Below are 127,967 nucleotides of genomic sequence, written 5' to 3' on the forward strand. Positions count from 1 at the left end.
AAGGGTGAAAAACAGGGCTCCTGCTGACTTTCAGAGTTGTGTTGAGGAGGGAATTTTGGCAAGCGCAGGTAGCTTGTCTTGCAAGGTGGAGAGAAGCTACAGCAGCCAAAACTCCCTCTCTTCCTCAGCTAGGTCTCCTCCTTCCCCAATTACTCTGCCTTTTCTCCCTTGCTGCCCCTTATGCCTGGAACTGCCTCCCAGAACACCACTGTGATGCCATTTTCCTTCATATGGATCTGCCTTATGCTGAGACTGACCACCGCCCATCCAGGCCAGTCGTGTCTGTTCTGACTTGCAGTCATTTTCCAGGGTCTCAGGCAGAAGAATCTTTCCCATCACCTACTATGTAATTTCTGTGAACAGCCCAGAGAGCTTGGGCTATTGGGTGGTATACAAATTAATTAAATAAATAAAATAAACACCTGATTTCCTTTTACCTGGAGAGGCCAGGGATTGAAGCTGGGACTTTCTGCATGCAAAGCAGGTGCTATGCCATTGAGCTATGAGTCCACTTACTCATAATCTCCATACCTTACCATAGCTAAGCTTAGCCTAAGCTAGTATAACTGAAGTAAATGCATGTTCTTCCCCTGGTTGCCCCTTCCTCCATTTCCCATCCCTTCCTTTTTTTGTCTCCCTCATGTCAAATTTGAGTTTGTATGCTCCTTGGGAAGGGAACTGTCCTCTTGTCCTTGGAAAAAACACTATGCATATAGAAGGCACTGTATAAACAAACAAACAAACAAACATGATAATGATTGTGTCTTCTTTTGCACCCACCCTGGCCATAATATGGACACCAAATGGGCACCAAATATCAGATAACATAGTGGCAGTTATTTCAGTTGATGTGTTTGCATTAAAGATATCCAGCCTTCTGTCAGTGGTGGGCAAATGAGTGAGTCATAAGAACTGAAGAAGAGCTGTGCTGGATCAGAACAAGGGTCCATCTAGTCCAGCATTCTGTTCACACAGTGGCCAACCAGTTGCCAATGGGAAGTCCACAAGCAGGACATGAGTGCCACAGCACCCTCCTGCCCATGTTCCCCAGCAACTGGTGTACATAGGCATACTGTCTCTGATACTGGAGGTAGCACATGGTCATCAGGACTAGTAGCCATTGATAGCCTTCTCCTCCAAGAATTTGTCCAATCCCCTTTTAAAGCCACCCAGTTGGTGGCTATCACTGCACTGCTACACTGGTAGCTGCCCCATACCAGGTCAGACTATTTGTCCACCTAGCCCAGGTATTGTCTACACTCGCAATAGCTCCCTGGGGTCATCAGGACAAGTAGCCACTGATAGCCTTCTCCAGGAATTTGTCCAATCCCCTTTTAAAGCCATCCAAACTGGGGGCCATCACTATGACTTGTGGAAGTAAATTCCATAGTTTAACTCTGCACTGTGCAAAGAAGTCCTTCCTTTTATCTGTCCTGAATCTCCCACCCATCAGCTTCATGGGATGACCCCATTCTAGTTCTAGTATTACGAGAGAGAGAAAAATGTCTCCCTATCCACATTCTCCACACCATGCTTAACTCTGTATACCTCCATCATGTCTCCCCTTACTTTGCGTTTTGCCAAGCTAAAGAATCCCAGCTGTTGTAATCTTCCATCATAGTCATCCCTTCTCTCTTTCTGCCACACAATTTTCTCTTTCTCCCTCTTCCTTCCACCTAGCAGGCTGTCAGGGAAGGGAGAAATTTCTATTTCCAGAGGTCTGGACAGATCACATGCAGTGGGCTTTTGAAATTAGGCCAAAGGCTGCATGTTGTCCACCCCTGGTTTATATTAGGAAATGCTTGGGTAGGGAGTGGGCAGTTGCACAACCGTTTCTGATCAGGAGCAGTCTATCTGAACAGGGAGATCTTTGAATTTCATCAGCAATACCCTCAATCACTCATACCTGTTCTTGTGGGGGGAGGGTGTATAATTGAGATTGTTCCTTGGCCAGCTAAAGTAACACTGCTTCCATCATATTGCTTTCAACCCTCTGGCAAAACTGCCATCTCTCTCCAGCTTTTGGGATTGGGTCTTTCTAGCAGGGCTTCAGGGTTCCCAGCACAAGGCCATGATGGGATGGATCAAGTCACTGGACACTATCCCTTTCACTCCCCCGCACCATGCTTTATCATCTGTCTCTCCCTTCTCCCACGGCTAAGATACTGAACCTCAGTCTCCACAAACTGAAACAAAGCCAAGATTGCAGTACTATACCCAAACCCAAGACAATCAGTGCTCCGGATGAGCCATAATAAACCTCATCTCCGGCGCTTATTACACTCAGAAGATCCATGCAAATACATTTGGGTTGATGGAAAAACCTCTCCTAGACCATCTTCAGGACCTGCACTTAAGATATTTGAAGGACAATGACAAAATGATGAGACAGAAGTCCTCTGAGTAGCAACTGCCCCATCCCCATTTCCTGGCAGGCGGGGTTAACATAAACCAATAAAATATGCAAATTAGCTATTGCAAGTACACAGCAATAACGTAATGGTTTAAAAATCAACAAGGCTTCAGTGAGTCACAAGTCATCTGCCTCACTGATTCCAGGAGGACCTGAGCATGACTGACTTCCTCTGGATCAGTGCTGTTCAGTTTCCATATTTTATCTGGAACATGGTGTGTCAGGTAACGTTGATGGAAGGACAAGGATTGTGGCATGGTGAAACAGTAGTAGTACAGATGTTACAAAGGGCAATCCAGATGGTCTGGGTGAAACTTTTGAAAAACAACTTAGAGCATTTATTCTAGCCAGTATAGTGTAGTATTGGACTGGGGCTGGGAGACCCGGGTTCTAGTCCCCGCTTGGCCAGGAAGCTCACTGGGTGGCTTTGGGCCAGTCACTGACTCCCAGCCTAACCGACCTCATAGGGTTGTTGTGAGGATAAAACGGAGAGGAGGGGGGCCATGTAAGCTGCCTTGGATTCCTTACAAGAGGGGGAAAGGCAGGATATAGATGCAATAATAATACATTTCCATCTGTTTTTCATTAATTGATGATGATTCAACCCTCTACTGCTTAATTTTAAAGGGGTATCATGTACTTCTAATTGCATGGTTATTTCATTATGTTTTATTATTGTATTTTATGAAATATTGTATACTTCCTTGAAGGGGCAATTGTGCCTTAAAAGGTGGTATCTAAATCAGGCAATTAATTATTAAACAGTATCAATGAGGGAGTGAGAAGGGAGTATTTTGGGATGCATAAGGAGCCCCCCCCCTTGAGCACTCAAAGCATTTGATGATGGCGACTGCCCATTTTTTTCAAATTTCAATATCCATGGAGGATTGTAACATTTTTTTAAAATGTTCTTTTTAATGAAAGCTGCTATTCCCAATATTCTAAAATCTCTACTAGTATCAGATCCCACCATGAATTTTCATGCAGGAGACAAATATCCCAGACACCAGATACATGCATTGCTACAGGATGATGTGAAAAAAGAAGAAACACAATTTTCAGCTTGCATAGATAGCTGGATGCTTCTGGGCACTGAGAGCTCTCAGAGGTTAAGCACAAGGAAGAAGTAATCCACCACTGCCTGATTGTAATAGAGTGCAAAGCTGGTGGGATGACCCTGTAAGGTGTTTCCAAGGCAGCACTGGGGCTGGTACTTTGCCTCCATTTCCAGAACTAGAGGAGGTCAAAAGGGAGGGACTGCGGGGGCAGGAGACTCTTTGGAGGAGGAGGTTTGAAAGCTGCCTGATGCTCATTGTTCCTTTAGTGGCAGTGGGAGCATTTCATGGGCAATTAGTGCTAAGTATTAACAGAGGCAACAGCAGCAGGTAAAAGGGAGTATCTCTGGAGGGGCCATTTTGCAAACTGGGAGGTGTTATTTTGGGTGGCAAAGCTCTGAGTGGGAGGACGTTTAGAACAGCCTTCCCAAACTGGGACCTTCCAGGCATGTTGGACTACAACTTGCATCATCCCCAGCCAGCACAGCATTGTAGTCCAACACTTCTGGAGGGTGCAAGGTTGGGGGAGGCTGGTTTTGAACCTCTGTTCACCAGCAGCTGCTTTCAGGTTCACACTGTCAACACTGGGGTGAGGGCACTCTTCCTCAAGAGCAGGGATGGGTGAAAATTGTGTTCAGCTCTTTTTAAAAACTAAATAATGAAATAAATAAGATCTTACCAAAATTTGCAAATTTCTTCATAAACAAGATCAAAAGAACTTGAATTAGAAATAAAGAGAAAAAGAATATGGGATGGGAGAAAAGCAAGACAGACATGTTTGTCCAACCCTCCTCAAGAGGGAGACTGCGGGAGCCACATCAAGCCGCTCTGACTGGCACAGAATTCCTTTGCCTCCCCCTCCCACACCTTTTGACCACCATTCCCTCCCACCCACTAATATCTTTCCTAGCTATTCCTGGTGGCAGATGGTGGCTCCGTTGCAGCCACTGTAGTTTCAGATGTAGTTCCCATACACAATTTCAAAAGAAAAGGCTGACAGCCTTGCCCTGTTCAAGTGCACTATGTGCTGTGACCATGTGCGCGCGCACATGTGAAGTCACTGTGCACATGCCCAGGGTCTCAGTAAAACATGGCAGGGAAATTGAGATGCCACCAACAGCAAAGGGCTGCAGACCCAGGAGGGAAATTATTGTTCCTGGGTTGCCGGACAATTTAAGCAATTGCTCCCTTCAGTGTGCCAGGCCAGTGCATGAATCTGTCTTAGGCAGACCGTGGGCTTAACTCCCACAATCTTTTCTGCTTTGGATGGCAGGGGCGCTGCAAGGCCTCAGGTAGGGGCCCTTTTAGCCCTGCTACCTGAGAAGGATCCTATAACCAGAAATGGACACATTCCACCCCTTTTTGTGCAAAGACAAAGCTGGAAGTAGAGATTAAGCAGAAAGCCAAACTACATTCAATGAGTTAAATGAGACTTTGCAGGGCTTCGTTTTTTAAAAATTGAGACTTTGCAGGCATGTGTGCATGCGTGTGTGTGTGTGTATGTGTTAAAATATGTAAATAGCATCTACAAGGGGGTGTTGATAATTCAATAAACAAAAACCTTTCAGTTTGGCGTGTTTGTTGAGGGCCTTCCACGATCACTCAAGCTCCAAAAATGCCAGGAAATTGTGGCTGTTAAGGGTCATGCCCTGAACAGATGCCTTATGTAGGCAACATGCATATCTGGTATAGCATCCTATGCTGTGGTTAGTTCCAGCTTCCCTACTACCTTGGAGCTGGATGGCTGTCAGTGGCAGAGGGGTGGACCTAAGTCCCAGGTTTGTCCATTCGCTGGAATAGACATATGAAAGTTCTACGCAACTGAAGCTATCATGCACCTGAAGCTACCATTCCAAGTTACAAGTACCCAACTGGCAACTAATACCTTAGAACAATTGCATAGGAGGGGGCAATTTAACCTTTGCAGGACCTGCTATGGTTCTGAGGAACACCGATCCTTGGAAATGGCTATTCACATTGGATGGAAATCCCTCGTTGGTGCTAATAGGAGCAATCCTCCCAAGGCCAATCACAGCTTAAGAGGAGCACTTTACTTCAGGACCAACACAGGGGAAGAAAGAGGTAAATTCACCCACCCTTGCCAGCCGTGGTCGCCATAATTATGCTCCAAGCAGATGCCATTTGCATTTTTAAAAGTATATTAAATGCAAATATACATTTGATGTATCTTTACTTTGGCCCAGACAGAAACTTGAAATAAGGCTTGAGTGCTAACTCAACACCCATGTTTTCAATTGTGCTATCCAGTGTTAAAAGGGGGAGACAGAACAGCATGGTTGGGGATGCCCCCTAAGAAGCCCACGTGGCAACCCTAACTTGGGCTTGTTGGATAGCCCTCACCCGTTGCCCTTACTGCAAGCTCCATGACATCCAGAGACAGCCCATTGTGACCCCATATGTGGCCAGCACTAGAAGATAAATCCAGAATAAGAGCTTGTCCAGCTCGTACGAGAGAGCAAGCCAGTTGCCTTCCTCTTTTGCAGCCCCGTCCAGTGCACGGAGGTGGGAGCTGATGGGGAGGAGCTCTCTGAGGATCTTCTCTGTTGGAAGTGTGGTCATTCCAGCCTGTTGGCCTTCCATGCCCAAGTCTTCCCTTGTCAGTTGGATCTCTGCAGGAAGGAAAAAGCACCTTCAGAATGGTGGGATGTTGGACCCCAAGTTCTGGTGTTATGAGAGAGGAGAAAAACGTTATTTCTACCCACTTTCTCCACACCGTGCATAATTTTATAACCCCTGATCCCGCCTTCCCTTACTCTTTTGCCTTCCAAACCTGCAACGTAATTGGCTTTTTCGACTGTGGTCTTGGTAGCTTTGGAATATTCATCAATGCTCTTGCGAGAGCAAGAAGTGAAGAGCTTCTTCCGAGTTTGGTCTTCACCCAAGTGGAGGAACTTGATGAGTAAGATGGATTTGGATAGGCTGAGGACCAACAAAGCCATGCAGATGGTGAAGAAGACACCTGGGAAGAGAACAAGGGGCTCTTTGTGAACAATTGACACAGATAGTGGCTTCTCTGATGATAGCCACAAGGCATGATCACCTGTCCAGAGAGTCCCCAGTCCATCAGGTATGGAGAAGAGGTGCCAGCAGCTTCAACCCAGAGCATCTGTCAGCAGGGCTGAGGTGCCACCAAGGCAGCTAGAGAAACCAGCTGTCCTGATCCTTGCTGCTCCATACTGCCACCCTGGCAATGGCGGGAGGGTACACTGCAGTGTGTCAGCTTGGCCAGATCAGCTGATCTGGGGAGCCAGCCAATAAAAACCCTGCTGGTCCTATATAACTGCTGCCTCTGAGCAACTCACCTAGAGCAGCTGTTTTGCAGAGTCTTGATGCCTGGCCTCTAGTTCTGCTGTCTTTCAGAATTTGGCTATCCCCCTGCCTGCACTGATATAAGTCACGTGCTTCCAGTCCTTTGGACCTATAGTTGCTGCCTCTGGGACTTGAGCGCTCGTCTGTTCTGGACAGTGTTACCTGCCTCTGGTTGTTTTGAGGGCTGCTTCTGGAATTTGCCCTGGGCCTGCCCTGGACTGGGCTACTTGCCTCTGGCCCGTGGACTGACAACTAGTCCCACCCACCACAGACCTGAACATGTCGGCTTGGGGATGCGATCCCACTGGGCCATGACACAGAGACAAAGGGGGGAACTCCTCATTAACCTGTCAGAGGAAGCTGCTGAGTTATCAGGCTCAGGTACTGGGAGGGCAGATTGTTGAGGAAGGGCCAGTTAACCCATCTGCCATCCATGGCTCTTTGCTCTCTTGAAGGTCTCTGTTAGAGTAGGTAGAAGGTGCAATTCATAATTTTCAATGGTGCAGCAGTGCAGGATCCGAGCCAGAGTGCCTGCTCTTTAGATCCCTTGCAGGCTCAGTTGAGGAGCAGCATTCCAGCAGTCCTCAGGCCCTGCATAAGGACAGAAGGACTTGGTTTGGCTTAGACTTTGGCCTTCTTGACATAAGCACCCAGCAGTATAACATCGCTCCCACATAGCAAAATCCCAGGTTAGAAGGGCCTGTGGATAACCCAGCTACACAGGTGAGGCTGATCACACTCGGCTTTCCCACACAACCACCACCCTCCATCCTAGTGGGCTGGCCCTGGCCACATGGTTGCATTGTATATATACTACACATCCCTGCAGTGTGGGAATGTGGAATGAAACAGCAGCTCACACACTGCTGGATTCTTGCACAAAGGGGGCTTTGTCAGGGCAACTGCTGCTGCCCCTGGGGCTCTCTGGCTCTCTGGTCTAATTATCCTTGAGGTGGTGAATGTGTGTCTGGGTTTACCACTTCAGAATGCAGGAGGGAGCCCATATAATAGAAAGCGCCCAACTCAAAAGCAAACAAACAAAAGCCCTACAATTTCCTGCACGTAGAAAACTAGTGTCTCACAGAGATGGGTAGATTAAAATCCTTCTTCCTAACATGCTAGTTTTCTATGAGCAGGGCTTTTCTTTTCTTTTGCATGGAGGAGGATTCAGTCGTGAGTCCTGTCTGAAGTGGTACTGCCCAGACACCATATGGTTGTCACTCAATGAGAACAAGACTCTGTTGCCTGCTTTCCACTCTTTGATACTGCATCCTGTTTTCTCCTCTATGCCCAGCACTCTACAGGCCCCCTGCGTGACTGAAACAGGACAGCCACACAAACTCCAAGGGCCAACATTCTGAAGCATTGTGGAACATTCTCCTAAAGGGATTGCCCATGGCGTAAAGCCCCCTTTGGCCAAGGCTGCCACTACAGGTGGGCATGTTTGTCAGCCATGGCAGGTTGGGTTGTCCTGTGCCTGCAAGAAGAATTGTTTCTGCTATGGATTCTCTTGGTGCAACAAAGCTGCAGTTACCGTCCACTCCTGCCATCCTAGATGTGGAGGACAGCAGCTAACTGTGCTACAAATCAAGATGTCCTAAGTCTGAATCTTGCTTCTGCCACGGTGGCCTTAGGCGAACCACAATCCTCCGCCTTGATTCCATTACCTGCAATATGAGTATAATACTCTACTTTTCATCATAGTTGTAGTGGTCACCACATTATGTATGTGAAGCAATCCGAACCTTTGAACGCACTGTAAAATCACCTATTATTAATTAATAATAGCAGTAGAGCTATCCTGGTTGTACTCACTGATCAGAGGAGTACCAGTTCCAGTAGCGGGCAGCTCATCTGACATGTTGACTTTGAAGAGTGTGTAGCCCACCAGCACGCTGGTTTTGAATGTTATTCTTGTTACTGAGTTCAGGGGCAGGTAGAAGCTGCCCAGGTCCACAGCTACCAAGATGATGCTGGGAATTAGCAAGCTGACCACGTAGAGCAGGGGACGTCTGCAAATAACAACCTGGGGGAATTGGATGCGAAAAGTGTAGTAGACATGAATGCAACCTCAGTTATAACAAACTGTTTTGTACTGCATCAGGGAAATAGTCTATCCAACCCAGAATTTTCTAAACGGACTCAGTGGGCCATGCTGGCAACATCAGTTTTGATAAAAATGTGAGAGGAGCTCTGCTGGTTCAGACCAAAGGTCCATCAAGTCCAGCATCCAGCTGTGGCCAGCCAGATACTTCCGAAAAGTCCTCTCCTGCTATTTGACGCTAACCACTGACACAGACAGGCATATTGCCTCTGAACATGCACTGACCATTCTATGGTAAATTGCTGACACATGTTTCCTAAAGCTCCTAGTGAAGTTGCTCCAGGCAGTTCCGTGTTTCCACCGCCTTCCTGGCCAGCTTCCTGCCTGGAGCTGTCCATGGTCCTGAATTGCCATCTGCCATTGTCTTCCTGGCCAAATCCTTCCCATCCTGTCTAATAGGCAAGCAAACTCATTGCCTTTAAATTCCCCAGCAAAAGGAAGAAAGCAAAAGAGGAGGAGGAGAGCAGTTTCAATTTAGCTGCATGTACCATTAGACACCCTTCAGGTGTTAGCAATATTATGCCACCATTTCATTATCCATTAACGCCAGGTAATAATAAGTACACAAAAGGTATTTGCAGCCCATCGGTGGTAATGAAGGGAATCAATCTCACTTGGTGCCCATTCAGCAGCTGCATGCTGGAGACGGGATATTACCCAAGGTTAGGTGCCAACAGTATCATCGTCAAAGGATCCCACCGGCACTCAATCTTGCATAGCTGCCTTCGTGACCGAAGCAGAGGCGGAAGTTCAGCCACAGGTTGCCTTCTCTCTCCCTGCTCATTTCTTCAGCAAAGAAGCCCCAAAGATTGTGGAGCTTGTAAAGAAAGGGGGGAGATGGGTAGCGTGTGCCAGTGCTCCCAGTCTTTCAGCTGATATGCGAGAGGCACTTATTGCCTCACAATTGCACGTCTGCAGCCTCAATGTATGTGCAAATTAGTGCGAGGCTAAGCCCCGTGATTCTCCTATATGTTTTTGGTAAAAACACCCCAAATCTTTGCTGGCTGGGAATGTTAAGAATGCTTGTCTTGCCTTCAGTATGAGGTGGCTGAGGATTTTGCCTCTTGTCTTCTTCCCTTTCTTTTTCTTTTTTTAAGCAAGCACTGGTGGCTCTCTGCAGCCTGGATGCACCTTTGGGGCAGAATGCCCCATAGGAATTGCATAACATCATGATATAGGATCATTCCCAGGGACATTCAGTGGGGCAGGGTAAGGATGGCTGCTCCCATTCCCCCTCCCCCAGATTTGTTATTGTGAAAAGAGGAGAAAAAAACTGTGGTTGCCTCATATTTAAAGGTAAGACAACAATTTTTAAAGTCACCCTCCACCACAAAATACCCCCCACATTTCATGAGGGAGGAACGTTCCTGCAAAAGTGAGGAGAGGATATATTATGCACAGCTTGAGTGTAAATATCATGTGCAGATGTTTATCCAGAGGTGGGCTGAAGATAGATCAAGATCTACTGAGAGAACACCCCCCCAATACATGCTAATTTATTCTTAGAATCCCTGAGCTGCAGCAATCCAGACATAGATTTGTACTTGTATATTCAGGTCACCCCAGTGTATGACTCATGGGGTGCAGTAGGTAATTGGCTCCTCCCCCTAAGGCATCATTTTGCATCTAGGTCCAACCCCCTGAGCGACTATTTTGCACCTGGCTCCCATTGGTGGATCTTGAAGTTCTAATAAAAGCAACAACAAAGTATATATCGTGAACCTGAAGGTCTCCCCACACCTAGTATCAAGCATACACCTGGCTCCTTGATACATCCATAAACTGCAAGCATGCAAATTTGGCTTTAAGTTTGTGGATATGCCAGGAGCTAATATGCATATTACTTATTCAGAGCACTTATTTGTACATATTGGAGGCATGCAACTGATTTGCAGGTTCTCACAGGTCAACAACAAGAGCAGGTTCATAATCTACATGTAAACCAGATATTCTAAAATGGGGATTGACAGATATCTGGTCAACCATCTTCATTTCCAGGCTTCACCCTTCTCCTCTTACTGACAACCAGAAATCCAGACACGACAACATGCTTTGGCCTGCTTGGAGGTCTGCTGCATCTTTGGGAACTGAGAAGGAAGTAGCCAGCTGTCTAGACCCCAGCTAAGCTCTGGAGAAGACCAAAGAAACTCAATCAGCCACACGCACGCACACACACACACATCTGCCTTGGGGTCTGCTCCATGAAGAGCATGTGCTTCCATTGCCTCCCATCCTGCAGATGCTGCCTTTGGCATGATTCCCTTTAAATGCTCTCTGTTATTCTCTCCGACATTAATAAAGTTTGCAGGCTGATATCTTTAAAATTAATGAGGTGTTTGCTCCGAATCAAGAAGCTCATCAAAACGAAAAGCACATCCCCCCCCCACCTCCCTCCAGTGAATGGCATGGACAAATTAGCTCCTTCCCTCTGTGCGCCTCAAGAAGAACCTGATAAGGCTTTAGAGGCCTGCACAAGTTTTGTACAATGAAACACACTCATTTGCCAGCTGTGATTCTGACTTTTACCCACAAAACAAACAAATGCCTCCCCCATTAACCAGCTGGATCTTCTTGATTGGGGGTGAAGCGGGGAGAGAGATTTGAAAACAGTCCCTGCCCTGCCCCTATCAATGTTATTAGTGTCCAGGATTAATTACTTTCAATGTGGTGTTTACATCATGTGACTGGCCCAAAGACACCTGGTAAGCTTCATGGCCAAGTGGGGACTTGAACGCAGGTCTCCTCAGTGCCAGGACTCACTCTAAGCACTACACCACACTGTCTCTCACGTAAACCTCACTAAAGGTAAACCTTTTCAGATGTAAGAGTGAAGAATACTTCCACTTTTATTTGGTGTGGGGAGGAAGTGTGTAATTTATTTATTATGAGTTTGGGAAAGCTCTTGGGCTAAGAAAATCAAGTGAGGCTGCATGTATGACCAAAACAAACTGAAAGGATCACAGGAGACTGGGAGTCAAATGACAAACTGCAGGTTCCATGCAAGACCCCATAAAATATATTAAAAAGAAAGTATTGAAAAGCAAAGTACATTTTAAAGACTTTGCTAGGTATAAATGAAAAGCAGCAATCTAAAATATCATGTAAAAAGCTGGCAACAGTAAACTTTTAGACATTTTAAAAAGTCCATTGAAAAAGGCTGTGCTGTAACCTTTCCTCCCAAATGACCTGGGTGACCAAGAACAAGAAACAAGGACTAGAACAACAGGAAAAGGGGGCACTAATAGATGCAATTAATGCAAGGGAAAGGGAGACAAGGACTGGAAGGGGGCAAGGTCACTGGGTTACAATAGAAAACAATGTTTCCAATACTCACGTGAAACCGAATCTGGGCAAAACCTCCAGATTGAGTTTGCAGGATAAATCGCTCAGAGAGCACGGAAACCAGCTCCCATTCTCCATTGTTCAGAAACAGCTGCTGGTCACCTGTGATCTCCTCATAGCTCCTCCAGAAAGCAAGATCCATATCCTGAACTGAGAAGGACACAAAGAAAGGCCTTTGGAAACAACAACAGATGAGTTGCAGGTACAGAAACATAGGAATCTGCCTTCTATTGAGTCAGACCCTGGGTCCATCTAGCCCAGTATTGTCAACGCTGACTGGCAGCAATAGCTCTCCAGGGTTTCAGGCAGGAGTTTTTCCTTCTCTACCTGGAGATGCGGGAAATCAAATCTTCTGCATGCAAAGCAGGTGCTCTACTACTTTTAAAGAGTTATCTATATAGACTCTATCTTTGGAAGACAATCTTACTTGATCACGAGTGCTCGCCGTGGTGGGGGCTCTACCACTGAGCCAAACTCACGTTAAGCCCTGGGGTAAATGGAATGTTTGCCAGCAACTTGGAGAACTCAGAGGAGGGAAAGGACTCAGACGGTCTGGGAGTTAGTTGCTGTGATGGCGAGAAGCTGGACCTTGCATGCCTGCAAGGTGCATCTCTCAGTTCTCTACCTGTCAGACCCAACTAGGGTCCTGTGTAGTGATGCCAATGTGAGGCAAGGTGAAGGCAATCTGTAGCCAGTACAAGAGCAGAGACTCCACATTGCTAAGAAAAGCAATGAAGCCTGATAATGCTCAGGCTCTGAGTTCAGGACCCACATAGGGCTTGAGAAGGGACACTCCCAAGGTACCACAAGTCCCACCTTACCTGTGTGCAAGGCACTATTGAAGGTCAGGCTGCAGTTCTGGGTGTCAAATGGGAAGGCATACATTTCCAGGCTGCACGCCAACACCACTTGCATGGGTTTGTAGTTTTTGATCATGCCAGTGGCATTTAAGTAAACAAATGGGAGATCAGGGGATCTGCTGGCATCCACGCTACTCCAGGGAGGGAGTGGGAGAGAAAGAGAGAGAACAGCTTGACACAGCAGAGGGGCAGTCTAAGAAGTGTTGCATGTTACCTGGAACTCTTATTTTTCCTTGCTAGCTCTAGAATCTCTTTTGTTCCAGGCATGAGTGGCCTTTGCAAGTTCAGGGCTGAGAATGTTGGCCTCAGCAGAACCAGGCTCAGGCAAGAGCAAGCAGGATCAGGTCCAAGGAAAGGGGTGAGGCAGAGCTGTGCCTGAAAACCCCAGAAAACAAAGGCAAGAGCTGGGGGACAAGTGAGACTGGAAAGGTATTCAGAGGGAGAGTCAGGCTTAGGGGACAAGGTTCACAAGAGTGTGCATGGTACAGGAAAACAAACAGGCACAAAAGGTGTGTTTAGGGAGAAATCATTGGCTCTGATGGACAGTGCAGTTCTGAGGAAAGCAGAACAGCCTGTCAGAAATCTCTTCTAGCTTCCTTTTGCAGAGGCTGCTGAGAAACTTGCCAATGAAGCTAAATGAATACCAGCTCTGTTTCTTTCTTGAACAGCTAGCACCGGAGTGGGCAACGTCTGGTCCTTCAGATGTTTTGGCCTAGAACTTCCATTGATCCTAGCAAGTATAACCAATGGTGAGGAATAATCAGAGTTGTAAGCCCAAACATCTGGAGGGCCACAAGTTGCCCACCCCTGAGCTAGCAGGACTGCAAAGTAACTCCAGGTCACTTGGTATTTCTCAGCAAAGTACCTTTGCAAGAATAGAATAAAAGAAATCTGGTGTGTGTGAACTGAAGAAGGCACAGGCTGAAACATTTTGCTTTAAGATTTTAACTTTTCTGTGTTAGTCACAATCGCACACACATACGTGTCTGTGTGTTCATGTGGACTTTGGCTGCAAAGACATCTTCTTCCTTAGTTTGTTCATTAAATTTGTATCCCATCATTCTATACTAGGCCCCCAAAATGGCTAATAATAATAATAAAAAACATACTTTTATAATACAACAAAATACAATTAAAAATGATACCACAACATCCTAAACTTATGAAGAACATCAGAAACTGCATCCTTGGGAGGAATACACATCACAGGTGGATGAGACCTTGAGTAACCATCAGCCCAACCCAACCTGGTCTAAACTTACGATTCCCCAATGATAATATCCGGAACCCAAATGGAGTTGATGGGCAAAGAGATTTCTTGGATCCCATCATAACCACTGGAATTCCAAATGAGATACTCATCCCTCCAAATCTGCAAAGGAAAGATAAGTTTATTTAACTCAGTTCTAAAACATGAAAGGTGAATTCATTGTGGTGGAAGCTGAGTGCAATCTGTTCAGTTCTTGGTTAAAGAAGTAGAGAAAGCTGGGGATGTAGTCACAAGTCTGGGGAGGCTATGATTATGTTGGACTCGGGTGTGCACTAATTCTGCCAGAGGGATGCGGAAATGCTTGTACTGATCCTTTCCTTGAACAATTTTTTTGTCTTATATAATTTAATATTCCCATGCTCTCTCCTCTGCAGGAATCTGGCCCTGGTGAGGCTGCTGTTTATTCCTCATCACTCCATGAAAGTGGAGTAAAACATTATTAATTAAATGGTAGGGAAGGGAAAATTCAAGGCTATGTGGGAGTACAGCAAAGTTTCTTGTCCTCCACAATGGTTCTTGTTCATCTGCCTTACCTGTCGATACCAGATGCTCATTGTTAGCTTCTGATTCTGGGCATCCTACAGGGGAAGAAAACATGAATTACAGAAATCATGCAACAATGGCACTAATAACAATGCACCAAGAGATTGTAAAGCAGGGGCAGAGGGCACATCTGGCAATTTGAGAAACTGTCCTGGCTGCCATCGGAGGCCTGGTAAAGGACAACTAACCTGCTCAAAAGACTAAGAACAAGACACAGGTGGGATCTGAGCCCCAACACACTAGACAACTCCTTTGAAACCAGTTTTTTCAGCACCAACAGAAACTTATTTTACATCAATCCCAGCTGCCAGTAAGAAAATACGTTTATATACAAAAGTAGGAGGGTAGAACACCTTGCTGGGCTCCAAGAAAGGTATCCAGGGGCACATTGGTGCCTGTGGGCACCACTTTGCCTACCCCTGTTGTAAAGGGATATGGAAATTATAAACATTGCTGTTCTGCCTGGAGAGGCTGTACTGTCTGTTATCACACAGGACATTTTCATGTGGCTTCCAACTACCCCCACCCCGCAAATTGTAAATTCAAACAGTGGGGCCCAGATGGAGCTGGATCTTCCTAGGTGTTCTAATTAAACTCCCTGTGTCAGGACACAAACACACAACCGTTGTTGAACTCTGAACTCAAACAAAGTCAGACAGGGAGGCAACCTATGTGTCCTCACCCATCTCAGGCCAAGGGATGGAACTGCACGATGACCAGCCAGAAGAGCAAGGAAGTCTTTTAACAGTAATATACTAGAGCAGGTGGGAATTCCTGACCCTTGCCAAGGCTTCTGGATCAGATCTGCATGCTGGTTTCAGGTTGGCAGAAGCTGGGTCTGGCACCCACTTGGGTAAAAAAAAAAGGGGGGGGGAGGCACAGACACAATTGTCCAGAACTGGATGGAAGATTCTCTGCCATTCCAGCTCCATCATCTCTGGCTGTCCTTTCTGCTGCCATTTTGTTGATCCTCGACTCTCAGGTATCCAAGTCTGTCCGATGCTCCTTACAGTAAATTACCATTGATGAAATGGTATGCTACCGGCATTTGGACCTGTAAACGAATCACCCGTCTCTCTCTCTCTCTCTCTTTCATCCACCCTAATTAGTTTCTCTGACATTAATCAGGTTGCTAAGAATAATGCAAAATCCTTTCAAATGCAGGGCTTAAACACAGAGCAGTATACCTGATGGTTCCCTACTGGAAGGCTCAAAATTTGGCAAGTACTGGCTCCTCTTAGACAATGACAGAACAACCTTAGTATACTCCAGTTATGCCAAGAGGGCAGAGGAGATACACCCCTTGCAGGCTGGTGGAATGGCCACTATATCCTATGAGCATGCGTCATCTTGCATATTCGGATCAGTAGTATGTATACACACACGTACAGATACACACATATATATTGGCAAAAAACCATGAAAAACCATTTATCCCAATATGGGAAGTGGCTGTACCTCAACATCAGAAGAGCCCTGCTGGATCAGACCAAGGGTCATCTAGTCCAGCATTTTGTTCACGCAGTGGCCAACCAGCTGTCAACCAGGAACTCACAAGCAGGGCATGAGCGCAACAGCACCCTCCAGCCCATGTTGCCCAGCAACTGGTGAATGGAGGCTCACTGCCTCTGGTACTGGAGGTAGCACATGGCCATCAGGACTAGTAGCCATTGATAGCCTTCTCCTCCAGGAATTTGTCCAACCCCCTTTTAAAGCCATCCAAATTGGTGGCCATCACTACGTCTTGTGGAAGTAAATTCCATAGTTTAACTCTGCACTGTGCGAAGAAGCCCCTCCTTTTATCTGTCCTGAATCTCCCACCAATCAGCTTCATGGGATGACCCCAGGTTCTAGTATTTTGAGAGAGGGAGAAAAGTGTCTCCCTATCCACATTCTCCACACCATGCATATTTTTGTACACTTCTATCATGTCTCCCCTTACCCTCCTTTTTTCCAAGCGAAACAATCCCAGCTGTTGTAACTTTCTCTCATAGGGGAGATGCTCCAGCCCCTTGATCATCTGAGTTGCCCTTTTCTGCACTTTTTCCAGCTCAACTTTTTGGACATCTAAAATCCTAAGCCAGATTTGCGTCCACTGTATTAGAGACAACTTACCACCAAGAACATGGCTGAGCAGCTTCAACTTAGGAACTCTTGACCTCAAAGAGAACGCTCCCTAGTGTAGGGATGTTTGATGAATTCAGCATATTTGTTAGAATTATGCAGAGGGAGAGCGGAATTCCACATCCCATTTCCTTAACCACAACCTCTTTTGTATATATGACTGATTTTTCCCTCCTTGCCTAGCCACTGCCTTTGCTGGAAAGCATCTTGCTTTTGGCAGCCCTATGCTTGTTGATGTTTCCTCCATTCACCTTAATCTTCCTAGTACCAGAGTGGGGAAAAGGAAGTCTGAAAGTGAAACTTGAATCCCTTCTTCATTTCTCTCCATGCCAGCTGGCCAATATAATTGTTTCTCTTGTTGTGTTGTGCACAACTTTTCCTTCCCTCTCCATTTGTGTGTGCATGTACAGATCCCTTCTATCTTGCTTGTTAAAAGCAAAGGATATTTGGGAGAATTGGAATTCATTAGTCTTCCTAACATAGGGAGCCTACTTAGTCTTAAATTGGTGGTTAGCAAACATACAGATAATTCCTCCACATTCTTATTTATCTTCCCCCAGTTCGGCATCCTGTTGGAACAGATGCCTTGGCGTCTGTCTGGGAGGCTCTAGTCAGTGGAGTGGAATACGAAGGTACATGGAATTCGGCATTGACAAAACTCAATCTAAACAAATTGGAGCTCTTTCTCCGTTGACTAGATTATCTGTCTAATCAGATTTCCCCAAGGCCCTCCTAATAACTGGAGATTCTCAGACTGCTCCTGCCTTTTATGTGCGTGAAACAGGAGGCAAAAGATCAACAAAAGGAGTCGTAGGCGGCAGCGAGGATGGGGCGAGAGCTCTTCATGCGCTGCAATGGCAGCCGAATGGTTTGTCTATTAGCACATGCACCTGCCAAGGCCTCGGCTGCCTCAGCGCTGTTTTAGAGCCTGCCACTTCTGGCAACGGTGATTACACAGCCAAATCTCTTCTCTGATCACTGGGTGGTACAAATATGGTTATCGTCAGTGAAAGTTCATTATGCTAAAAAAAGAATAAGATAACCCCTCCCTTCCAGCGCAATGGTAAGCACTGTCCCTTGCATCTGGGCCTTGCTGCGCCACCAAGCTCTCACCTTACTTGCACGCGTTCGATGGGCAGAAGATAGTGGATCCGGAATATCATATGGACATATGACGTTGTTCCATATGGAGTCAGGCCACTGGTCCATTTAGCCCAGTTTTGCCTACCCCGGCTGACAGCAGCTCTCCAAGGCTCAGGCAGAGGTCCTCCATATTACTTGCCACCTGACCATGGCAGGGGTTGAACTTGAGACCTTGTGTGTGCAAAGCATGTGCTCTGCCACAGAACAATGGTCCTTCCCCAACAGACAGTTACATCTGTCTGTGTTTTTATCTTTTGTTCTTCCGAGCATGTGTAAAGCACCCATTAAGTTTAAGTCTTAAACTGAATCAGGGTGTAGCATTAGAGTCCAGGACTTAATATTGAAACATATGGAACATTAACAAAGATGAAAATGCCCCTAAGCATGTGCAGAGTGCTCTTCTTTCACTACCGCAGAGTCACAACCTGCTGCCACACATTGTTGTTGTTGTTCAGTCGTTCAGTCGTGTCCGACTCTTCGTGACCCCATGGACCATAGCACGCCAGGCCTTCCTGTCCTGCGCTCTCTCCCGGAGCGTGCTCAAGTTCATATTCATTGCATCGGTGATGCTATCTAGCCATCTCATCCTCTGCCGTCCCCTTCTCCTTTTGCCTTCAGTCTTTCCCAGCATCAGGGTCTTTTCCAGAGAGTTTTCTCTTCGCATTAGGTGGCCAAAATATTTGAGCTTCAGCTTCAATATCTGTCCTTCCAATGAGAACTCAGGGTTGATTTCCTTTAGGATGGACTGATTTGACCCCCTTGCAGTCCAGGGGACTCGTAAGAGTCTTCTCCAGCACCACAGTTCGAAAGCATCAATTCTTCGGCACTCAGCCTTCCTTATAGCCCAGCTCTCACAGCCATACATTACTACTGGGAAAACCATAGCTTTGATTAGACGGACCTTTGTCGGCAAGGTGATGTCTCTGCTTCTTACTATGCTGTCTAGGTTGGCCATAGCTTTCCTCCCAAGGAGCAAGCGTCTTTTAATTTCATGGCTACAGTCACCGTCTGCGGTGATCATGGAGCCCAAGAAAATAAAATCTGTCACTGCTTCCATTTCTTCCCCTTCCATATGCCAGGAAGTGATGGGGCCAGATGCCATGATCTTAGTTTTGTTAATGTTGAGTTTCAAACCAGCTTTTGCACTCTCCTCTTTCACCCTCAACAAGAGGCTCTTGAGATCCTCTTCGCTTTCTGCCATTAGGGTGGTATCGTCTGCATATCGGAGGTTGTTGATAATTCTCCTGGCAATCTTAATTCCGACCTGTGATTCATCCAACCCGGCATTTCTCATGATGTACTCTGCATATAAATTAAATAAGCAGGGTGACAATATGCAGCCTTGTCGTACCTCTTTCCCAATTTTGAACCACTCAGTTGTTCCATGTCTGGTTCTTACTGTTGCTTCTTGACCCTCGTACAGGTTTCTCAGGAGACAGGTAAGGTGGTCTGGTACTCCCATCACTTTAAGAATTTGCCACAGTTTGTTGTGATCCACACAATCAAAGGCTTTAGTGTAGTCAATGAAGCAGAAATAGACGTTTTTCTGGAATTCTCTTGCTTTCTCCATGATCCAGCGAATGTTGGCGATTTGATCTCTAGTTCCTCTGCCTCTTCGAAACCCAGCTTGTACTTCCGGTAGTTCTCGGTTCGCATACTGCTGAAGCCTAGCTTGTAGGATTTTGAGCATCACCTTGCTGGCATGTGAAATGAGTGCAATTGTGCGGTAGTTTGAACACTCTTTGGCGTTGCCCTTCTTTGGAATTGGAATGTAAACTGACCTTTTCCAGTCTTGCGGCCATTGTTGAGTGTTCCAAATGTGTTGGCATATTGAGTGCAGCACTTTAACAACATCATCTTTTAGGATTTTAAATAGCTCAGCTGGAATACTGTCATCTCCGCTAGCTTTGTTGTTACTAATGCTTCCTAAGGCCCACTTGACTTCACTCTCTAGGATGTCCGGCTCAAGTTCAGTGACCGCACTATCATGGCTATCAGGGACATTCAGGTCTTTCCTGTATAGTTCTTCTGTGTATTCTTTCCACCTCTTCTTAATCTCATCTCCTTCTGTTAGGTCCCTGCCTTCTTCGTCCTTTATCATGCCCATCTTTGCACAAAACGTTCCCTTGAGATCTCTGATTTTCTTGAAGAGATCTCTAGTCTTTCCCATTCTGTTGTTTCCCTCAATTTCTTTGCATTGTTCATTTAAGAAGGCCTTCTTGTCTCTCCTTGCTATTCTCTGGAACTCTGCATTCAGTTGGATAGATCTTCCCCTTTCTCCCTTGCTTTTCGCTTCCCTTCTTTCCTCAGCTACTTGTAAAGCCTCATCAGACAGCCACTTGGCTCTCTTGCATTTCTTTTTCTTTGGGATGGATTGAGTTGCTGCCTCCTGAACAATGTTACGGACCTCCGTCCATAATTCCTCAGGCACTCTGTCTATCAGGTCTAATCCCTTAAATCTATTCCTCACCTCCACTGTATATTCATAAGGGATATGATTTAGGTCATACCTGAATGGTTTAGTAGTTTTCCCTACGTTCTTCAATTTAAGCCGAAATTTTTCAAGAAGAAGCTCATGATCTGAGCCACAGTCCGCTCCAGGTCTTGTTTTTACTGACTGTATAGAGCTTCTCCATCTTTGGCTGCAAAGGACCTAATCAATCTGATTTCGATATTGACCATCTGGTGATGTCCATGTGGAGAGTCGCCTCTTGTGCTGTTGGAAAAGAGTGTTTGCTATGATCAGCGTGTTCTCTTGGCAAAACTCTATTAGCTTTTGTCCTGCTTCATTTTGTACACCAAGGCCATGCCTGCCTGTTATCCCGGTGATTTCTTGACTTCCTTCTTTAGCATTCCAATCCCCTATGATGAAGAGGACATCTTTTTTTGGTGCTAGTTCTAGAAGGTGTTGTAGGTCTTCATAGAACCGATCAACCTCAGCTTCTTCGGCCTCAGTGGTTGGGGCATAGACTTGAATTACTGCGATGTTGAATGGTTTGCCTTGGATTCGTACTGAGATCATTCTATCGTTTTTGAGATTGTACCCCAGTACTGCTTTTCCCACCCTTTTGTTGACTATGAGTGCTACTCCATTTCTTCTAAGGGATTCTTGCCCACAGTAGTAGATATGATGGTCACCTGAATTAAATTCGCCCATGCCTGTCCATTTTAGTTCGCTGATTCCCAAGATGTCAATGTTCAATCTTGCCATCTCATGTTTGACCACCTCCAGCTTACCTTGATTCATTGATCTTACATCTGATTCATTGATCTGCCACACATGGAGAGAGTCAAAAGCAGAGCTCTGAGATCAGGCAGGTCTGAGCCCCTCAACCACACTCACTTTCTGTCCCTCTCCCGCTCTCTCTCTCAGTCCATCACTTTCTTTAAATGAATTCACCACTGACCCAGACAGATAATCTGTCTCTTCACCACTTTTAACAATCTAGCATTTTCCATTCTTCTCCATCCTGTTTTGACCACCCATGCAACAACATTGGAACATCCAGGGCAAAACTGCTTTGGTTGTATTTTATGCAGACACTGCTTTTTGAGGAAACTGAGAAGAATGCACTTCCTCGAGCAGCACCTGAGCACCGGGACTCTGGAAATGCTGAAATATTATTCTCTGTGCATCTTCCGCAACTACTGTTACATAGCAGGTAATTACAGGGTTTGCTGACATTTGTTAAGTCACATCACACCGTAATGTGGAATGACTAGCACACCCACATGTATACCTCTGTCACTACAGAAATGCATCTTACATGGGGTCTGTCCTCTGTTTAAAGCTGTTCCCCACCCACGGAGCTCAATGGTTTCATGCCCTGTAGGCCACCAGCTTTAAATGAGTGAGAAGCTCTGTTTACCACATCCAGCACTGCATGGACAAAGAGGTCGAGATAGACAGTGGTGGCCCCAGCCCAGTTTCGGACTGGCCTCACTCCTCTGTTGTAGTTCTTCAGAAGGCGCCGTGTCAGGCGATGCAAGGTAGAGTTCCTGGGTCGTTGAGTGGCTGCTGCAGAGCTTCCTGACAAGCAAACAAATGCAGGTAATTAGGCCAGACAGAACCATGAAGCAAGGCTGCTAACCCTTTCCTGGAGAGGGCTGGCCCTCCTGGAGTAGCTGCCCCATTCACAATTGAATACAGAGCCTTACAGTGGCCTTTTTTAAATCACAGAGTTAAGTCATATCTCTTTAATTCGGCCTTTCAAATTGCAAATAGAGGTTTGAGTCTTCTTTTAATGTTTTCATACAGTTCTTTTTATGTTTTATGGTTTTTATTTGTGTTGTCGTACACTGCCTTGGTGACATTTGTGGACATGGTGTAAAGTGGTATATAAATATTATAAATAAATAAAATAAATAAACCACAGAGTGGTCCAGCCAGTCCCCCAGCCAGCTGCTGCTGTGGCCTATGGTATTTCTAGTGTCTGCCAGTGCTCAGTCCTGGCTACCATCTTTCCTTTTCTCCCCGCCGCAAAAAAAAGCTTTATTAATGTTTAAGCATTGATATTACATTTTGACAGAAGGCATGAAACAAAGAAGTCTGGGGAATATTAGACATCTGAAAAGCACTAGTAACATTATGATTTCATTCAAATTCTATGTAAGAGTGTCCTTCCAAAAAGACAGATGAAGCAACAGAGTTGCCTCGTCTAGTATACCCTTATTCACTAGGGTAATGAATAAGCAGAGATGGATGAATCTGTCTGTTTCACTTTCTCCCAGATAGATAGATGGATAGATATAAATCTCAAGTTCTTTCTGTTCATTCATGAAGAAATCTGAGAATTTTGGCAAGTGTTTATCAAACAATGAACCGAACAAAATTCTCACCCCTCTGCACTTGCCAAATTCAACAGGAACAGCTATTCCTAGCATGGAGAGAACCACATGTACCTGCCTGCCACATAGCTGTTAAAGATGAGGAGTCTGTAAAACAAAACAAAACAAAAAAAGTGGAAACTCTCATTCAGCACCACCAACATGGCTGAATCCACAGGGATTCAAAGCCAGACTTTTAAGAGCTAACCACTCAAAGCCCTCGACCTGGATGGATGATGTGTCAGATTTTGCTTTCTCCCACATTTGAATGTTTTAAATCTCAAGTCCTTTCCATCCGGTTTTGTGAATTTGGTAAGCTCTTACTAAAAACTGAACCAAACTAAATTCTTATCCACCCCTATGAATGGGTACCACATATCGTAGGATGAAGCATCTTTCCTTAAGCAACTGCTCATGTGTGAGCATAGGGAGCTGACTTCTACTGCATTGGCCCAGTATTGTCTACCTCCACCTTCCTCAAACTGGTGCCCTCCAGCTATTTTAGACTACTAGTCTCATTATCCCTGACCTTTTCCCATGATGGCTGGGGCAAACAAAACGTTGCAGACCAAAACGTCTGGAGGGCATATAGTTGGGGAAGGCTGAAGTACTCTGACGGGCAGCAGCTCTGCAGGGTCTTGGGCCAAGAAGGGTCTTTCTGGTCACCTGAGTCTTTTCACTGGAGATACTGCTGGTGATTGAACCTGGGGCCTCCTGCCTGTGAGGCATGTGCTCTGCCACTGGGCTACAGCCCCTCCCCAGAAACCAGCTTCAGAGTTGCTGCCCCCCTTGCTCCCACCCAGCCTTATACGCTTCTCTGTCCTTTCTTTCCATCCTCACTGACAGAAATGTATTAGTTTATTAAAATATTATGTTTGATGTTTCCACAATTAAGGCTATGGTCCTACGTACACTTACTTGGGAGTGCAGTGAACACATTGGGGCTTATGACTGAGTTAATCATTTGCTCAGAATCAGGTTGTAAGACATTCAAGGCTTCTGTTCCCATCAAGGAATGGGGGGTTGGCAACTGGATCGATTTGGTACCCACTTCTGTTCCTAATGGTAAATGTTGCCAGTGGGCAGCAGAGAGCAAAGTGCTGTGCCCCTCTTCTGTCTATGATAAACTTCCTCCTCTGACAGCTCATGTCACAGGGCTACCAGTCTGCTGTCTTTCACCAGGGTCTGAAGTCACTTTAATTTTTTTGATAATAGACTCTGCTTCCTGTTAATGGGCTTTTCATTCAGTATTCTGCAGATCTCATTCAAGAATCTAGACCAAGAAAGTGAATGTGGAATAGGAATTAGTGAACCCAGAAACCTGTGTGGTTTGAGAGCTAATGAGATTTTGTCTGATCCTGTATACTGGCACTTCAATTCCCTCCCCTCTCTTCCCTTCTTCATATAAACTAGCAATTATTCAGAACTCAAAAATCTGTTTGCCTAGTAGAAAGTCTATAAGGAGAAGAAGATCCAGGAATGGGGAGTATTTGGGTGGAAGGGGAGGGGAGGAAGAGATATGGAGACCCAAAATTGCAAGTGACACATTCCTGAGTGGCCCCTCAGAAATGCAAAAAGATTCTTTTTCCCCCTGCTCACCATTCCAGCAGGCCCTTGGGGAGCTCAGCTTCACCACCTCATTGGGCTGAAGCAAATTGCCAGTGTGTGTGAGCAAAATCTAATCTGCAGCGTCCGATGCGTGCGTCTGCTCCTGCTCGCAGCGCCTCTGATAGCTGTTTTGATGAGCTGCTGAAGGTACAAGAGTTCCAGCAGGAAACTGTAAATGAGATGTCCTCTCTCAGCACACTGGGCCAGTCTATGCCCCTTTTTGTATGAAGGGTGCCACATTGGGAGTGGGCCAGGAAGCAATTCCCGTCTTTGATCAATGTCACAGCAACTAAAATGCCAAAGACAGTGCTGCAGATGTTATCCAAGGCTAGCCAGAGCCTGTGGAGGAGCTACCTTTTGGACCTCATCTCAGCCAAGAGGCAAAAGAATATTTCCCTTCTTAAATAGCAGCAGAATGAGGAGAGGGATGTTCTGAGACCTTAAGGGCAAAAAAAAAAAAAGCAAAGCAGTCTGAGGAATAAATGTATTTTTTTAAATTCAGGCAATAGCCACTAGAAACATGGACATTTTAATATTTAAACTATTTGGGGATCATAGAGCGCAATATTGTTCTGTATGTGTTGTCACTGGGTAGCTCTAAAGATGCACGCATTACAGAAAAATCCAGACCAGCAGTAGAATTTTGTTTTCCATCTAGGAGAGAGTCCATGCGGTATAGTGCATAGAGCACTGGAGTTGATCCAGGGGGTTTTCTGTTTGATTCCCCACTCAGTCGCGAACCAAGCTCATGTGAAAGGGCTGTGACTCAGTGGTAGAGCACATGCTTTGCATGCAGAAGATCCCAGGTTGAATCCCCAGCCTTTCCAGGTAGGGTTCAAAGAAGACCCTGCCTGAAACCCTGGAGAGCTTCTGCTGCCAGTCGGTGTCAACAGTACTGGGCTAGATGGACCCAGGTCTGACTCAGTCTAAGGCAGCTTCTTCTGTTCCTAAGCTGGGTGACCTTGGGCCAGCCATAGGCTCTTACCCTAACCTGCCTCACAGTGCTGTGATGACCAAATGGGATGGTTCCCGTGAACCACCTTGGGCTCCTTGGAGCAAGGGTAGGATTCCATATCCAGACTTGCTGAAGTCGAGGACTGAGAATCTTTGAGAAGGGATGTCTTTCTTTGGAGATGCCTTTTTTTTAGCGAAGAATAAATACTTTACATTATTTGTTTATTTGTACACATTTATATACTACACTTCAATAAATTATTATGAGGGTGACACAAAATAAAAACTGCAAAAATAAAAATACAGTGAGAATAGCTATCAAGAAAACAGAAGGATAACAAAAAGCAGTAACAAAACAATCAAATATTAAAATGCATCAGATCTGGAAAGTCTGGGAGAATAAAAAGGCCTTTGCCAGGCATAAGAGAGACATAATGTCTGGCTGCCTACATTCATTTCTTTCTGGCACTAGGCGAGGCACCCTGGAGAGAGAATTCCATTCTCAGCTGGAGCATTGCAGCTGAGAATACCTGGGACCGGAGAGCACAAGAGAAGCACACTCTGGCTTCTGCCACCAGCCAGGGGACTGAGGGCCATTGGGAGGCTGCACCCACTGCCTCTCAAGAATGGTATCAAGCCAAGGGGGAGACCAACCTGCCCCATCCATTGGCCAGAGAAGGAGCAATTGCAGTCACTTCCCCTTCCCTACCAGAAAGAACACCCAGGTCCAACTGACCGTTGCCCTGGGACTGTGTAGAAGCAAGGGGAAAGGATGCTTTGGCCCCATCCACTGGCCAGCTATTCAAGCAAAACCACCAGCAAGGGAAGATCCGTTTGGCCCAAAGTGCACTTAAATGCCTGCCCACAGCTCACCACCTTGTTCTGGACTTGAAAAACCGATCTCTCTCCTCTTTTCCCTCCATGCCCCTTCCCTTGTGTGCTTTGTCATTTTAGTTTGTGAGCTGGATGGCAGGGCCTGCCCCTCCCCCTTATTGATGTGAGCTGCTTTGGGAGAGAGTGCCTGAAAAGCAGGATAGAAAATGCAGTAAATAAATAATAATAAATAGTATCCTCTCCAGTCACCACCTGCCTCACTTCAGATATCAGGGGGAACCCAGAGAAGGGTCTTCAAAGATTTTCTCAGTGCATGGGCAGGGTGGTGTGGGAACAGGTTTTTGCCAAGTACTCGGGTCCCAAGCCATGTGGGGTTTTAAAGGTAGGCACAAGATGGCTTTTTTTAAATTGTGCTTGGAAATGAACCAGTAGCCAGCAGAGCTCTTTAAGACCAGACAAGATATGTCCCTAATGACTGGCCCCAATTAGTAACCTAACAACTGTATTTTGTACTAACTGCAGTTTCTGAGCAGTCTTCAAAGACAGCCCCATTTATTACTCATTTCAGTAGTCCAACCTGGAAGTCAGCACAGCAGGGACAGGTATCTCTGCCCAGAAGGGGCTGCAGATGATGAAAGGCCCTCCTTACCACTGGCCCCACCTGGGCCTCCAGGGGCAAAGCTGGATTCAAGAGCATCCCCCAGTTTGCGAACCGGATCCTTCCAGGGGTACCACCCTATCCATAAATATGGCTTTACATCCATTGTATATTTTAATCTTCATGCAATCCAGCACACAGTGAAGTCCTGTTGAAAAATTAGTGCCTGCTGGACGGTGCCCAAAGTGGAACTAAGTTAGAGACTTAACCTGCTACACAGAATCAGAAGTCAAAACTGGATGTTTCCATGGGGACAGTGATGCTTAATGGAGTTAATAATGGTGCTAAAAATAGGCCTAATAATGATCAATTGTTGGCTGTGGTGCAATATGATTTCAGGCTTTGTGCCCACCTGTCCCCATTGTGGCTACCACCAAGGAAAGTGATGCTTCTGGGCTCCGTTCCAGCAAGAACTGTGGAAACGAGCAACATGCTCGAGCTAATGCCAGGGACAGGGACGGCATCATTAGCAGCTGCATATTTCCTTCTGCAGCTTGGAATCATTGCAAGCAAGGCTCCTAAAGCTCGATGGTCAATTGAGCTAAATAAATGTCAATTATAACACCTTCCTCATGTAGTAAGACATGTTTCAAACCTGATAACCTTCTCTGAGTATGAATTTCCTGCATCAAGCATTCACATGCCGAAATCCTGCATCCTTTGAGAAGCATTTGAAACATTCCTCCCCAGTTTGGCCACAATTCAGAGACCTTGGACAGTTCCTGTTCATTTAAATAAGGCTTTGGGTTATCATGGAGAGAGGCCCCCCGAAGTGTGGTGAGTCAAGGACACGACTCCATTCACACAAGGTTGATGTCGAGGCCTAGATCAGTGGAGTGACACAACCAGACAAGAGAAGAGGGCAGCTCCCCATCAAGAACCAGGGATATCTGCTTGGCTTCCCCTCTCCCCTCCCTGCAAGAATTCTGAATTTGGGTTACTGAATTCTGCACCCAAGACTGACAGTTCTCTGTACTTGTCCACAACCATGGATTTACACACACAGCCTGGACTGTAGCTGCATCTGTGGTGAATTCCCCTTCTTTAATGGTCTGACTGACATAGCACATCTCTCCTTGTTCCACCTCATCTAAGCACACAAGGGATGAGTTCACTTAGGCTTGCTATTATATATGAACCAAAACCAAGAGACAAACTTTTTCCTAGGCTGTACCACTTTGGACTGCAAGGGGAGCCTGGCATGTTTGAATGCTCCCCTGCGTCCTGCCACCCTGAACCTTACTTGCATGTAGAAAGCTAGCAGGTGTGAAAAAATAATTCATCCTGGCCATCTCACCAGCAAGCTATTTTTCTATGTGCATATTTCATGAAGCAGCATTCAAATGTGCAAAGTCCAACCTACAGCCTGAAGTGGTACAGTCCAGGTAGAGCACTACCATGTGTGAATCAAGGTCTTAGTCACTGCAAGATCAAGCAAAGTTCCCTCTCCTTATTGGCTTTTAAGGAGGACTGCAGTCAAACACATCTCCTTTGCCTAACTTTTAGTTCTGCCTGCTAGTCTGTTGGCTCCTCTCCTGGATCCCTGTTTAATCTGTGTGTGTATGTTGTGCTTGATTAGTTAGCAGGAGCCATCTTTGTATACTGCTCTACTTCCCATAAAATTCCTGAGCAGTGAACAATAAAATGGAAGGAAAAAAAAGAATCAAAATACAGAATTAAATATTTAAAATCCAATTTTACCACTAAAAACCATTGCTGGTTAGTCAGGGAAGACTTGTTTAAATGTTGTTTAAAGACTTGTCTTCAGTCAGTCTGAAAATGAAATATCAATGGGCAGGGAGTTCCCTAGAGAGCGAGCCAATATGCTGAAGGCTTTACTCTGAGTGGACTCCAAATGGGCTGCAGATCCATGCAGAACCGACAGGAGTACCTTATCTGATGACCTCAGTGACCAGGCAGGTGGTAATGGAGAAGGGGCACTCTCAAATAACCTGGTCCCAAGTTGTTTATGGCTTTATACACCAATAACACAACCTTAAACCTGGCCTAGTAGCAAATAGCCAGTGCAATTCCCTCAGCAAAGGTTTTACATGCTTAAAGGAGGCAGCGCCTGACAACAGTCGAGCTGCTGCATTCTGCGCTAGCTGCTGCCAACCTTGAGGGCAGCCCCACATAATACTAACACTAATAATAATACCACCTAAAATCTTACCTGAAACACAAATGAGGAGGAGGAGTGTCTTCATCATAGCTACCATCTGGTCACTCAGAGATTTTGACTTTGCCTGGAAAAAGACAGCCTCTCGGCATCTCATCAGAAGAGGAGGCAATTCTCAACTAGGTAGCGCTCCCTCTCTTCTTCTCTGTTTCTTTCTACTGCACGTCATTGCAATCGTCTGGAAATGTCCAGTACAGTCAGCATTTCAAGACCAGCTTCCGCTCTTCAAACGTTTCTGAGCTCCCACGAGGCCTAAGACTTGCCACCCCTTCTGGTTGGGAAACTGATCACAGATAGCATTGTAATGCCACTTATATGCCGATGTTAAGTGGCTGATGAGATCCAAGGCAATTGCTCTGGGAACAGAGGGTTGTGGGGGAGGGGGGAGGGTTTTACTCCTAATAGGATTTCCTCCAGTGCTCTTACCTGGAAGGCCAGGCCTGTTGCTGTCTTACATGATGGTCTTTGCAATAATAATTGCAAACCAAATAGCTCCTCTAAATCAGACTTATGCATTGGCATCTTTGGCGTTGACAGCAATTAACCGCACTCTCTTGAATTACCTTGGGTAATGGAAACTTTCTATTGTCTAATGAAGAACAATCACTAACACTGTAGGCCAGGGAGGTAAAAGCTGGTGTTGGAATATCCAGGCTGCATGTCATCTTTCCGTCTCGACTCCCTTTAATTAAAAGACATGCTACACTGTGATTAATGGGAGCACTCTGACAGGGCTCGCCTTGGCGCATTGTAGAAGGGAAAGAAAACACACACACACCCTTCCAGTAAGATTATTCCAGTGGATATAGCTGTTACTGGCAATAACACTAGGTCGATGAATAACTTTGAACAAGGGCCATATTTTGAATGAAGCAAGAATTAGAGGGCAAGCAAGATGGGCTCCACCTACTGACTTTACCACATATGAACCAATACCAGGGTAAGGGGCTCTTTTACCCTCTTTGCCCCACTGTAAAATGCAGCAGAGACTTTAAGAACCCTTATTATGCACTTCAGCTGCTCATCTCCCTGAGCGAGCCAAGTGGCACACAAGTGGCACAACTCCTCTTATGCCCTGGGACTGAAGGGCAGCCTACTCTGCCATTCACCAGGGGACCGAGAAAGACTGGGATGTTGCACCCCCCGGCTCCTCCCAGGAAGACGATCACATCCACAGCAGACCAGCCTGGCCCCGTTCATGGGCCAGAGAAGGAGCAGCTGCAGGGAACTTGTATTGCTCCCCACTCCCACCCCACAAAAAAGAGCCCTCCACTCTGACTGCTCATTGTGCTGGGACTGCAGAGCTGAAGGTGAAGCACACCCTGGCCCCATCCGTTAGCTGGGGAATCCGGGAAGGCTGGGTCGCGCGGGTTAGGGACAATGGCTCCGGGTAGAGCACCTGCTTGGCATGCAGGAGGTCCCCAGTTCAATTCACGGCATTTCCTGCAAGAAGGACCAGGTAGCAGGTGATGTGAAGGACCCCTCTCTGCCTGAGACCCCGGAGAGCTATTGCCAGTGTAGACAATACCTGGGCTGGGTGGACAACTAGTCCGACCTGATACGGGGAAGCAACCAGTGTTGCAGTGCAGTGATGGCCTCCAACTGGATAGCTTTAAAGGGGGATTGGAGAAATTCATGGAGCAGAAGGCTATCAATGGCTACTAGTCCTGATGGCTATATGCTATGCCCAGTATCAGAGGCAGTGTGCCTGTGTACACTAATTGTTGGGGAGCATGGGCAGGAGCTGTTGCACGGTAGGGATGTCAGAGAATTCCGCCACAGATCTCGGTGAGGCCAAATGCCAGTGCATTCAGCCCCCCGAAATCTGTGGCAGGTTGGCCTGCCACCCCTCTGCCCCCCTGCGGATCCTCCCCGGGACGAGACTTACCTGGGGCGGATCTTCCGGGCAGCGGCAGCTCCGGCAGCAGCTTCGGCGGCTGGTCTTCTGACCGGCTGCCACCGCCGTCATTTGTCTTGTAAAAAACAAAAAACGACGTGATAGGTTACATAAATCTCTACGTAGCCTATCATGGCTGGGTTAAAAAAAAAACCCGCGTACGCAAATGGCGGCGGCTACAGCCACCGCCATTTGCATTCCTTATTTTTGGCCGTCTTAATCTACGTAAATATTTACGTAGACTAAGACGGCGAAAATAAAGGAGAACGCAAATAGCGTAGCGGGTGCTATTTGCGTCCCTTTTTGATTCACCGTTTTAGATTTACGTAGGCTAAAACGGTGAATCAAAAAGGGACGCAAATAGCGCCCACTACGCTATTTGTGTTCCCCTTTATTTTTGCTGTCATAATCTACGTAAATATTTACGTAGATTAAGATGGCCAAAAATAAGGAACGCAAAAGGCGGAGGCTGTAGCCGCCGCCCTTTGTGTACATGGTTTTTTGTTTTTCCCTAGAGCCCTCTACGGCCGGAAATCTGGCTGCGGACGGCTCTGGCCTGGCTGGGCCTGGCCGGCTGCTCCGCGGAGCTGCCGCAGAGCACAGCCAGCCGTCGAGGATTCCGGGGGGGAGGACCGGATTGCCTACCCCCCGTCGAGGATTCCGGGGGGAGGGACGGAACGCCTCCCCCCACCACCATCAACATAATCCGCGGAAAGGTAAGTGACTTTCGTACATCCCTCTTGTGGTTTTCCCGTGGGCAGCTGGTTGGACACTGTGTGAACAGAATGCTGGACTACATGGACTCTTGGTATGATCCAGCACAGCTCTTCTTATGTTGGGGCATACAGTTCTACCGGGTGGGGGGAGATCATCCCATCCATCCATCTGTCCATCCATCCACTCTCTCATTAGCTTCAACCTCTTAGATGTAGGTGAGAGAGACCCCTGCAGCCCCCAGTACACGCTGCAACCCAAAGTTAGCTTCCCCTAGTGGGGACTCCAGAACAGCTGCTATGGATACCACACCCTTAGAACCTGCTGCATTTAGGGACTTGGACATATACCCTTTGCCACATGCTTGGGACGCCCCTGCACCTCGGAACCATGGACAATCACATCCTGGTTCCCTATGAGCGCCAGCAGTGAACCCAGGCAGAGTCCACCATTAGAATATGGAGCATTTGCTGAAAGCCTGAAGCTTCCCTTCCCCCAGGCTCTACTACTGAAAATGAGACCTTGACATGAATGTTTTCATTTTCAGGGCTTGCCCTGGCATAGCAAGGATGGGGCTGCAAGGCTGACCAAAAGAACTATCAGTTGCTGCCTGGCTAGTGCTAGTAGAACCCCTATGCTGCCCATTTCTCTGTCTTAGTTCCCCTGGTTGGTTTGTTTTTTGCAATTTAGTTGAGCCCACTGTCTTCAGTGCTAGCTTTCTCTCCTAGCTTGAGAGCTCCCCCATGCAAGCTACAACTCCAAGCCCACCAACTCCCATAGTTACATGAACAAGACAACACTAAGAGGACTGCGGATCATTTCAGAAAATCACAGTTTGGAAGGGTTGAAACCAAAGACACAATCATCCAGCCACTAGCTCTCTACTGAGAAACGGATTGTATAATCTGGTTAAACGATAAGGTCCAGCTGTCTGTTTTTTCAAATCTGGCAACAGGAGAAACGATGCAGATTCTCTGAACTGCAGCCATTCAGTCAATCTCCCTGATTCTATATGGCTCTTGGCTTCCTTTGTGCTGTGTGCATACTTGTGTTGTCCTGGCAAAACCCACGTCAAGCTTTCAGACTCTACCTCCTACCTCAACCTGTGCATAAGGGAAGCAATGATGTGCATTCAAAAGGAAATGCTGCTTTTGGGGGAGGGCACCCCAGGAAAAAATTCTGATGGCTCCAAGATGATGACCATGCATCCAGCGCAGTCAGAGCCATGCTGCTCTTAAAAGGTAGGGTGTTGATTAAGATGATACCTTAGATTGGACCAGCCAACAAAATTGGCCTTACTTGGTGTTTTTCTCCAAGCCCACTTTGCCTGAAAAACAAGCCAAGAGAAACGCAAAAGATCAGGGGGCGGTGTTTCCACAAAACTTGGTCCAATAAACAAAAATAGAAATAAATATCTCCAAAATATTCCTGTTTCATTGCCATGAGAAATTTAGAATTTGAGCTTTAAATGTAAACTTTAACCTCAGTTGCAAGAGATCCACAGCACACAGCTCAGAATGAACATATGCTGCAGCTGTTTGGACCAGCAAAATGTCTTAGGCTGGATATGAGGTACTAAAGCTGAGAGGCAAAATCTTGTTGAAGGCCAGGGAGGATTTGAACCCAGGTCTCCAAATTGCATCTTTTTTTTAATCCACTGGGTTCACAAGGGTCACTGCAGTCTTATAAATCCTTCATCCACATTCTAGAGGTTGAAGCTAGCAAGAGAGGGATGGAATGGTCTCTTTCCATCTCTGCCTTGGGGCATCTCTACACCAGCCTAAAATCCTGCATTTAAAATGGGGCTTTCTGCTTCCGTTTTAAATACAGGATCACAACAGCTCCCTTTTTCACATGCTTCCTTTTCCCCCACCCCGTTCCCCCTCCTTCTCCCCGTATCTGAGTCTTCCATTATCTTTCATTGATCTCACTCCTCTTCTTGCCACTTTTACTCTTTTCACAGAGGAAACTGAAGCAGAACACAATGGGGTAATTTGATAGTTCATTATCTATTATCTATTTAAAAACGGAACAAAGGGCATTTAGTGCAGGTGTCATGTAAAGAGCCCGCAAACGTCTGTGAAGGAGCAATCTCAAACGCAGGATAAAAGCTCAGTGTGAAGGAGCCCTAGAACTTTGGGTCATATTGCTGAACATGAACTCGGGCCTGGATACCTCCTTCCCTCTTCTTCTGGCTTGCGTGGCACTCTGCTGCACCCTGCATTCTGCTCAGCAGGAAAGCAAGCCACGTAGGCACGGCCCCTCTGGAATGGCCGTCTGAATTATCGAGATGGTGAAAGGTTTATTATGCAAACATAATAAACGTAATAAGGGACGTGTTTATTATGCAAACAGCAACTGAGTTATGTGTCCTTTAAGACTACTAAATAGTTTTTAATTACTGCTATATCAGTAAATCCCATAAATATGCAAATGCAATTAGTTCACAAAATAGGTCCTAAATATCTTTATTCCTCTCCAACAAAGTTCTTTGAAGTTAATCGCTAGTTTCCTTTGTTCACTCCCTTGGCAGTGGAGCTGAAAATGATGGGAATTATGACAGATGCACAACAAAGCATGTTTCCCCCCCTTCATTTGAATGCCACATCTGGACAGGCAAAGATGAAATATGGAAGAGGGGAAGAAGAGCTGGATGAAGGACCACCCCCTCCGAAGTAACAAGCTTTATTGTTTGGCTTGTAGCAACACCAGAGTGCTCTGAGCTGTACATAACAAACATATCAAGATGCAAGGTGCTTGAGCAGGTGGTTGCAGGACAGCTCCAGGCACTCTTGAATGAAATAGATTATCTAGATCCATTTCAATTGGGCTTCAGGCCTGGTTTTGGAACGGAAACTGTCTTGGTGGCCCTGTGGGATGACCTCTGCCAGGAGAGGGACAGGGGGAATCATAAAATGGTAGGGTAGGAAGGGGCCTACAAGACCATCAAGTCCAACCCCCTGCTCAATGCAGGAATCCAAGTCAGAGCATCCCCGACAGGTGGCTGTCCAGCCTCCTCTTGAATGCCTCCAGTGTGGGAGAGCCCACTACCGCCCTAGGTAATTGGTTCCATTGTTGTATTGCTGTAACAATCAGGAAGTTTTTCCTGATGTTCAGCTGGAATCTGGCTTCCTGTAACTTGAGCCCATTATTCCGTGTACTGCATTCTGGGATGTTCAAGAACAGATCCTGGCCTTCCTCTCTGTGACAACCTTTTCAAGTACTTGAAGAGTACTATCCTATCTCCCCTCACTCTTCTCTTCTCAAGATGAAACATGCCCAGTTCTTTCAGTCTCTCTTCATAGGGCTTTGTTTCCAGTCCCCTGATCATCCTTGTCGCCCTCCTCTGAACCTTTTCCAGCTTGTCTGCATCCTTCTTAATGTGTGGTGCCCAGAACTGGACACAGTACTCCAGATGAGGCCTAACCACTGCTGAATAGAGGGGAACTAGTACTTCCCAGGATTTGGAAGCTATGCTTCTATTAATGTAGCCCAAAAGAGCATTGGCCTTTTTTGCAGCCACACCCCATTGTTGGCTCATATTCAGCTTGTGATAGACAACAGTTCCAAGATCCTTCTCGCCTGTAGTGTTGTTGAGCCACGTATCCCCCATCTTGTAACTGTGCATTTGGTTTCTTTTTCCTAGAACTTGGCATTTATCCCTATTAAATTTTATTCTGTTGTTTTCTGCCCAGTGCTCCAGTCTATCAAGATCACTTTGAATTGTTTCTATCTCCCAGGGTATTAGCTACCCTGCCCACTTTTGTGTCATCTGCAAATGTGATCAGCATTCCTTGCACCTCCTCATCCAAGTCATTAATAAAAATGTGGAAGAGCACTGGGCCCACGACTGAGCCCTGCGGCACCCCGCTCGTTACCTCTCCCCAGTTTGAGAAGATCCCATTGATAAGCACTCTTTGGGTCCGATCCTGTAGCCAACTGTGGATCCACCTGATGGTTGTTTTTTCTAGCCCACTTTGAGCTAGTTTGCTCATCAGGATATCATGGGGCACTTTGTCGAAAGCTTTGCTGAAGTCGAGGTATATTATGTCCACAGCATTCCCACAGTCCACAAAGGAGGTTACCTGATCCAAAAATGAGATCAGATTAGTCTGGCAGAATTTGTTCTTGACAAATCCATGTTGGCTTCGAGTCATCATTGCATTGTTTTCAAGGTGGATGGATTGCTTTATCATCTGCTCCAGAATTTTCCCAGGGATTGATGTCAGACTGACTGGTCTGTAGTTCCCAAGTTCCTCCTTTTTACCCTTTTTGAAGATAGGGACAACATTAGCCCTCCTCCAGTCATCGGACACATCACCCGTCCTCCATGATTTCTCAAAGAGAATAGACAGTGGTTCTGAGAGTTCTTCTGCCAGTTCCTTTATTACTCTAGGATGCAGTTCATCTGGCCCTGGAGATTTGAACTCATTCAAAGCAATTAAGTGTTCCTTGACCATATGCCTATCGATCCCAAGCTGCAATCCTGCTCCTTCAGCCTGTACTTTGCCTTTGCCAGCGAGGTCATAGACCCTCTTTTGGGAGAAGACTGAGCCAAAGTAGGAATGGAGCACCTCTGCCATTTCTTTGTCATCTGTTATCATTTTGCCATCCTTAATAGAGCTTCGGCTATTGGGCGGTATAGAAATGAAATAGAATAAATAAATAAATAAATATTTAATAGCTGAACCACCATTTCATTCCTCTGTCTTTTACTATGCACGTAGCTGAAGGCTTTTTTGTTGCTTTTAGCATCCCTCGCTAACCTCAGCTCGTTCTCAGCTTAAGCCTTCCTGACGCCATCCCTGCAATTCTGTGCTATCTGCCTGTACTCTTCCTTTGTTGCTTGGCCTTCATTCCACTTCCTATATGTGTCCTTTTTTGTTTTCAGGTCATCTCTAAGCTTTTTGTGAAGCCACATTGGCTTCTTCTGTTGTCTTCCACCTTTTTTTTCTTGTAGGAATTGTTTGTAATTGTGCCTTTAGAATTTCCTTTTTAAAAAACTCCCACCCATCTTGGACTCCTTTTCACTTGCCATGGGCCCTTACTTATCATTGTTCTGAGTTTATTAAAATCAGCTTTCCTAAAATCCAGGGTACAGATTTGGCTATACTCAGCTTTTGCTTCCTTTAGAACCAAGAACTCAAGTATAACATGGTCGCTTTCCCCCAGAGTTCCTGTAACTGCTACTTTATCCACTAAGTCATCTCTGTTGGTTAGGATCAAGTCAAGGATAGCCAATCCTCTAGTTCCTTCCTCCACTTTCTGTAGGACGAAGTTATCCAACATACAAGTCAGGAATTTCCTGGAGGGGCCATGTTTTGCAGAATTTGTCTCCCAACAAATATCGGGGAAATTGAAGTCCCCCATTACAACTACATCATGCTTCCTTGAAACACTGGCTATTTGCTTTTCAAAAGTTCCATCCTTGTCTTCTCCTTGGTTGGGTGGCCGGTAGTAGACTCCGACCACCAGGTTCCTTTTATTCTTTGCTCCATTTTGCTCTCGATGGGGCTCCCAAGCTCATCCTCCTGTATTTCTGTGCAGAGAGATGTATTTTTCACATATAGTGCAACCCCACCTCCCTTTCTGTTCCTCCTGTTCTTTTTGAACAAGTTCTATCCTTCAATTGCTGTATTCCAATCATGAGAGTCATCCCACCAAGTCTCAGTTATACCTATCAAGTCATAATTTCCCTCCTGTATTAAGAGTTCAAGTTCGTTCTGTTTGTTTCCCATACTCTGGACATTAGTATATAGACATCAACATGCAACCCTGTTGATTCTCCTGGACCTCTCAGCGGCTTTCGATACCGTTGACCATGGTATCCTTCTGGATAGGTTGTCTGGGCTGGGAGTTGGAAGCACTGCACTGCAGTGGTTCTGCTTCCTTCTTGGATGGCCGACTCCAGAAGGTGGTGCTGGGGGATTATTGCTCTGTGCCATGGCAATTGTGCCATGGGGTTCCACAGAGCTCTATTTTATCCCCTATGCTGTTTTACATCTACATGAAACCGCTGGGGGAGATTATCCGGAGGTGTGGGCTGAGGTGCCATCAATATGCCGATGACATCCAGCTCTACCTCTCTTTCTCATCAAAACCAGGTGAGGCAGTGGCTGTTCAGAATCAGTGCCTGGGCATGGTAATGGACTGGATGAGGGCCAATAAACTGAAACTCAATCCAGACAAGATAGAGATACTGTGAGTGGGTGGTTCGTCTGCCTGGCTAGGTGATATTCAACCTGTTCTGGAGGGGGTTGCAATCCCCCTAAAGGATGAGGTTCGTAGTTGGGGGGTGCTCTTGGACCCAGAACTGTCAGTTGAGGCACAGGTGAACTCAGTGGCACGAAGCACTTTCTATCAGCTTAGGCTGGTATACCAACTACGCCCTTATCTGGACAGAGATAACCTAGCTACAGTTATCCATGCTCTGATCACTTCTCGTCTGGATTACTGCAAGGCGTTATACATGGGGCTACCTTTGAAAATGGTCCGGAAACTTCAACTGGTCCAAAATAGGGCAGCAAGATTGTTAACAGGGACTGGCCAACGAGCTCATATTACGCCGGTACTTTTCCAGCTGCACTGGCTACCAGTCCATTTCCAGGCCCGATTCAAAGTGCTGGTATTAACACTCAAAGCCTTTAATGGCTTGGGGCCAGGTTATCTGAAGGATCGCCTCCTCCCATAGGTGCCTTCCCGGACCTTAGGATCATCTCAGTGGCCCATCTCCGTGAGCCCCTGCCAAAGGAAGTGAGGCGGGTAGCTACTAGGAGGAGGGCTTTTTCTGCTGTGGCACCCCGGCTCTGGAATGAGCTCCCTGGTGAGGTTCGCCTGGCACCTATTTCTTCCGGCGCCAGGTGAAGGCCTTTTTATTCTCTCTGGCATTTTAGCATTTTAGCTTTCTAGACTTTTAGCTTTGCTGTTTTAAATCTGTATTTTAAATCCCTGCATTGCAGCTAGGTTTTATTCTGGTTGTATTGTTATATTGTGGTTTCAATGTTTTAATATACTTTATGTTGTTTTATTGTGTGCTCTTTAGTTTTAATTTTTGTGAACCGCCCAGAGCACCTTGGCTATTGGGTGATATAGAAATGAAATAAATAAATAAATATCAAGACTACTGGGACCTGCAAAAAAATGTTGCCGTGTGGAATGCTGCTGTTTAGGATTCCAGCCACTCCATTCCATCTTCCCCCGATTCTCCATTCCCCCCACCCCAACAGCCACTGAACATTCCACAGGCATTGAGCATGTTCAGTCCACAGTGGGCTAGTTTTCTGGTGTCTCCTCCCTTAGGGTTTGTTCTGTTTCCATAAACCCTGGGGTTCCCTCAAGCCTGCTGTTACCTCCCACTTGTTACCTGCCATTTTGGCTACATAAACAACTGCACTCACAGCCTGAACATCAGAAATGTGTTGTTGTTCAGTCCTTAAGTCGTGTCTGACTCTTCATGACCGCATGGACCATAGCACTCCAGGCCTTCCTGTCCTCCGCTCTCTCCCGGAGTGTGCTCAAGTTCATATTCATTGCATCGGTGATGCTATCTAGCCATCTCATCCTCTGCCGTCCCCTTCTCCTTTTGCCTTCAATCTTTCCCAGCATCAGGGTCTTTTCCAGGGAGTTTTCTCTTCGCATTAGGTGGCCAAAATATTTCAGCTTCAGCTTCAGTATCTGTCCTTCCAATGAGCACTCAGGGTTGATTTCCTTTAGGATGGACTGATTTGACCTCCTTGCAGTCCAGGGGACTCGTAAGAGTCTTCTCCAGCACCACAGTTCAAAGGCATCAATTCTTCGGCGCTCAGCCTTCCTTATAGTCCAGCTCTCACAGCCATACATTACTACTGGGAAAACCATAGCTTTGATTAGACGAATCTTTGTCGGCAAGGTGATGTCTATGCTTCTTACGATGTTGTCTACGTTTGCCATAGCTTTCCTCCCAAGGAGCAAGTGTCTTTTAATTTCATGGCTACAGTCATGGTCTGCGGTGATCTTGGAACCCAAGAAAATAAAATCTGTCACTGCTTCCATTTCTTCCCCTTCCATATGCCAGGAAGTGATGGGGCCAGATGCCATGATCTTAGTTTTTTTAATGTTGAGTTTCAAACCAGCTTTTGCACTCTCCACTTTCACCCTCAACAAGAGGCTCTTTAGATCCTCTTCACTTTCTGCCATTAGGGTGGTATCGTCTGCGTATCTGAGGTTGTTGATAATTCTCCCGGCAGTCTTAATTCTGACCTGTGATTCATCCAACCCGGCGTTTCTCATGATGTACTCTGCATATAAATTAAATAAGCAGGGCGACAAAAAGTTCGTACTCCTTTCCCAATTTTGAACCAATCGGTTGTTCCATGTCTGGTTCTTACTGTTGCTTCTTGTCCCTCGTACAGGTTTCTCAGGAGACAGGTAAGGTGGTCTGGTACTCCCATCACTTTAAGAATTTGCCACAGTTTGTTGTGATCCACACAATCAAAGGCTTTAGCGTAGTCAATGAAGCAGAAATAGACGTTTTTCTGGAATTCTCTTGCTTTCTCCATGATCCAGCGAATGTTGGCGATTTAATCTCTAGTTCCTCTGCCTCTTCGAAACCCAGCTTGTACTTCCGGTAGTTCTTGGTTCACATGCTGCTGATGCCTAGCTTGTAGGATTTTGAGCATAACCTTGCTGGCATGTGAAATGAGTGCAATTGTACGGTAGTTTGAACACTCTTTGGCATTGTCCTTCTTTGGAATTCGAATGTAAACTGACCTTTTCCAGTCTTGTGGCCACTGTTGAGTGTTCCAAATGTGTTGGCATATTGAGTGCAGCACTTTAACAACATCATCTTTTAGGATTTTAAATAGCTCAGCTGGAATACTGTCATCTCCGCTAGCTTTGTTGTTACTAATGCTTCCTAAGGCCCACTTGACTTCACTCTTGAGGATGTCTGGCTCAAGTTCAGTGACCGCACTATCATGGCTATCAGGGACATTCAGATCTTTCCTGTATAGTTCTTCTGTGTATTCTTTCCACTTCGTCTTAATCTCATCTGCTTCTGTTAGGTCCCTGCCTTCTTTGTCCTTTATCATGCCCGTCGTTTCACAAAACGTTCCCTTGAGATCTCCGATTTTCTTGAAGAGATCTCTAGTCTTTCCCATTCTATTGTTTTCTTCGATTTCTTTGCATTGTTCATTTAAGAAGGCCTTCTTGTCTCTCCTTGCTATTCTCTGGAACTCTGCATTCAGTTGGATAGATCTTCCCCTTTCTCCCTTGCTTTTCGCTTCCCTTCTTTCCTCAGCTACTTGTAAAGCCTCACCAGACAGCCACTTTGCTTTCTTGCACTTCTTTTTCTTTGGGATGGATTGAGTTGCTGTCTCCTGAACAATGTTACGGACCGCCGTACATAGTTCCTCAGGCACTCTGTCTATCAGGTCTAATCCCTTAAATTTATTCCTCACCTCCACTGTATATTCATAAGGGATATGATTTAGGTCATACCTGAATGGTTTAGTGGTTTTCCCTACGTTCTTCAATTTCAGCTGAAATTTTGCAAGAAGCAGCTCATGATCTGAGCCACAGTCAGCTCCAGGTCTTGTTTTGACTGACTGTATGGAGCTTCTCCATCTTTGGCTGCAAAGTACATAATCAATCTGATTTCGATATTGACCATCTGGTGATGTCCATGTGGAGAGTCGCCTCTTGTGCTGTTGGAAAAGAGTGTTTGCTATGATCAGCGTGTTCTCTTGGCAAAACTCTATTAGCCTTTGTCCTGCTTCATTTTGTATACCAAGGCCATGCTTGCCTGTTATCCCGGTGATTTCTTGACTTCCGACTTTAGCATTCCAATCCCCTATGATGAAGAGGACATCTTTTTTTGGTGCTAGTTCTAGAAGGTGTTGTAGGTCTTCATAGAACCGATCAACCTCAGCTTCTTCGGCCTCAGTGGTTGGGGCATAGGCTTGAATTACTGTGATGTTGAATGGTTTGCCTTGGATTCGTACTGAGATCATTCTGTCGTTTTTGAGATTGTACCCCAGTACTGCTTTTCCCACCCTTTTGTTGACTATGAGTGCTACTCCATTTCTTCTAAGGGATTCTTGCCCACAGTAGTAGATATGATGGTCACCTGAATTAAATTCACCCATGCTTGTCCATTTTAGTTCGCTGATTCCCAAGATGTCCATGTTCAGTCTTGCCATCTCATGTTTGACCACCTCCAGCTTACCTTGATTCATTAATCTTACATTCCAGGTTCCTAAACAATATTGTTCTTTACAGCATCGGACTTTCTTTTCACCACCAGACACATCCACAGCTGAGTGTCCTTTCGGCTTTGGCCCAGCCGCTTCACTCTTTCTGGCGCTACTTGGAAATTCCCTCTGCTCTTCCCCAGTAGTATATTGGACACCTTCCAACCTGAGGGGCTCATCTTCCGGCGTCGTATCTTTTAGCCTTGTGATACGTTCCATGGGGTTTTCTTGGCAGGAGTACTGGAGTGGGTTGCCATTTCCTTCTCCAGTGGACCACATTTTGTCAGAACTCTCCGCCATGACCTGTCTATCTTGGGTGGCCCTGCACAGCATAGCTTATGGCTTCACTGAGTTACGCAAGCCCCTTCACCATAACAAGGCAGTGGTGTTTTCTTCTTCATGTCATGAGTACCCAGGGTTGTGCAATTTCTCTTTGTGTCTGTTTTTAAAAAAAATTGGTACAGGTGGGCTCCGAATAAAGACAAAATATCTTCCACATGTCGGGACATGCTCCTTAGCAAAGTATTTAGAAAGTACTATTAAAGAGAGGGCTATACCAGAATTTGCAGTTCCTCTAAGGAACCACTAGAAGGGGCTTGTTTGAAACTTTATGCTGCAATCCTATGCAAAGCAGACTTAGGTAGGAGTAAGTCCCACACAATACAAGGGTGTTGTGCTGCTAGCTTGATAAATTGGTTCTTTGAAGTGTGATTGCCATGTAATCTCCTCTAGAATGACAGAAATGAGCAACTTGAAAAACTCCAAAGGATTCTACTGCATTTGCTTACTGCTGTAAGGAGCTGCTTGAACAGAGCAAAATACTACAGTCCATTTATGGTCCATTTATAAAACGAATAAAATACCCTGATCTGTGATCCAGATGATAAGCTTATGGTTGTTTTTAAGACTATTTTCAGTGTTGGCCTAGTTATATTGTATTATATTATGTTATTTGTATTGTTCACTGCTCAGATTTTTTTATGGACTAAGCAGGATATAAACATAGTAACATAAATATTAATAAATACTTATTGTTTTCTTGACTTATTTATTTATGCATTTACTATCCCACCTTTCACCATAAAATCTCAGGGTGGTTTGCAATCAGAAATAGAATCCTAACCAGAAAGATAAAACAAAACCAATAGATAAAAACATACTGTATAAAACCAGCAGTTAAATGACTACTAGAGGATCTCACACCTGTCATTAAAACCCTGCCAAACAGGGGACACTTGGCTCCTGAAGGACAACAGAATTGGCACCAGGTAAACATGTCTGGGAAGGGAGTTCCATTGGGTGTTACTAGTAAACACCCACCTGACTTCAGGAGAAGCCCCCCGATGAACTGAAGTGGGTAGTTTCTTGTGACAGATACAGAAGTTCCAAGCCATTTGGAGTGTCACAGTGCAATCCTATACGTGCTTATTCAGAAGTAGGCCCCATTAAATTTAGCAGGACTTTCTCCCAGGTAAGTGTGGCCAAGGCCAGCACTTTGCACTGAGGCTGGAAGGTAACTAGAAGCTGGTGCAAATCAGCCTCAAGCCTCACAGGATGGGCGAGGCAGTGAGTAGGACGGATTTCCTGGCCCTGCAGCTCTTGTTGAGTTGAAAATATGTATCTTCCCTGTTCAAAATTAGGTTGCAGGGCAGCTATAAAAGTTCTCCACGCAGTTTTTGCAAAGCTATGGCTTGGCTATCATTAACATTTTGTGTAGTCAGAGTGCCATCTGGGGGCCAAGTTGGATTTTTGTGGCCTCCGTGGTTTGGCTTCTGATAAATGCTAGGAAGGAAACCTGGCAGGTCCTGCTGTTGATTCAGATGCCATTTGTAGTGGGAACAATGTAACTGCATTCAGTGGACTCACATATCTGTCCTGGAATTACACTGCAATTCGGGGGCGGGGGGATGGGGGAACAAAGGTAGCAAAGTTTGGATGACTGTGCGATTGTCAATTACTGCTGTTGAGAATGGTCACTGTGTTTATCCATTTAAGCAGTACATAGTAAAGCTGTGCGCAAATGGCCTCTTGAAATTCTCTGCCCTATTTGTGGGCAGAGAAATTGGGGCAATAATTTCAACAAATTTCTCCAGGAGAGAGGAGAAATTCTCCAGCAGTTGCTCACAGGTAGGGCTCACCATTGGCAAGGGTTATAGCACAGCTTCTTTCTTTTTTCCTTTTTTTGTTGGGTTTTTTTGTGCTGCCACTGCAAGTGGCAACAGCAACAACTGTGTTGCCAAGTTGGCCCCCATTTTGCATCCTTCACAAGGAAGGTGTGAGGGGGCAGTGTTGTGTCCAGCTTCAGGGAAGAGGTGGAGCTAGTGCTGAGCCAAAATCTGATCTCCAATTTCCTGAAAGGTTTCATCACCCTTGAAAAAGGGTGTTTTATTATTTATTTTTGTGGTGTTTTTAAGCTTACCTAATCACTGCAAGGTGGCCAAGGGTGCTGTGCGTGTGTTTTCTTTCTATTACACATCTCTTCCTTGCTCTGCAGTCTCCCAGGCTGCCTCCGCTTCCTGATCTGAAAAAGCCCTCTGGGAGGAATTAGCTCATGATGTTTTCCCCTGGGCTTTAATTGAAGTGTGGGAAGCCGAGAAGGCTACAGGCTGCCAGAGAGATGATTGAACAATGAAAAACAGAACACGTGTGCACACGCCTCATCCACCTCCTAAGTACAAGAAACCCAAACCCCGTAAAGATTTCTCAGAAATGTTCCTTACCATTGGATTTCTTTTCAAAAACAAATTCTGTTCTATCAAATTGAATGAGATGGTCAACAAATGTTGGAGAAATTTTCGGCACTGCACTAGTACATAGTATTGTCACAGATGTTACTTTTTGAATTTCATGGCCATACGACCAGGGCTGGTGTCAAGGGTAGGTATGGTTGGGCACCTGCTGAGGGCCCACACACCAGCAGGGGCCGCCTGACAAGAGTCCCCCAGAGTTTCTCCTCCTCTTCACCATTCCAAACTGCTTGCTCACCTGTGGTGAGAAGGAGGAGCAGGAGATGCCATGGCCTACTTCCTCACTGGCTCTCTATCTGTTAAGCAAGCAAGTAGTAGCAATGATGAGTAAGAGGATGAGGAGAAAGAGCAGCTGGTGACAGTGGTGAGAAGATGGACTCAGCCCCTGAGAGTGCCTTGCCCAAGGGCCCTCAAAACTTTGGTGCCAGCACCGCATATGACCCCCGCCCACTGTTAACACTATTTGTTCCCCACCACCACCTCTCTGCCTGCCTGCCTCTCCATTCATCCACCAACCGAGGGTAACACTTCATGCATCTGGTGAAGTGGATTCCAGTCAACAAACAAGACTGTTGTTTGCTTTTCTTTGACAGACCCTATCATGTCTATCCTTCTAGAAGAAATTCAGAAGGACATGAGAAAAAGCAACTGAGGTGACAAGGGGGAAAATGTGTGCCCAACTTGTAAACCAGACTTGGGAAGATTCTTGAGGGATGAGCAAGCATATGGTAAACTGCTGTCCTTAGGTCTCGTGGCCTGGCTCTCAATAATTGCTACATGGCAGGATCTGCTGTATGGAGCACTAGCAGCAGCAAGACTGACTGCTCAGTCCCATGTATATGTACTTGGAAGTAAGTCCCACTCTGTTCACACAGTCATACTCCCAAGGGCAGGACTAGAACCAACAGGTGGAAATTGCAAGGAAGCAGATTTCAGCTAAACATTAGGAGAAAATTCCTACAGTGAGAGCTGTTCAGCAGCGGAACAGATTTTTTCAGGAGGTGGTGGGTTCTCCTTTGTTGGAGGTATTTAAGCAGAGGCTGAATGTCTGTCTGTCAGGGATGCTGTAGCTGCTTCCTGCATTGAGCAGGGGGTTGGACTAGATGATCTCTGAGAACCCTTCCAACTCTATGATTCTAGTAAGCATGTTCACAACTGCAGCCTTAGCCAATTTGTGTTTGTGCCAGAGTAGTTGTCAGATCAGGATCACTCAGATGATCCAATTTGTACTTGGCTAGTGGAATGGTTGCAAATGTTCATGGCCATGTAGCATTTTGTATGTGTGTTTTGACAGACTGGTTTGCAGAAATAGGAAGCTGCCTATTTTTCATTCAGCCTATTTTTTCCACTGTTAAAGAATGGCCTATTGTTGCATTCTGATAGAAAGAAACAAAGTATCCCGTGGTTTTATTTATTTAACCTTTTCTTTATACACACACATGCATGCACGCACTGCTTGTCAGCTGCCAAAATGGCACTAAGCAATCCTATGCAAACATACCTAAGAATAGGCCCCAGCCAATACAGCAGCTTTTACTTCCAAATAGCAGCCTTAGGATGGTGCTAAGACTACCGTGACAGATATGCTTACAGAATCCCTCAGAGATACATCAGTGGAACATTCTGCCAGTGTAGCTCTTTTGCTTGTGAATATATGCCACTGCAACAGCTAATGTCACAGGCAGGACAGGTATGGCACAGGGAAGGAGCACACTACGCTTTCACCATGCCCAATGCTCTCCCAGGATTACAACCATTGCCTGTCATTGGCAGAACAATGAGTTCAACGGGAGGAGAGAGATTTCAAAAATAGCCACTGGCTGCCCCACCTGCATCTCCAGAACAAAGGACAGGATATGATGTAACCCAGTCACAGCACTCCACCACTGGTATGCCACCACAAAGGTAGATCTTTACTCAAATGATAGGGTATGTGGCATAATAATCTCTGGTCTGTGGACCGCAAGTAAAAAAGAACCGAACTGTGTGGCATAGGCTGTATCTGCCTGGCCTCAGGTCGTGCACACTTACAGCTCACAACAAGGAACTCTGCTTATGGGGGGAAAGGGCACTTTGAACTCAAAGGGCCCGGGGCAATCTACATTACAACTTTAAACTGGTTTCAAACCTGTTTTTAGCGATTTGTTGTTGTTTATTCGGTCAGTCGCTTCCGACGCTTCGTGACTTCATGGACCAGCCCACGCCAGAGCTTCCTGTCGGCCGTCGCCACCCCCAGCTCCCCCAAGGTCGAGTCCGTCACCTCCAGAATATCATCCATCCACCTTGCCCTTGGTCGGCCCCTCTTCCTTTTGCCTTCCACTTTCCCTAGCAGCAGCATCTCCTCCAGGGTATCCTGTCTTCTCATTATGTGGCCAAAGTACTTCAGTTTTGCCTTTCATATCATTCCTTCAAGTGAGCAGTCTGGCTTTATTTCCTGGAGGATGGACTGGTTTGATCTTCTTGCAGTCCAAGGCACTCTCAGAATTTTCCTCCAGCACCACAGTTCAAATGCATCTATCTTCCTTCGCTCAGCTTTCCTTATGGTCCAGCTCTCGCAGCCATAGGTTACTACGGGGAATACCATTGCTTGAACTATGCGGACCTTTGTTGTCAGTGTGATGTCTCTGCTCTTAATTATTTTATCAAGATTTGTCATTGCTGTCCTCCCAAGAAGTAAACGTCTTCTGATTTCCTGGCTGCAGTCAGCGTCTGCAGTAATCTTTGCGCCTAGAAAGACATAGTCTGTCACTGCCTCCACATTTTCTCCCTCTATTTGCCAGTTATCAATCAAGCTGGTTGCCATAATCTTGGTTTATTTGAGGTTTAACTGCAGCCCAGCTTTTGCACTTTCTTCTTTCACCTTCGTCATGAGGTTCCTCAGCTCCTCCTCGCTTTCAGCCATCAAAGTGGTATCATCTGCATATCTGAGATTGTTAATGTTTCTTCCAGCGATTTTAACTCCAGCCTTGGCTTCATCAAGCCCAGCACGTTGCATGATGTGTCCTGTGTACAGGTTGAATAGGTAGGGTGAGAGTATACAACCCTGCCGTACTCCTTTCCCAATCTTAAACCAGTCCGTTGTTCCGTGGTCTGTTCTTACCGTTGCTACTTGGTCGTTATACAGATTCCTCAGGAGGCAGTCCTTCCTATTCTATTATCTTCTTCCGCTTCCGCGCATTGCTTGTTTAAAAATAATAATTAATTTTAGCGATTACGGCTACCAAATACAGGAATTTTGGGAATTGTAGCTCTAGGAAGAGGGGCCGCTTGGGCAGGGGACAGGAGTCTCTAGCAAAGAATTCTCAGGACCCTCATGAAACTGCAGGATCCCTTTACATAAACCAGTTTGAAACCAGTTTAAAGTTGCAATGTAGATTGCCCCGGGAGCACTTCTGCACCAATCAGACTGGCCTCACAGCTCACCTGGGAACTTGAGCACATTACTAACACTTCCTTTCCTAGAAGCATTACAGGACTCTCACCTTGGGCATCCAAACACAAACACCCAACTGAAAGACCCACTCCATTCCAGCAGCTGGGGGTACCACCAGGAAAGGGCACCCCACACAGGTAAGCAAAGGAAGGGAGCAACCATGCTACAAAATATAAGCACTGTGAACGTCTTTTATGTGAAAACTGTGTGTTGTCAGAACTGTATTCCTCTAACTCCCCAGGAGCTCACAGTCACTGCAGTCTCCCCCGTGGGGGTGGGGGAGGCTGAGGCAAGAATACTGCTTGAGGAGTTAGGTGGGCCACTCCTCTTCCTTCTCACTCCCTCATAAACATCTACTGTGAATCCAGGGTCAAGGACTATGTGCTCCAGCTGCTACCTATTGCTTGTTGCTTTCTTCCTGTGTCTCCCCTTGCTCTTGGCAGGCAACTCTCCCACAGGTGTAGGATTTGTCCCACACCCTGTTTCACACAGACCAGAAGGGATGCCCAAAATAGGCCTCCCTCATGGTCTAGGGCCCTTCCCATGACCAGCAGAAGTAACCAGGATGATCCCAGCTACCTACTTGCTTCATGGCCTCCAGTTATGCAACAGGTGTAGGTGTTCCTAGCATGCAGGTAGTGCCAAAAGAGACACCTGTTGCACTGCTGTTGTTGAGCCACTTCCTAAGACACAAGAGCTCTGCTGGGCTGAGTGGCTGGCAACCCTACATGCATCTTTCCCATTCAGAAATTCCTCCATCTTAGATGCGGTTCAGTGAAGGCTATGATTTTGCCACAGGTGTTGTGTCTTTGTTGCTAGGTGGTAGTAGATAGGAATCCTTTTTCCCCAAGGTGGTGTGATCTGGCTTCAGGATGTGACTCTGAGAGAGGCAGGCAGGCAGGCAGCTAAAAGGTCTCAGGGACATTAGCCACTCATCTCTCTGCTCACTCAGGTAGGTGCCTACAAAGGCCTGGCACCTTCTTCAGGCAAAGGAGGTGCTCTACCACTAAGTCCCTGTCCACGGAGCTATCTGAGGGTGATGATAAGGTCCCATGTTGTATGTCATCTACTTCCTCCCCTTTGTGTATTGTCTCCAAAACAGTACTTGTAAGCAGCATAAGGGATTTGAACCCCTGGTTGTTGCTGACAGTGCCACTGGGGCTAATGGTGTGGGCACCATGGCATCCTTCTGTATGATGCAGGAGCATGGGCTGGTAGCGTGTCCGCTTTGTCATTACTTCATTGGCTCCCTCTGTGTGCAGTTGCTGGCGCGGCCCACTTGATGGGCTTTGGTTTGGTGGTTTCCAGGGCCATGGAGCAGGGCATCATGTCTGCCATTTTTAGGACGTTCCGGACTTTGTGTCATGTGCTTTCTCCTCCCAGCCTAGGCTTAGTATACAGCGGCCGTTCAGCCAGTGTAGTGGCAGTGTATCTCCCCTCACCAGTATAATCCCCATAATATAATGCAGCCATTCTAGCAGAGGGAGATGAGATGGGCAAGCAGAACCTTTCCACCAGCCCTGCAACAAGTGCACCAGTCCACTTCCTTTTTTCCCTCTTCCCTTCCCATCCCTTTTTCCTTTTGTGTCCCCTCTTTTTAGACTGTAAGCCAGGGCCTGCCTTGTTTTTATTTGATCTGTTAAGACTTTTGGGCTGAGGAGCAGGACAAAAATGTGTTAAGTAAATAACTACTGCATTGGGTTGCTCTTCAGTTGCTTTGAAGGGCTGTTGTTTCAAATAAATATTTTAGGGCACAATCCTATGCAAATTTAGACAGAAAAAAATTTCCCAAGAGTTGAAGCCCTTTTGTTCTAATAGGTTTGCCCCCTTAATAAATGCATTTGTTTATTTAAAGTTATCTTTAGACCATCTTCAAGGCTAAACCAAAGCAGTGTACAGGATCAAAGAACCATACAAAAATTTACAAATAGGCAATAAAATCAACCCTGACTGCTCATTGGAGGGACAGATACTGAAGCTGAAGCTCAGATATTTTGGCCACCAAATGCGAAGAGAAAAGTCACTGGAAAAGTCACTGATGCTGGGAAAGATTGAAGGCAAAAGGAGAAGGGGACGGCAGAGGATGAGATGGCTAGATAGCATCACCGATGCAATGAATATGAACTTAATCACCCTCCGGGAGAAAGCGGAGGACAGGAAGGCCTGGCGTGCTATGGCCCATGGGGTCACGAAGAGTCGGACACGACTGCACAACAGCAACAAAGATCACCGCAGACAGTGACTGTAGCCATGAAATTGAAAGATGCTTGCTCCTTGGGAGGAAAGCTATGGCAAACCTAGACAGCATAGTGAGAAGCAGAGACATCACCTTGCCGACAAAGGTCCGTCTAATCAAAGCTATGGTTTTCCCAGTAGTGATGTATGGCTGTGAGAGCTGGACTATAAGGAAGGCTGAGCGCCGAAGAATTGATGCTTTCGAACTGTGGTGCTGGAGAAGACTCTTACGAGTCCCCTGGACTGCAAGGAGGTCAAATCAGTCCATCCTAAAGGAAACCAACCCTGAGTGCTCATTGGAAGGACAGATACTGAAGCTGAAGCTCCAATATTTTGGCCACCTAATGCGAAGAGAAAACTCCCTGGAAAAGACCCTGATGCTGGGAAAGACTGAAGGCAAAAGGAGAAGGGGACGGCAGAGGATGAGATGGCTAGATAGCATCACGGATGCAATGAATATGAACTTGAGCACGCTCCGGGAGAGAGCGCAGGACAGGAAGGCCTGGCGCGCTACGGCCCATGGGGTCACGAAGAGTCGGACACGACCCAACGGCTGAGCAACAACATAATACTGTAACACACTGAATACGCAAACTATTAATACATTTGACGTGCGCGTATCTCCAAGGAGGCTCAGCAATACTTGTTATGGCTTTGAGTTCTATTGCATTGGGCTTGTTGTTACTGTAAATTGCGCACTGCCGTGTGGTCTCCCCGTTTTAGAAAGCCATTAAATGAACAGCCGCTGGGTGTGAGGCGACTCGACAGCGCCGAGTTCCGTTTTGTTTCTTTGTTCGCCGCGGTTATTAATGACGTTTCCATCCACACCGCCCAACGGCCCGAAACTCTCTGGGCGGTTGGGTGGCGGTTTACTGAAAAGCCCCACGTTAAAAATAAAAAGGGGCCGCATTTTCAAAGGAGCGTTTCTGAGGGGAGAGTTTCCCGCTCTCCTCTCAGAGGCGCGGCGCGGCACGGCGCGGGGGGGACCAGGGAGAAGACGGAAAGGGCCAAGTGCGCGTGCGCGAATGAGGACGGGCGTGGGACTAGAACGGCGGGCTCACAGGTACGCGCCTGGCCCGGGGGGGGGGGACGACGGCGAGGACGCCGGGAATAGCTGCCGCGCGCACGACGCAGAGGCGCACGCGCGGAGCAGTTTGCGCGAGGAAAAGACTGGAGCGGCGGCTGGCCTCGCCTATCAGCGAAGGGGGCGGCTCTGGAAGCGGTCCGCCTGTGGGGGTGAGCGTAGAGGAGGCGGCGGCGGGCGGAGAGGGGAGAGGAGGGGGCGTGGCCGGACCGAGAGCCAATCGTTCTCGTGGAAAGGGAGACCGGCCGCTTTTATCTGCCTTCGGTTTGGGGTTGGGGGCGTGGCGGAGGGCGAGGGCGCGTGGGCAAGAAGGGGCGTGGCTTGGCGTGGGCGCCCGTTGAAAGGGGCGGTGCGGCGGGCGCCTCTCGCGCTTCTGTGGCGGCGGCGGCGGGCCGGGGTCCGGGCGCGATGACGGCCGAGCTGCAGCAGGCCCCGGAGAGGGGCGCGTCCGCTGCCGAGAGCCAAGGGCGGGTGAGAAGCTGAGCCGGGGGGCGGCGGGCCGAGCTCGCTCCCCGTGGACGGGTAGCGGGCTGCCGACCTCGCTCGCGGCTGTGTACTGGGGAGGAGGGGGGAATTTGCGGCATCTTCCTCCCCCCCCGCCCAACCACCCTCTCACTAGGGGGGCCCAACCTGTACGTGCAGCCCTCCGCTAATATGTCTCGTTGCTTTAAAAAAAAAAACTATTTATTTATAAGATCCCCTCACGTTTTGCGAAGCCTCTTTTCCTTCTTTCTGCCCCCCCCCCCCGTTTGTACCTACGTTGGGAGCCCCTTATCTCCCCGCACTTGTTTTAAACCATCGCCCCACGCATATTTCTTCTCCCTCCTTTTCGTACCCTTCTCTGCCCTCCTTAATCCGTGCCCTTCTTTTCTCCATGGGCTTCTGCTTGGATCTCTTACTAACAGCAGCAGCAGCAACGTGCTTGGAGTGGCTGCCAGCAAAGTTGGGCGCTTCGTGGATGGTAGCAGGGGGATGCCTTGCTCTCCGTGGCTGGGCTTGCAGGACTCTTCTGGGTGTTTAATTCCCCCTTAATGGACCGACCTGGCTTACCTGCCGTTCTTGTCTACTTTGCCCCCAACCCCAGTTCGGGGAGTTTCCCATTAACAAAATGAGGGCTGTTATTTGGAGGGTGTCCATATCCCCCTATTGAGGATTATGGGGCCCTCTCTCCTATGGATTCTTCTCAGTGATGCTCTGTAGAGATATTTGGGGTCTGGGCCCAAGATGAAGACTTAATTTCACACTGAAAGAGAGACAGATTGTATATGGGGCAGTGCGTTCCATATTATAAAATTGGAGGTGGAATACAAGTGGGAGTTTATTTGGGCTTTTATCCCTTGAACCTTAGGAAGGTATTCTTGAGCACTTCTTATAAAACATCTTCAAGAGTAGTTGAATGCCTCCTTGGTGGCGGTGGTCTTTACCTCTTCCTGCCCAGCCCCTGCACATGCATTATATGTTTGACCATTTTTCTGCCCACGCTTTTCATGTGCTGTGTATTGGTTTCCTACACAGCTTTGATATCTAGGCAGATCTCCAGGAGGAGTCCCTTATAGACATACATTCTCCTGTTCATGGCTGCTGCTGCTGCTGCTCAAAGTTTCCTTTCAGCTTCCTTGAAGTGCTGATTATAACAAAGAGGGTAACTAGGGGCACAATCCTATACAATTTCAGACAGAAAAAGTCCAACTCCCACCATTCCTGATCAGCATAGCTGGCTGGCTGGGAGATGCGGGGACTTGTAGGAGTTTTTTCTGTCTAAACATGCATAGGATTGTGCCTTAAAGTTCCCCAAACACAGGGCTGCTTTGTACAGATCCAAGAGTTGTCACTTCCACATCTCTACCTTAAGTCATCCCAGAAGTGTGCTGGGACCAGGCCCAATGAAAGTAGGAAAAGCCCAGGTTTGTTTTTATGAGGAAAATTCAGTTGGGCAAGTTGGAAGTCCGAAACAAACCCCAGTAAAGTGCAAATCTGTTGATTCTGGATTCAGGTAACAAAAAAATCGGCTATTTAAAATTATTTACTGTTCACATTGAAATGTTCTTCCACTGTTAGACATTATATACTCTTATGAAACACGGTATTTTTAACTCCTAGCAAAATGTCTAACACTGCATTTCTTTTCTAGTAAATAGCATCACCCCCACCCAGGCTTGAGCTGCAAAATAATTGTCTCAAATCTTCATATATTTAAAACATCAGAAAATAGTCGGGTATGCCTGAAACACTAATAGAGAGAAACTATTTTCCTTCCGTTAGTAAACATGGGGAATTTGAGATGCTCCTAATATTATATTGGAGTGCTGAGTCTACTGGATCTTCATGGTTATGACTGTCACCAGTCTCTGAACTCTGTTTTCTCTCAGTACTAACATTTGGCACATAACGCTTATCCAGACTTGTAAAGCACTATTCAGCTGGTCCCAGTGACCAGGTGGAGAAGTATTTGCTAACTGGAAGAGGTTTGACTAGCTGGCTCTCTTTTTCAGGCAGGTAGATAGCGCTTCACAAATATCCTGAAGTCGCATCCTCCGTACTCAGTCCAAAGGGTAGATGCTTCTCAATATGGGGGCAAAGCAAAGGACATCACTTGTTGCCACTAAACCAGCAGCAGTGTGTAAATGTTGAGAAGCAGTGTGCTTTACTGCAGAAAATACAGTTACTATTTGAGAAGAAAGGTCTATGTTTACCTGTATGCAAGCAGCAAAGCCTCCTGTGGTGTTAACAGCTTGTGGTGATGGCCTGGTGCTGCAGTCAGTACACATCCCTGGATGAAATTTGGTGGGCCTGGGTATGTCATACCTTTGGGGAGCACGTCTTCCCATATTATCTTTCCTCCTGCTAAAACTGTCAGTTTCTTCTTTAATTTTATCAAGATCAGAAAACTATACAGGTGAGGAGCAGGATCTTTTTTAGATGAGGCAGCCCATTTTGTGAAATTCCCACCCCAACAAGGCTCTCCAGAACTGGATATAAGACATCTTTTCTGCTTGTTTTTAATATTCATACTGTCAGATGTTTCCAAGTCATGCTGTTTCTGCATATGCATTCATTACTTTAAAGGTTTTTAAAACTTTTTTTGATGGATTTAGGTTTTCTTTAGAAGGAGAGATGTATTTATAGGTTTTTATCAACTAATGAAGCCTTAGGGTCAGTCCCTCTCTGTGTTAAACATAGACCTCTAGTTTTCATTATTTACTGTGGCCAGCTGTGGAGTGTGTAGTTTGACAAATAATATGTTGTGACCAACCAGTGGTGGGTGCGCTAGGGAAAGTATCTGGGTAGTGAAATGCCTTTCTTAGTAGTTTGTTTCAGTGACTATTAACCATGCCCCAGTACTAATTTTAATTATCTGTCATTCATGATGAGATCACATATTTTCCTAAGGCACAGACAACTCTTTGGCAGACCTGCAGCATTTCTGCGGAATGATGGTGTTCCCAAAATTACAGAAATGACTTGCAGGGTACCACCCAATGCTAAACCTAGTAGCACTTTACCCCTGGCATATTAGACCCCTGTGATTGTCCTTTAATTTTTTTAAAATGACTAAAACATGTGGAAAGGTGCTAGTTGGTATCAAATTGGGAAAGTGTAAGACTTGATTGTTGTAAGGCTTTGCGTTCCTCCTAGATTTCTAATTCCAGTTTATATCCGCATGGAAATAGGAGCATTTCATCTGCCACTCACTATCAAGGCTCCTCCATCTTTTGTTAAGAGTTGGTTTCTAGTCCCCAAGAGCATTGAATAGGTGACTCGATGAACACCCTTTGATGTGTACAGGTTGTAACAGGACTGAGTTGGTCAGATCATACTTGCCCCTGCTGCATTATGCCTGGGGTGGGCTTAAGATTTTCAGAGTCTCTGAGCTTAGAACACTTACAGCTATGATATGCTTTTGAAGCCACACTTTTTTTTTCTGGGGTCTTGGGCATGAGATTCATACTTACCGGTAACTAGTTACTGTTAAACATAGGCTGCTTGAGTATCCATGCTTTATAAATGTTTGCCAGTCTTTTCTGAACCAGCTATCTGATCTGCACCCTGTGGGGCTGGTGTTTCTGTGTGAATTTGTGTCCTTTAAACATTTCTTAAAAGAATTGACTGGCTGTCATCTTAAGACCTGGGGAATTAATGAGACCTGGTTGCTGACTTTTCTTTTTTGCATGACTTGAATAGAAACAGGTGCATGGAATGTAAACCTTTTATTTGGTGCATTATGGTCTAAATACAACTGTGTCATTACTCCCTAATCTACTTACCTACTTCATGGAACCTGTAAAGTAGTCAGAAAACTAGACACTACAAACTCCACTAACCAGCTGATCACAGGGCAGTTTGGTGTGAGTCTGGTGTGCTGTGTATCTCTGGCACCTTGTTGTAAATTAGAAATGACAAACCTAAATGGCATGTGTAGCCAGCCTAAAATAGCTCCTCGCCAAACCCCTGCAAATTCCTTGGGCTCCTTATATGTCTGACAGCATCTGCTGCTGCTTTTTGGTGAAATAAATATATGGACCACTAGCCCCCTGCCCTTGCCCCTTCACTGCAGTAAAAGAGCATTTGGACTGATTTTGCAGACCTGGATATCATTCCTCTTTTAAAGGGCACACATTCCTTTTTAATAAGGAAGTAGCTTATATTGAGGCACAGCATCAGGCAGATTGCATTTTATTTTATTAATGCCTACTGGTGTTGGGAGTACACAAGCTTCTGAGTTGGACAGAATTATTAATTTTGATGTGGGACCACGTAACATAAACATACATATAGAACTGGTAGCAGAGCCCTTGATGCTTCTCCCCAGGATGCCCTCTGCCTACCATAGCATGAAGGAATTCAACTCTAAGAAGAATGGGAAAAGAGTAGAAGAGCTATAAGTTTCTCATATGAATTCACTGTTAATGATTCCCCCTTTTGGGGGAGATGTGCTTGTGCGTTTGAAAGGGGACTAGTGATGTAAAATTTCTGGAAATTTTGAGGCCAATGGGAAAACTTCGGAAGAAAAATTGAAAAATAAGCAATACTTATTTTTTTTAGCACTCTTTACAGGTCTAAAGTCACTCTTGGTTTAAGACAGCCAACCCCAACCTGGTGCCCTCCAGATATTTTGGACTTCAGTTCCCATCAGCCTCAGGCAACATGGCCAGTGGTCAAGAATGCTGGGCACTGTAGCCCAAAATGTCCAGAGAGCACCAAGTTGCGGAATGCTTCTTTAAGAACATAAAGAAGGCTTTCTGTTCCTAAAATTATTTTATGTATAACTTAGTTTGCTCATAAAATTATGTTTTAAAACTTTTTAAAGTAAACTCAGTTAGTAAATTTGTAAGTATTGTCTGAATAGATTAGAACTACATTAAATGACTTCTACAGTATCAAACACAGGACTCTATAGAACAAAACCCAAACTGTTGAGAATGCACAATGGTGACTCTGCTCGCATGGTGGGAAACTGAGCATAAATGTCTATCAGTGAAATATACTTTAGATCAATAATTTTAATAAGCAGTGAAAGAAATAACTATGCTGGGAATCTTACAGAAAGGATTAAAAAAAAGTTTTTCCCCATGGCTTCATTATTTCCAGACACTTTGCATCTCTAGTCTTTCTATAAAAGTGTTCTTATTACATAGTTTTTTAAAAAATCATTTTGCGGGATGTAAAGGCTGGGTAACAATAAATAAGTCCTTTGTCTTAAATTCTAAAAGAAAATATTTCATAATCCAAAGCTGTTCAGTTTTTCCAATGGGGAGGGGGGGACAGAAATGGCCCTTGGAAAAATTGGTTTTGTTCTGATTTTTCCAGGCTTTTTTCTGGGCCTTCACATCTCTAATGGGGACTGTTACTCAGAAGGATGTGCCCTACTTTTGTATTGACCAGTTCGCACGTAACAACAGCCCATGGGGCAAACACTTTCACTTTTAATTAATAACCTACAATCACCTCTTCATAGGATGTTGAGTGTGACATCCGAACCCAGACCGATGGGCTGTTTAGGGGCTGAAAAACCCAGTGGTTAGCTCAACAACAATGGGTTAACTGCATTGGTCCGGGTTCAGATGTCACGCTCAGCAACCTGTGAAGGAGCCAATTGTGGGTTGTTCAGTACAAGCAGAAATGGCAGGTGTGTGGGAGGCAGTGTGCCCACTCTCTCCCACTCATGCGCGACAGCCCATGGGTTGTCATTATGTGTAAACTGGGCCCATGTGTCTACATCAGTATAGGCCTTGCATTGGTATGGGTATGCTGCTGTTCCTTTTTTATTTTTACATATTTTCTCCGTCCTGTTTTGATGTAGAACTGTAATGTGCTCATAAACCAGCTGAGAGAAGTCACCGGCATTCAGGATCCTGAGTTCCTCAATGCAGCCCTGAAGGTTAGTCTTCTTTGTTGACACATTCATCATTAGCATGCTTAGAAATGACTGCCACTCTCATGGCATGGGGTGGGCTAGTTGGAGATTAAGTGTAACATGCAGGTGTTTAAATTGGAGCTTGAATGGCTCTCAGATGGCAGACCTACTCACCATGCACATTATCTGTGCCTCCTCTTTCACTGCTGTATCCTAACTCTCCCTCTCCCCTCCACCCCACTTCCCCACTGCCACCTGTCTTCTAGCTGTGCTCCCAGCACTGCTTGTTTGGCCCTCTAAAGCCAAGACAGGCAGTCATGTTTACCCAGAGGGGTTGTTCCAAGCCAGGAAAAACAGCAGCCTTATGACAGCTCTCCGAGCTGTCTCTCCTGGCCTTAAAAAGCACCTTCTTGAGCATACTGTCCTTGCTACAAGTTAGAATAACACAGACATGTCAAGAGGGCTTTATTTTTTTCTTACGGAGACTTTTGTAACCAGTGCCTCAGCCTCTTCTGGCCAGAGATATGAATGGACTATTTAGTAGCATTTAAGAAAATGTTATTCCTGTTTTAAATACAGGATTTATTTATTATGTTATTTTCTTAAATAACATTTAAGAAAATGTTATTCCTGTTTTAAATATTTCTTTTGTTGTCCTATAACGCTTTTACCCATCTTTGTGGCTAGGGCAGGACATGTCTAAATTTATTTAAGCCTTAATTAGTCTCACTCCTGCCCTGCGTAAGCAGCTGATGTGTTGTGGCTTGGAATATCTAATCCCATCCAGTGTTCTGCATTGCTAATACTGTCTTGTCCTTTGTTGCTAGGCTGCTGATGGGAACCTATTTCAAGCTGTTGGCTTCCTCACTGAGGGCCATGCTGAAGATCTGGGGCAAGGTTCTGCAGCAACAGCTTCGTCTGACTATGAAGGAGGCGTTGTTAGCGAAGAGCAGGCAACCAGTAAGTGACTTTTTGCCTTCACCTGCAATGTTCTTGTCACTGTTGGTTGTACTTTCTGAGGGAAGGTTAGATGCAGGTTGTGAAAACTTTGCTGAGATGCTTGGTGGAGCTATGCAGAGACAAGTAGGCACCCATTAACTGTTGGGCAAAATGAGCAGTATTTATAACTTTGTTTCATTCTTATCATGATTGTATGAAGGGACAAAACGTGGTGGTGAGATCAACTGAAGCAAATAATTTGTAGTTGTATGCTTATATAGATAAGAGCAGAATAGTTCTGTTAAATGGAAAGTGACCTTACATGTGCCTGGTTGAAAGCCAGTTATTTCACTGGCTGTACTCAAGGCCCCGATCCAGAATTCACATGGGCCTCCAGTCAAACACTGCTTCCCACAGATGCCCAGAACGTTACAGTGGATCCTCAACATTGGAGCAAATTTGAAAACCCTTTTTCTGTCAGGAGTTTATCATGCATATTTATGTTCCATGGTGCACAAGAAGCCTCTGGGTATGAGAGGTAAATTTGTTTGTTTTATTTTTTTAGTAGTACTTATATACCGCTTAACATAATAAAAGCTTCAAGTGGTTCACATATAAATAACAACAGTTACATTTAAATACACCATAAAAAACAATTTCAACTGCAGTAACGATATCCCTCACATTTAAATACAGTACTAAAACAATTCCAGTTACAGTAACAATACAAAACAATACATGGAACAGCATATGATTAACAGCAATTAATTACAAGCCAGAGAAAGCCTGGGTGAACAAGCACATTTTCAGGAGGCATTCAGAACATACCATATTTTCTGCCTCCTGAATTGCACAGGGGAGGGTTTTGCAAAGGGTGGGTGCCACCACTGAGAAGACCTGCCTTCAAGGTATTATGTGATGACGGTTGTAGGCCTCCTCTGAAGATCTTAAAGATCTACTGGGTATATATGGGTAAGGTGTTCTGCTAGATATCCTGGTCCCAAGTTGTTTAGGGCTTTGCATGTCAACATTATAACCTTGAACATGTCTCTGTAGCTCATAGGCAGCCAGTGCAGTTCTTCTAGCACAGGTGTTATGTGACCTTAGCTGGGTGTCCCAGTGAGCACCCTGGCTTCTGCGTTCTGTTCTAGCTGCAGCTTCTGAACCAGGCACAAGGGCAGCCTTGCATAGAGTGCATTACATGCTTACAACATGCAAGAGCCTATTGTCTTTGCCAGTGCTGTTAGAAAGGAAGGCAGGTTAGAAATGTCTGTGGAGTATTTTAAGCTCCCTCTTGTGAGTCAGCAAAATGCTATGATTGTGGGGAGGGGTGGCATTGCAAAGAATACTTTACCTAGATATTGATGGCCACCTTGGTTTCCAGGTCCAATTGATGTAACAAAAGGCAATAACACTGATGTGGAGGACGTCATTCCTTCTGGAGTTCAGGATTTTCCAAGAATTCAAGTCATGGAGAAGGATCCTAAAACAACAGTGAATGTGTATGCTGTGTTCTTTGCTTTGTGGATGTCAGCTCTCTGATGGTCTGTGAAACCTTCTCAGTTATAAAGCAGTTTTATTCATGCTGTGGAAGAATTGTCTGCATTGTTGCTGTTTACCTAGGTTGTGCTTGGGTCAGCCAAGTGTTTTCCTCTTATACATCTCTCACAGTCTGGTCCTTTATCAGACAACCCTGTTCACTCTGCCACAGACCACGTAAGCCCAGATAACATACAGTCAGGAGTTAAGCCAACACATGCACTTGCTACCCACGAAAGGTATACACGGCGATCTCTGCTCTTGGTGTAGTTGGCCTCTCTCTTTGAGTATTGAAGTGTTTTGGCTGGGGTAGGTAAAGGTACCTACCACTTTCAGAGGCACTTGCTGCACTTGTGTTCTGTAGCACCTAGCCATGAACACATAAAGCTTACTGTGGATGTAGACTAATCCCTTCTTGCAGCACAGTTCCTGGGTGGTAACTTGTTGCATTGCGTTCCCTGCCAGAGCCTATGAACCAAGCATGTCTGAAAACAAAATTTGCTCCAAAAGGAAACGATATGAAGCTTTGGGAGACACCGCTGCTCAGAATGACTGGAGGAGAGCAGGTGATTGGCCAGTAGGGCTGAAAAACATTGGAAATACTTGCTGGTTCAGTGCAGTCATACAGGTAAGATGGGGCTGCTAATGCTTCTGAGACATCTACTAGGGCTGCAATAGTTAACCAGTACTTTTTAGGGTAGCTGACATGTTCTGCTAATTTGACAATGGTTGTGGTTGGACATAATCTTCTCTTGTGTTGACATGCTCTTTTGTTAACATCTGTGGTTTGGTGTGGTGTGTACAAGAAGTGTAAGCACTACTATGGCTTCCACTTAAAGTCTTCCAGTTGTGTTTGGATTCTAGGTGTCATGCATATGTGGAACATCAATAAGTGCCAGAACTTGGAATTCTGTCTGAGGCTTTAGTACCATCCTATTCCCTTCTGTGAGAAGAGATGTCATCCTAACAGGGACTCACAATGTTTGGGCTACATGCTGTTTAGTATGTGTTTGTGGGAGGGGTCAGCTCCTCTCATGGAAGAATATAAGCATTTGAAAGGATCTATTATGGGGTCTAATAGGGTGGGAGTGCTTTTTAGTCTGACAGTGGCAGAGTTAGGCATGTGCTTGCATCTCCTTTGATGTGATTAAGGTGCACTTCAAAGTAGCAATTGGTCTACACAGTTTTCACATCTCTTATGCAGAAAACGCTTCTGTGTAGGAAATAACTTTTGACAATGCCATGATCTACAAAGGGTGTTGTATGCTGAATTGAGATTGGAGTACAGTCTTGCTGTGGTCAGATGTGGCAGTGATTTAATTTATGGCCTTTTGTCAGTCTTTCTTCCAGCTCCCAGAATTCCGACGGCTAGTTTTCAGCTACTCGCTTCCAGAAAGTGTACTAGAAAACTGTTGCAGCCAAAGTGTAAGTCCACTCTGAACAATGACAGGGTGCTTATCTTCCTGTACCTTGCTGTTGTGTCATCTTCTGAAACTGGAATACACCTGGCTGGATTTTGATGACATGTTGATGAATCTGCAAAAAGTACATGGGTTGAAGTTGGCTCTGTATTTCTCCAGAGACCTTAGTTGCAAATACAGTTTGGGGAGACTGGTTTGGCACTTCCTTGCTGGACTTGCATCATCTTCAATATCTAGATCATAATTTTAATCAAATATAAAAGTATGTATTAATGGCCATATACTTTTTTCAGTGTCATACATTAGGAAGCTCTCCAACTTTTAACTGCTTCTTTGGAAAGCTTGCAGATTCCTCAGTCTCCTTGAATATAGCCATGAATACCAATGAGCACTTAAGTCTTTCCATATAGTAGGTTCCTACTGCTTCCTGAGTTGGCATTGTATTCCTTTTAAGAGCTTATGCCCTGTCTTCTGATCATAGGAACCCCAAGATAGCTCATAACTAAACATAACTGACAAAAAGTAATCCACTCATCTCCCAGTGACAGGATGGCCATGAGATGATGGGGGCATGTGATGTTAAGATCTTTCTCTGTTCTTGCTATTGCTGACTCTCTGGAGTGTATGGTGAGTCCAGAGAAAATGCTACATGCTCTTTTCCCTTCTTGGCTGCACAGCCAGTGATTGGTTCCGTGATCATGTCCTTCAGTGAAGCTTGCAGTTTGGAGATGAAGCTTGGGGGCTTTGAACTCTGAGGGTCAGGTGAGCTTGCTCTATGAATCTGATCCCTGAAATAAGCATCATGGAGATCCTCCTGGAAACGTGACATCAGCTCTGTCTGCAGCTGAGTTCATAAATTAACTGTCTTGTCGTAATATGTGCTTTGTTGATGCTTGTTATAATGAAGCTGCTCAGGTTGTCATTTCTCTGCAATTCATTGTGTTCATGCCCATACAGGAAAAGAGGAAAATCACATTCATGCAGGAACTCCGGGGTCTCTTTGCTTTAATGCTGGGAACATTCCGCAAATTTGTAGATCCTACTGCAGCTCTGGAACTTATCCGAGATGCATTCAAATCTCCTGAGGAGCAGCAGGTAAGGCAACTAATGCATCTTCTTAGTTCTGTGTCGTTGTACAGCTCAGTGTTGCCCAGTGTCTTTCCTACTTCAGATGAGATGGCAGCTGGATCCAATGGGTTGTACCAATTTTCTATAAACTGGGGTGGGGGGTGGGGATTTAAAGCACAACAGGGGTAGCTGAACCCTCTCCCTGCCTGCATTTTGCCATCTGAAACTCCCTGCCACTCCATTTTTTTCCTAGCAGGGGTTGCTTCCAGACTCTGAGCCTTATCAGGAAGAAAAGTTTCAAATGGTTTGGGGCAGGAGGCTTTCATTTGTCTCTCTCCCCACTGCTACTTTTCCTTTTATTTGGAGGCAGACCTATTCTGCACACAGGCCTGCCGCCATGTCTCATGAGGCCTCATAGATGCTGTGCATTGGAAATCAGCACACTTCTTAGAAAGAGCAGCCCATTTGAATGGACAAAAACTCTTCTTGGTGTTGGTGGTTGTTTTTCTTCACTGTATGGGATCTTATGGTGATTCTGAGGAAGTTCTCTGCTTCTGCTTGAAGAGAACTTCATACATATTTAGGTAGCCTCTGCTGCTAGAAGAACAAAGCGGCTCCTGTATAGCTCTTGGGGTGCACAGATCTTGCTCTTCCCCTCTTGTTTTATGTGTGTGCTCAATTTCTGTGCTGTCCTTTAACACAAATATTCTCAGCTGCTCACAATAATAAAAATGTTACAAAAATCAAACGGCAAAACCGTAATGATTCAGTTGCATGCAGCAGGTAAAACTGGTAGGATTAAAATCTTACACTAATTGTGGTGTTTGACTCTCCAATCTCTGGCTCTCTTCTAGCAAGATGTGAGTGAGTTTACCCACAAACTTCTGGATTGGCTGGAGGATGCTTTCAAACTGGCTCTGAATGTTAAGTGAGTCTAGAGAAACTTTTGTTTTAACAATTATCTTGGTAAATGACCAGAAACTGAATAGCTGTTTCTTTCCATTCGGCAGAGTAACATTTCGCATTGTGAGATTATTATTTTATTTTATTATTACATTTATTAATCGACAATCTGGCTGGTCACCCAGCCACTCTGGGCGATGTACAGCATACAATAAAAGTTTAAAACAATAAAATTCTACAATAAAAACATTTTCTAAAATACCCTGACCCACCCCAAATGCCTGCCTGAACAACCATGTTTTTAATGAACGACGGAAGCTCATTAAGGAGGGGGCATGATGGAGTTCCCTAGGGAGGGAGTTCCACAGAGTGGGGGCCACCACAGAAAAGGCCCTCTCCCTCGTCCCCACCAGTCTAGCTGTCCTGGCTGATGGGACAGAGAGAAGGCCATCCGAGGCTGATCTTGTTAAGCGGCCTGTCTGGTGCTGCTGGAGGCGCTCCTTAAGATAGGCTGGGCCGGAACCATATAGGGTTTTAAGGGTCAAAACCAACACCTTGAATTTGGCGCGGAAAACAACTGGTAACCAGTGCAACTCCTTCAGCACTGGAGTGATGTGATCTCGCCGACGGCTGCCTTTAATCAGGCGAGCCGCTGCATTCTGTACCAGCTGCAGCTTCCGAACCGTCTTCAAGGGTAACCCCATGTAGAGCACATTACAGTAGTCTAAACAAGAGGAGACCAGGGCATGTACTACCGATGGGAAATTATAGTGGTATTTCCCTTCATGTGCCAAAGCATGATCTTTGGGGGTTTGCATGAGATCTTGAATGAAATAAAAAGCTCTAGTTCCCGTTTTGATACATGTTTGAGGCTAATGGGGCATCTTCATAATCAAGTAATGTGGCCATATTAACCCTTCCCTGTTCAGCTGGCTTACTGAGGGCCCATGATACTAGGAGCTCCAACATGGCTGGCTTAAAAACCAAACTAGCTGTTAAAAAGATGCGAAGCATCACTGTGTGTACACCCAGTGTGGCTAGATGTGACTATCTGAAGCAAAATTTGAGGATCTAAATCAGGGATAAGGAATGCACGGCCTTCCGGATGTTTGACTACAACTCCCGTCATCCATTACCATTGTGTGTGCTGCCAGAAATGGAGAAAGCTGAGGAGAAAACTAATTATTTAATAGATTTATATACCACTGTCCATATTTTTAAATAACTCTAAGCGGTTTACAAGACAATTAAAAGCATTAAAATACGTCATATCCATTAAAATACAATTGAAATACATCATAATTTGCTAAAACATTTATATAAAACAGTAAGAACTAGGACTGGACTTGTGTGAAAGGATTACAAACTCCGTTTTGGTACTAAAACAAATCCCTGGGGAAAGCATGTGCTCAGAGACAACTTAATTGCCTTAATTATTACTGTACATTCTTTGTCCCTGCAGGCATTATTTTGCACCTGGTGGAAACTAGGGTTCTAGTTTAAAAGAAGAAGAAAGAGTAGATCTAGCAAGACTGAAGTCTGCCCACTCCTGCTATAGAAAACCAGTATGTCAGGGAGAAGAGTACTAGGCTCGCCTTCTTGCTGACATGCTAGTTCCGTGTTGGCATGGAATCTTTTGTGTAGAGGATTCCATCATGTTAAGCCCTAGCACAGGTTTACTACCTCATTGAAAACTAGGCCTAAATTATGTCTTTATAATAAGCTGAACTGAATATTTTAAGACCACATATCCTGTCCTTCATGCAAGTCAGTGTCGCTTCTAGTTTAAGCACCTGAGGATGGTTAACAGCCTTAATGTTATGATTATTTTTTATTGCTGTATTCCTGTGTCCAGTGAGCTAAGCTTACTGTCATTTCTCTTTCCTGAAGTGGTAACTCCCAGAATAGATCTGAGAACCCAATGATTCAACTCTTTTATGGGACTTTTCAGACTGAAGGTATTCATGAAGGTAAGCTGGAAGAGCATGTTAATCAAACCTCTGTTTGATTTTTGTTGCAACTGTATCAAATCATTGTGGCCCAATTTAACCAACACTGAGCACTAGCTTTCTCACTGAAATCAGGGGGTCTGAAAGTGCTTAACTTATGTAGGAAACAAGCTTACCGCTCTGTGTGCGTGTGTGCACACAGCCTTCATGTTGGCTGAAGGCTCACCATCAATGGTCATGGTGAGCCTTCAGCCAACTCCATAGTGTCTCTTAAGCAGACTTAATCTCTGCAATCCACAGAGTTAACATGCACCATGACGTGAAGCAGCTTGAATGGAAAACACCCTTCCTATGTTGTCTCCAGTAGCTGAGATACTTGGTTACAGTTTAATTATCAGGACTAGCAGCAACGTACCCTCCCAGTTTGGGCACTGCTGTTAGACATCCCATATAGAGATATCCTCCGCCACTGCAGGAAAAAGGAACATTGGTACTTAACATGATACGTTCATCTTATTTATTTATTTAAACATTTCTATCCTGCCGTATATCATTCAGATCTCAGGGCGGCGTACAGATAAAATAAATTTAAACAGTATAAAACAATAAATAATGTAAACACCTAGAAACATATTAAACTATTAAATAAGCTAATACCAGTTAAAATCTAAAACTGTTAAAACAATGTGCTAGGGAATGCATTTAGCCCTCAAAGGCTTTGGTAAAAAAGCCATGTTTTTACTTGGCGCTGAAACGAGACCAATGTCTGCGTCAATCGGGCCTTCAAGGGGAGGGCATTCCACAACACGGGTGCCACAGCAAAGAAAGCCCACTCCCATGTCCCACCATAGTGTATGTTTCGTACCCTTTTATTCTTGTTGGAATTGTTTGTAATTGTGCCTTTAGAGTTTCCTTTTTTAAAAAAAACAACTCCCACCCATCTTAAACGCCCTTTCTCATTAGAGTCGCATGCCATCGAACCTTACTGATCATTGTTCTGAGTTTATTAAAATTGGCTTTCCTGAAATCCAGGGTACAGGTTTGGCTACACTCGGCTTTTGCTTCCTTTAGAAACAAAAACTCAAGCATAACATGGTCACTTTCCCCCAGAGTTCCTGTAACTGCTGCTTTATCCACTAAGTCATCTCTGTTGGTTAGGATCAAGTCAAGGATAGCCGATCCTATAGTTCCTTCCTCCATTTTCTGTAGGACGAAGTTATCAGCAACACAAGTCAGGAATTTCCTGGAGGGGCCATGTTTTGCAGAATTTGTCTCCCAACAAATATCAGGGAAATTGAAGTCCCCCATTACTACTGCATCATGCTTCCTTGAAACATTGGCAGTTTGCTTTTCATAAGTTCCATCCTCATCTTCTCCTTGATTGGGTGGCTGATAGTAGACTCCTGCCGCTATATTCCTTTTATTCTTTGCTCCATTTATTTTAACCCATATGCTCTCGATGGGGCTACCAAGCTCATCCTCCTATATTTCTGTGCAGAGATATGTATTTTCCACGTATAGTGCAATTCCACCTCCCTTTCTGTTCCTTCTGTTCTTTTTGAACAAGTTATATCCTTCAATTGCTGTATTCCAGTCATGGGAGTCATCCCACCAAGTCTCAGTTACACCTATCAAGTCATAATTTTCCTCCTGTATTAAGAGTTCAAGTTTATTTTGTTTGTTGCCCATACTCTGGGCACTAGTATAAAGACATTGAAGACCTTGTGCTTTATATTCTGGCTTTCTTCCTACATGTTTTTGAAGACTATTATTGGGCGCTATTAGAGCTGTTCTCTCCGTTGTGGTGCATGAGCCCTTGTCCATTGTTGCCCCCAACTTTACATCTCCCTCCCCTGTAGGATTAGAGCCTCGTGTGGCGCAGAGTGGTAGGCGGAAGTATTGCAACCAAAACTCTCCCCAAGACCTGAGTTCGATCCCAGCGGAAGCCGGGTCTCGGGTAGCCGACTCATCCTTCCAAGGTCGGTAAAATGAGTACCCAGCCTGCTGGGGGAAAGGTAGTCACGACTGGGGAAGGCAATGGCAAACCACCCCGCTACAGTTTGCCATGAAAACGCCAGCGTAAGTGGCGTCCCTCTAGGGGTCAGTAATGACCTGGTGCTTGCACAGGAGGAACCTTTCCTTTTTCCTTCCCCTGTAGGATTCAGTTTAAAGTCCTCCTGATGAAGTTATTCATGCTGTGGCCAAACACATTCTTCCCAGCCCTTGTGAGGTGCAACCCATCCCTTGCCATCAGTCCATCTTCCAGGAAGTATAGCCTGTGGTCCCAGAATCCAAATCTCTCCCGTCAGCACCACCTTCGTAGCCAGTCATTCCCCTGGAGTATTTTTATTTCCCTTGCTCTTCCTCCTCTAGCTACTGGAAGGATGGATGAGAAAACTATCTGGGCCCCAAAGTTCTTGAGTTTCCTTCCCAAATCTTCAAAGTCACTTATGCCTTGGTTACAACCCGTTTAGACTACACATGCCCTGTGTGGCGCAGTTTTTGAAAACTGCCTGGGGATGTTCAGCTGATCTAGAATTCTAGACTGTTGATTGGAGTCAGTTACAGTGAGCATGTGATCCTTCTGTTACAACAGCATCAAAGGCTTCCAGTCTGTTTCTGGGCACAATTCCACGTGCCGGCTATGACCTATAAAGCCCTATATGGCTTGGAAACATTCTACCTGAAAGACCGCCTTTTCTCATACAAGCCTGTCTGAGTTTTAAGATCACTGGGGAAAGGGGCATTTGGTGGGGATGCGAGAGAGGGCCTTGTTGGTGGCTGCTCGAAGGCTTTGGGACTCCTTGCTGAGGGAGGGTAGGATGGCTCTGTCTTACATTTTTACATTTTTATTCAAGTAGGCCTTTGGCATGTCAACTGGTCTGTTGAGTTGGGTGCTGTTCTTAATCTTTATTGTTTTTAATTGTGTTTTAATGTATTTTCTTTTACTTATGCATTTATTTAAGGGTTAGCTTTTACAGTTAGCCACTGGAGTGCCATTTTCTTGTAGAAAGTTGGGGTATAAATAAAATTAAATAAGATACTGTGGATGTCAGTAAAACATAGGAATAGGGCCACAGCTCAGCGGTAGAGCATATTTGTTGCATGGAAAATGGTATTGGATTTAGTCCTCTGCAACTTCAATTAAAAAGGATCTTGGGTAGCAAGAGCTGGGAAAAACATTGGAGAGCTACTGTCAATTGGCATAGACAGTACAGGGCTAGAAGGGTCAGGACTTTGGCTCGGTAAGCAGCTTCACTTGCTCATGAGTAACAAATGACTAGTCATGTGATGTCAGACCAATCTTGTCTTCCAGGCAAATTAGGAAGAATGAGAAAGGAGCACTTAACCAGATAGTCTTAAGATATTCATGAGAGAATTAGAAAGCCTTGTTTGTATTAGCTCTACCAGGTACTTGTTGCAATAGCTAAATGTCTGTAAAGGGCTCTTCTGCTTGGGATTTTTTTTTTTAAGTTGGCTTCTGATTTTCTCCCTCCATGTTCAGGTGAGCCCTTTTCCAAAACGGAGACCTTTGGCCAGTATCCCCTGCAGGTAAATGGCTATAAGAACTTGTATGAGTGTTTGGAAGGAGCCATGGTAGAGAAGGAAACTGAATCATCGCCTTCTATTCAGTTAGTGAAGTACGGGCAAGAGGTTAGTTATACACAATTTGTCTTTGCTCTGCATTGCCTATGAATTAACAGTCTTAACCATCACAAATGGGAAAGTGTAAAATGTCATTTAAGCACGAGTTTTAGGTGTGATGAAATTAGTTACGTACCTGTACAGTATTTAGTGGCTGATATGATAATGCAGAACTAGCATGCTTGAGTTGTAAAATTACTGATGTCTGTTGTCCTATGTAATCTGTGTCAGGAGTTTACCTTGTAAAGGTTTTCTTGTGATGCGTAAGTGTGATAAAAGTGTCTCTTTCTGTTGAAGCCTACCTGTACCTGAGTAGGGAAGAACCACTGCCTCCATATTTTTGAAGGGCAAAAGTACAGTTCTTAACATTATGGTATGCTCTTTTGTAATGTCTTTTCCCTGTCAGTGTACATTGCACTTTCATTTTCACTCTTCTAAAAAAAATCTTCCTCCATTGATTTTCCTGTTTTTGCCTGTTAATTTAAACCATGAACCAATTATATGCTTGCTTATCTTTGACATCTTAAAACTATATTAAGTATCTCTTCATAAATGCACAGTGGAGTAGTGCAGTAGAAGACAGAAAAGGCTATTTCTCTTTGCCCCTTTTGTTTAAGAAGATGGCAAGGGCTTTTCAACTAACAAAAGAAGGAGAAAATTGTGCTCACTGGCAGAGAGCCTGAGAGAGGAAACTGGATTCATCAGGTGCCTCTGCTGCTGTGGTGATCTTTCTGTGCAGTACTGATGCTCAGACAGCACTTTGCATAATGAAAGCATTATGCAGAAAAAGAATGGGAGCATTTCTCATTATACCACATTCCTAGACCTCCTAAGACTGCCTTGTACAAGTGTTCTAATTCAAGATCTCATTCTAAGATTGTTGTAGATTTGCAGAAAACGTCTAAAGTGCTAGCAAAAACTGCCATTGGGCCAGAAAAAGAAAGCTGCTCACAATCCTACATTAGGGAATTTGAATTGCTAAAGACATGCTGCCTTATACCACCGCTTTGGGAACCTAGATGGGTAATGTTTAAAACCTGACTACTCCGTTTAGTTAATAGGTATTCTGCTTCCTCTTCTGTCATGTAAATTGTCAGCTTTCTTAAGGCTAAGGATGTATTTAAATGATCTAAAGTCTTTCATTGGCTGTTACTAAAAATATGGCACATTTTGATGGTGAGGTAAAAAGTTGTGGCAACGTCTGCAGTATTTAAGTACCACAGTCCAGCTAACTACAAATAGCACCAGGAGAATGGGTATGGTCTTTATCATGCAAGACCTGTCTGGCAGTAGATGACGAAAGTCTATTAAAAGCTGGAAACATTAGCAGGATTTTTCTAACATGCCTTTTAGAGCAGCAGTTGAAAAATTGTTCTGATCAATGTCTACTTGAAACAGTTTCTGAAGAGGTGGCAGTGATTATTTATGGTTCTAAGGCTTTTATTGTACAGTAACGTTCTAAGCCTTTTAGGTACGTACCAAGTGATTCATGGGAGGCCTGACTTAACCTGAAATTAGTTGTTGGTAATATTCTGAAATTTGTGTTGGATAATATTCTATAACCAAAAACAATGCTGTCTAGAAAAATTGTTTTGTTTTGCTGGGTATTTGACTTCCTATGCTGAGCAGCTCCAGTAGGTGTGGGGTCTGATGCTCTAAATGTTTTCTGTAATTGGATGCTGCTTGTGTGCGTACCGCATCGTTAAACAAAGAAGGCTGTTTCTAATCTAGTATCCTCCAGTCTTGGAAACTTTATATGTTTGTGTTCCAGCGCTGGTTTACAAAGCTTCCTCCCGTGTTGACCTTTGAGCTTTCCCGGTTTGAGTTCAATCAGTCACTCAGGCAGCCAGAGAAGATACACAACAAGCTAGAGTTCCCACAGATAATTTATATGGACAGGTAAGATACTGAGTGATATTGTATACAAAAGCCCCATGCTTCAGACTTCAAGGCCTGCTAGAGAAATAGCGGCATGCAGAGATCATATTTTAAAATATTTCCAATTCTCCTCTCCGCTCGAATGAGTGCTTGAGGTGACTTGCAATAAATGATAAATGCAGTACAATACAACCATTCCAAACCCCCTAAAAATTGATAAAATACATAACAAAACAGGGGAACCTTCTAAAATCAGAGAACATCCTTATTAGTAAAAGCTTGATAGAACAATTTAGCTTTTACTCAACGTTTAAAGGCCAGTAACAAGGGAGCCAGCATAACCTCCCTGGGAAGGGACTTGCGCAAAGGGGACTCTGCTACAAAGAAGGCCTGGTCTTGCCTGCCCCTCCCCCCCCCGCCCCTCCCCCCCCCGCCCCAAACCAGGAGGAGGGATACATAGCAGGGCCTCAGATGAAGAATGTAGGCACGAGACAGGTGCACCATGTTGGAGGAGCCAGTCTCTCAGATTGCCTGGCCCCAAGCTGTTGAGGGCTTTAAGCTGTTGAGGGCATTAAGAATGAGCACCTTCAGTTGGGCTTGGAAACAAATAGAAAGCCAGTGAAGTTGTCTGAAGACTGGTGTTACATGGTCTATAAAATGCATGCTAGACAAAAGTCGGGCTGCTGCGTTTTGCAGTAGCTGTAGTTTCCGAACATTTTTCAAGGGCAGGCCCACTTAGAGTTTGTTACTGTAACTTAAATGCAAGGTGATAAAGGCACAGGCCACTGTGGCCCGATCTGCCTTCCCCAGGAAAGGAAGTAAAAGCTGGGCAAAGGCACTCTTGGCCACTGGTGCCCCCTGAGCATCCAGGAGCAGTGCTGGATCCAAGACACACCCCCACCCCCACCCAGTGCTGTATATTCTTCAAAGCAGGAAGTGCATCAAGAGTAGGTTGTACTCTCAATCCCAGGCTGGCCTTTCTACTGCCAGCAGGACCTCTGTCTTGTCTGGATTGAGCCTCAGCTTATTCACCCACACCCACTTCAACCAGGACTTCCACAGCCTCCTTGGCATCAGCTGAGACAGATAGAGCTGGGTACCTTGACTAAGGCTAAACAATAGTCCCCCAAGACTACCTTTTGCGTATACTGTATGAAATAGAACTGGAACCAACTCCGTACAATGCCTCCAAGTCCCATACCACTAAGTGTCCCAGAAAGATATCATGATGGATGGCATTGAATGCTGCTGAGAGGTCCAGCAGAACTAACAAGGACACACTGTCCTGTCTAGCTCTTGGGGTGGGTTATCCACCAAGGCTCTTTCAGTCCCAGGCCTGAACCCAGACTGAAAAGGATCCAGATAATCTGTTTCATCCCAGAAAACCTGGAGTTGTGATGCCACCATCCACTTGAAAACATTACCTAAAACAGGGAAAGCTAGAGACTGGCTGATAATTATCAAGGATGGCGAGAGCGAATGAAGGCTCTTTCAGTCGAGGTCTGACCACCGCCTCCTTTAGAGAAGCTGGAACATTGCCTTCTGTCAAGGAGGCATTTATAATTGCCAACCAGTTATCTAGTCTCCCCCTCTGGCAGTTCATATAAGCCAGGCAGGGCATGTACTTGTGAATGAATAGTAAAGAAGATTCAGGCCTCAAGAAGACATTTCTTATTTAGGTTCATGTATGTTAATAAAGAAGTTATTCAAGCCAAGAGAAGGGAGAACAAGAAACTGAATGATCAGATAACACTTCTGCAGCAGAAATTGGAAAGGTAAGTGGTCTCCCCCCCAAAAAAAATATAAACTTCATATTTTCATCTACAGACTATATGGTGTGACCTAGAGCACTAGCATCCATTTCTCCCTTTCTCAACATGGAAGGAATTAAGACCCAACTAGCCTGGCCTGTCTGCCTCTGGATGTGGGTTCTCCAAGTGTAAGCATGGTGGGAATCTCCACATCTGTATAGTTTGCTCTCTCGCAGAGGTAAAAAAAAAACAAAAAACCCTGCTCTGAAGACCCTCTGCCCTGTCCCTTCCCCATCAACACTTGGTATGCTAGCACAGTCCAAAGACACTCCTTGAAGGAGGCATGCTGTTACTCAGCATCAGACACAGACATGAGTGAGTTGGTTGTCTAGCTGTTAAAGGGCTCACAGCTGAGAGTCTCCCTCCTTGTGGCCCTTTGCTTGAGGTTATAAATGACAGTTATCTGTGTTTACCGTGCCATCCTGGCTAGCAACTTACTTAAAAAGAAATTAAATTCCCACATGCTAAAATGTTCTACCAGAAATGGACATTATTATATTATTCATTTGAAGTGCCCCTCCTCAGCCAAAAAGGCTCCCACAATGGCCTGCATATGATCAATTAACCAAGATAGTCCTTGTTTGCTGACTTGCAATCTAAAAAGACATGACACACAAGGAAAAGAGAATGGGGAAGGAAGAAGAGGTGGAATTCTTTCAGCAGGGCTGGTGGAATGGCTGTGCTTCCCTTTTAAGGGCTAAGGACTTAAGGGAAAACACAATTGTTCACTAATGCTGATTAAATTAAAGAATTGTCTGTTTTTATCTCATTTGTATAAGAGTATAAGTATATACTTCAGTGTATGGGTATTCACTAAACCAAATTTGGAAAGATTGGTGTCTCTAAAAGTGGAATATGACTAGAATAATTCTCTTTTGTCACTTTTAGATACATGAGATATGGTTCTGAGGCAGACCGCTTCCCCTTGCCAGACATGCTGCAGTCTGTTCTTGAATTTGCAAGTACCAGGCCGTTGACAGTTGCACTCCATGCTCAGGCCTCAGCACCAACAGAACCCCAGGCCAAGTGCCAAACTTCAGAGATGCCTCCAATACAGAGCAGGTAAAAATTGGTTTGTTCACTTGAAGGTCATGAGGCCTCATTTCACCAGTTCTCTAAGAACTTGTTCATGGCCTTACCTCCCTCCCAGAAAACTTTAGAGTCTATTTCCATACTTTTTTCCATCTGTTTCCTTGTCTGCCAACTTTCCAGTGAAGCACTTCATTGAACACTGATGCCAAGGTAACAGTAGTTAGTTTTGCACTATAGCTGTGTCTAAACTAAAAAGAATACCTGGAGATGGGAGACCCAGCAAACAAATGTTCCAACTGTGCTAGGCCAGATGGAATCACTCCCTCACAAAGTCTTCCCCATGTCTAAACTGAAAGCAATAAAACAATGAAAACAATACAATTCAAATTACGTTAGTTTTGTGTGCTGCTTTGGGGGCCTGTGCCCAAAGACCAGCAGAGTAATACACTTTAGCTAACCATTTTCAAGTACATGTTAAAGCAGTGCCACCTTGGTTTGCATTTTCTGGTAGCATCAGTTATCCATCTCCATCCGTTTCATAGCATAATAGCAATGCAAACAGAGAGTGTCGCAGATGTGGCTAGAGCAGAGGTTACGTCTCACCAGGGAGTAGTGAAAGAACCCCTTCAGCCATCCAGATTTCCTGTGGAGATGCCAGAATATCCAGCTCCTCATGTGATCACTGAGGATGAAATGAATCTTGTTACGACCTGCCTGCGACGATGGAGAGAAGAGGTTGAGCAAGACATAAGAGGTCGGTGCCCAGTTAATGAGCTTCAACTTAAGAATTGGAGGTAGTGTCAGACATTGACCAGGTTTGCACGACCAGCGAGGAAATGAAGCCACAGAGGCTTCTTTTCCACGCCCTGCATGCGCCGGTCACACCACACCATTTTCTTAATTACACTCACCGGACGGGGTTGCTGTGTTGTCTGTACCTGGCAAGGTGCACAGCGGGGGTGGGTGCCAAATCACCCCGCACCCATGGCTTATAGGGTTGTGAGGTGGCTTGCAAGGCCCTTCCAGACACACACACCTCACCGGGTTCAGATGACATGGCAACCCGTGCCGGTGAGGGTAATTAGGGAAATGGCACGGTGTGCGACCAGGTGCATGGGGTGAGGGAAAAAAAAGCCACCATAGCTTCTTTTCCTTCACTGTCCAAACCTGGCCACTGGGTGTATGTGCAGGGCTGTTAATAGTTTGAAAGAGAACACGCAGTAACTAGTATCAGCATTAGTGTAAAGCTGCTTATTCTGAATTGAGTTGTTCAACTTGATTGTTTCATTTCAAGTTGGGCAACTTAGCAAGGAGTAGTATGGCAGAATGTGCTATGAACAGAAGGAGCCTGTATCACTCTGAACTGGTTTGCACTTCATCACTACCCATGGGTTGATAAAACCATGCATAGCTGTGAACAAGCAAGAGTGAGTGAGCAGACTGGCACCCAGTCACTCCTGTTGCAGCCAGGCAGAGCTAAGCAACCAAGGGATCCCCCATCCCTGGGTTGTTAAACCATTCCCAAAGCAGCAGTCCTCACAACCTCTACATTGTCTTACAGTGCCCATGGGCTGTTGAGGAGGGTAGGAAGTGATGCTGACAATGAAAGATGTTGAAAAGTTGGGGTGGGTGGCCCTTACCAGGCTGAAGGCTGCAATGTGAAGATAGCAGTGACCCCTGCAGGCTGGGAGGGTAACTGCAGGCTCTTTAACCCATAGACTACGATCCTAGACCTACATTGGCATGCATAGCCTGGAGTATGGTTTGGAACCTTCACCTCACAGCATCCTCATGTCAGTTATTCCTGTGGCAACATACACACCTGCCATATTCTATCTTCAACACTGACACTTGTTTCACTTAATCTATCTGGTTAGAGTGAACACAAAACTTAAATGCAAGTACAGATGTCACTCTCCTCCCTGCTGGAGAGCTTTGCTTACTGAGATCTCTATAAAAAGTATCTAGTGTGGGTCAATGTAGAAGTGTTCCAAGTTTCATACTTTTAAGTATATGATTTTAGGCTTAACTGCTCTGGTGGAAGCCTACTTTTTTTTTTTTAGGTGAGGTTTCTAGGAATTAGCCCCATGCCATCTACCTTGCTTTGTGTCAGATATCCATTTCTTCGGAAACGTCAAATGATGGAATCGCAAGCTCAGCAGTCTTGGCATTTTCCCAAGTCCTTTAATCGGGTGGGCAAGCTGTGTCCCTCAGCCTGAATTCATGCAGCCCTCAAACGCTCTCTGTATGAGTTGGTTCAGACCTCTGGCAAGAGTGACCTGTCCCTTCAGTAGCCTGCTGGGTGGAAAGTAAGAGAAAAGGGGGTGGCAGTCATTTCTGGCTCTGGTCCTGCCCACCACTCACTTTGGCCCTGCTCACTTCTGCCACGTGTTGCCTGACAGTCTGCCCGTGAGGGAATGCAGCCTTCCACCGAAAAAGATTTCCCCCCCATGCCTTGATGCATGGCGTTGCAAGTACAGCTAAATATTCATATTGGCGCTGTTACATTTCTAGGTTGCGGGGTGGAGAAAGGTTTGGAGGAAAGAATAGGCCACATCTGCATGGCCTCCATGTGTGTCTTTCTGGTGTGTGCGCCTTCAAAGTGTAGTTCAGTAGAGAACTTGTTGAAGCATCTTTAAATGTGGGGGGAGGGGCAGAGTAGGAGCAGCAGCAAATAAGAGAACTGAATTATTTTGATTAACAGATCTGAAGAACTCTATTGCACTGCTGTCCCAGTCCATTGACCAGATGTACTCTGAGCCTCAGCTCCATCAGGTAGGATATCTCAGTTTTCACCAGGGATTATATTTTTCTGTCCTTGTGCTGGCACCAGTGTATGCAGGCAGTGAGAACTGTCTACTGAATTCATTTGAGAGTTTCTTGAAAGCAAAACCCTGCTGTTCCGGAAGGGAGAGGGTGATAATTGCAGTTGTTGTACCCAACATTTTTCCCTTTTTTGTGCCAAGGATATCTGTGTTCTGTTCTTCAGGACAAATTAGACTACTAGGCTCAAGCTAAATATCTAGTTTACAAAAAATGAAAAGAAAAAAGGCTCATATGTAGACATCAAATTTTCAGTTTATATATACTATCCTGCAAATAATGAGATTACCTTGCTCTAGAACGGGATTCATCAACCAAAATATAAAGTATTCTCAAACACAGGCCCTAGATGCTTTTCTATTTTTCTGCCTTGCACCAACTCCTGTATTTGTTGAAATGAGCTGTAGATATAACTGGCAGAGTTCAGTTTTCAGTTTTCTCTTCTGTCTCAAAATGCGCTGCTGAGACCATTCTGCTCTGCTGAAAGCTCTAGAACTGCCTTGCTTGGAGGGGTTCCTGCCATTTCCTTCTAGTATGTAATGAACTGAATGCTGCAAGTCTTCAGGACTGAACAGTGCCCGCCACTTGGCTCCTCTTCTCACAAGGCTGAGGTTTTGCTGCCATATTTGTCAAGTTTTTTATGCTCTTGCTTTTCCTGCAACTGGCTTGTTTTTGGTGCTAATAAGTTAAGTGTTTTCTGGGTACTTGGGCTTGAGACCTGAAGTTAGCATTGCCACAATAACTCTGAAGCACCGCTTGCCAACATCCAAGCCGTATTGCTTCAGGAGGAAAAGCAACTCTGTGTCAAGCTGTGATTGTATGAATGGATAGTTCTTACAGGCACAACAGCTGGGAATGTCTGGCTGAATCTGTCCTGAGGTCATGTTACTTCACCTGCTAAAAATAAGTTGGAATGCCTGTTGCATATATATGTGTGCATATTTTACAGGTCCCTTACCACTTGCATGCTGTCTTGATCCACGAAGGCCAGGCCAATGCTGGCCATTACTGGGCCTACATCTACAACCAGCCTCGAAAGAGCTGGCTCAGATACAATGACATTTCTGTGACAGAGTCATCCTGGGAAGAAGTGGAAAAGGACTCTTTTGGAGGCCTGAAGAATATCAGTGCCTACTGCCTAATGTACATAAACAAAAAGCTACCACACTTTGCTGCAGGTTTGTGTGAATCATCTCGAACTATTTGCTCTGGAACTCCACTCTGCAGTGCACCTGCTCTGCTTGTGGCATATGGCTGATCTCGGGTGACATAGTGTAATGTAGATTCAGTCAGTTCTTTGGCTTCCAGAAAGAACAGATGTAGTCTCATAAAAAGTAACTTAAACTATCTGAGCATAAAAGCCAATAGAGGCCAAGAGCTTCCAGGTACCATTGGCCACCTTAACCATAATAGCCAACAATCAGGAGTGTTTCTTGCCACACTGCCTTTGGGAGGCAGATGTCTTTTCTACAGCTACTAACTCTTCATTCACCAGTCTCTTTCATGAACTTTACCACATGTAGGATGGTCTGTGAAGACTTGAATAACTTGTCCCTCCTCTGATTGGGAGCTGGACAGAGTAACTTCTTCCGGTACCTTCCAACTTCATGATTCTTGATCAGCGATGGAGTCAATCAGGTAGGAATGGTTTGATTCGTTCTCCCGTTGAAGGCATGACCAGCTTGTCCTGCTGGAAAGAGAACACACAACAGTCTCTGTTTTGGCTCTGCCATGCAGCTGAAGTGCAGGGTTTTCAGTTGTTCCTATTTCAGTGTTCTCAGGAGTGAGACCTGTTCTGTGTATTTGTTGGTAGGAATATGTTGTTTTTTCCCCTCCATCACTTCTTTATTAGGGACAAAAGGGTTTGGAGGTTTTTTTCTTGCACTTTTTTTCTTACACTTCTCTACATGGGAGTACAAGGGTACTGAGGAGATTCTCCTCAACCCTTTATGTGCTGTCTGCTCTCCTATCCTCACATCCTTGGCTCAGACATTGCCACAAAAAATCCTGACCTTATTTTTTCCTCTTTTTATCTTTAAGGGGCATCAGAATTTATTGAGGAAGTTTCTACACAAGGACTGCTCTTAGTGCCATGGTCCTACCCAATGTAGTGAGTGCTGCTTACTCTGAGAGGAAGGTTGCAAACTGCTTGTTTTTTGGCCATTTTTCTCAAGCTCATGCCACAAGTGATCTGATAGCAGGACATGTTTCTCAGTGGAGACAAGGTGGTTTAGTTACCATGTGGGCAACCAGTCTTATTATGAATGTAGCTGCCATTCCTGATGAGCACTTTAGGCCACCAGAGGTCACTGCATCACTGCCTTCCATTGAGTCTAAGTCAGTGGTGAGTGCAGAGAACCCAAGGGAGTGCTTTCCCCACTCCTTACTCTTGAAAAAGGGGCTTGGCCCCAAACCAAGGTTTTGAAGTGGTTACGTCTGCTGTGAAGGAGACACCAGCATTGCTGGCAAAGCAGTTGGCTTGCAAGTCTCTTAAACAGAGGATGTGCGAGGAGCCCTATAAGTCCAGTTCACTTTCTCCCACCTCTTCCTTTTCCACCTCCTTCTCTTTGCAAGGAAGAACAAGAGAGTGTGTAAGCAGCAGCATTCTGCTAAGCACCACAGTTCTAAATTGCATAAACGCTGATCACCTTCTTTCCCATCTCAGCTGCCCAAATTAGATCTGGTCGTAGCCTGGAGCCCAGGGCCAGCACAGTGTGACAAGGCCATTCTTTCCAATCCCCCCAGGATTCATGCTACAACTGCCAGTTTGTCCTTAGTAAAGGGAAAAATCAAGGTTATTTTTCTGGTGAAGAGGAGGGATCCCTTTCAGGAGGGAAGGGGGAGAGTTTTCTGAGGGAGATTCGCCCATTCAAACTCCACCCCATTGCAGATTTTTACTCCTGACATATATCCATGGTTCTTTTTGAACATTTTGCAGTATGGATGGAAAGCCCTCTTAAATTGATAATCGATCGTAATTTCCATTAAAAAAACAGCAACTGTACAGCATTCCCTCCCAAGGGAACTTAAAAATAAAGGCTAAGACAGTGGTAACCTGAGAGAGAAGAGAATGTTGTCCGATCCAGGCAATCAGAAGGGCATTGTAGCTCTTTGTTGTTCACATGAAGCATCTGCCCTGGTCTTCAGGGCCGCTGCTGCTGTTATAGCTCAAGTATCAGTAATGTGGGCACAAGCTCTGCTTCCCAAAGTTCCAGCAGGGACTGAACACCTTGGGGAGGTGTTTAATAACCTTTCCTAGGCAGTGGAATTTATGGTGGACTCTTCCTTGGATTGCCTGCAGTACTTGACTAGGGTTTCTGGCCCTAGCCCATCATAATGTAGCCAGTCATAATCTATGGCTTCGACAGTGGGAATTTGATCTCCAGTCCAAAGTTAACTTGGTTGTCAAGCCTTTTTAAGTAGGTAAATTTGCGGGGGGTGGGGAAATCCCGAAATGTGGTGTTGATCAAGATGGAGAAGAAAACTCTTCCATTGGATCCAAAGAAGAATGACAGTAAACAAAAGAGAGAAACTCCGTCCTTTTGTTCCAGATGTTTCATGCTTCATACCAGCCTCCCAAGCAGTTGAAACATTACTGGTCTGGTTGATAGCCTTTCAAGTTTGGGTTCCATGGAGTGTGCCCAGTCCAACCATGGAGGGGAAGTAAGAGAAGTCCATGTGATTCCTGCATTGAGCAGGGGTTTGACTCGATGGTCTTATAGGCCCCTTCCAACCCTATTATTCAGTGCTGCCAAACTCAAGGCAGTGGGGCTGGCTCCACCTCTTGCCCACAATTGGGAGCAAGCCACCGCAGACCAGTGGGTTCTAGAAATGGTTTGCCACAGTTATTCTATAGTTTCTCACAAGTTCCACGATGTCATTTCCTCCTCGGTGATCTGCAGTCCTAAACCAGTAAAGCACTGCAGATTACTGGAGACCATATAGTTTCTCCTGGACATTGATGCCATGAGGTGCTCCAGGATCTTTATGGTTCTGAAGAAGTATGGAGACTGTGGAGCCATATTAGATCTGAAGTTCCTGATTTGTTCACAGGAAATCAGAAATGGAGACTCTCGGGTTAATTCTGGAGCCGGTCTTCCCCGGCAAACTGACAGGGGTTTATTTTCACAATCTCACCCATCCCATACAGGCAGTATTTGCATTTTGCATAGGCAAGAGTCATTTCCAGTACAAAGTTCAGACTACTGTCTTTTATTTATTTATTGCATTTCTATACCGCCCCATAGCCAAAGCTCTCTGGGTGGTTTACAGAAGTTAAAACATTAAATACAATATAAAAAATTTAAAAGTCATTTACAAAAAGGCACATAAAAGCACACAGACAATATACACAAACAACATTGAAGTAAAAACAACATTGAACTATCAGTCATAACCAAAGACACATCCAGGACCAATTAAAACTCATCATGTGCTGCCAAATGCCTGGGAAAAGAGATAGGTCTTAACCTGGTGCCTAAAAGATAATAATGTTGGCGCCAGGCAGACCTCATCAGGGAGCCTGTTCCACAGATGTGAGCTGGGGGAGTCTTCCCCCAGAGTGTTCTCAAAGATCATTGTAGTGTTACTGATACATGTTCAGCTTAAGAGTATCCATGTGTACCCTTAGCTGGAAAATCTGCTGACCAGTTTGACCAAACTTGGACAAATTGGGCATGATGTTCTGGCATCTGAAATAGCAAGACTTTGTGACAGATCCAAAAATCACCTTCAACTATCTCACGGTCTGCAGCATCTTGGATCATTCTAGATACACGAAAACTTCCCTGTCACAAGAAAAGATAGAATCAAATATCTACCAGATTATGTCAACGTACAACCCCATAGCTTCAGTGCTCTGGGCCAAGCCATTGCAGTGCTACGTCCTCCTGTACCAGAGCTGGGTTATGAGCAAGGTACACATTACGGTAGAGTTGCCTTGAGAGGCAGTGAGGTCTCTTGAACAGTGGATTGATTAGAGGTGTCTGAATTGTGGGGTCCAACTTGGAGAACTCATCCGAGTCCAAATAACCACAGAGTCGGCTCTGACTGCATGGGGAGCACGTTGCCAGTTAGAGATGGTGCAAGGGCTCTGATCAACAGAAGAGGCTGGGCATCTGATGAATTGGTTGGAATTTCCACACCATTCGGTTAGCACTTAGATCCTTTGCCTGCATACTTTATCAGTGTCATGTCCTTGTAAGAACAGACAATGTAACAGCGAAGATGCATATCAGCTGCCGGGGGAACTTGATCCAGCATCCTCCTGGAGGAGACAACACTTATACTCTCATGGACAGAAGACAATCTAGCCTTAGGGTCCAGATTGTTATAGGAAGTGGTCCAAACCATACTGACATTGTGCGAGGGACTGATAAAATCGGTGAGATGACATGGAAGGTTTTCCAGTGGTGTGAAAAGCTCCATAGGATGCTTTTGATTTGAAGCTCCATAGGATGCTTCCAACTAGGGTGCCAGATGTTCTCTTTAACAGGTGGAACTGAGTAGAGCCTAGCACAAAATACACTGAAGAGGCAGGCCATTGGACACGTTCTGAGAATCTATGGTAGTATTTCTGTCCATCCATCCATAGGTTAAGCATTTTCTCTGGAGCTTCACTCATATCTTGTCCACCCATTCATGGGTTCCTTTCATGGAACTTACCTTTGGTGTTGAGAGCTTTAATGGAGGCATTCTTCAAGCCACTGTGCTCTATTCCTGGGAGGTCACTTTCCTTGTGGCCTTGGTGTAAGCCAGGAGAGTGGGGGAGCTGGGAGCTCTCTCGGTGAGAGTGGAGCTATATGTATAACCATCTGGACTGGGTGGTGATTAGACTTGATCTGGGTTTTATTCCAAAAGTAAATACTATGTTCCATTGGGCTCAGAAATTTGGTTTGGCCAACTTCTGTCCTAAGTGTTTACATGCCAGGGAAAAGAAATGGCATAGGCTGGATATGCAGAGGGCATTGTGCATTTACATCAAACATATGGAGAGTTTTATGCAGTCAGATGCTTTATGTCCTACAAAGTAGGGGATCAGGGAAGAAAGGTTTGTAGGACTACATTAGCCAGTAGGTGAGAGGCTGTATCTACTTGGCATATTCACTCCAATCCCATTCTCCAGTGGGCTTGCTTTGTTCAGAACACTGCTACATCAGCAGCCTTGCATACTAGTGCACCTTTTGGAGGACGTGTATAGGAAAGCCGCATGGGTAGCTCCTTCAACATTCATATGTCACTATTTGCATCTGCACAGGCTTCCTTCAGCCGAAGGGTTTTTCAGCAGGTTCTGTAACTGATTTTTTACACCTACCCGAAGGAGGATACTGTTAATGGGACATCGTGTTCTTGCCTGATCCACTCCCTTGCTGACTGAGAATGAAAAGTTGGACTTAACCATGAGATGTTCTTCTGGTCAGCGAGGTGTGCTGGCAGTCTCGTCCTGATATGATGGGGCCATTTTTGCTTGAATTGGCATAGGGAAGGAAAGGGCATATCAGTTTGCACAGTACTCCCAAAAAGGGTCTCTGCTGGAATCCTCTGTTTTCTCTCTTCCTATACCAGTTCCTATGTTTTGTTCTGAGCTTTTTGCTCTGTTTCAGTAGGTTTTTAAATACTTGTTTGTTTAGTCAGTCCTGAGATTACTGGGGGTTCTCCCCTTCTGGAAGGTCAGAGTTCTTTTCAGTCGGCCCTGCCTTCAACAGAAGAGGAAGTTAATGCATTCCTACCTGATCCACTCCTTGGTGACCTTATGGTAAGTCTGACTTTCCATTCAATACACATCTAGCTGGTAGAAAGTCCCACTGAAACTAATGGGGGTTGAGGAGAGGTAATCACCCCATAGTAATGCTTTGTGTTTGAGATGGAAGTTGCCACAATTGTAATTTTTTTTAATGTAAGCTGTTTCAGGGATCCTTCTGGATCAAACAGCAGTGTTTGGGAAGAGATGAGACTTTTCATGGTCCCTTGTACACAGTTTATCTTTTGAGCCTTATGCTGTGTGTGCATGCACAGATGTTGCTAATGGCAGCTTTGAAGTGCATGTTTAGTCCACCCTAACTATGTAAATTCAAATTGTTTTAGCTGCAACTTCTGTCCAAGGTGCCTGGATAACTAAAGGATGATCTGAGTGTGAATAATCAAAGATTAACAAAGGTTATCCTTTAAGTAACTTGATTTAATAGCAAGTCCAAGAAGTGTTCAGAGTTGGGATGCAAGGGCAAACAAGTGCCAACTGGATATTTTTCCTTGGTAGACTCTGATGATGGGCAGGCCCAGAGAGAAATGGAAGCTCTGCCTCTGGAACTTCAGCGCTACATAGAACACAACAACTTGAAGCTCGAACAGGAGGTGGCAGAGTGGGAGGAGCAGTCCTCCAAGATGGCCCAGATAGATCAGTCGCCCTTGTCTGTGGGTACTCAGTATCTATCTTCTGACCCAGAACAAGGTGAGAGAAGTAACCAGTCTCTTTACAAGCCCCACTTGATATTGGTTTACTAGGTTGTTGGGAGTTGGCTGATTGGGACTGGGAGCATATCTCACTGGTATTTAAAGAACTTTGCTGGGTTTTCGTCTCTTTCTGAGCAAAATCCTGGTGCCTGGCTTTTCAAAGCCATGTATGACGTAGAATCCAGCTACCTGAAGGAACGCCTGCTCCCATACCTTGTTGTTGTTTTCGTTGTTGTTCAGTCATTAAGTCGTGTCCGACTCTTCGTGACCCCATGGACCATAGCACGCCAGGCCTTCCTGTCCTGCGCTCTCTCCCGGAGTGTGCTCAAGTTCATATTCATTGCATCCGTGATGCTATCTAGCCATCTCATCCTCTGCCGTCCCCTTCTCCTTTTGCCTTCAGTCTTTCCCAGCATCAGGGTCTTTTCCAGGGGGTTTTCTCTTTGCATTAGGTGGCCAAAATATTTGAGCTTCAGCTTCAGTATCTGTCCTTCCAATGAGCACTCAGGGTTGATTTCCTTTAGGATTGACTGATTTGACCTCTTTGCAGTCCAGGGGTCTCGTAAGAGTCTTCTCCAGCACCACAGTTCGAAAGCATCAAGTCTTCGGCACTCAGCCTTCCTTATAGTCCAGCTCTCACAGCCATACGTTGCTACTGGGAAAACCATAGCTTTGATGATACGAATCTTTGTCGGCAAGGTGATGTCTCTGCTTCTTACTGTGCTGTCTAGGTTTGCCATAGCGTTCCTCCCAAGGAGCAAGCGTCTTTTAATTTCATGGCTACAGTCACTGTCTGTGGTGATCTTGGAGCCCAAGAAAATAAAATCTGTCACTGCTTCCATTTCTTCCCCTTCCATATGCCAGGAAGTGATGGGGCCAGATGCCATGATCTTAGTTTTGTTAATGTTGAGTTTCAAACCAGCTTTTGCATTCTCCACTTTCACCCTCAAAAAGAGGCTCTTTAGATCCTCTTCGCTTTCTGCCATTAGGGTGGTATCATCTGCGTATCTGAGGTTGATGTTAATTCTCCCGGCAATCTTAATTACGACCTGTGATTCATCCAACCCGGCGTTTCTCATGATGTACTCTGCATATAAGTTAAATAAGCAGGGCGACAATATACAACCTTGTCATACTCCTTTCCCAATTTTGAACCACTCGGTTGTTCCATGTCCAGTTCTTACTGTTGCTTCTTGACCCTCGTACAGGTTTCTCAGGAGACAGGTAAGGTGGTCTGGTACCCTCATCTCTTTAAGAATTTGCCACAGTTTGTTGTGATCCACACAGTCAAAAGCTTTAGCATAGTCAGTGAAGCAGAAATAGACGTTTTTCTGGAATTCTCTTGCTTTCTCCATGATCCAGCGAATGTTGGCGATTTGATCTCTAGTTCCTCTGCCTCTTCGGAACCCAGCTTGTACTTCCGGTAGTTCTCGGTTCACGTGCTGCTGAAGCCTAGCTTGTAGGATTTTGAGCATCACCTTGCTGGCATGTGAAATGAGCGCAATTGTGCGGTAGTTTGAACACTCGTTGGCGTTGCCCTTCTTTGGAATTGGAATGTAAACTGACCTTTTCCAGTCTTGTGGCCACTGTTGAGTGTTCCAAATTTGTTGGCATATTGAGTGCAGCACTTTAACAGCATCATCTTTTAGGATTTTAAATAGCTTAGCTGGAATACTGTCATCTCCGCTAGCTTTGTTGTTACTAATGCTTCCTAAGGCCCCCTTGACGTCACTGTCTAGGATGTCTGGCTCAAGTTCAGTGACCGCACTATCATGGCTATCAGGGACATTAAGATCTTTCCTGTATAGTTCTTCTGTGTATTCTTTCCACCTCTTCTGAATCTCATCTGCTTCTGTTAGGTCCCTGCCTTCTTTGTCCTTTATCATGCCCATCTTTGCACAAAATGTTCCCTTGAGATCTCCGATTTTCTTGAAGAGATCTCTAGTCTTTCCCATTCTGTTGTTTTCCTCGATTTCTTTGCATTGTTCATTTAAGAAGGCCTTCTTGTCTCTCCTTGCTATTCTCTGGAACTCTGCATTCAGTTGGATAGATCTTCCCCTTTCTCCCTTGCTTTTCGCTTCCCTTCTTTCCTCAGCTACTTGTAAAGCCTCCTCAGACAGCCACTTGGCTTTCTTGCCTTTCTTTTTCTTTGGGATGGATTGAGTTGCTGCCTCCTGAACAATGTTACGGACCTCCGTTCATAGTTCCTCAGGCACTCTGTCTATCAGGTCTAATCCCTTAAATCTATTCCTCACCTCCACTGTATATTCATAAGGGATATGATTTAGGTCATATCTGAATGGTTTAGTGGTTTTCCCTATGTTCTTCAATTTCATACCATATTGAATTTACTAATTCAGTGAAAATACAATTGAAAATACAATTTCATACCATATTGCCCATGTATTAAGGTCCTCTTCAGAGGTTCCTCTCCAGATGCCCCTCCCATCCGACATAAAGCAGCTGGCAGAGCCTTCTTGGCAGTTGTCCCCCATCTGTGCCCTCACCAGGGAGGCTTGCCTGGTGCACAACTTATCTTTTTATTTTCCCAGGCTTTTGAATATATTTCTTATACAAGGTGCTGTTTGGTGTATTTTTTCTTGTGTTTTGGAAGCCTCCCTGGAAGCTTTGCTGAAGGATGATTATAGATATAGATATCCTTTTTTGTTGAAACAACAAGAAAAATACAAAATAAATAACCCATCCTACTAATACATCATATCTAGTACTTAAATTCAAGCCAATGAAAATAAGTAGTGTGGCTGAATGCTATTTTTGAATTTATCAATATAATTTTTTGGAATAAATACCTTCCCACTCTAGCTGTAGGCTTTGAACTAGACACTGCCTGACCCCAACATCTTGGCTTTCAGAAAGATATCTGTGGAAACATAAAACCTAGAAGGTAAATTGTAGACCACTCTTATTTTTCTCTTTTGAGAACAAAATAGCCCCTGTGAACTTGGGATAAGTTCCCTCTCCTCTGAACATGCTAAGATCAGCCAGAAGCAGACGGTTCAAGCCATTGCCAAGACAGATGATACATATGAGAAGGCTGGTGGACCAGGAGCTCTTGACAAGGTGAGAATAGTAATTGTTGGACACACTGGATCCAAATACCCTTTTCTGCTCCACAAGTGCAGACACCGTGGCACTCCACATAGCCATAGTTAACAGAACACCTGCTCTTCTTGTGCCTCTGCTGCTGCCATACACAACTTGAACTTTTTTGCTTTGCTAGTCTGTCATTTATTTCTCTTTGATTTCCTTACTCTTACTATTGTTTCATTTTCTCTGTGCTGCCACAGTCAAAGGAGGCAGAACCGGTGAATGCCCTCCCAGAAGAAGGAAGCCTTGCAGCTCAGGCAGAAGAGCAACAGGATGTTAAGGGGATGGAGACTCCTGCCGTGCCTAGCTCACAGATTTCTGAAGTGGAGATCCCCAGTGTGGGAAAGATTCTAGTTAGATCAGATGCCGATGGATATAATGAGGAGGTACACAGCTGAGTGTCTGTGTGTTTCTGCTCTAAGCAGAGTGTTGGGAGTGAGCGGCTTTCATTCTGAGCTGTTGTGGATTAGGGAAAATGCATTGCACAAATCAGCCACTGGTCTTACTGGGTTCATCTTTCCCTTTCTTTAGCATTCTGTCCCTCCTGTTCCTAAAAATATTGGAAGTAAACCTCCAAGAGGCATCTCCTGAATCTTCTTCCAAATTGTAGTCTCTTCCATCACTCTGTTCGATTTCTTTTGATACAAGACGGTCCTCAAGGTGGTTTACAGCCACGTTGCTGAAGCTAAGCAGGTCTGGGCCTGGTCAGTGCTTGGAGGGGAGACCACCTGGAAACCACATGTAGCCACCTTGAGTTCTGTGATGGAAGAAAGGTGGGATATAAATGTAATTAATAAATAAATACACAAACAAACGAATAATTCCATTGTTCTGAAGCACTGATTTGGCCACTGTGTCTATTCCCATTGCTTAATTCATTCCCAACCTCTGGCTATTGGGTGGTCAGTTGGCTGGCAATATGCTCATTACTCCTGACCACCTCAGCTGAAGGGCATTGATGGAGGAGCCAGGTACAGCAGCTGGCACAGTAGAATCTTTAACAGACTGGAGAAACAGTGGCAGCAGTTCTAGTTCTAAATCATGATTGCTTTCCTGTGCATGGAAACTCTTATGGCAGTGGCAGGTCGTGTGCACAAGGTATGGACAGAGTTGGTGCTGGGGATTGTTGGCACATGAGTAAAAACTGGTAGCTTATCATCCAGTCAGTTGCTCCACGTTAGGTCATTGCTGAGTCTGCACAAGATACCATTGTGCTATATGGGACGGGGGATGGAGAAGTAGCTAAGTCCTTCCTGTTCAGTTCTGTTCAGGTCTGTTCAGACCCTCTCCTAATGCTTGTATAGACACTCAAACCATAGTCAGTGGAAGGGCACAAAACTAATTTGTCCACCTAGTATTGGTATGTGCAGACAAACCCACAATAAGTTTATAACCAGACGTTAATCCTTCAAGTACAACTTGCTCTCTTGCTTGCATGTCTCTGGATAACTTGTTGTAACTCAACCCTCTTTTTCCTATTGTTGGCAGCTTCTTTCTCCTATCCACCTTTTTTCTTTCTTTTTTCCTGTTCTTTGTGGCAGGTGATGCTTAGTCCCGCCATGCAAGGTGTGATCCTGGCCATTGCTAAAGCCCGTCAGACCTTTGATCGGGATGGGTCTGAAGCAGGGCTAGTTAAGGTACTACTTTGAATGTGGGCAAATCAGTGAGTAATGCATGACGCCTCTGCTTCGAATGCCAGGTGGCAGGGTTTTTTTTCCTTTCTGCCCTCTGTTGTCTTGACTTACACAGAACTTGTCTGTTTAGTTGGATGATGGCATCCGGTGACGTGGTTTACTCCCCCTGTCTACTTTAGGGAAGCAGAGCTTCAGAAGCTTGTGGAACCTTTGTTGGAGGAGGAGCCTCCATGGTTTCTGTCCTCCACTGAGATAGCAGGCCTGCAGTTTTTTTCAACAGAGCAGTAGAGGTTGCTCTTTCTCTCTCTCTTGAACGCACACACGCACGGGCACATGCACGCACGGGCACATGCACGCACGGGCACATGCACGCACGGGCACACACTGGATTAATATGGGGGGAGGAGGGAAAGATGTCTTCCATCCACTTTGCCTTGACTGGAAAAAGGTGGTGGCTCAAGTGAGGCAAAAAGGTGCTTGAAGTCCAAGAGAACTGGGTATTCTGTCCTAGCAAAAGCCCATGTAAACAGACAAGCAAGAACCAAGGTCAGATTCACCAGAGACAATGCATCATCTGTTCCAATGTGCCAAGAGTCATCTGTTCATCTCAAATGAGCTTGTACGGGGCATTGTCAGTGTGTGAGCAGATAGGCCTGAACCAAGGGAATTGGAGTCTTTATCTCTGGACCTTTGATCACATTGTGTTTAGGCTTCCTGCTCCTGTTTGCTTCTTTGTGATAACCAATTGGACCTATTCTCCTCTAAATTCCAGACCAACAGAGCAGAGGCCTTTGACTCCCTGCTTGGTCGAAGGGTTTGCTATATGCATTCCTACTATTCTTCCCCCACCTCTTCAGAGTCCTTTGGCAAGTACATTAGAAATGGCAGGAAGTTTATTGCCCCCTTCTAGTCAAGAAGGTAATAGTTTTGCAGAGCTAGCATAGTACTGATGAAGCTGTGGCATCTTCTGATATCGGCAGATCTGCTTTCTCAAGTCACAGTACCCCATATGGGCCTGACCTGGCTCCGTCTCCATGTTTGGATACTAAGCAGTGCTCAGTTTAGGATTTAAAGATTATGTGTCTGATGCCATGCCAGATGCTGTGTCTAAAATCTCTACCAACGGCTTATAAGAGAACCTGGAAAGTGTGTGTAAGATGGTACAGAAAGAAGTGGCTGCTACACAGGTCAACATTCAACACTTGGGATTGTTGCACCCAGTTGCATCTCAGGGCCTATGCTTTGCCAGTCTTCAACAGGCAAGTAGTAGCCACTTCCTTACTATTCAGTAAGCCAAGCCCATGACTAGATGCCCATGTATTTAAGCAATGTCTTTAAAAAGACCAGTGTTCTTAAGTGTTTATGCCATATGTGACATCTCCTATCTGATGCTTAAAATGCTGATGAAAGTCTCTCTTGAACTGAGACAATTATCTCAATATTAAGGGCCTGTTTCTGTGGCAGTTGTGACTGCTAGGTTCTTTGAGTTAGGTGCCTTGTTTGTGGGAAAGGATGGCTGTGTGTCCTGTTGTGGCTTCATGTGTTCAAGCACTCTTCCTAAAGCTAACTCTGACTGGGTTTGCATGACATGCTAACCCATTATGGGTGGCTGTGGTTAGTGTGTCATGTGAACCTGGACTGTTCTTATCAGGGTGGATTGTTCTTCCCAAACAACAAGAGAGCTTTGGCTATTGGGTGGTATAGAAATTAAATAAATAAATAAATAAATAAATAACTCACCCGCCCGAGAACCAACAGTCTGCACTAGGAGTTGTTTTACCCATGATGGGTTGACGTGTCATGTGAACCCAGACATGTCAACTCGTCATAGGTAAAGGGCATCAGGCAGCAAGCCGCTTGGCAAGAGCAGCAGAAACCCCTGCTGCTTTCACTGAGCAGGGCCGCCATCATTTGCAATCGCAGCCAAGCTGCTGCCTGTGCCAGTGGCAGCCTCTCCAATGGTGCCCAAGTGACGTGTTGGAGGGGCCGTCACCTTCCTTCCCCCCACCAATCCCCACCCCACCTGGCTCCGATCACATTTGGAGCCCTTTTAAAAAAATGTTCTCGGCCTCATTTTGTGCACAAATGGGGCTAGGATAATAATTTTTTTAAGTTACCTGTCCTGAAAATTGGATGGGGGGTGGAATCCCCCCCACACCATGGTCCCTTGGGGCAACAGGAACCATGGGGGAGTGGATGCCCCCCTCACCTGATTTTAGGGATGGGGCACTTTAAATCCCAATGTAAGGTGGTAGAGACTATCTCCATAGGCTTGAGTTGGGATGTAAAGTGCCCCATGCAAAGACGACCATGTAGATGTATGGGAAGGAGCGGGGTGCTGGGGGGGCCATGTGGGAGAGCCCCTGAAGGCGCTCCCCCACCAAGGCCTGACTGGAAAACCAGTAGGTAGGTGGGTGATGGGAAAAAGGATTAAAATCATCCACTTACCTGAGGGTTTCCTATGGTTTTATGGATGGACCCCGTGATTGTCCAAACACCCTCACTCTGTCTCATAGCTCCCAGGAATAAACCCTATTTTTTTTCTCCTAATCATTCTCTTCTCCACAAAAGAAAAGGAAACGTGTAGCGCATGAAAGGTGTATCTATATAGAAGGTATTAGGCATTCTCATTCCCTATTTATTTCATTTAATGACAGTTCCTTGGATGTTAATACTTCCAGGTCAATTTTGAAGTGGATCAAGGAAAGTATTGTAGTGGCATATCAATCTCGGGACTTTAAAGCATCAGAGGAAACTTTCGTGCACTTTGCAAGAGGAGCAGCAACATTGGCAGTGCTTGGTCCTAATGTTCTCCATCTGTCTCTAACAAGCACCACTAGATTGATATGTCTATTTAAGCTGAAGCATTATTTGGACAAATGGTCTTATACCAAGTGAAGTGCACAAAATGCAGCTTTCCTACTAGGAATTAATTGGTACCATGGCTATACATACCATCTTGCAGGATATCCTGCTCCCATGACCAAGAGAAACATTGGACTGGTCGTGGAGAGGGTGACATCCTGATCTGTCCAGGCCCATGCTTGCCATACAGGAGAACTTTTTTCTTGCCATATTTGGAATAACTGACACCTCAATTACCACCTTTTCCATTATTTTTCCTCTGTAAGGGCGCTGTGTAGCTTATTCAGAAACTATTTGTTTGACATAGGAGTCTACTCAGTTGTGGAAGCTTCCAAAACTGGGAGGGCTCTTCTTCCCAGCTGAGGCTCTAGATGCCTCTGGATGTCTTGCTCCGTCAAAGTAGATGAGTGGAGTAGCCCATCTTTTTCAGGAAATGCTCTCTAACCAAAAAACCCTTAAGGTAAGTCCAGTGTTCTAGGTGGGTGGTTGTTTATCCTGCTGTATACCAGGCACAAGCTAATACCTGCTGCTTTTACCTGTTGTGTACTCAAGAGCTTTGATGCTACTAATGCATCAGAAGGGCCACGCAGGGCTTGGTTTGGTAAATTAACACCAAGAAGATCCTTTCTGTGGCAGGAGCAGTGCCCAGTTACGGTCCTCTGCGCAGCAATTGAAGGGCCTTGTGGCTCCAGGCTTCGTGGGATTTGGATTTCAGCACATCCCTTGGGTTGAGGGAGCTGTTGCTCATGAGCATATTCCTCCACAGAGTAAAAACTGCTTGCATTGTGGATTTATAACCCATCTGACTAATAGGGTTCCAACTCTTGGCTTCTCCAGGCATTCCATGAAGAATATTCCAGGCTCTACACACTGTCCACAGAGAACCCAACACCACAAAATGACCCACGGCTTCAGCATGTCCTGGTTTACTTCTTGCAGAACAATGCTCCCAAGAAAGTGGTGGAGCGGACTCTTCTGGAGCAGTTTGCGGACAAAAACCTTAGCTTTGATGAAAGGTTTGTTCAAAGCAGATATGCTGGAACATGTTCTATCCAAGAGCAAGTAAAGGAGGAACAATGAGAAGTGCTGTAAGACTTCTGTCTTTGGGCTTCATTTGGGGTGGGAGTGGGGTGTTCAGTGACATAATAGAATTCGTCAGTATTATACATTGGTGGAGTGTATGTGTGACAAAATAATGTTACATCTCTTAAAACAGAGATACTGTGAGGCAAGCTAAATCTAAATACTCGTCTAATTGATTTCCTGTGGCTTCTGAATATCACTTCACTTTGCTTTCTCATTGTTCCCATGAACAGGTCAATTAGCATTATGAAGGTAGCACGAGCTAAGTTAAAAGAGATTGGCCCTGATGAAGTGGACATGGTTGCGTACAAGGTAAAAAGCCTTCGCCCCAAAGCTTGTTCAGTTTAGATCTTGACTCATCGCACTTACAGCAATGACCATATGAGCAGATGCTTCTAGTCTTTTGATTGTACAAAGATATATTTCCTTCAGAGGTGGGGGTGTATGTGTATGAGGGGGGTGGGGGTGTTCATAGTTTTTTCAGATGTGTGTTTTGAGGCTGATTGTTCCTGTACCTGGGAGGGGGTATAGTATATGGTCAGATGTATTTATTCTCTCTCTTCCTTCCAGTGGGGAGTGTCCCCCATACCTAGGTAGAAACAAATACGGAGTTGGGGGACAGTTGGACAGTACATTAAAAACCGAGCCTAGTTTCTCCGTCCCAAGACCTCAGCATATATGTGCTGCTCTCTTGAAAGAGTGATTTGTGTTGTTGCCATTTTGGATGCTGACTAGATGTAGGTGTTTCCTTTTTGTTAGCTCACAAGATGTGGCTAGATTGGGGAATAAATTACTGCAGTCATTTGGCATGGCTCAGGCATCCATATTCAGTTAAGGAATTGTTGCAAATTTGCCGTGATACCTCTTTGATAGCAGATCCTGTCCACATGTGTACACCCAAAATGAGTAATATACCCAGTAGATATCATCATTGTCCAAAATCTTGTGATTACTAAGTAAGGTATGATAATGGTTATCAGGGCCTGCCTGAGGCAAAGAACAGGGTGGCACCCTCTCCTGTTTCATGGACAAAACCTGACTAGACTGTTTCTTCAACACTAGTGATGGAACAGCAACTTCCATTGAACCTGAAGGCCACGGGCTAGCTTAGGGAGCATAGGGCAGGCCATGAGGCATACAGCTCTCTCTTCCAACACCTTGCTGCCACCTTCCATCATCTGCCGCCTGAGGTGACTGTTTCACCCTGCCTAATGGTAGGGCTGGCCCTGGTGGTTGTCTAAAAACTACAAGAGGAAAAGCACAAGGTGAGAGAAACCAGGTGTGAGCAAAGTTGGGTACTTTGACCATTTTCTATTTTTGGACAGGAATGGCATGAAGATTACAGTTTGTTTCGCAAGGTGTCTGTTTACCTCTTAACGGGTTTGGAGCTGTACCAGAATGAACAGTAAGTTTCTGTACTACTTCTGAATGTTGTAATTTAAAATGTTTAGGGAGCTGAAGGCTTAAAGTCTGGGCAGATGTATTTTCTAGATCTGATATAGAAGGCTGAAACATGTGATAGTGTATGGTAGAAAATACCACACCCCTGATGACTTCTTCAAGAGAAAAGGGCTGGAGAAATGCTTCCTTTGACATGCAGTGTTGCTTGGTGACCAACACTCCACCTGCATTTTGGGTGTCCCCTACAGTCACCTTGGCCTAAAAGGTTACATTTTATCTGGAAGGGCATTAGCATACTAGGACAAAGTGCACTCAACAGTTCCCAGCGGAGCCCTCTATTGAAAAGAACATGAGGGTGGTGAGGGACTTCTTAAACTCATTAATGCTTAATCTTCCTCCATTCCTAATCTAATCAGAGCAACACTGTATCTCCTGTTGATGTGCTATAGACAGCCCTGAGATATGCCCTTTACAAGAAGTACTTGAAACTCTCCTAGAGACAATAGTCTTCTGTGCACCTACAAGTTGCCCTTCCAGGATCACCCTGCTCTTTTGTTTTTTGCTCCAGATCTATAACTAGCTTTGAATGCCTGAAGATGATGCCACAGGCAGACAGGCACTCTGCCTGATGAGCTCTTGGAGTTCCCGGCACAGTGCCTGTTCTTGGATCTCTGAATGCCAGGTGATTCCAGGAGAGGTCTTGCTGGGATAAACTCAGCCTGACTGACCTTGGACCCCTGGCTCTGCCTCTTTCCTGCATTCCCACTTCTAGTGGACTCCACCTGGGCAAGCTTTGCTGCAGCAAGTCTAATTTGGGGGGGGTGTCACCTTAATGCTAAGTATCCTTGCCCCCCCTCTGTCTGAAATGCGAGGCGTAAGGAAGAAAAGGTATGTTTGTCTTGCCAGCGCTTCCATTTCCACTACGGTCCCCCTCCTCCTCCCAAAAGCTGAAGCAGCCCATAGTGCAGCATCACTTCTCATGCTTGACTCTTCTGTCACCCCCAAATCTTTGGGGCAGTCTTCAGTAATTAACCATTAAATTCCCATTTTGTTGACCTCAGTAAAACTCAATTTTTGGAAAAGCTATACTTTCTGTGTCTCCTCCCTGAGCACCTTTATAAGGGCACACTGCTATCTAGACTTTGATCCAAAGTTACTCATGCGCTCTTCCTGTGTATTTCAGTAAATGTGCTACTTTCTGGGCCAGCTCTATCAAATGGCCTGTCCTCCATCAGAATACAGTGAGGGCTGCTTTGCAAAATGGTTCCCCTGGCCTGGCACATTTAAAATAAACTGCCTCCAGTTGTTCATGTTCTGGAACATCTTATTCCCTGAGGGTGGAGATGTGTCTCTATATGTTTCAAGCAGGCATGATAACCATGAGTGGCTGATGTGATGCAAGCAATGTTTCTGCAAACGGTAATTTAAGAAAACTCGCCCTCTTTCCTACTCTTGTAAGGTACTGTGAGGCTCTAACTTACCTGATATTCGCCTACGAGAGAAATAAGCCACTGTGGATGAAGGGACTCAACAGAGCTGCAGATACATCTTTAATTGCTCTCTACAGGAGGAAATGTCTCTTGGTTGGTATTAATAACAATGCCCCTGCTCCCCTCACCTCTCCAGTGATGCTTCTTGGCAGAACGATCAACTTTCAAATAATTGCTTTTTGATTTTCATCTTAGTTTCATGTTCAGCCCCAATTCTGTTTTGAAATAAAGTTTCCTCTAACGCATGGGTGTGGAACCTGTGGCCCTCCAGATGTTGGACTGCATCTCCAGTCAGCCTTAGCCAGCAGAGCTAATGGTGAGAGATGATGGGAGTTGCAGTTCAGCGAAATCTAAAGGGAGGCCCATTCCCAATCCCTGCTTTAACACACCATTTTTCCTTAGGCACTTGAAAAACTCCCATCTACTTCTCGCAGAGTTGTACTTGCAGCCACCTCCTATTACTTTAAGAAGCAATGGAAGCTCCTTCCTATGTAATTTTAACTTTTAAGGTCTTGGTTCTTTTTATCAATTAGTTTTATAGCCTGGTGTATCCCCATTGGTCCTCCTGAGTGTGTTACAGAAACTTCCCCTGAAGAAGCTGGCACTCTTCTCAGTGCTGTACCTTTCTTCACAGGGAAGAGAATAACTGGCAGTTGCCTTGGCTAGTCTTGTTCAGGGCAGCATACCAATCTCCCAAATTGTACTCTTAAATTCATCACAGCATTGCAACAGTCATGAACACCTGTAGAATACCCATGACCTTGTTTCTAATTTTGCTGTGCTATAGAAGTTGAATGAAGCTGCAGCAACTCTGATCGAAAGCAAATTTAATGTGGATGAAGGTATGAGTATCTTGAATGAGCTGATCATCCCCTGTGTCCAACTCATCATAAGCGATCCTATGTCCAAGGATGATCTCCATGCCATTGAGGTCATGAGAAATCGTTGGTTTGCTTATGTGGAAAAAGTCATGAATGGTAAGAAATGCATCTTGGTCCTTGCACTGGACTAATTCCATAGGTGTTCTTGCCTTTGTATCTGCTGGGGGGTTTTGTCTTTTTCTCAAGACCCTCAAGAAAATGTCTACTAATGTTAAACCATACTTGTTGCTAGCCCTAAAGTTTACTGAAAAGACTCTGTCCTGTTGAATGACTAGAATTTAACGTATTCAAAACAATGAATTGGATTCCTTGGTTCCCCTGTTTTTCTTACTAAGTAGAAAGTGTGCTTGCTTCTCCACTGACATGCTTTAATGGAGGTTTTAGTTCTATCAAACTGAATTGTGCTGTAGTATGCCATTCTTGTGTGGCCAGTGGTGAGGAATGGCTGCCTGGAATTATTTGTGCATGTGTGTGCCTGGGGATCTGTACTTGTATTGTGTTTCTGTGAGCAGCAGTGATAAAGTGTACTGATTTTTTAAAACCTTGATTCAGCTTGATCAGTTTCTACCCCAGAGAGTTTGAAAAATCAGAGGGTTGGGAGAAGCAGCCATATGAGGAACCTTTGACTCCTATGAACATGCCAGTTCAGTAGAACAAATATCTGGAATTTAGGCTCTTGTGCCTTTTCTCAGCTAGGTTTAAGAAAATAAATTTGATTAACTTTGTTAACTTCCAACAGAGGGGAAAGTATGCCAAGTCAAAACTCTTGGTCCCAAAATTTGTACTTCTGAAGTAGAAATAAGATTTGGATGCAGCAATTGATTTTTTTCTTTCCCCCTCTTGTGACCTGGGTTCTGCTTTCCAGAAATTCTGAACAATTCAGTGTCTTTCAAATCTCTGTGTGCTGTCCTGGTTCTGTGGCTCCGATGCAAACTCAGCACAGTGGATCCCTTCCCTTCCATTTCTTTGCCAACACCTGCATTCCCCTAATACTTGATTTCAATATTTATTCCAAAGAGCAAGTATGTATAATATGAGGAACCTGAATGAGCCAACTTTCTTTTTAAAAATGTTTTTCACACCTGTATAAAATGGCTAATGAAGCCCTGCAGAGTTGCTTGGAAAGGATGAATGACATTTCCTTCTGGGCAAGTAGCTTGCCTGCGCCAACTTGTAAAACCCAGGTCACTTTTTACAGCTTAAAAATAAAACCTGTGCACTGAAGGTGATGTGCTTCGTAAATGTTGGCAGGTCTTGGTGTGCTGACACAGCTATCCATCATGGATGTCTTAACTGTTGTATATGTGGGCTCGTGTTGCATGAGGCTCCTGCTTTAACTTGGAACTGCCATTACACTGCTTTGAAGAGGTGTTTGAGGAGCTGACCTGAAGTGTCAGTGTGCATGCAGATAAGCTCTGCTGTCAGTCAGTGTGGACAATATTGGGCTAGATGGACCAACGGCCTGACTCGGTATAAGGCAGCTCCCTCTGCTCCTCTGCTCTTTTTCTTATGTTCCAGTGGAGTTGGTTTCAGCCTGAGGTCAAAACACAGACTTTGCAGTTGTTGCCATCAGAATTTTCTTAATTATCTAGCCCCTCTTCTCTTATAGCTGATGTGAAACAGAAGCTGACTGAGCTTCTACCCCGTCTGCTGGATGGTTCTTCAGAGGGAGTAGTTTTGAAAGAGCCACCTGGGATCCGCCCCAACTCACCCTATGACCTCTGCAGCAGATTTGCAGCTGTTATGGAGTCCATCCATGGGGCCTCAACAGTGGCTGTAAAATAAAATCTGAGTCTACTGCTTTGAGCCCTGGAGGCCACAGACAGTGTGTGAAATCCAGCAGCCAACTACCTTTGGAATGAATCAATGAGCAAATGGACAATCCACATTCAGAGCTAACCAATACTGTGTGTGTTTAGAAAAGGACTAAAAGGAGCATGGCACCATTTGGTGTGCACTTGATATGGGCAGGCACTAATTGGAACATGCACTTGAGGTTTCACAGTTGTACATTCGCCTGAAATGGCACTTGCCTTTGCTTCTTACAAGAATATGGTGGGAAGGTTTTTATAAGAAATGTGCGATTTTAAACTAAGTTGTGTGTGTGTGTGTGTGTGTATACACATGTACACGCGCACACTCTGTCTCTCACTCCTGTGGTGCACCACTTATACATAGTGTGGCCAGTTTAATACGCTTATTGGGAGCACTCCATTCACACCTAGTTAGCATTTTAAATGCACGCACCACACATGTTGGTCCATTGAAGCATAGTTAGCATGACACACTTCACATGAATGGGCCAGCACATGGGAGTGCATTTAAATGAGATAGCCCTGTGGATCACTTACATGGGTAAACACGTAACCCATGGCCCATGTCCTATTTTTAAACTGGGCCTGAGTGATATCGGAGCAGAATTGGTTCAGGGAATAAGCCAAACTGGGTCATAGGTAGGGGTTTAAGAAATACACACAGTTATGAAATATTTTAAACATAAGACTATAAATTGATGCCTTTCCCAGATTTCTTCTGGTGGTGAGGTAGCAGAAGGACCTGGCAAACTGTGTTGCACATGATACAGGCATGCAGCTATATGGTGTGTGTTAGTAACTCAAAATGCAGCTGCTACTTTCCCAGGGGAGTACAGGGTGGAATCGTGATGGTGCCAATAGTGTATAATGGCAACAGAAATCATTCCAGCACAAGAGTAAGAAAACAAGTAAGGTGGAAAACAAAACCCATGAGGAAGTTGCTTTCTTCAACCTCCCAAAATATTTCCTTGAATAGAAATCACCGAATTTTAATTACCAGAGTATTATTGATGGTGACAAGTGCGCTAAAGTCAGGATGAAACCATTTTTAATAACACACACTTTAACTGATGTATTTTCCTCAAGATATTTTTAAGCAGCCTTTGTTTTTATTAGAACACTGACAAACCAGGATGTAAATGGAAATACATATTTGATAAGACTTTTTCTGGCTCAAAAGTGCAATAAAGAATTTTACTCTATTTAACTTGGAGTGACTTGCTTTGATTTTTTTTTTCTGAGGTGTTGAACTGCAATCTTTCCCCTTCTTTCAACTCTGTGTGATCATTGGGAGTGTTTAAACTTCTGTCAAAGTTATTTTACAAAGATCACCACTTGGATACCCAGATAGGATGACTTGGGGCACATCCAGCTTGCTTTAAATTTGGGAGTGAGTGAATTGCTTCAGTAGTTACCGTTGAGATGTGCCTCATGCTTCAGCTTATAATGCTGATCCTCTATCCATCTAAAACACTGCTTGGCCAGTGCGGGATGAATTGCTGTGCACATCTGTTGGGGTTTGGTGACTACTTAAGTGTAAGGCCCTGGGAGAAATGTTACCTGCCTTTCCCTGGGTACTTTTGGCACTCCTGATTTGGATGCTGCAATAGCCAACCAGGAGCTAGTGGGCCTCTTGTTATACAAGTACTGATGCCAGTTTCACTTTGGTAGACTTTTAGAATCATTCAGAAGAGAGCCTAATTCCCCCTACCAAAAAACAAATATCTGGATATCATAGTATCGAGTCTGGAAGTGATCTATGCTTATCCAACCTTTTCTCAATCTGCCTGAGGAAGGAGTTCATATGCTGCTGGTGAAGTATCTGGGAGTTAAGGTGCTTCTCCCAAAGTTTCAAACTAGAACTTCTTTCCTGAAGTTCAAAACCACTGCTGCTTGTCCTTTCTCAGTGGACAGGTGAACAATGAAGCTATTCTCCCAGTTGCTGTTCAGGATGATTGCAGTAACGTAGGCTGCAATCTTACGCACACTTACATGGGAGTAACTCAATGGGTCTGGCTTCTGAGTAGACACACATAGTATTGAACTGTTAGTAAGTGGGGGCAATAGTAGGCATGGGGTCACGAAGAGTCGGAGACGACTGAACGACTGAACAACAACAAAACCAATAGGGGAGCTCTCTTTAATTGTGCTTAGTGCTTCTATTTATGGGAAGCATTCAATCATCCATCCAAAATTGCTACCAGACTTCCTCAAATGCCAGAGATTTCTTTTCTTGTGAAAAGCAAACATGAACAGTTCTATATTTTTGGTAAGCACTTAAAATTTTATTCAATGGGTATTGCCTTTAAGTTGCTATGTTGACATTGGCTCTACACCCACAGTCACTCTATCCTTTTAACAACAATTTTTTTCCATTCAAGGGTGTGTCCTTAAACCACAATCTTCCTATTAATGACTGTGGGAGGGAGAAGAAAAATTAGTCTTGGACAGAAGACTAAATCTGGATTCAGATACTATGCATACACTCTGCGTATGTTAAGCTTATTACATTTACATTTTGAAAGAAAATATTTAAGATACATTCATGTTTTATGTTCCTCAAGGTGCAGGTACTGAGAAGGACATAACTGTTACCTTTAAAATGCAGTACAACATTGCATAACCCTAGTTTGCTGCCTTTCTGACACAATTCCCCACTAAAACATCCTTTAAAAGAATTAAAACCATCACCCAGTGGCCAGCCAGTCAGATACAAACTATTTCAACAGTCTCGCATCATTCTCTGCGATGTGTAGAGAGAGACTGAGGTGTGCTGCTCAGATCACAAGGTCTGCATTTTTAGGTGGTGAATATGGATGATGCCTTGGCAACGTGGATGGTAAATGTATCCTTGGCTTACGGTAGACAGCTAACTGCTTGGGTGGCTTTTTGGTCTCTAGAAAACAGGCAGTGCAGATCAGAAGAAACCCACCTAGTATAAGGAAAAACCCAGCAAACCAGCCCAGAAATAATGCTTCACCAAATTCCCACCTTGAGACAATTGGTGGCACAGTTTCATCCCAGAATTCTTGCACTGTAGTGTAGGCAACCCAGGAGACTGGCACAAGGTTCGCTATTCCAGAAATACAGAAGAGAGTTCCACCAGCAATCCCAATGTGCCTTTTCAGTCCAGGATTTTGGTCTCTTGTCTTCAGACAGTTCAACCCCAAAATGGAAAGTGAGAATGCAAGCAATCCCAGTACATTTGAGGTAACCATTACAATCCTAGAGATCTTGAACTCCAAGGGCAATGCCAGTAGAGAGTCATGGCCTTTGCACTCCATTATGCTTTCATCATGAGTGACACAGGCATGCCAAAGCCCCATGTTCCAGATTTCGAGTTCATTTAATTCCAAGTTGAGGCTCTTCCAGAGAGGCACAAAAGTTGTAACGCATGACATGACCCACCCGAAGAACGAGAGAATGAATCCAGCCAGCTGAACTCTGGTGCTGGGATGCCAAGCCATATTTGGACCCTTCAGCTGTATAAATCGTATGCCTTGTTCTCAAGATGAACTTGGTGCTCGTGGCCAGCTTGGGCAGAAGTGCTGCTGCAGCTTCCTTTGGTGTCGTCAGCGTGCTGTAGTTGGGCAGGTCTCAATGGAACAGATTTGATTTGGCACTAGTTTTTAAAGGAACAGTGCAGGGGGGGGGGGAGGAACTGAAGCAGATAACTACACCCAAGGTTTAGTGCTAAGATCCTTTTTCAGATCTGGTTCGTTTTACCTTTAAAAAAAATCCTGACTCAGTTGGAAAGTCTCAGTTCATATGCAGGCAGAAATTTCATTAAATTGGTGTACCCAACTGGATGGACACGAATGTTTGCAGCAACTTCTGCAAACAGATGCACCAAAACATGGCACAAAGAGACTGTAAGCTTGGCAATTCAGCTGTCATATGAAATCCCAATATATAGCTGTTGATTTCTCACACATCCTTCTAGATTATATTGTATTCTTGGCAGAGAAAGTTGGTCTTCTCACCAATTAACTTTTCTTCACTCCTTCTTGGTCCATCCCTTCAAGTGAGATGGGAGTGATGGTCTCTGTTGCGCTGAATGCTCCAAAAGCTCAGGTCAGGAAATAATAGAAATGATCATGGAAGGAGAGAAGGGAGAGGATTACATACGCATGGATGGAAAATGCATTGAGCTGGCAAATAGAAGGATAAAATTTCAGTCTGCCCTTTCCCTGAGAACAGAGGGAACCTGTGGGCAGAACCAAACCGTAGCAGGCAAAATCTGAGGCTCTGATAAAAGATGCTGATAGGTGTTTTTTTTAAGGGGGAAGAGAATAAGAAATAGAAGAATATTGCTTCTTGGGTTGCAGTACTGTTTTTGACTTGCCATAAAACAATATCCTTGGATGATAAGTGCTGATGAAGCTGCAACTCGGAAACCTCTGGGAACTCATTTGAATGAACACGTTCAAAGCCGCAGCCTTGCTGCACAATGACCGTGGACTTCTTTTGTTTCCCCATCTGTTTTTCCATGCACCGAGTTTCAAAACAACAACAAATGTCTAGCTTTGGGAGATTTTCAATATTTACTGGGGGGATTATTGACTCTATTTCTTACTGAACCGTCTGCTTTGTTATCAAGTAAATTAGGGGTCAAGACTACTGAATTTCTGCATCTTCCAAATGCCTAATTTTTTAGCCTGCGCTAAGCATTGAAACCTGCTCTGTATCTTCAGGGTTCAATCCTAGGATATGTAGGTAATAAAGGAAACCTCTGAGCAAATGAGTGAACATCCTTCTCAGTTGAGTAACTTCAAGTTCACCTTGCGTATTGAGGTTAAGGGCTTCCTGTCAGTTTGCTGTTTAAAGACCAACTGTTAAGTTTTCCCTTGTTTTAAGGACTGTGCTGGAGCTTCTGAGCTCAGGGGATGAAGCTAGAATCCATCCGTGGCTAGTCTCCTGGAGGGTAGTTCAGGTCAAACGTTCCACATGTTTCTTGCCATGCCAGGCTCTCTCCTACGAATGTTGCCTGTTCCTGCTAATGAAACTGAGATGCTTTCATTGTGGTTGATGCATGATGCAACAATGTTTGCTTAAAGAATTGAGAACGCAGCTCTAGGTAGCAATTCCAGTGATTTTTTCTGGTTGGTGCTCCTGTCAAAGCCCTGGTCAGTGTGTGGAACTGTGACATAATTGCTCCTGAGTGACTTCTCCTGCTCAGCAGAGCCTGCATAGCTCCTTAGTAAACCCCTGTATTGAGGGCCAATTACATACAGGGAATGTAGCAGGCTGGGAGTTGTCTAGACCACAAGTGGAGAAAAACTCGGAGTAAATAAAATTGAACACAAGTAAGAGCTGACTACTACGTTGGTCTTAAATTGTGGTTTAAAACTTTGTATTTTATTGGTCTGATTTGCACATAATGCTAACCCATGGTATGGGTTGTTGAATTCTGTGAAAACACGGCCATGCTGACAAACCATTTTAACCATGAACAACCCAGAAAGAGAAACCATGTTTTGTTGTTTTGTTGTTGGGTTGTGAACTCTGGGATGTTGTTATGTGTGAACCCAGAACTGTGGGTTGTTTTGTCAGGCTACAGAGGTAGTGGGCAAGAATGGTAAAAACAAAAAAAAGCCACTCTGCATGCCAGTACTACAGCACTGCAAAGGCATTTGGGATACTGGGAGGGAGTAGGCGAAAGAGGAGGGAAACAGACAGCTCAGGGATTGATCACACAAACCCTGGGTGGGGCAACAAACCATGGGTTAAATATACCACCGTTAGTGATATATGCCAACCAGACGACTGTACTATTGTTTTATTTTAAAATAGCCATTCAACACCTAGAGAACCTGTTTTTAGGAGTCTTATAAGCACAAATAATGAATGAAATATATCTGTTGCATTACTCATGCTGTGCAGCAGCTAGCAGTGAACCAGGAAATTCTGTAGATGGGAGATGACTAAAATGCAGCTGGAGGAAAACTCATGCCGGGTCTGGCCGAACACAGGTTAGAACTCATTATCGAGCCTACTCTGTGGCAACGAGGGTGGCAAAGATACTTCTTTTCCACCACCACTGCATCTTCTCAGTGTCGTCTAGCAAAGCTCTTCTGAGTGGTTCGTGGCCTGCTACACTCTGGGCCAAGGACAGAAATGATGGAAACTTTGGTAGCACTCTGACGAGTTTGCATGGCACTTTAAAGATAAAGTCGCTCAAATTTGTCACAAATTGGATACTATAATTAATGCAGTTGCATTAGTAGAGGTGTCCAGAGCACCATCTAGTCCAGTTTTATTGCTTTCAGTTCTTGAGGTCTGAGGATGCAGACAAGGTGCCTGGCCAAGTCCAGTAGACCATCTGTGTGCCCTTCATGGCTTATCACACTGAATAAGGAGGGGATATGTGGATGGGTCCAGGAGGTTGTAAATTCCTTCTTGGGAGAGGGAGTGGTGCCGGCCTCTTTAAAAGAGGTGGTAACTAGGCAACTCCTGAAAAAATCTAACCTGGACCCCAATTATGTTAATAGCTATAGGCCGGTAGCTAATATCCCCTTCCTGGGCAAGGTGCTTGAGCAGGTGGTTGCTGGACAACTCCAGGCACTCTTGAAGGAAACGGATTATCTAGATCCATTGCAACTGGGCTTCGGGCCTGGTTTTGGAATGGAAACTGCCTTGGTCACCCTGTGGGATGACCTTTGCCGGGAGAGGGAGAGCGGGGAGTGCAACCCTGTTGATTCTTCTGGACCTCTCAGCAGCTTTCAATATCAGCTACCATGATATCCTTCTGGATATGCTGTCTGGGCTGGAGTTGGAGGCACTGCACTGCAGTGGTTCCGCTCCTACTTGGATGACCAATTCCAGAAGATGGTGTTGGGGGATTATTGCTCTGTACCTTGGCAGCTATGCTATGGCATTCCACAGGGCTCTATTCTATCCCCCATGTTATTCAGTATCTACATGAAACCACTGGGGAAGGTTATCCAGAGGTGTGGGCTGAGATGTCACAAATATGCAGATGACACCCAGCTCTACCTCTCTTTTTCATCAAACCCAGGTGAGGCAGTGGCTGTTCTGAGTCAGTGCCTGGGAACGGTAATGGACTGGATGAGGGCCAATAAACTGAGACTCAGTCCAGACAAGATGGAGATACTGTTAGTGGATGGCTCATTTGCCCAGCTAAGTGATGTTCAACCTGTTCTGGAGGGGGTTGTACTCCCCATAAAAGGTCAAGTGTGTAGTTTGTGGGTGCTCTTGGACCCAGAACTGTCACTTGAGGCACAGGTGGACTCGGTGGCATGGAGAACCTTTTATCAGCTTAGACTGATATACCAACTATGCCATTATCTGGCCAGAGATAGCCTGGCTAGAGTTATCCATGCTTTGATAACCTCTTGTCTGGATTACTGCAATGCATTATATGTGGGGCTGCCTTTGAAAACAGTCCAGAAACTTCAGCTGGTCCAAAACAGGGCAGCAAGACTGTTAACGGGGATTGGCTAATGTGATCAGATTATGCCAATACTTTTCCAGCTGCACTGGCTGCCAGTCCATTTCCAGGCCTGATTCAAAGGGCTAGTATTAGCATTCAAAACCCTAAATGGCTTGGGGCCAGGTTATCTGAAGGATCGTCACCTCCCATATGCACCTACAATTTAACATCAGCTTCGGCAGCCCTTCCTCGGAAGCCCCTGCCAAAGGAAGTGAGGCGGGTGGCTACCAGGAAGAGGGCCTTTTCTGCTCTGGCACTCCGGCTGCGGAATGAGCTCCCCAGAGAGGCTCACCTGGCACCTAGTTTGTGCTCTTTCCAGTGCCAGGGGAAGACCTTTATATTTTCCCAGGCATTTTGGCATTTTAGTCTTTTAGCTCTGTTTTAAATCTGCTATGGTATTTTAAATCTCTGCGTTGCTAATGGGTTTTATTCTAGTTGTATTTTTATACAGTAGTTTTAAGCTTTTATATGTTGTATTTATGCTGTATTTCATGGTTTTAATTTTTGTGAACCACTCAGAGACCTTCAGCTATTGGGCAGTGTAGAAATGTAATAAATAAATAAAATATAGTCCACAAAATCTTATGCCAGAATAAATGTGTTAGTCTTTAAAGTGCCACAAGACTGTTGTTTTTCCAGTTCAGATAGCATCTCAGCCACTAGTCCGTAAGGAAATATTGGTCTATTTCAGGACAAAATATACAATATTATTCATGTAAAGCATTCATACCCTCTCCTCTGTAATATAAATGAATTTAGAAGCAATTCAGCTTCATTTTGTAGAACTGAGAACCAAACAAGAAGTAAACTGTGAAGTGGGGTAGGATTTAAAGTACACTACAGTAATGAAGTTTAAGTACCAGTGGTACATCTTCCGTTTGGTGAACCCTGGTTACCAGCCTAGCTCAGGGCTGTGCAGGGGGATGGGGGGCTCTGGTTCTCAGCCCCCTCAAGGATCTACACAGCCCCCTCCTTTACATAATTGCCTGTAGATTAGGGAAAGAGAGGCCCATGTTTGCCCTTCAAACCCCAAATGTAAATTAGGATTGCAAGGGATGCCTCTCGATGCAGTTTACCTGAACTCTAGCAGTAAGCAACTAAGCGATTAGAACCTCCTGTATGTATTAATAAACCTCATGCCGTTTACAACATGTGCTAAACAGTTATTTATAACAAACAGATTAGCTGTTGCTGTTTTTAGCCTGCCTTGATGTATGGAGCCACATCCCTGCTGAGAAGGTGGCCACCTATGAATCAACAAAAAAGAGGAAATGCATCACCATAAAAAGAGGACATGGATTGTGTGCCTTACTCAGTCTCCAGTTCCAGCTGCTGATGGGCAACTTCAGGGCCCTTTAGCTCTTCCTTCTGAGGTTTTTTTATCTTTAAATCAGACTTGGGTTGAGAGCCTGTCCAATAGAGCCATCTTGAAATAGAGGACTGCCCTCCATAAAAGAGTGCACATAGCTGCCCCACAAGATGGAGGGGTATAATGGAGTGTCTTTCAGTGGATTTCTCTAGTGCCATGGTGGGTTTAAGTGTAGGAGGCTCAAATCCCTACTCCGGTCATGAATCTCACCTTGGCCATTGGGCACTCTTCCTGAGCCTCGAAAGGAACAGGATCATTCTGAGCATGCCAAGAGACACCAGGTCAATCTGATAGGGTGGCCACATGTCCTATTTTACACAGGATAGCCCTCTGCTTGAAGGGTTGCCCATTTCTGGTTTAAAAATTAAGAACGCCAAGAAGGGAGAGCCGCACAGGCCTTGGTGTTGCCCATCCACAGCACCTGGACAGCAGACTGAATGAGGCACGCAGCTTGCCTGGTGACCGTCTTCCACACTAGGGTGAGATGTGCTGTATTTCTGTTTAGATCATAACAGCTCTTTCTACAGTCAGGGCCAGAAATATTGGAACAAGGATAACTGTTTTGGCATTTAGCCTCTGTACACCTCCACATTGAAGTTGAAAGGAAACACACCCAGGTGGGAGCGAAGTCAGGACTTTCAGCTGTAATTCAAGGTGTTTGACAAAAGTGGGGCACTAACCATTCAGGAAGGACAGCCAGGGGCATACACACACACCCATCATTGGTGGCTCATAAGTAATGGAACAAATGGATGACAAGCAGCTGCATGGCCAGGTGTGGCCTGTTTCCTGGGTACCCCATGACCAATCAAGCAGATAAAAGGCCTGGAGGTGGTTCTGAGTGTTACATTTGCATTTGGTAGCTGTTCACTGGAACTCCCAACATGAGGTCCAAAGAGGTGTCCATGCGAGTGAGGGAGGCCATCATTAGGCTGAGGAAACAACATAAACCCATCAGAGAGATAGCAAAAACAATGGGAGTGGCCAGTACAACAGTTTGGAACATCCTGAAAAAGAAGGAATTAACTGGCAAGCTCAGCAACAGCAAAAGGCCTGGCAGACCACAGAAGACAACTAAAGTGGATGACCACAGAATTCTGCTCATGGTGAAGAGGAACCCTTTCACAACATCTAGCCAGGTCAAGAACGCTCTTGCAGAGGTAGGCATGTCATTGTCAACATCTACAGTCAAGAGACGGCTTTATGAATGTAAATACAGAGGCTTCAAGGTGCAAACCACTGGTAACGGTCAAGAACCGAAAGGCCAGATTAACCTTTGCCAGCAAACACCTAAAAAAGCCTGCCCAGTTCTGGAATAAGATTCTTTGGCCTGATGAAACCAAGATTAACTTGTACCAGAATGATGGGAAGAGAAAAGTATGGAGAAGGAAAGGAACAGCTCATGATCCAAAGCATACCACATCATCTGTCAAACATGGTGGAGGCAGTGTTATGGCATGGGCGTGTATGGTTGCCAATGGAACTGGGTCACTGGTGTTTATTGATGACTTGACTGCTGATAAAAGCAGCAGGATGAATTCTGAAGTGTATAGAGCTATACTTTCTGCTCAGATCCAGCCAAATGCTGCCAAACTGATAGGACGCTGCTTCATATTTCAGATGGATAATGACCCAAAACATACAGCAAAAGCTACCCAAGAGTTTCTCCAGGCAAAGAAGTGGGATGTTCTTCAATGGCCCAGTCAGTCACCTGATCTCCACCCAATAGAGCATGCTTTTCACTTACTGAAGACAAAACTGAAGGCAGAAAGACCCACAAACAAGCAGCAGCTGAAGGCAGCTGCAGGAAAGGCCTGGCAAAGCATCTCGAGGGAGGAAACTCAGCATTTGGTCATGTCCATGGGTTCCAGACTTCAGGAAGTCATTGACTGCAAAGGATTTTCATCCAGGTATTAAAGGCAATCCTTTAGTTTGAAATGATGTTTGTTTGTTCCATTGCGTATGAGCCACCAACGATGGGATGCGTGTGTATGCCACTGGCTGTCCTTCCTGAATGGTTAGTGCCCCACTTTTGTCAAACACCTTGAATTACAGCTGAAAGTCCTGACTTCGCTCCCATCTGGGTGTGTTTCCTTTCAGCTTCAATGTGGTGGTGTGCAGAGGCCAACTGCCAAAACAGTTATCCTTGTTCCTATATTTCTGGCCCTGACTGTATATTGGCATCTCTCTGTAGAAATTAGCATATGCAAACTTTATGCAAGCCTGTGTCTTCTGACCTCTTTTTTTTGGTGATACATTTCCTCTTCTTTGACCATGCATCCATGACCACCCTTCACTCTGAGGAGGAGGATTTCTTCAGCATCCATAGGTTTTGCAGAACTCCTTGGCATGGCACTGCAAGAAGAGGAAGGAAGCCCTTCTGGGGCTTAGTGCCCTATGTTTTCCCCTAAAAATTGCTTTTCTACAAGATGTCTATAAGATGGGCTGGTTCTCCCATTACCTTAGTCTTGCCTACTTTCTAGGCAGAAATGGCGCCCAAGTCCTTTTGTGTCTTGAGTCCATTCCTCCCATCCCATGGTGATGAACATTTTTTGTTCAGTCGTTCAGTCGTGTCCGACTCTTCGTGATCCCATGGACCACAGCATGCCAGGCCTTCCTGTCCTCCGCTCTCTCCTGGAGTGTGCTCAAGTTCATATTCATTGCATCGGTGATGCTATCTAGCCATCTCATCCTCTGCCGTCCCCTTCTCCTTTTGCCTTCAGTCTTTCCCAGCATCATGGTCTTTTCCAGAGAGTTTTCTCTTCGCATTAGGTGGCCAAAATATTTGAGCTTCAGCTTCAGTCTCTGTCCTTCCAATGAGCACTCAGGGTTGATTTCCTTTAGGATTGACTGATTGGAGCTCCTTGCAGTCCAGGGGACTCGTAAGAGTCTTCTCCAGCACCACAGTTGGAGAATCGTCTTCTCCATCAATTCTTTGGCGCTCAGCCTTCCTTATAGTCCAGCTCTCACAGCCATGCATTGCTACTGGGAAAACCATAGCTTTGATTAGACGGACCTTTGTCGGCAAGGTGATGTCTCTGCTTCTTCCTATGCTGTCGAGGTTTGCCATAGCTTTCCTCCCAAGGAGCAAGCGTCTTTTAATTTCATGGCTACAGTCACCGTCTGCGGTGATCTTGGAGCCCAAGAAAGTAAAATCTGTCACTGCTTCCATTTCTTCCCCTTCTATATGCCAGGAAGTGATGGGGCCAGATGCCATGATCTTAGTTTTTTTAATGTTGAGTTTCAGACCAGCTTGTGCACTCTCCACTTTCACCCTCAACATAACACAGTAAATATTTGGCATTGCTCTATAGTGCCCTCAAATTTGCCACATAAGGCAGGCTGCCCTCCCCAGTCCAATGGCATGACCAGCCCTGGGACTAGAGGTGGCATCATACGTCCATGTCAGAGCGCATGCTTTTTGCAAGCAAAAGGCAACAGGCTTAGGCCCTGACATCTCCAACTGAAAGGATTAGGGGGTTGGAAAGCCATCCCTGGAGAGCTGCTGTCAGAGTGGGCAGTACTGTGCTAGATGGACCAGTGTCCTCACCTGGTATAGGGCAGTTCCTATGGGGTCACGAAGAGTCAGACATGGCTTAACGACTGAACAACAACACTTTCTCCTCGCTCCTGTACCATGTGTGCATCAACTCCTAGCGCCTTCATAAGCAGGTGTAAATTTAGCCCCTTAATCTCTCTGCTTGGTAGGTGCTGTTCAGCCAGGAGCCCCTCTGTTTAGGAGAGTCAGGAGACTGTGACACAAGGCTCTTTTTCTGCCAGCTACAGGGAGGAATATATGGAATCGGAAGCCTCCCTTTCTACAGTATGAACACCCTTGCAGGTGGCAACCAGTGGGCCACAGTGGGTACATCCTTGTTTTTGGAATTAGCCCATTTCTGTCTTCCTTATGTGTGGCCTGTATGATGGTGGATGTCCTGATATCGTCTATAAATAAAGTTACTTCATAGGATGTAGACATGCTATGAACTCGCAGAGGTCCTGTCTCCAGCTGTCTCCTGAGAGGCTGGAGTTTCCTCTCGTGAAGCTACCATTTCTCCAGAGCTTTCGCTACATGGCACAGCCTTGTTGCAATGTGCAGGAGTACAACATGGAAGTCCTTGTGAGGGTTGCTGTTGAGTTATCTCCTACTGTACTTTCTCCTCATGGTCAATATCGAAATCAGATTGATTATGTACTTTGCAGCTCCATACAGTCAGTCAAAACAAGACCTGAAAATACAGGTCTTATAATACTCCATACAGTCAGTCAAAACAAGAATTCTCCCTTGCCGGGAGAATTATCAACAACTTCAGATACGCAGATGATACCACCCTAATGGCAGAAAGTGAAGAGGATCTAAAGAGCCTCTTGTTGAGGGTGAAAGAGGAGAGCGCAAAAGCTGGTTTGAAACTCAACATTAACAAAACGAAGATCATGGCATCTGGCCCCATCACTTCCTGGCATATAGAAGGGGAAGAAATGGAAGCAGTGACAGATTTTATTTTTGGGGGCGCCAAGATCACCGCAGACGGTGACTGTAGCCATGAAAATAAAAGACGCTTGCTCCTTGGGAGGAAAGCTATGGCAAGCCTAGACAGCATAGTAAGAAGCAGAGACATCACCTTGCAGACAAAGGTCCGTCTAATCAAAGCTATGGTTTTCCCAGTAGTAATGTATGGCTGTGAGAGCTGGACTATAAGGAAGGCTGAGCGCCGAAGAATCGATGCTTTCGAACTGTGGTGCTGGAGAAGACTCTTACGAGTCCCTTGGACTGCAAGGGGGTCAAATCAGTCCATCCTAAAGGAAATCAACCCTGAGTGCTCATTGGAAGGACAGAGACTGAAGCTGAAGCTCAAATGTTTTGGCCACCTAATGTGAAGAGAAAACTCCCTGGAAAAGACCCTGATGCTGGGAAAGGTTGAAGGCAAAAGGAGAAGGGGATGACAGAGGATGAGATGGCTAGATAGCATCACCGATGCAATGAATATGAATTTGAGCACGCTCCGGGAGAGAGCGGAGGACAGGAAGGCCTGGCGTGCTATGGTCCATGGGGTCACGAAGAGTCAGACACGGCTTAACGACTGAACAACAACACTTTCTCCTCGCTCCTGTACCATGTGTGCATCAACTCCTAGCGCCTTCATAAGCAGGTGTAAATTTAGCCCCTTAATCTCTCTGCTTGGTAGGTGCTGTTCAGCCCTTTTTGAGGTGGGGAAAATGAAGCTCGGGCAGGGAAAGTGGAACCTCTCTGTGGTTCTCAGGAGTAGACATCCAGAAGCCCTTTCTCTTAGGCATGTATTACTGTGTTTTTATCCCTGTCTTTCCATTGCCATATCATTCTAGTGGATTTGTCCATATTTGCTGTGTCCCACACAACACACAGTGGAGCTATGTCCCTTGGAAGGTTGCTGACAGATATGGGGAGGGGGCTGGCAACCTGGACCCCTCCCCCCACACACCATCCACCATGTGCTTCCCTCTCTGGGACAGAAATTCTGAGAGATTACCCCTGTGGAGCCCAGCATCTCCTGGCCAGCATCTTTCGCCCTTGCCCAGGTCACTCTGATTAAAGCATCTTGAGGTAATTCTGTATGTCATTGAGAAAGATTAACGGGTGACCTTCTTCTCCCGGGATAGGATTGGAAGGCAGCCGCCTGACTCCCCCAATCTCCCCCACGAGCTTTGAAGGCACAAACTGGGAAAGAAGGATTTTGCCTCCTCCAGAACAGATGGGAACCTGCCGGGAAACACAATGAACCCCAGGCGGAAGGCCCGGCCTTGAGCCTAGCAAGGGACTCTAGACTGCTGGGGAGAAGGCCGGCAGAAGCGAGTGTGAGCAGGGACCGAAGGATTCACTGCAGCTTTGGGGCACGGCAGATCTGGCCCTCGCAGCACTGTCTGCTGGAGAGATGAGGTAGGTGTACCCCTTGTCGTTGGCTGTGGGTGCAGAGGTCTTGCAACAGCTCTCCTGCCCCAGCTCTGATTTTAGCTAAAGTCAATTGAGGAAAGATCTTGGACCAAAGTGGCAATTCTATAATGGACAAGTTAGTGCATATGTGGCTTTTCCCTCAGCTTCTTTAATCTAGAACAGGGCTGGCTAGAAACAGATATATATGTTCAGGTCCTTCCCCTAAATGCAGAGTACCTCTCCCAATCTCCCGTTCCAGTCTATGGGTGGGCTGACAATTTTATCTGTGCAGAATTTAGAGTGCCTGCAGCTGCCTCACGTCAGGCGTGTCATTTCGAAAGGGTGGGATGGGGTGGTGTACCCTTACCAATGTTTCAGTCCATATATAATAATTCCTTGGAGTCACTTATATCTCTGGCTGTTACGAGATCTTTAAAAAAGTAAAACACCCACCAAATATTCTTACAACCTAGTGCTATTTTGCAAACTGATCTTGAAGATGGCTGCTTCCCGACAACGCTTTTACCATGCAATCACCTTGTGTCATTCTCAGCATTTTAGGTTGGGTGGGGGGTCCAAATAACATCATCTTCAACTTGTAGCCCTCCCATGTTTTTTACAGCACTCTTTCCATCTTTTCTCTTTCCACAGAAAAATCCATTAAAGAGGGAAAGATAGAATAGTTGCACAATGTTTGTTTGGTAAAACTAGGAACCCTCTGCCTGGATGTCTCCTATATCCCGAGGGAAAGCGTTGACTCTGGCTGTGATTCTTCTCTCTCCTCTCCCCCCACCCCTGGCCCAAATGGCATCCCTGCCTGGTGCTGCTGGGTTTCCTGACTTAAAGTGTCTTAGGGCTCAATGTTCTTTCCCCCCCTACTGGCTCACGGAACCCTGAAAGCAAAAGAAAATCTCCAGTGCGCACACTTCTAACTCTTAACAGAAAGGCTCTCCCGAGGTTTTAAAAGTCCCCATCTTAACCGTTTCCCTGCCAACATGTTTTCAGTGACAATAGGACCACCCTTGTGTATTTGTAGCACACACCTCTGCTGTCTCCGTGCATCTTTGGCTGAGGCACATACTTCCCTTGCTCAGTGCCAAAGGCCTTTCTCTGCTTCCTGTATGTTAATCCGGTCATATATATATTAAGGGTGCAACCCTATGCTCACGTACATGGAGTAGATTCCACTGAACCTAGTGAGACTGACTTCCCACTAAATGTGCATAGGATTACTCTGCAAGAGTGTCTAATAGGTTATTTAGGCTGTGCTCTTCCTATGCATGCTTACTCTTTGCTGGGAATAAGCCCCATTGAACTTTAGGGCAGGTATGATCAGACTTCAGACTTGTGGGATCTACTTTGTTTCTTACTGGAACCCTGAAATGCACCAGCTGGTGTCAGTTGCAAAAAACATTAAATAATTCTTGAGCCAAGGGATTTGTTTTGAGGATTGGAACTGAACAGAGCTCATGGTCCTTCCATAAATTTTGCTGTGGAGTCATTTTGTTGATCCTGTCGTTAAACTCTTGGAAGTCTGATATCCTTGCAATTCTACTTCAAGTCATCCATCAGTCTGCCAGTAGATTCTGATCTACTTTCTGCCCACCTCTCTTTTAGGAAAGATACTTAGGATTGTGTTATAAATCCCATAATACATCTGGTTGGACTTACTGCAGGATAGGTGCTGCTCAACGCAAGCTCTGTTTGCTTTCTGGATAGGAAGACATGGGTGTGTTGGGAAGGAAAAAGGGCCACAAACAGGCATTTTGGGTCCTTGCATTTGCATGTATGTCGTGCATTCTTTATTTCATTTCCACTGTTCCTCCAAGGAGCTCAAGGGGGAATACCTCCCATTCTGTCTTCATAACAGCCCTGTGAGGTAGATTAGGCTAAGAGAAAGTGACTGGCCCAAGGTCACCCAGCGAGCTTCATGGCTGTGACTAGGGATCTGAACTGGGGTTGCCCCTGCCCTTGTCTGACACTCCCATCACTACCCCGCACTAGCAGCAAGGTGCAGCTGCTTCCCACTTGGGTATTTAGCAATAGACTTGGGAGAGGACTGAAACAGGAAGGAATCTAGTGCGCATGCGTGCCTGATGATGGAATATCAGTACCAGCTCTCTAAGGGTGTCTCTATAAAAACCCTGCATTTAAAACGGGGCTTTCCACTTCCATTCTAAATGCAGGATCACGACTCCCTTTTTCAGGTGCTTCCTCCCCCACCCCCCACATCTCGCTCCTCTTCTTGCCGCTTTTCCTCTTTTCACGGAGGAAACTGAAGCAGAACACAGCGGGGTAATTTGATCGCTCGTTACATGCGATCTCTTTAAAAACGGAACAAAGGGCATTTAGTGCAGGAGATGCCTGGGATGATGATTGTGTCATGTAAAGAGCCCGCAAACTTCCGTGAAGGAGCAATCTCAACAGCGGGATAAAAGCTCAGTGTGAAGGAGTCCTGAAGGAGCCCTACAAGGCAGAAATGGGGACACTCTTTTACCAGGAAGGGGACCAGAAAATGGGGACGATCTCTGGTAAATCAGGACAATTTGGAGAATATTAAGTTGCTTGCATTTTGCCAGGTTAACTGGGGTGGGAAGGCAGGAAGGGCCTGAAATGGTTGCTGTGAGCTTCTCCTGCCCGGACTTTATTTGCAGGCTGTTCTCTGCTCCCTTTCCTTTCTCACAACCCAGGTGCCTTCCCAGAAAAGCTGCCCTTTCCAAAGTTTGCCACTGCATTGGCTGGTGCCTGCCATGGCTGCCAACTCCCAGACCTCTCTTGCATCCAGCGTGCTGCCAGAAGAGGGACAAGAGGTGCGCTCTCTTTTAGATCATTTCATTTCTCAACTTGCCTGGAAGGAGGCAAAATTTGAACTCTCATCCAGCTTTTGCAGTCCCTCCTCCTGCTCCACTATACATTATTCTCATAATTTGGTGAGAGGGATCCAGAGAGAGGGGAACCTCATATTACTTGCAGGAAGATGAAGAAGGCTAAGGACAGCAGTCTGTTCTAAACGGAGGATTTACACCAGGTGCTGAATCTCTTTCACCCTGCGGGCCCTAATTCCATTTTGGAGAAGTGCTCTCGGGGGCCACATTCCTACTTTATTTATTTATTTATTTATTTCTATACTGCCCAATAGCCTTCTGGGTGGTTCACAAAAATTAAAACCACAGAGTGCAGCATAAAACAATACAACATATGAAAGCTTAAAACCACAGTATAACAGAACAACCAGATTAAAATCTAGCAGCAATGCAGAGTTTTAAAATACAGATTTAAAACACCAGAGCTAAAAGATTAGGAAGCTAAAATGCTAAAATTCTGGGAGAATAAAAAGGTCTCCTCCCGGTGCTGGAAAGAGAACAATGTAGGTGCCAGGTGAACCTCTCTAGGGAGCTCATTTCTAAGGCAAAAAGGGGCAGAACCAAATTACCAGCATATTTTAGCTTAAAGCTGTTATTGACAGTAACTAAGCCTTTGGAGAGGCTAAAGAGAGGCTAAAAAAGGTATTGTAGAGCTGGAAAAAGTGCAGAAAAGGGCAACTAAAATGATCAAGGGGCTGGAGCATCTCCCCTATGAGAGAAGGTTACAGCAGCTGGGATTGTTTAAGATGGAAAAAAGGAGGGTAAAGGGAAACATGATGGAGGTGTACAAAATTATGCATGGTGTGGAGAATGTGGATAAGGAGAAATTTTTCTCCCTCTCTCAAAATACTAGAACCCAAAGGGGTCATCCTATGAAGCTGATTGGTGGGAGATTCAGGGCAGATAAAAGGAAGTCCTTCTTCACACAGCGTGTAGTTAAACTATGGAACTCACTACCACAGGATGTAGTGACAGCCACCCATTTGGATGGCTTTAAAAGGGAGTTGGACAAATTCCTGGAGGAAAAGGCTATCAATGGCTACTAGTCCTGATGGCTATGTGCTACCTCCAGTACCAGAGGCAGTGAGCCTGTGTACACCAGTTGCTGGGGAGCCGGGTGTGTGTGTGTGTGTGACTGTTTCGCTCATGTCCTGCCTGTGAGTTTCCTGTTGGCAGCTGGTCGGCCACTCTGTGAACAGAATGCTGGACTAGATGGACCCTTGGTCTGATCCAGAAGGGCTCTTCTTATGAGAGGCATGTCGACCGTTTAGAATGGGTGGGGGGGGGGATTGTACAAAAGGTGGGAAACCACCAAATGACCAGCAGTTGGAAGAAAGGGGGAGTGAGCATCTAAGGAACTCTGGAACACTCAGGTAGGCTGGATTTGGCCCGCATGTCTTTGTTAAAGATTTAAAGCCACACTCCAGATGTGTGTGGGCTGGCAGAGGTTGGTTAGTGAAGAGCCATGTACAGGGTTTTTAACATTCCATCATGTGTTCCAGGGATGACTCTTGTTATTCACTGTATGTTCTGGGGAGCTGAAATTAAGACCCAATGATTTGTAGATTCTAGTTCAGCAGAGATGGGGATCGGCAAACGGTTGTAGCAAACCCATTGGCACTGGCCAGCAGTCTACTTTGCTTCCATGGTACCTTGCAGGAACTTGATGGCAGAGCATGGTGGTGATGGGAAGCTAGAACATTGTTGCTCCTGGATAGACAAGGACACCAGAATGATGTGATCCACAGGCCCCATCTTCTGAGAGAAGCTGGATCCAAACTGTTACCACTTATTTTCCAGCTATGCCTTTTAAAATAGGTGCATGCATATTTGTGTCCTGCATGTGGCCATTTTCTGGGGTCCTCCAAACATTCATTCATTCATTCATTTCTATATTGCCCAATAGCCGAAGCTCTCTACATGTACTTGATGCTGAAAAGGTGACTTACTAGCTGTGTGCAAGAACCAGTTTAGCTGTGAACCAGTTTGGTCCTAAGCCTACTGACTTCACTAGACTATAGTGACCTGGTTCACACATCATACTTCAATTCCTGGATTGTTTGGCCCAAGAATTGCCAGGGACGAGCGAAGTGACAAGCACACTGCATCAATTCTGCTTTCAATTAACTACCCAGGAATGGCATATTCCTGGGCTGTTTTGTGACATGTGAATCCGGAAATGCTTTGTTGTTTATGGGTTAAACACCCCAGGGTTAACCCATTCTTTGTTGTTGGGTTCAGAATTTCAGGGTTTACACATCACCAAACAACCCAGGTTTAGGACTTTCTTAGTTTTTTAATTGCAGCTTGACATGCAAACCGGCTCACTGGGTGTTGGAGTTCTGCCAACTGTACTGTTTGGGAATTGCTGTTCTACAACATAATGAATGTTATGCAGGTTCATAGTATCTACTACCCATAAAAAAATATTCCTCACATGATGAAGAGTGCATCAGGGAAACCTCTTGCCAACCAACATGGATTCCCTGCCTGCTAATCTGGTGACATTTCTGAGTATTTTCAAGGCTGGTCCTGCATGCAGAATGGTTTGAACTTGTAAATGTTCCCTTCCCTTACTACTAGTAATAATAGCAATAATGATAGATTTACAGTGCACTTCTATGCATGTTTCCTTGGAAGTAGATCCTGCAAAAATAGATTTGCCTAAAATGGGCATATGCTAATTTATAGGTATAGATGCAAATATAGAAATAATTGCTATGATTTAAATAGAAATACAGTACATCTCACCACAGTGGAAAAGGCTGTGGTCAGGTGCCCTGTGTCTTGTGCTAAATGTTGATGGGCAACTTCCAGCCCCCTGTTTTCCCTTCCTAGGGTACTTGATTTTAAACTGGATTTGGACTGGGCAGGCCTTCAAATAGAAGATGGTCCCTGTAAAGTAGGACACCTGGCCCCACTCATGCTCGTTCCCATAAATGCGTGTGTAAGATTGCTGTCGTGCAACACAAGCCTATGCATGCTTATTTGGAAGTTTTCCATGGTGCTTACTCTCAGGTAAATGCACACAGCACTGCAGTCTTCATACAACAAGTGCTTTGTTTGGGGGTCTTGTTGGTACAGTGAGTACCAGTTGTGCAGGGAAGTGGTCAGCAGAAGCGAGCCGTTGCTTGTGGGCTTCCCAGAGGCATTTGACTAGCCCCATAGGAAGCAGGGAGTTGCATTAGATCTGGCCTGATCCAGCTTCAGGGCTCTTCCGATATTCACAACATGAATTGTGTGCCAGGATGTCCCTAGTGTAGGTTTCACCTCTGCCGTGAATTGACCAAGTGGTCTGAAGCCATTTTTGATCTCAGCCCCCCCCCCCCATGATGGCAATAATAACACTGATGTCGTATGTGGGGCTGTTGTAAGGTGTACTGAGATATCAGTGTGAAGTGTCTTCATATTGTAAAGCACTCCGTAGATGATGATTATGATGAGTCATTCTGAGGGCCAGATCCTGAGTCTTTCTCACTGCTGGCCATAAGGAGCCTGGAAATTCCCATCCTGTGGCCCCTAAGGGCCTAACTGCTTTCCTTGTGTTTACATGGGATTGCATCTTTCCAGAAAATGTGATCACAGCTGATGTCGCCCACCAGGACTTCTCACGGTGTCTCATCCTGGACGTTTCACCACTGAAGGATTCCGGGAGCTCGGCATTTCATAACAGCTGTGCAAATGAGGATTACACCAAGAACAGATGAGCTGCCCAGGGAAGCGAGACAATGCCCCAAAGCCGGTTGGTGCAGACTAGCTGGGCGGATTTGAAACACAACCCTGAAACAATCCGTTCACAAGGAGGACGGTCAAGAGTTGGTTGAAGCTCTCTCTTGCCCAGGAGGGTTTGCGCTTGTACAAGCTGTCAGGGCACATTTCCTTCTCTATGCACCTGGTATTCTCAAGGCTGCTGACGCAGGTGGCTGGGGGAGAGAAGTCTTTACCCATCAACTTCTGTCTGGGTCAAGGCGGATTTAACGTGACGTGAAATGTATCTTTGCATTTAACATGCCGGGTTTTTCAAATTAAAAAAAATGCACGTAGCATCAGTGGGGTGGGGGCTGTTCATGATTGCGATCCCAGCAGATATGGAGGGGGAACTTAACCCTTTCCTCCCCTGCTGCAGTCCTGAGGAAACTCCCTCCTCTGAAGCTGGTGTTGGCTTTGCAGGGAAATCCCCACATCTATTCGTGCCACATTCACACTTTAAAATAATTACTCAGTCATCCATCATTGCCATGAAAAGAAAAAAAGTTCTTAAAATGAAGGCAAAACCGTGAATGAATGTGGCCAATGTTAGACATGATGTGATGTCAGGGTTGCCTCTGAGCGCGGGGAGTGGCAGAGTAGTTCAGATTCTGAAGAAGAACTGCAAGACACAGGGGAGGAAGTTTCCCAGGCTTGTCCAGACATGGCTAGGCAGACTCCTCAGGTTTCAAAAGCCCAGCTGGACGGAGAAGGCCCCTCTTCATCCCCCCCCCCAGTGAGAGATGGCGAACAGGGAGAGGCGGGGCATGGAGAGCCTGAATTCTTAGACACCAGGCGCAGACACAGAGCCGAGAGAGAGATGGCCGGGGTGTAGGTTACAGCTGTGATTAGAAGCCTCATGAGAGAGAGGGAGATCTCCCCCCCCCCCCGCATAAGTTAGGATACTGAGCCCGCCTTTTCTTCAAACGGTAGGCAACCTGTCAGGATTTCCTTTTGCCCCTACTGTAAACTTCAAATGCCAAATCAAACACAGACAAGGGGCTTCAATCCACGGATTTTAATCCATTACTTCAACGGGTCATACAGATGCAAATTCTCAGTGACTCTCAGTCTACAAAGGAAATGCCTTCAGGGCGATCAAAAGGATAGCTATGAAAGTCCTGAGGAGTGTGCCTAGCCATGTCTGGACAAGCCTGGGAAACTTCCTCCCCATGTGTTGTGGTTCTTCTTCAGAATCTGAACTACTCTCCCACTCCCTGCACTCAGAGGCAACCTGGACACATACCTTCAAAAGTATTTCCAGATAGTCCCGTTGCAGAATTGTGTGTGCTTTCTTACTGCAGGGGCTGGGCAAGTAGCGTTGTCGACATGATTTATCGATCTAAAATTATTTCTATGATGCCTTTGAGGCAACATACAAAAAATAACCACACCAAGTGGATACAATTGTTTAAAAAATCCATAAAAACACGTTTCCATAAAATCCATAAAAACCAAGATTGCAAATTAAAATCAATAAAGAAGCAAAACTCACTGGTAAAGACCAACAGCCCAGGCTGAAGGGGAGGCCAGTGAGAACAGATGGGTCTTCAGAGCTTCCCTGAAGACCTGCGAAGGGGCCTAATGAGCCCCCTCCATTGGGGCTCAATGGAGAGGCAGAGCCCCCTTCCCCCTTGCACTTACCAGCCTAACCGCTTGGCAGCAGGCGGGTGAGAACGGGCTCTGCTGATTGCCTCGGAGCACAGGCAGGCTGCTAGGGGCCAGACCATTTCCCGGCCAATATCTTCCGGCTTAACCACTTTTAGTGGAGGACCAACCAAGCTGAGGCACATCAGACTGGGTGCTGCTTTTAGTAATCTAGAGATCCTTATCAGCAAGATGATAACCTTTATTTGTTTGTTTGTTTATTATATTTTAGCCCACCCAAGAAACAAATGTTCTCTGGGCTGATTACAGTTAAAAGACTGAACTGCAAAACAATTAAAAATGTCAAATGCAATGCAAATATTCAAAAGAATACAACAGAAGCAGAGGAACAGATAGATATAGAACAGCAGCCATACAAATCTAGGAGTAGATCTCTAAAATGCCTGAAAAAAAAGACAAATCTTTGCCTGGTGCTGAAAAGATAGCAATGTTCGTGCCAGGTAACCCACTTTGGCTTTTGAAAACTGGGAGCCACCACTGAGAAGGTCCTGTCTCTTGAGCCACCTCCCTACCTAGCTCCCTTCAGCGGTGGCACCTGGAGGAGGGCCTCCAAAGATGACGTAACGGTCCAAGCAGGTATATACAGGAGGAGACATTCCGTTAGATACTCTGGTCCCAAGCTGTTGAGGGCTTTAAAGGCTACCACCAACACCCTGAACGCTTGCTCACATTCTGCCATTGATATGATCCAAGCATTAACCACTGCTTTAGGTGGCTGAAGGCCCTTTGGTATATGGTCACAGTCACCAGGCCCTATTTCTGTTTTCTAGCCCTGGCCAGGCCAGACCTGTTTGTGGAGCTGGGGAAGGCAGCAGGCCGGCCAGCACTGCAGAGGTAGGCAGGCAGGTGCTTGGACAGACACCGCTTCTTCCTCCAAGGTCCAGCCCAGCAGATGCTCTCCTGGGCTTGGGGCTTCTGGTGCTGGAGGACGAGGAAGCTGTCTTGGCAAGTGCCCCCTTTCCCAGCTCTGGCTGGGGTCCAGTGACTTCTTGCAATTCTGGCATGTCCTTGCTCCATGTAGCATCCCAGGTAATGTGCATTGCAAAGAAGTGGGATTGTTCTTAAAGCGGGCTTTCATCCCACCCCACTGCGAGCATTGGACACTCCCGCAGGCACCATTCTAGGTGGGGGTTACTGGGGGCACACCCAGCACTGCACCCCACTGCACAGGCCAGGCTGTCCGGTTCCTGAGTTTTGCTTGGAACACAGGAACAGGGCTGGGGTCAAGACGAGGCATCATCAGGCGCCTGCCGAGGGCCCACAGCCTAGCAAGGGCCCACTGACAAGAGCCCCCGGGAGTTTCTCCTCTTCCCCATTGCAGACTGCTTGTCCCCCTGCCTCTCACTGCGACCCAGGCAATGGCGGCGGGGAGGAGGAGGAGCAGGAGATGCCGCGGCCTGCTGGCTCCCTGGCTCTGTGCCTGCCAAGCGAGCAAGCAGTAGCCATGATGAGGAAGAGGAGGAGGAGCAAGGGCGGCTGGCGACCATGGCGGTCGGAGCCTGGAGCCGGCACTGCTTAGGAAGCTGCCTGATGCACAGTCAGCACATTTGTCCATCTAGCCCCTTCAGGGAGGGGCTGTGGCTCACTGCTAGAGCCCCTGCTTGGGAAGCAGAAGGTGCCCGGTTCAATCCCCAGCATCCCCAGGTAGCACTCGGAAGGATCCTCCCTCAAACCCCACAGAGCTGCTGCCTGTCGGTGTCAACAATACTGGGCTATATGGACCAAGGGTCTGACTGCGTCTAGGACAGCTTCCTATATTCCTAGCGCAGTATTGTCTACTCCGAGTAGCAGTTTCCCGCCTTTGAAGGACCCAAGAAATTACGTTGAGGGATTTTGAGACACAAGACTCAAAATTCTTCCAGGAAGACTCTGAACAACAAAAAACGATGGCTGCAAACTGATGAAATTGTGCAAATAGGTGAACGCAGTGTTGATTGGTGTGGATGCTGGATGAAACCAGCTCCCTGACTAAGTGCTGTGAAATGCTGGGGTCAAGAAATGTCTCGCCGGGCAGAAAGCTCTCAGGCTTCACCTGCCCACTTGTCCTCCTCCCGGCTGGCACCTGCCCAGACTGCTTTATACCTGGAGGGAAGGGCTGAGGTGACTGCTGCCTTTGCAGCCTGGGCGACGCTATTAAGTCATGGAATTGGCTTACCCATCTGCTATTACACTGTCACCCCCACACCCCAAACAAACATGGGCGTGCAACCGGACTTGGCTGTGAACCGATTATTTTAACACAGGCAACTGAGAATGGGCATTCCTCACTCAGATGGTCAAACCCAATCTCCAACACAAACATCATACACACACACACACCCCTAGCATGAACACAGGGATGGCAAAACAAAGCAAATTATGAGCTAAAGGAAAGGCTATTTTGCTCCCCAGACTTTAGACTTCTTAGCTTTCAGCCTCTTTTGCTCCAACTAGCTCCAGCTAGAAGCAGAAGTATTGCTCGGGGGGGGGGGGGTCTGTACAAAAACTGGCAATTCCCTGCTGCTTTAGTAGCCATTCCCTTTCCCCAAAGAAGTGTGGGGCTTATTTCTTGGGATGACTTCTATTGGGGGTGGCAGGATATGTTCTAACAGAGAATTCTTAGTACCCTCATCAAACGTTCTTTGGGACAAACCATTGAAAGTTAGAGGTATAAAACCAATATAGGATGGTCATGTAGAAGTCCTGTTCAGAAGCAGTGGTCCTTTTTTGTTGCAGCTCAGAAAACACAGAACTGGAATTCTGCACAAAACATTCAAATGTCTCTGGCAGACCCATTAATGTTCCCAATTTGAGTGACAGTTTCCTGGTTTTTACGACTGATCTCTCTCCGTCTTTGAACTGGGATCTTGCAACTTTGCCTTTTTTAGTGTCCTGTTCTTACAGCTCTAGGGATGTTTTCTAAAGTCCAAGACCCAGATTGCCAGATTACAGCAAAATGTTTTGCTGCTTTCAACTCAGTTTTAGGTAATACGCACTGTGAATACCTGCGTTGCAGCTCTTACTATTTGAAGGAACCATACATTTGTCTGTACATTAATAATTATAATAACAACAATAGTAGTAGTAGTAGTTGTAGGAGTGCTTAGCATTTATTTAGAGAGTTTATAGTTTCAAGTGCTTCACCTACATTATCTTGTGACTTTTATAACAAATCTCTAAAGTAGAAGTATTGTGGGAAATATTTTCATACTTGTTGCCCGTATTACTTTTGAGACTGCTCCTGGGTTATATTAATGATCAAATACCAGAAAGCTGGCAGGAATTACTGATTTATCTAATTAGAGCAGACAGGGTTGAAATCACAAGAAATTTGGGGACAGGGAGAAATGGGAAGGTTCAAACATTAGAGACCAGCTGGAAAAAATGTGGAGGAATTTATATGCTTGCAGAGATGGGAGATGTGTGTGTGTGTACGTACGCACACACACATTAATTAATTGATTTATTATGGAACAGACATTTAACAGAATATCCTTCATGAAAGGTTAGTTCCTTGAGCAGGATAGTTAAAGACAATTAAATAATAGTTCTATGATTGGTAAAATATCTCTACTGTTGGCTGTGTGTTATATTTTGTTTCTACTTTAGTTGGCAATACACTTGATGTTTTTGCACGTTAAGAGAATTTAGAAGTTATTTGGAATTTATGTACTTTACAAATCTTATTTATAAAGGTATTTGATAAGTATGCATTTAATGAATAAATAAAAAAACAGCCCAGTAAAGTAGACCAATATCCGCCCTCCCCCGATATTGCAGCTGTAGCACTGAGGCTGAGAAAGGGGCTGCCATGCCTAAGGCCCCTGAGTGAATCCATGGCTCAGGCTAGATTCAGACGGGACTGCTCCAGTGTGAGAATAAAGATATAATAAACATGCCCCTGTAATAAACATGCCCCTGTTTTCCTCTGCATGATCGGTATGATACAAATCTAATAATCTGGGATTATGAACCCAGCATCCAGGTAGCTCTGTACCCACCAATTAAAGGAACTGTTTGTGTATTATGTAATATTGTGATTCTGGGACTAATATTGTGTCTATTGCACATCACCTTTTCTTTAACATCAGCTGCTTTTGCCTTGAAGCATAAGGCCTCTGGCACCAGCCCACAAACAGTGCAGTCCAGCTCACCTTTTGAGATGACCTTTGCCAGACTTTAATAGGATCTTGTGCTTAAGAGGCCTCAGCCTATATCAGGTATATTCTGAGCAAAGGAGGGTGAAAATGGAAAGCTTGCACATTTGTTATGGTTTCTCTTCAGTGGAGCTCCTCCCTCACCTAGTTCAGCTCTCATAAGCTCATTACAAATACTGAAATTGAGAATCTTCTCTGTGCACCTTATATAATACCCTGAAGAACTAGGTTTTGAACTTGTTGAGGTGTGTAAGGTTCTCTGGAAGAGACTCCCTGCAAATCTTGTGAGCAGAGAGCCTCAAGGCATGCCAGACACAGTTGGATATCTCTGGGAATTATGCCTTATTGTCCCAATAATGTAGCTGTGCACCACTGGCCTCAAGGAGGTATTTTCCTGCCCCCTAAGAGCCATGGTTTTCAACTCCCAGTGGGGTATGCATCAGGAACTCGCACAGGTTCTAATAACAGGAGGGGTTGGTGTGAAACTGAACCCCAATAAAACTTACTTTGGGGAAGATTTGGCAGATTGAGGTTCTCACTTGGAGACTCTTGTATCACCATATTTGGAACAGGGATGGAATTTTTCCTCAAGTCAGGTTGGTTCCTATCCTGGTATTATTTCTGCCTTCTTCTGTGGTTTACAAGGTAGTCCCATGCACGTTATAGCTTTTGTTTTAGGTTGTGTTGTTGGATGATCTAGGTTAACCTGACATGTAGATGCTCCTGGCTTGCAATGATATATTCTAACTTTATAATCTCTTGGTTCATTTCAGCTCCGTGTGTTAAATTCAAGAGATCTTCTGCATCCTGCAGTAGGCATAGTTCTACACTTTTATTCCTTATCTCTGATCTGTATTGGTGTATTGGGTGTTCTGATAGATCAGAAGCAGAGACCTCTGGCCCTCCAGATGTTGTTGGACTACAGCAGTGGTCATCACTGACTGTTGACCATGCTGGCTGTGGCTGACGTGCCAGTACTTTTCCAGCTGCATTGGCTGCCAGTCCATTTGTGGGCCTGATTCAAAGTCCTGGTAGTAACATTCAAAGCCCTTAACGGCTTGGGGCCAAGTTATCTGATGGATCGCCTCCTCCCATAGGTGCCTGCCCGGACCTTAAGATCATCGTCAGTGGCCCTTCTCCGTGAGCCCCTGTCAAAGGAAGTGAAGCAGGTGGCTACTAGGAGGAGGACCTTTTCTGCTGTGGCCTCCCAGCTGTGGAATGAGCTCCCTAGTGAGATTTGCCTGGCACCTATGTTGTATTCCTTCCTATGCCAGGTGAAGACCTTTTTATTTTCCCAGGCATTTTAGCTTTCTAGTCTTTTAGCTTTGCTGTTTTAAATCTGTATTTTAAATCCCTGCATTGCTGCTAGGTTTTATTCTGGTTTTATTCTGGTTGTATTGTTATACTGTGGTTTTAATGTTTTATATATTTTATATTGTTTAATTGTGTGCTCTTTGGTTTTAATTTCTGTGAACTGCCCAGAGAGCTTAGGCTCTTGGGCAGTATAGAAATGAAATTAAATGAATGAATGAATAAAATGTGATCCTAATAATATAGGGTGGGATATAAATGTTTTAAATAAATTTTAAAAATGTAAGTTGGAGTTCAACATCCAAAGGGCCGCAGGTTCCCCACCCCTGTGAGAGATGCTCAAGATGGACAAATGAGACAACAGGGATTTGGGCTACTCAGCACAGTGGGGCAACTTGAAAGGCTTTGATTATTGGGCAACCAATAGAGCTGTACATGCATACCTTTTGTCCATGCAAAACTGCTCACCCCTTCAATTCAGTGGTGAATGCTTGCATGTTGGAGACGGGACTGGTGAGAATAGTTTTGTTCAAGCCACTCATTTCTGATTGTTCTTCCTGTTATTATTTACTGTTGCATTTACTTCAATTTATAGCCCATCTTATCAAAAACACATGCACAAATTCTACCCTTCCTGATCTAAAGCTTAGCTATTCCTACTTGTAAGCAAGTTCCAGCAATTCCAAACTGACTAATGACAAACTTGCTTCCTATTAAATGCATTTAAGATCAGGATGCTAATTAAATAGGGGAAACATGGAAAGGTTAACAACTTGCTTCACCGGGTTGTTGTGAAGATGACCGAGTTTAAGGACTATCAACCTTTCTGTATACTGAAAG

At 45.3% G+C, this 127,967-nt stretch overlaps 3 protein-coding genes and 1 non-coding gene across 10 annotated transcripts; 2 read left to right on the forward strand and 2 right to left on the reverse strand.

Annotated features, from left to right (window-relative positions):
* Positions 1–3,515: 3,515 nt before the first annotated feature.
* HTR3B (5-hydroxytryptamine receptor 3B) lies at positions 3,516–49,499 on the reverse strand. Its single transcript, XM_084807225.1, has 10 exons — positions 49,370–49,499; positions 22,054–22,214; positions 14,908–14,952; positions 14,367–14,476; positions 13,066–13,235; positions 12,237–12,394; positions 8,614–8,824; positions 6,260–6,448; positions 5,958–6,098; positions 3,516–3,646 (listed from the first exon to the last, which is right to left on the reverse strand). Exons 1-10 carry the CDS (start codon positions 49,497–49,499, stop codon positions 3,516–3,518), a joined length of 1,446 nt encoding a protein of 481 aa, XP_084663351.1.
* A 487-nt stretch (positions 49,500–49,986) lies between these two features.
* On the forward strand, positions 49,987–50,068 carry LOC146340388 (small nucleolar RNA Z168/Z174). Its single transcript, XR_014784176.1, has one exon. It is a non-coding gene; the product is annotated as a small nucleolar RNA Z168/Z174 (small nucleolar RNA).
* A 1,882-nt stretch (positions 50,069–51,950) lies between these two features.
* Positions 51,951–99,883, forward strand: USP28 (ubiquitin specific peptidase 28). 7 transcript variants are annotated; one of them, XR_014783689.1, is made up of 26 exons: positions 51,951–52,054; positions 57,885–57,962; positions 58,766–58,898; positions 60,262–60,379; positions 60,882–61,044; positions 61,755–61,841; positions 62,795–62,932; positions 63,760–63,833; positions 65,699–65,778; positions 67,617–67,736; positions 69,263–69,411; positions 71,174–71,301; positions 72,960–73,055; positions 73,980–74,153; positions 74,666–74,877; positions 76,828–76,898; positions 77,896–78,124; positions 84,202–84,393; positions 87,337–87,476; positions 92,840–93,018; positions 93,319–93,397; positions 94,411–94,490; positions 95,055–95,374; positions 95,946–96,069; positions 96,764–96,953; positions 98,467–99,878. XR_014783689.1 is itself a non-coding variant. In XM_084803471.1 (26 exons), exons 1-26 carry the CDS (start codon positions 51,992–51,994, stop codon positions 98,640–98,642), a joined length of 3,435 nt encoding a protein of 1,144 aa, XP_084659597.1. In that variant the 5' UTR covers positions 51,951–51,991; the 3' UTR covers positions 98,643–99,883. The 7 variants fall into 7 exon arrangements, 6 of the variants coding, with proteins under 6 accessions (XP_084659597.1, XP_084659591.1, XP_084659593.1 ...); XM_084803471.1 differs by lacking the exons at positions 67,617–67,736; positions 95,055–95,374 and adding exons at positions 87,704–87,889; positions 89,045–89,140 and having other exon boundaries at positions 98,467–99,883; XM_084803465.1 differs by lacking the exon at positions 95,055–95,374.
* A 1,565-nt stretch (positions 99,884–101,448) lies between these two features.
* Positions 101,449–102,138, reverse strand: CLDN25 (claudin 25). The gene has a single exon (XM_084803472.1). It carries the CDS (start codon positions 102,136–102,138, stop codon positions 101,449–101,451), a length of 690 nt encoding a protein of 229 aa, XP_084659598.1.
* Positions 102,139–127,967: the final 25,829 nt, after the last annotated feature.

The sequence above is a fragment of the Heloderma suspectum genome, chromosome 6, assembly GCF_057233095.1.
Source record: "Heloderma suspectum isolate Gila_16-S chromosome 6, 16-S_ref, whole genome shotgun sequence".
Taxonomy (NCBI): domain Eukaryota; kingdom Metazoa; phylum Chordata; class Lepidosauria; order Squamata; family Helodermatidae; genus Heloderma; species Heloderma suspectum.

Excerpts from the sequence above, each read along its gene's own strand:
- USP28 (XM_084803471.1), top strand. The coding sequence starts at position 51,992 with ATGACGGCCGAGCTGCAGCAGGCCCCGGAGAGGGGCGCGTCCGCTGCC. Across the intron at positions 60,380-60,881 it reads CCTAAAACAACAGTGAATGT|AGCCTATGAACCAAGCATGT; the intron begins GTATGCTGTGTT and ends GTTCCCTGCCAG. Across the intron at positions 96,070-96,763 it reads ACAGGAGGAAATGTCTCTTG|AAGTTGAATGAAGCTGCAGC; the intron begins GTTGGTATTAAT and ends GCTGTGCTATAG.
- HTR3B (XM_084807225.1), bottom strand. The coding sequence starts at position 49,499 with ATGACAAAGCGGACACGCTACCAGCCCATGCTCCTGCATCATACAGAA. Across the intron at positions 22,215-49,369 it reads ATCCCTTATGCTGCTTACAA|GAAGCTCTGCAGCAGCCACT; the intron begins GTACTGTTTTGG and ends TTTGCTTGTCAG. Across the intron at positions 6,099-6,259 it reads AAAAGCCAATTACGTTGCAG|AGATCCAACTGACAAGGGAA; the intron begins GTTTGGAAGGCA and ends TCCTTCCTGCAG.
- CLDN25 (XM_084803472.1), bottom strand. The coding sequence starts at position 102,138 with ATGGCTTGGCATCCCAGCACCAGAGTTCAGCTGGCTGGATTCATTCTC.